Here is a 144,179-nt window from a genome sequence, read left to right on the forward strand (position 1 = left end):
TAGTAAGTGGTATAAACCAGGGCTTCTTAAACATTTTCTACTTATGACCCCTTTTTGCCTGAGAAATTTTTATGTGACCCTAGCTATATAGGTACATAAAATAGATATACAAATCAAATGTTTACTGCCAATATTTTTGTAACCTCCATATTCACTTACACAACCCCATAAGGGGTTGAGACCCACAGTTTAAGAAGCTTTGGTATAAACTGAATTTACCTCCAAATCTTATGGCCACAAATATACTGTTAAAGAAAAAACTATACCATCACAATGTCTTGTTTAATCTCATCTATACTGATGCCAATCTTTCATTTCCTTCAATCTCAAGTGGAACAGAGCAAATGGCTTCCATCTCTATTTGTTTTAAGATTTAAACTTACCTCCCAACAATGCTCTGAAGTTAAGTAGTACAAATGTTATTTCCTCCATTTGACAGATGAAGGAACTGAGGCTCAAAGAGAGGAAATCATGATCATTCCATGGTCATACTAATGTAATTCAACAAACATTCATTAAGCATCAAATCCTTGGTAAGTCAGTGTGATATATGATAGAAGTATAAATAAAAATAAGAAAAAATATCCTTGTCTTCAAGGTGCCTCTATTTTTCTAGGGAGATCTATCATATAAACAGATCAGTATATAGATGGGAATTAGTTAGATGGAGTGAACACTAAAATTAAGGGTGCCAGGAAAGGTCTCCCATGCAGAGTGTCACAAGAGGAGCACCTTGGAAGAAGCTAAGGATATTAAATGCAGAATTGAGGATGGTGAACACTCAAGGCTTGAGTGAAGCCTCTTTGAAGGTATGAAAGTGGAGGAGGAAATCCTTAGTTCAAGGAACATGAATTAGGAAAGTTTGGTTGGAACGTGGAGTATGTGAAAAGGTTAAAATGAAATAAAACTGTGTATGTAGACTATTGCTAGTTGTTTGTTTTTGTTTTTTGATGGGCTTAAAACACCAAAGGAGGAGCTCACATTTTATTCTAGGCACTAGGGAGCCATTGAAGGCTTTTGAGTAGGGAAATGATAGGATCAGCCTTGTGCTTTTGTTTCATTATTCTGGCAGCTTTGTGAAGGACTAATTGGACAAGGGAGAGACAAGATATTACAAAAATCAGAATATGTGAAGTCAGAAACAACAACATGGTAACTCATAGGATGTGGGAGGGGGATGAGAAAGAATGAAGAGTCAAGAATGCAATTATCCTTTTCCTATTCTACTAAATTATGAAAATGTTTATTTCTTAATTTCAGAATAAAATAAATAAAACTTTATAAGAAAGAATGGTGATGAAATTAGGGACCTAGGTGGCTGGTATAGTGATGCCTGGGACCCTTGAAAGCAAAATTCTATGAGAGATGGAGTCTTTTTTTCTTTCTATTTTTTTTGAGGGAGGATGAAGAAGAGGTAAAAATGACAAACTGTGACTTGAGTATCATGAGTTTGAGATATGAATAAGTTGGAGATTTAAAGATGTCCTACAGGCAACAGGTAATGTGGACTAAATCTGGGGCAGAAAATATATAGACCTGGTAATTTTATGCATAGAAATGACTTTTAAACCCATGGGATCTGAAGAGTTCATGAAGGGGAAGTATATAGAAAATTAAAAGACTACCAGCCATAACAGAGTCACAAGTGATATGCCCAGCTACAGGACAGAACAGGGATAATAATCCAGCAAAGGAAATTGAAAACAAGTGGTCAGGCCATTCAGAGGAAAACTGAACACCAGGCCAGTAAGTTCAGAAGCTGTGGTTCTTCTGATTTGAAGACTACTGGCCCATTAGACCACCATTTTAAAAACTGTCCCTCCCTCATCTCTCCCCTCATGTCCCTGACAGTTCAGTGAGTAAGAAGTTGCTGTATTTGGAATCAGAAAGCCCAGGTTCAAAACCTGGCCATGACTGCCACATACTGCTTTTGCAACCATGCCTACATTTCTTCTCTTTTCTAGGTGTGAGTTGCTGAATTTATAAAATGACTGTAATGGACCAGATAAGTAGGGAGTATCATGAAAGGAATTAGAGCAGAAGTCTGACCTCAGAGTCAGAATCTCTGGATTCAAATTCTACTTCTAATGTTTGCTTACTTTCTGACCTTTGGAAATTTACTTAAGCATTTATTAAAGAGTAAAGATAACACATGGAGTACAGTAAAGCAAGAAAAGTCTATCTCCTTTCCTCTCTCTCTGCCACCAGCCCGAAGTCCCAGAACGAAAAGGGTGATCCTCAGTGGCTTCTCCCAGAAGCCCCCTGTGAAACAGGAAGCAGGACAGTGCCCACACACAGCTCTAAGCTAATTGGCTGGTAGCATTGATTGATATGACTCATAGGTGGTCTCTGAATAGACGTAACTTCCGGACACCAGGCAGCTTCTGGAAGCTAGTCACATGTTTTTTTTTTTTCAGGGGGGCATTGCCCTGGTTCTCACAATGTCTTTCTCAGGAGGGGGTGGTGCCCTGATTCTCACACCTCATCTGTAAAACGAGGGAGTTGGTCAATCACTCAATCAGTAAACATTTATTAAGCACCTATTATATATCAGACACAGTGCTAAGCATTTTGTCCAGATGGTTTCCAAGGTCCCTTCCAGTTCTTGAGGTGTGGGCTGATTCTATGACATCTAAGGTCCCACTTAGTCCTAGAGTTGTGATTATATGACTTACCTCTTTGCACTTATTTATATAATATCTTGTGGCCAATCTTTGCAAAATTGTGGTTCTCCTGTGGAGTGGGTTGATGGGAAAACACTGCTCAGTGGTAGGTGGATCAAAGATCCAGGAAAGAAACTCTAGCCCATACAGCATACTCTAACTATGGGCCTGGGACAGGAGTGTCTCTATCAGTTTGGTTATATATGACACACAGTGTTTTATTGGTCCCCATAACAGATGGCTACATAAACAATCAGAGGCAGGGAGAGTCCCTCGTAAACCATAAATGATTCCTATCCAAATGAATATTTCAGAAGCAGCGATTGAGTTTATATCTTCCTGAGACAAGGGAAAATGTCTTTTCCTTACCTTCTCTGTCTTTTCTCCCAGGAATGGAAGTGAAGGGTGAGAATAAGAGTAAGAGCAGGCTAATACATTTAAAGAGACACAGCTTTATGCACACTATATATGTATGTATGTATATGTGTTTATGTAGATGTGTACATACATATACAGACAGTTCTCGCTTGATGTAAATTTGAATTACAGAATTTGACTCCAGTTTGGGCAGAGGGCAGGGGTGTAGCCACTACAGTGGCAGCAGCAGCAATAGTGTCCATTCAGCCCCTCACCAGGGGTCCTCTGCTCAGGCACTGAAGACTCTCAGACTCTGCAGGCACCCACAGAGAGAGAGAGAGAGGTCACAAGGAGCTCTTTGGGGGAAGTCTATGAAATGGAATTGTCCACTTACATGAAGTGAGAACTGGCAACATATAATTCATGTAATGTACATGCATGTATAAATACTACATAGACATGCATACAATATACATTTACGTGTGTAATATATACACATGTATACATACATATATGTGTATGTATGTATTACATATACCCACATATACATGTATATACACACATACATATATTTGTTGGTATTCAGTCATTTCACTCACATTCAACTCTTTGTGACCTCATTTGGTGTTTTCTTTGCAAAATTATTGGAGTGATTTGCCATTTTTCTCTCTAGTTCATTTTATAGATGAGGAAACTGAGGGAAACAGGGTTAAGTGATTTGCCTAGGGTCACACAGATAATAAGTATTTGAGGCTGAAGCTACATACACAATACATATATGTATGAATATTATATATATATGCCCATATAAATATATACATACACACATGCACACACATATTTGTGTGGGGTGTGTGTGTGTGTGTGTGAAAGAAAATGTGTGCATATATGTGTATGGCCACAATATATTATATAAGTAAGTGCAAAGGCTAGTCATCAGATCATAACTCTATGACTAAACAGGACCTCAGATGGCAGACAATCATCCTATCACCTCAGGAGCTGAAAGGGGGCTTGGAAGCCATCTAGGAAAATGCATAAATGCTATTAATAAATGTTATTAATATTATGTTGTCAGATTGATATTGCTGTGGACCAACAAATTTAAGAAGGAAGGGATGGTAGGACACATACTTTCCTTTCTATTCACCAGGGGTGGCATCTGTTTCTCTTGTGTTTTCCCCCTTCCAATTTCAAATGAATCAGGGACTAGCACACCAGAGAGGGTTAGGAACATAGATGTTCTAGAGCCTGCTTGACTGGCATACAAGAGCTGATTGTTAAATTGTTCATATGTGCATTTACTTATTCTTTGTAAACTGGCAAATGCTACAAATGAGGGAATGATCTATTGTTTTATTGATTATATAGATTTAAGAAAATGATGTTACTGCAGATTAAACTTAAAAATGTGTCCTGAAAATGTTTTCCCCCCAAGAGCCTATTTTTAAACATTAAACTGCACACCCCTGGTATGGAAGTAGCTTTGTTTCTTGGTGTTTTGTTTTGGTTTTGAACAGACTACACTCAATGAGGAAATTTCCCCTACCAATGCAGATTGGCACCTGTTGTGTAATTATATCTTAGTTGCCACTAGTCACCTAGAAGTGAAGAAATTTGTCCAAGGTCACACAGCAATTAACTATTAAAGGTGCTACTTGATCTCTTGTCTTTCTGACTCAGAGGCCAATATTTTGCCCGCCACAACATGCTGCCTCTCTGACTACCAAGGAAGTACTTGGTGAATTGAATTGAGGTGAAATGAAATCAAGTGAAATGAATGGAAATTAATTAAATTCAAATGAGTTGCATTATATTGGCCTTGATAAAATGGGATTGCAATGAAATGTATTTAATTGAAGGGAAATGAATACAAAACAGATAGGCTCAACGAAGAAATGGCTCTGGTTGTTTTATGAGCTCCCCATGGAGTGAGTGAGTCAGCAACATGCTCAGAGAGTTAAACCAGGCAAGCACCTAGGCTTGGTACAATCAGAAACAACTTGCTATCACTGTTTTGACAAGTGTTATGGATGGTAATCATAATAGTGATTCAACCTTATATTTCCATAGTGCCTTAGAGTATACAGAAGACTTTTGCATACTTTGTCTCATTTGGTTGTCCTCTTGCTACTATGAAGGAAGTAGGACAGGAATCATTGGCTTAATTTTGCTCAGGAAGAAACAAGGTCCAGAAAGGGGATTCAAATTGGACGAGGTCTTACAGCTTGAACTCAGGACTTAGAAACCCAATGTCAGAGGCAGCTGGTGGCACAGTGGACAGAGTGTCAGGTCTGGAATCAGGAAGACCTGAGTTCAAATCTGGTCTCCAATACTAACTAGTTGTATGATCCTGGGCAAGTCACTTAACCTCTCTACCTCAGGTTCCTCAACAGTAAAATGGGGATAATAAAAACACCTTTTTCAGAGAGTTGTGAGGATCAAATGAGATTAGAATTATAAAAGCAATTAGCATAGTGCCTAGCACATAATTGGTGCTATATCAATGCTTATTTTGTTACTCCTGCCCCATCCCCATTGACTAAATTGTAGATGAAATAGTTTAAAAGTTGCATGCATGTATCAAATGAAGAACTTGCAGCCATTTAAATATCTAAAAAGCTGTCCAGGGGCAAAAGGAACAGGCTCATTTTGATTAGTTTCATAGAATAGAACTAGTATGGATGGGTACAGGGATATACTAGAGCCACCTTGAACTGATTTGTGAAGGCTTGATTAAATTTTTGATGTAGGGCAGCTAGGTGGCACAGTGGAAAAAGCACTGGCTCTGGATTCAGGAGGGCCTGAGTTCATATCTGGCCTCAAACACTTGACACTTACTAGCTGTATGACCCTGGACAAGTCACTTAACCCACATTGCCCCACCCCCTCCAAAAGAAAACAATTGGTACAAGCATTTACAGAGAGTCTTGGAGGTGTGGTGGTTAGAGTTCCAGACCTGAAGTCAGGAAACCTGAGTTCAAATCTTGCCTCAGACACTTACTAGCTGTATGACCCTGGGTAACTCACTTAATCTTATTTGCCTCAGTTTCCTCATCTGTAAAATGAGCTGGAGAATGAAATGACAAACCACTCCAGTATCTCTTCCAAGAAAACCCCAAATAGGGTCACAAGAAGGTGGACATGCCTGAGAAACAACTGAACAACAAGTGAGCATTTATTTACACTTGGGAAACTGATAAATGCTACAAACCAGGACTTGATTTATCATCTTGGTGATTGTCTAGACTTAAGAAAGTGATAGAGAAAATGCAGATTAAATTTAAAATTGTGTCAGGCATACTCCTTCCTTCCCCACAGAATGATTTGTTAAACATTTACCAGAATACCACTTTTTGGAGCAAGGGAGTAAGAGGGAGGAAGATTTCTATATTGATATAAGGGGGAAAAAAATCTTCCTACAAACCAAAACTGTCTATTTTACAATGGAAAGGTCTGATTACCTATTGTTAGTAGTGGTATAATGAGCAGAGAACATGGTATAGTGGAAAGGGAACAGGACTTGGAGTCAAGAGACATCAATGTCCTATGTCAGATACTTTAGTACCAGCTGTGTGATCATGAATAAATCACTTAACCTTTTTAAACTTCAATTTTCTAATTTCTTTTTAAAGTTACTATTTATTTATTTAATTAGATATTTTCTAATTTGATATAAAAATTCCATGTAAAATTTTCAACATTTAAAGAAAATAAGTTCACCTCCAATCTCCTTAAGAAGACATTATACATATTGGGTCATGCAAAACATATTTCCATGTTAGCTATGGTACAAACGAAGACACAAGCAAAATAAAACAATGAAGATAAAAATTTCTAAAAGTATGCTTCAGAAATAAATGAATGAATAAATAAATAATTGAATAAACAAACAAATAAATGAATAGATAAGTGAATAAGTAAATGAGTAAATAAATAAATATATGAATGAATGAATAGATGGATAGATAAATAAATAAAATAAAAGTAAGCTTCGGTTTGCCTTCAGAGTTCATTACTTTTTTCTCTGGAGGTGGATAACATTTTTCATCACGGGTCCATGGGAATTGTCTTGAATCGCTGTTTTGATCACAGTAGCTAAGCCTTTCACAGTTGGTCATTTTTACTATGTTGCTGTTATTGTGTACAGTGTTCTCCTAGTTCTGCTCACCTTATTTTGCATCAATTTATATAAGTCTTTCCGGGTTTTTCTGGAAGCATCGTGCTTAACATTTCTTAAAGCACAATAATATTTAATCAAAATCATGTACCATAGCTTGTTCAGTTATTCCCCAATTGATAGGTATTCCCATAATTTCCAATTCTTTGCCAGCAAAAAAGAGCTGCCATAAACATTTTTGTACAAATGGATCTTTTCCCCTTTTCTTTCATCTCTTTGCAATACAGACTTAGTAGTGGTATTGCAGTTTTATAATTCTTTGGGCATAATTCCAAATAGTTCTCCAGAATATTTGGACTAGTTCACAACTCCACAAACAGTGTATTAGTGTTTCATTTTTTCTACATCCTCTCCAGAATTTGTCATTTTCTTTTTCTGTCATGTTAGCCAATCTGATAGGTGTGAGGTGGCATCACAGAATTGTTTTAATTTTCATTTCTCTAGTTAGAAGTGACTCAGAACGTTTTTTCATGTGATAAAGATAACTTTCATTTCTTCTTCTGAAAACTGCTCATATCTCTTGATCATTTATCAACTAGGGAATGCCTTTTCTTTTTTTAAATTTGGCTCAATTCCCTATATTTGATAAATGAGGTCTTTGTCAGAGAACATTGCTGTAAATATCCACCCCTTTCCTCATTTCCTATTTTCTTTCTAATTTTGGCTGCATTAATTTTGTTTGTGCAAAAGTTTTTTTTTTTTTAATTTAATGTAATCAAAATTGTCTGTTTTATTTTGGGGAATCCCATTTGTCTCTTGTTTGATCATAAACTATTCCCTTACCTATACATCTGATTATATGTATAATCAATTTCCCCATGTTACCTTAATTTACTTATGATATTACTTTTATGCCTAAATCATTTATCCACTTTGACCTTATCTTACTATATGGTATGAAGTGTTGGTCTATGCCAAGTTTCTGTAAAGCTGATTTTCAAGTTTTCCCAACAATTTTCATCAAATGTTGACTATGTTCCCCCAAAGCTTAAATTTGGGGGGTTATCAAATATTAGATTACTAATGTTATTTACTACTATATATTGTATACCTAATCTATTCCACTGATCCAGCATTTCTTAACCAATACCAGCTTGTTTTGATGATTACCATATTGGAATATAATTTGAAATCTGGAACTGCTAGTCTGCTTTTCACATTTTCCATCAATTTCCGTAATATTCTTGACCTCTTGTTATTCCAGATGAATTTTATTACTAATTTTTCAAGCTTTATAAAATAATCATTTGGTAGTTTGATTGGTATGGGACTGGATAAGTAAATTAAATTAGGCAGAATTGTCTTTTTCATTACATTGGTTTAGCCTACCCACAAACAATCAATATTTCTTCAATTCTTTCGATCTGTCTTTAGTTGTGTGAAAAATGTTTTATAATTGTTTTCATAAAACCCCTAGGTTTCACTTGGAAATGAGATTCCTAAATATTTCATATTGTCTACAGTTATTTTAAATATAATTTCTTTATCTCTTCCTGATGATTTTTGGTAATATACAGAAGTGCTGATGATTTATTTTATTTTCCTGCAAATTTGCTGAAGTTGTTAATTGATTTGACTATTTTTTGTTTAACTCTCTAGGGTTCTCTAAGTATACCATCATATCATATGCAAAGAGTAATAGTTTTATTTCTTTATTGCCTATTTTTTATTCCTTCAGTTTTTTCTTTGTCTTTACTACAATTAGAATTTCTAGTACAATATTCAACAGAAGCAGGAATAATAGGCATCCTTGCTACACTCCTGATCTTATTGGCAAGTCTTCAAGTTTATCCTTTCATAGATAATGCTTATTCTGAGTTTTAGATAGATACTACCTATCATTTTAAGAAAGTATTCATTTAATCCTATGTTTTCTAATGCTTTATTTTTTAAAGGAATGAGTCTTGCATTTTGTCAAAGGCCTTTTCTGCATCTATTGACATAATATGACTTTTGTACTTGTTAATGATATGATCAATTATGATGATAATTTTCCTATTATGGAATCAGCCTTGCATTCCTGGTATAAATTCCATCTGGTCATAGAGTATGATTTTTGGGATATATTGCTGTAATATACTAGCTAATATTTTATTATAAATTTTTGCATCAACATTCATTAAGGAATATAATAATAATAACAATTATTATAATTATAATATAATTCACTAAATCTATAAATGTTTTCCTCTGTTTTTGCTCTTCATGATTTAGATATCAAAGCCATATTTATGTTATAAAAGGAATTTGGTAGCACTTTTTTACCTATTTTTTCAAATAATTTATGTAGCATTGGGATTCTTTCTTAAATGTTTGGTAGAATTCATTTTTTAATTTCTTTGGTCCTGGGGATTTTTTTTCTTTGGGAGCTCATTAACGGCTTATTTAATTAATTTTTTGGTTATTTTTTTACTTTTCCAATTATGTATAAAAACAATTTTTTTAAAAATGAGTTCCAAATTCTTTTCCACCATCCCTGCCCTCCCCTTCCCCCATCGAGAAGTAAAATTTTATGTTATCCATGTGCACTCATTCAAAACATATTTCCATATTAGTTATGCTATAAAACAAAACACAGACCTTACCCCCCCAAAAAAAACACTAAGAAAAATAAAGTTAATAAAGTATGCTTTGATATGCTGATTTAATCAGTTCTTTCTCTGGAGGTGGATAGCATTTTTCATCATGAATTCTTTGGAATTGTCTTGGGTGACTGAGAATAGCTAAGTCATTCATCGTTGATCATCATACAGTATTTTTTTTTTTTTTAGTGAGGCAATTGGGGTTAAGTGACTTGCCCAGGGCCACACAGCTAGTAAGTATTATTAAGTGTTTGAGGCCAGATTAGAACTCAGGTACTCCTGAATCCAGGGCCAGTGCTCTATCCACTGTGCCATCTAGCTGCCCCTGATCATCATACAGTATTGTTGTTAGTGTGTACAATGTTCTGGTTCTGTTCACTTCAGTTTGCATCAATTCATGCAAATTTTTTCCAGATTTTTCTGAAAGAATCCTGGTTATCATTTCTTATAGCACAATAGTATTCTATCACAATTATATGCCACAACATGTTTAGCCATTTCCCAATTAATGGGCATCCCCTCAATTATCAATTATCAAAAGAGCTGTTATAATTTTGTACATATAGGTAATTTTCCTTTTGAAAAATTTCTTTTTGGATTAAAGACCCAGGAGTGGTATTGCAGGGTGAAAGGGTATGAATGGTTTTATACCTATTTTTTTTTTTTTAGTGAGGCAATTGGGGTTAAGTGACTTGCCCAGGGTCACACAGCTAGTAAGTGTTAAGTGTCTGAGGCCGGATTTGAACTCAGGTACTCCTGATTCCAGGATTGGTGTTTTATCCACTACGCCACCTAGCTGCCCCCGGTTTTATAGCTCTTTGAGCATAGTTCCACACTGCTATCCAGAATGGTTAAATGAGTTCACCACTCCACCAACAGTGCATTAGTGTCCTATTTTTTTCATATCCTTACAAACATTTGGCATTTTCCTTTTCTGTCATATTATCTAATCTGATAGATGTGAGGTATTTGTATCCATTGACAATTTATCAACAGGAGAATGATTTGTATTCTTATAAACTTTACTCAGTTTTCTATACATATGAGAAATGAGGCCTTTATCAGAGAAACTTGCTTTAAATTTTACTTTTTCACTCTTCTGCTTTCCTTCTAATCTTGTCTGCATTAGTTTTGTTTGTGCAAAACTTTAAAAATTTAATGTAATCAAAATTGTCCATTTTAAGTCTCATAATCTCCTTTATCTTTTGTTTGGTCCTAAATTATTTCTTTATTCATAGTTCTGACAGGTAAACTATTTTATGATCCCCTAATTTTCTTATGGTATTACCTTTTATGTCTAAATAATGTATTCATTTTGACTTTATTTCAGTATATCATGTGAGATAATTGGTCTATGCCTAGTTTCTGACAAGCTATTGCCCAGTTTTCCCAGGACTTTTTTTGTTAAATTATAAGTTCTTGTTCCAAAAGCCTGGATCTTTGGGATTGTCAAACACTAGGTTACTATAATCATTCTACTATGTATTGTATACTCACTCTCTTCTATTGATCTGCTACTTTATTTCTTAGCCAATGCAAAATTGTTTTGATCAATACTGCTAAATAATACAGTTTGAGATCTGGTATGGCTAAACCACTTTGCTTTACATTTTTTCATTGATTTTCTTTATATTTTTGACCTTTTGTTCTTCCAGATGAATTTTGTTGTTATTTTTCTAGCTCTATAAAATAATTCTTTGGTAGTTTGATTGTATGATACCACATAAGCAAATTATTTTAGGTAGAATTGTCATTTTTTAAATATAGTATTTTATTACTCTCCAGTTACACGTAGAGATAGTTTTCAACATTTGTTTCTATGAGATTTCTAGTTTCAAATCTTTCTCCCTCCCTCCCCCATTCCCAAGAGAGTAAGCAATCCGATATAGGTTATATATGTACAATCATATTAAACATATTTCTGCATTAGTCATGCTGTGAAGGAAGAATCAGTGCAAAAGGAAACAACCTCATAAAAGGAAAACAAAACCAAAAAATTAGGAATAGTATGGTTCAATCTGCATGTAGATTCCACATTTCTTTTTTTTCTGAATTGGGAGGGCATTTTCCATCATGAGTCCTTTGGAACTATCTTGGACCACTGTATTACTGAGAAGAGTCGAGTCTATCACAGTTGATGAACATACAATGTTGTCGATACTGTGTACAATGTTCTCCTTGTTCTGCTCATCTCACTCAGCATCAGTTCATTTAAGTCCTTCCACGTTTTTCTGAAATCCATCTGCTCATCATTTCTTCACATTGATTTTTTAAAAACTTTGTGTTCTAAATTTTCTTCATCCCCCCCCTCCTCAACTCTCCCTATGGAATCAAGCAATTCAATATAAGTCATACATGTGCAATTATACCAAGCATCTTCACATTACTCAAGTTGTGAAATAAAATAGAATAACTTTAACAAGAGGAATTAACAAATAAAATTATACTTCAATCTGGATTAAAATACCATCAGTTCTTTCTCTGTTGATGGTTTGCATTTTTCATAGTCCTTCTGATAGCATCCTGCTCATCATTTCTTTCAGTTACCATTGCTAACTATATTACCCTTCATCCTATTCCCTCCTCTTGATATTTATTCTACTTTTTATCTTCTTTCACCCTATCTCTCCTCAAAAGTATTTTGCTTTTTACTGTCCCCTCCCCCAATCTGCCCTCCCTTGCTTCACCTCTTCCCCCTTTTCCCCTTCCCCTCCCACTTTCTCTCAGGGCAAAATATATTACTATACCCACATGAGTGTTTATGTTATTCCCTGTTTGAGCCAATTCTGATGAAAGTAAAACTCACTCATGAATTGTCATTTTTATTATATTGGCTTGGCCTACCCATGAGATATTAATATTTTTCAATTGTTTGGATTTGGCTTCATTTGTGTGAAAAATGTTTTGTAATTGTGTTCATATTGTTCCTGGGTTTGTCATGACAGGTAGACTCCCAAGTATTTTATATTGTTTCCTATTATTGTAAATGGAATTTCTACATTCTGCTGGACTTTGATTGTAATATATAGAAATGCTAATTATTTATTTATTTTACATCCTACAGCTTTGTTAATGTTGTTAATTACTTCAACTAGAGGAAGTGCTAATCTGTCTATAGCTGCCTTAGTGTATAATCCTATATCTTCTTAATCTATGGATTTTTGTTAGAATGCTTTCCAGATCTATCAGGGTTCATTTTATAGTCCTAAAAGTGTACACTAAGCCTGGTATTATATAGGTATAAATTACTTCAAATATGTTCTTCCCACTCATCTTTGACTTCAAGATGCCAATAAGTTTCTTAAACTCAAACATGGCTTGCTACTTCATATCTCTATATATTTTGGGTCTTTCTTGCAGAGGAACAATGTCATTATAATTATTGCCTTTATTAGTTCAATTTATTTTCTGTATTAAGGCTCAAAACATTTAGTCTCTACATTAATACTTTTATACTTATTGAGTCCAAATGAAATTTTAATATCATCGGTAAAAGATTACACAAGATGGAAGAACTGTTTAATGTGGTTTTTCCCTTCATTGGAACTTTATAGTTTCATGACATCTACATACATCAAGTATATGACATGACATTTTAGTTTGATTCTCCCTTTGACTTACAAACCATACTTAGTCCTATTTAGGAGAAATGAAAGTGGATTTAAGGAAAGGCATTACAGTAAGGAGTTTAACTATTCCCCGATAAAACTATCTCCATTGTTTATAACATAATTATGTTTGAAGCTGATATCAGTTTTTCATTTAGTCATAAAATATACTACTGTTTTCATAATTTCATAATTATTTTTTGTAAATTGTAGTACCTGACTAAACCATGAGTACAGACTGAGTCAAAGGCATTGCAACAATCAATAATGGTAGTGTTGTTGTTACAGTACTTTCAGGTTATATGGTCAAGAATGACCTAATTAATGAGATGTTGCTATTTAAACAACTGAAATTTATTTAGCACATACATTTTGTTCCTTAGTTAATGCATCATTTTCTCATAAGTGATAGATTGTATTCTGTGTGATACAACTTATGGATTATCTGCATAAAGTAGAAAAAAAAACACAATTGGCCTATATTTGGAGGGATCACTGATATTCTCATCTTTTAGTTGTAAATATGGCATCTTCTGTTAAGAAAGGATTGGGAGGTTTGAATCCAAAAATAGTGGAGTAGTAGGAAGAACAGCCAACCTCTCATAAAGATCTAGAAAAAGCACCAGACTAAATCATAATAAAAAAAATCCAGGAAAAAACAATCACACTGAGTTATTTTTAAAACTCGGGTCAGCATAGGGAGACAGAGAGATCTGTGTACACTGAGAATCAGTCATACAGAGACTCAAAGACCATAGAGGCTTTGCTCTAGGGACAGAAGAGGTCTCATAGCTATGATAGGGCATCTCAACTTCATGCAGGATGTGGGAACAGATGTCAATAGGTGGTTCTTTTGGTTTTTACCCATTCTAAGTCACATATTCAGGGTGAACTGAGGAGGGTACCTGTGCCTACGGGTTGTATTCAAGATTGAGGATCATCTATGAGCCCTAGATTGTGTACTGAGCTAGGAGCAAGTTCAGAAGTAAACAGTTATGTGGCTCTTTATAGGAGAGCAGGATTTCAGCCTAAGCATTCAGCTCATTCTGAAGCCTGCACTGGAATAACCAGGGTAGGAACCCCAGACCAAAGTGGAGCTTCTGATACATTTACTGTGTATCGGTACAGCTAGGTGGTACAGTGTTCTGGAAGAACAAAAGGTCAAAAATATAAAGAAAATCAATGAAAAAATGTAAAGCAAAGTGGCCCTGAAGTTGGAAGGATCTGAGTTCAAATTTTACTACAGACGCTTACTAGCTGTGTGGTCCTGGGCAAATCACTTAACCCCAATTGCCTTAAAATATACAGGTCCATCTCCAGTCATCCTGATGTATATCTTGCCACTGGACCCAGATGATTTTGGAGGAGAGAATAAGGTTGGTGAACTTGAACAGACCTTTATCACTTAAATCCCATTCACTGCAAGTCATGACATCACCCTGACGCCATGGTACTCTTTGAGAATGAAGGACAGACAACAAAACTCTGAACCAAATAAGAAATTTATCATCATTATGTTTTGATGATCTTAAATTAAGAATGCAAAAGGAGTAGAAGATGGTGGATAGAGAGGGAGAAGGTAGTTAGGGAAACTTATTTCATGTAATCACACTATACAAGTAGATATCTGTATGAAGTAGAAGGATGGGTATGATGAAGAAACAGGTGATGCTTCAACGTCACTCTCATCTGAACTAGTAAAAGGCAGGAAAAAAATACCATGGAACTGTTACTGAATGAAGTAAAAAAAAAATAAAGGTACAAGTAGTGCCAAAAATATTTACTTAATATGGAAAGAGGAGGGGAAAAGGAGAAAGGAAATGGATAAATAAGAGAAAAGGTACATTGGAAATAAAATGAAATTTAATTGTAGAAATAAAGCATAGGATTTGGATTTTTCTGAAAGGAATCTGATAAAATAATTGATAATAATTCACATGCCACTATGAAACATTTAAGCCAATAAACATGGTTCTTAACATAATCTACCACTTTCCAGTTTTGTAAAAAAGCTAGAGTTTGTTTCTCCATACCCTTGATGTAACTCTTTTGTCATTCACCATATCAGTTCTGTTCAAGCTGTATGTTTCTTGTTTGATCCAACTTGGATTGTTGTTGTTTTATTTATCTCATCATTTTATAGAGTTCAGACAAAAATGACCCAAGCACAAGTAGCTATCTTGCAATTATCCTTTCATATTTAATATTCTGTGGAGCTTTGCTTAATTGCAGAAATTGGCTGCTTTGTGTAATTGAATAACGGCAGTTGGATGTGAACTCCTCTCAAGATTTACTGAACATGTCATTAGGACTCCAATAGTAAACAGAGTGACAGGAATGACATATGACATCCTTTCCTCTCATGGTCTTAATTTCTTTATTTAGGTAACTATATTTTGGCTTGTAATTCCATAAAACTTGGATATTAAATATTCATTATAATATCTGTTAAAATTGTTCTTAAATCTTTATGGATCATCATTATGTCAGGGTGAGTGTGGGAAGTGGTTCTGAGTTATTGTTTATTGGTGTATGTTGTCAAATAGGAAGCATCCTATTGGAGAAGGTGTTTAATCAGGTCTCTTTTCAAAAAAAGTTGGAGTTAAAATTTTTATTTTTAAAGAAGTATTGAGAACCACCTACCAAGAGCTTTTGCTTATGGGGATTATATTTATCAATATTTACATTAGAAATTAAAATATTATTGTTGTTATTATTAAAATAGTTTATATTTCTGGGACAGCTAGGTGGTGCAGTGGATAAAGCACCAGCCTTGGATTCAGGAGGACCTGAGTTCAAATCTGGCCTCAGACACTTGACAATTATCTGTGTAACCTTGGGCAAGTCACTTAACCCTCATTGCCCCATCGAAAAACAAAAGAAAACAAAACAAAAACAGAATAGTTTATATCTCATGGACCCCCTGAAAAGAACTCAAGACCCATACTTTGAGAATTGCTTCTGTAGTGGATACTCCTCTATCAGGTCATGGGTTGAAATGGGCTAGATCAAAGCTTTTTAAACTGTGAGTCACAACCCCATGTCGGGTAACATAACTGAATGTGGGGGTCACAAAAATTGGCAACAGTAAAAGGTTATGAGTACCTATTTTATATACCTATATATCTAGGGTCTTTTAAAATTTTCTCACATGAAAAAGGATTTCAGACGGAAAAAGTTTAAGAAACCCTGTTCTACATACCTCTAAGTTCCTTTCCATTGGTCTTTTTTTAAAAGACAGTGATAAGGGGCAGCGAGATGTTGCCGTGGATAGAGCACAGGCCCTGGATTCAGGAGTACCTGAGTTCAAAGCCGACCTCAGACACTTAACACTTACTAGCTGTGTGACCCTGGGCAAGTCACTTAACCCCAATTGCCTCACACACTCAAAAAAGACAGCGAAACAGCACTAGAGTCAAAGGACCTCGGTTCAAATGCTACTTCTGATGTTTACTTCCAGTATCACTTTGGGAAAGTCACATAGTCTCCATTTACTCACTTATCAAAAGAGCCAGTATGTGTATATTGATTTACAAAATCCTTTCCAGATTGAGATCTAGAATTCTATGAAGATCGGCTTCCCTGCACAGAGGGGTTTACAGAGTATATGGTGTAGCTTTGTTTAAGAGCCCTGTGGAATTTTCTTTTTAAGTGACTGTTTAAAATAGTTTTCTCTAGAAAGTGCTTCTGGCCCTTTTAGAAAACAGTTTCTGGTTTGTAACTCTAAGTTCTATATGAGAGTGAGGTTGTAAAAGCGATGCTCATTGAGGGGACCATTATTTTTAAATTGCTAGTAAACACCATATTGAGCAGTGAAAGTCTTCTTAAGAGTGGGAAGGTTCCACTCCCCTTTGAGAGGGGAGAATGACTCCCTTTGGATTGGAAAAAAGACAGGAGTTCATGGTGTTGATATCAAGGCATACTTATGTGATTGCCAACTATCTTTCTGTTATGTCTTTTGCCAATAAGGGAGAGGAACAGAAGAGTTAGTGGAAATATTAACACCCCATTAACAAAGATCAGTACATATAAATAGACCTCTGGTGACTGTGACAGATGGAAGCCAGGGAGGGCAGGGGGGTGGGGCTGGGGAGGAGAGCCTTTTTGAAGTCCAATATGACCTGGAATCTTAGCATCACATAATTTCAGAGAGGGAAGGGACCTCACATGTCACCATGCAAATGCATAGAGTATGGGCCCACCCAATGCAAGCCTGTGGCTGTCAGACAGCTATTAGGATTTGATCTGGGAACTTCCTTAGAGTCATCAAATCTTTTTACAGAGGATGACATGTAAGTATGAGAGCTGAAGTGATCCGACCAGCGTCATAGACAATGAGTAGCAGAAAGAGTAAATAGAAGTCAGATTTCCTGACTCTCAGGTCAGATCACTTTCTACTATACCAAACTGTCTCTCAACTAATCTGCACCCCATCTTAATCATGCATCCATCTCCTTTAAACGTCACTGAGCTCTGCTTGAAGATGCTCAGTTACAGGAAACATACTGCCTTAGGAAACATTGCATTCCTCATGACTAGCTCAGATGGTTAATAATGCAATGACTCAGCAAAAATTTTATTTAGCACTTGCTGTATGCAGATTACTGAATTGGATTCTGTAATATAGTTTAAAGCAAATTCAAGGGGCCCTAACCTTAGGAAAAACACAATTTAGTAAAGGGACAGAAATGTATAAATAACTTAATATGTCTTGTCTCCATTAGAATATAAGCTCCTTGAGGGAAGAAGCTTAACAAATACGTTTAAACAGTTAGCATTTAGTTCAGTGTTTGGTGCATAGTAAGTGCTTACCAAATGCTTTTTCATCCATTCATTATGTGTACTCACCAACTGGAGGGATTACATTGTGGAGGAGATAGTATTTAAGGTAGGATTTAAAGGATGGGTAGGAATTGTATAATTGAAGAAAAGGGTGTGTATGTGTGTGTGTGTGTGTGTGTGTGTGTGTATGTGTGTGTGTGTGTGTGTGTTTGTGTGTAAATTTCTTAAACATATGGAGCAGCCTGACCAAAGTCAGGAAAGCATAGGACACATTTGGATATTGGCACATTTTCTTGTTTAGTTGAAGAGTAGGAGAGTAGTATAGGCCCAGATTGTGGAGGGCTGTGAATGCCAGGTAATGTAAGTTCTAACACACTGAAGTAAAAATATGCAACTCCCTTATACCTTTTCTTCTAGTGTTGCTCTATGGGGTTAAGCAGAACAATCTAATACCTCTTCCACAAGCTAAGCTTTCAAACATATCAAGTGTTTAAAGTTATCCATTATATACTGAGGCAGCTTTGTAAAGTTGTGGTAAGAATGCTAGATCTGGAGTCAGGAAGAGAAGTTCAAATCTTTTCTTAGGCACACACTAGCTATGTGACCCTGGGCAAGTCACTTGACCACTTCAATTCTAAAAAGGAGATAATAGCATCTGCCTCTGTGGGATGCTGTGAGGAAAAATGAGATACTATTTTTAAAGAATTTTGCAAAGCTAAAAGCACTAAAAATGTTAGTTGTTGTTCTTTTTGTTATATTCCCCTATAAGTCTTTTCTTCTCTCAATTAAATAACCTTAGTTCTTTCAACCAATTTTTGACTCTAGTTGTCTCTCATCCCATTCACTATCCTCTAGGCCCATTCCAACCCTTCAATATTCTCCCAAAAAGGGAGCCACAGGACAAGAACATGGCATTCTACAATGAATGAGAGGCAGTGGGTGTGCATCTTGAGATCAGGACTAGAGTCACAAATTTGATGGCCATCTACAAAGAAGTGATAGTGCTGTGAGAATGAATGATATCTCTGAGTGTCAGGATAGCTAGAAAGGATAAAAAGTAAGATTATGAACCTAAGACTGTACTGAGAGGAATCACAGGGAGTTAAGAGAAGCCAGCAAAGATAATCTAGGTGTGGTCAGAGAGGCAGGAGCCAAGCCAGGATGGTATAATGTGACAGAGACAAGGCAGGGAAAAGAGGCTCAACAAAGAAAGGCATATTAAGGGAGCCAAAAGCAACTAAGAAAGGCCAAGGCCTATAGGAAGCCAGAAGAGTTAATGATCCTAAGATTCGTGAAGTCTGGGAGTCTGTGATTTCTGGATAGATTCCCTCCCTGCAATGATATGTTTTGAGCAGGTTATATATCCTCTGCCTTGCAAATAGAAGAAATTATCTTTTCAGGTCATCATCAACTGTTTTTGTATGACAGAAGCAGTTGCCACAAACAATGTGGAGACTGCAATGGTTTGGATTAATAACTCCTTTTATACTTTGGAATTTAACCAACTCTTTACCTTGCTTTATCCTGTCTTTGACAGAAACCCTTGGGCCTATGGGTATCCAACTCTGGAAAAGTGACCCCAATGAAGCAAGAGGGTTTTAAGTTCTCCAAGAACTCAGATGCTGATGCAAAATTAGTTTCTCAGAGATAGCTTCCCTCAGTGCCTGAAGGCAAAGGAAACATTTAGAAAAAGCACATTTGTAGGTGATGTCAAGATCAAGGGTATGCCAGTCTTTGTGTGTGGGTGAGGTGGGATTGAAGAATAGATAATGGGAAAAGAAAGGTTTGAGGAAATGAGTGGTTAAGATCTTTGAGGGGGAGTCGTATATATTTTAAAGTCTCCTCACATGGAGATGGGAAGCTAGGTGGCACAATTGATAAAGTGTCAGGACTAGCCTGGAGTCAGGAAGACTCATGTTCTTGAATTCAAATCTGGCCTCAGACACTTCCTAGTTATATGACCCTGGGCAAGTAACTTAACCCTGTTTGTCTCAGTTTCCTCAGCAGCAAAATGAGCTGGAGAAAGAAATGGCAAAGCAGTCCAGTAAATATGCCAAGAAATCCCTAAATGGGATCATGAATAGTTGGATGTGACTGAAATGATTGACCAACAACAAAAATGAAGGCAGGTGTTGGAGAGGCGAAAATAATTGCGAGCTCCATGCTGAACTTGTGGAAGGAAGTAGAGAGATCTGGAGATCTGGAAAGAACAGCTACCAGGACTTTCTTTGGTTGGTAAATATGGATTGCAAACTTCAAAAGAGGAGAGATTACTGAGTAATGTTGTTGCTTGTTATTTATCATTCCTTCTCAAAGACCATTGACATCAAGAAGGTGATGTTTTAACTTGAAATGCAATTAGATTTAAGTCAGGTAGAGCTGAGCAAGGTCATCAGTCTCCATCTCTCCTCCAGAGTCATCAGAATCCAACAACAAGACATAATTCAGAAAGGTGGTGATGGCAATTTGGGAGTGGCAATGGGGAACAAGGATTATTCCAGTTCACTCCCTCCCCAACCAGTCAGCAGAGGACAACGAGTGAAAATGCATCTATTACTGAAAAGCGTGACTAGGGAGGCAATGTTATCAGGGAGGAACCAGGTCTTAGTATTTCTAGATGGAAGGAGTGGAAGGGGGAAAATTTTAAGATGAAGAGTTTGTTGTCTATGGAACAGGTTTTTCTAGAGGTCATGGTGGAAGGGTTGGGTAGCATTTGGTTGGGACTTGGTATGGGAAGATTGAGGGGGATAGAAATCAAGAATTGGATGGTAGAGGATAGGGAACAAAGTTTGGATGGTGGGCTACAGGGATTAAGAATCACTGAGATTGGAGGCGGCTAGGTGGAGCAGTGGATAAAGCACCAGCCCTGGATTCAGGAGTACCTGAGTTCAAATCCGGCCTCAGACACTTGATACTTACTAGCTGTGTGACCCTGGGCAAGTCACTTAACCCCTATTGCCCCGCAAAAAAAAAAAAAAAAGAATCACTGAGATTTCTAGCGTATGGCCACGTATGAGTGTGTTCATCACTGAATGGGAGACACCACTTCTTAGAGGTTGGAGGTCAAGCAGAATACATCACAGAAGGTGATAGGAGTACTTCTGCCTGCTGACTTTCCTTTTCTTCTACCTTAAGGGGAAAAGACCCGAAGGATATAAATGTCCAAAAGTCAGGGGAAGGTTAGAAGAAGGTTTAGGGTCACTTCTAAGTTAACATTGAGCAGTAGGAGAAGTTTACTTTTGCAACCTAATCTAAACCAGACGGAGACTTGATCAGTGTTTTTTGAAGCTCATCCTCCCCAGTGTTGGTACTTTGCCTCTGATGAATACTCTATCAGCCTGGTGTTTCCCTCCCCAACTTGATGCCTTTATAGTATCCATTCCATCTCTTAATCCCCTTACACTGAAAATCTCCTTTCTTGTACCTGCTACCTTCAGATCTAAACTGTCTATTTTTTGATGAGATTAGTGGCTTATCTGAAACACACACACACACACACACACACACACACACACACACACAAATTTATGTCCACATGATCAGGAGAAAGAAGAATGCCTATCCTTAGACACTTCCTACTTTTCCAAGTAAAATCAGTGTTAGATTTGGGAATGACCCTAGATCATAAAATGGTGGTATTGGAAGGAGGCATTATGGTAAATGTTTAAAAACCAGCTCTTTGGACAAAAGAAAAGTACCCTCAAAACATTTTTTGCATTCTTTTTTTTTGTGGGGCAATAGGGGTTAAGTGACTTGCCCAGGGTCACACAGCTGGTAAGTCCCTCAACACATTTTTAATGTTAATCTGTATCATTAACTTTTTCTCTATCACCTTCTTAACTTTAAACAATCGGCAAAACATCAAATCAACCCCTTTTTTGTAATGTTTATTGACTTCTGAGGTATAAATATTCATAGTGAGAATTAATAATCAGATTTCTAGAGGTAGGCTGTGAGCTGGTTCCAGCACAGCCCAAGTTGGAAAGTATTTTAGGACATAAGAGGACTTTAGAATATGGAACATAAAATGTGATAGTTGACAATTTGTGAAGCTCACATACCATAGATTGCTTCAAATGGAAATGAATTTAGAACAAGGAAAACTGTCAGAACTGAAAGGAATCTTAGAGATCATGTAATTAAGCTCATTTAATTTTACTCTTAATGAAACCTATAGGTCTTCCCCACTTTTATTGTCTGATATATTACAAAATCTAAAATTGTGAATTTCAGAATAGGGTAGGTGGTAATATGATACCCTCAGAACCTAGTGAGAGAAATGTGAGAAGTGAAAAGGTGGTTAAAATGATAGTATCTTATATCAATAGATGCAGGAAAAAAAAACTTTTGACAAAATGCAACACCTATTCTTATTAAAAACATGAGAAATCATAGGAATAAATGGATCATTTCTTTTTTAATCATAAAAGTTTTATTATTTTCCAGTGTGATGAAATAATGAGATTTAGCAGATACTCAAAGACCCACCTGGAGATTAATCTAGACTGATTGAATCAAGTGAGAGTGATTAGCTGCTGATTAGCCTACTTTAAGTTAACTGGATTGTAATCGCACCTTGAGAACACCTTCAGAACCAATGGATTTGGATGATGCCAACCAATCAGCTTGAAGCAGTGTGTAAGGACTGCCTCTGTTCCAGACCTATAAAAAGCTTCCACAATCAGTTTGCTGGAGAGAGTTCCTGATTAAAGCAGGCTTGTGGAGGAGGACTTGAGGAAGAACCCAACCAGGCTGGAACTCTAGGCTAGGTAGGACTTCTTTTTCTTAACTTTCTGAACTCCTTGTAAATATCTGTATGCTTTAATAAATATTTAATGCCCAAAGACTGGTGCTGAATCTTATAATTTAAGGCGATCACACAATATAGATTTTAAACATCACACCAGTTACATGTAAAGATAACTTTCAACATTTGTTTTCATAAGAATTTTAGTTCCAATTTTTTCCCTCCCTCCTTTCCCTCCCGTCTCCCTAAGACAGAAAGCAATCTGATATAGGTTATATATGTACAATCACAACCAATATATTTCTGCATTAGTCATGTTGTTAAAGAAAAATCAGAACTCAAGAGAAAAACCTCAAAAAAGAAAAAAAAAACAGCCAAAAAATAGAAATAGTAAGGTTCAATCTGCATTCAGAATCCACAGTACTTTCTTCTGGATGTGGAAAACATTTTCTATCATGAGTTCTTTGGAATTGTTTTGGATCATTGCACTGTTGAGAAGAGCCAAGTCTATCACAGTTGATCATCACATAAGGTTGCTGTTACTGTGTAAAATCGTCTCCTGGTTCTGCTCACTTCACTCAGCATCAGTACACTAAAGTCTTTCCAGGTTTTTCTGAAATCTGCCTGCTCATCATTTCTTACAGCACAGTAGTATTCCATTATTTTCATATACCACAACTTGTTCAGCCATTCCCCAATTGATGAACATTCCCTCTATTTGCAATTCTTTGCCACCACAAAGAGAGCTGCTATAAATATTTTCGTACATGTGGATCCTTTCCCCCTTTTAAAAATAATCTCTTTGGGATATAGACCTAGTAGTAGTATTACTGGGTCAAAGGGTATGCACAGCTTTATAGCCCTTTGGGCATAGTTCCAAATTGCTCAATGGAGTGTTTCTTAAAGTGATGTTATATCTATCAAAGACCAAGAGTAATCATTATCTGTAATGGGGATAAATTTGAAGACTTCCCAATAAGATCAGGGTTTACTAAGGATATTAATTATCACCATTATTATTCAATATTTTACTAGAATACTAGCTATGGCAATAAGATAAGAAAAAAAAACAAATTAAAGGAATAATAATAAGCAACCAGGAAACAAAAGTATCACTTTTTGCAGATGATATAATATATAGAGAACCCTAGAGAATCAGCTAAAACTATTTGAAACAATTAACCTTAACAAAGTTACAGGATATAAAATAAATCTACATAAATCACCCACATTTTTATTTATTATCAACAAAACCCATCAGGAAGAGAATTAGAGAAAAAAAGCTGTTAATTGTCATATGAAAACATATCCCCAAATTACTAATAATGCGAATTGAAATAATCCTGGGCCTACCTGGGAGCGATGGCGCCGGAAGCGCACGTACCTCCCACGGCTCCGGCGACCCCCGGGCCCCATGGAGGGACAGGTGCGCCCCCAACCCCAGCAAGACTGGACCCTCGACGAAGGAGCGCGCTGCCTCTGCTCTTGTTGCTGCTCCTGCTGACCCCCTGGTGCTCAGGTCCTGTGGACTGCATCCAGGTGACAGTGTCCAACCCCTTCCAAGTGGTGATCCTATTCCAGCCAGTGACCCTTCCGTGCTCCTATCAGCTATCAGGGGTGCCCACTTCCCCCATCATCATCTGGAAGTATAAGTCCTTCTGCCGGGATCGAATCGCCGATACTTTCTCTTTGGCCAGTGCTGACAACCAGCTCAATGCCCAGCTCGCTGCCGGCAACCCAGGCTACAACCCCTATGTGGAGTGCCAGGATAGCGTCCAGACGATGCTGACCTGACCTTTGATCAGACTGCCTGGGGAGACAGTGGCGTTTACTACTGTTCTGTGGTCTCTGCCCAAGACCTCCAAGGCAACAATGAGGCTTACGCTGAGCTCATCGTCCTTGATTGGCTCTTCGTGGTGGTTGTCGTCCTGGCCTCCTTGTTGGTCTTCCTCCTCCTGGGCATCTGCTGGTGACAGTGCTGCCCCGACACGTGTTGTTGCTATGTACGCTGCCCCTGCGGCCCGGAGACGTGCTGCTGCCCTGAGGCCTTGTACGCTGCGGGCGAAGCTGCCACCTCTGGGGTCCCAAGCATTTACGCACCCAGTGTCTATGCACCCAGCACCTATGCTCACCTCTCTCCAGCCGAGGCTACTTCCCCTCCACCCATGATCCCTCTGGTTCCTATGCACAACGGCTTCTTGGGGAATTTTGACCGACAGAGCTCAGTTGGTGGCCACAGATCCCAGGTGCCCCTTCTTCGTGACACAGACAGTGCCAGAAACTCAGAAGTACGCAGTGGTTATCGGATCCAGGCCAACCAGCAGGATGATTCCATGAAGGTGCTCTACTACATGGAGAAGGAACTTGCCAACTTCGACCCTTCCCGGCCTGGGCTGCCCAATGGCCATGTGGAGAGGGCCATGAGTGAAGTGACTTCCCTTCACGAAGATGACTGGCGTTCAGCGCGTCCCCACTGACACCCTGCCCTCACCCACATCCTGGACAAAGATCGGGACTATCGCTCCCAAAAGAGCCCAGCAGGCTGGGAACGAAACCGTCCCCGGGATCGGAATGGAGGCTTGGGGGCCGGGCGGCCCCGAGCCCATTCAGTAGATTCCCTGAATGACTTGGCCAGGCCCAGCTCTGCGGAATCAGGAAGGACATCCCCCTCAGAAAGGGGCAGGAGCAGGGCTTATGCCCCTCCCCGAAGCCGCAGCAGAGACGACCTTTACTTCGGATCTGGAGACCCCTACTATGATGACTTCAGGTCCAGGGGACGACCCCTGGATGACCCCCGCCAGGACCCATACGAAAGCCACAGCCGGGCCAGAGATCCCCGGATCTTGGAAGAGCTGCTGAGAAAAAAGAGGGTGGGGGAGAGGAGGAGACCCTACAGGGAAGAGGAAGAAGAGCCCTATTACGCCCCCCCCCATCCCCACCTCCTTACTCTGAAACTGAGTCACTGTCTTCCTGCGAGAGGAAGCTCAAGAAGAACCTTGGCCTGAGCCGGGAAAACCTGGTGGCGGTCGGGGTTCTCTTCTCTAACTTTGGTGGTTTTTGTATGTTTTTTAATGTTTGTGTGTCTGGGGGGGGGCAGGGGGAGGGGGGGGAGTCTCTTCAGCTAATGCGCAATAAAGTTTGTAATCACTTGGAAAAAAAAAAGAATCCTGAGGTACCATCTCACAGCTATCACATTGGCTAACATAAAAGGGAAATGACAAATGATGGAGGGGGCACAGGAAAACAAGGATGTTAATGCTGTGTTGAAGTTGCAAAATGATTCAAACATTCTGGAGAACAATTTGGAACTAAGACAAAAGGGATATAAAAATATGAGTACTCTTTGAACAAGCAATACCACTACTGGGTCTGTATTCCAGAGATCAAAGCAAAAAGAAAAGGATGCATACATACAAAAATATTTATAGCAACTCTTTTTGTTATGTCAAATAATTGGTAATTTAAGGGATAACCATCAATTGAGGAATGAATAAATTGTGGTTTATGATTATGATGAAATATTAATTTACTGTAAGAACTTATGAAGAGGATAGTTTCAGAAAAATCTGGGAAAATTATATGAACTGATGCAAATTGAAGTGATTAGAACTAGGAAAATGTTGTACTCAGTGTTAGAAATATTGTAATGATAAGAAACTTTGAAAGATATAGCTACTGTAAGCAATACAATGAGCAATGATAATTTAAAAGGACTTATGAGGAAAAATATTTGCCCCCAGAGAGAGAACTGATGATATCTAAATGTATATTGAAGCATATTTTTACTTTACCTTCTTTTCTTTCTTTTTTTCTTCTTGCATCATGGCTAATAATGGAGATAGGTTTTAAATGACATCACATGTATAATGGGTATCATATTGCTCGCCTTCTCAGTGGATGGGGGAGGGGTGAAGGAGGGAAAGAATTTGGAACTGAAAATTTTAAAATGAATTTTAAAAATAAAATAAAAGATGATGTATCTCAGATTGAGCTTTGGCTTTTTGGATAATAGTTTAAGATAGAAAATAGTCGAACTAAAATATATGAAGGTTTAGGAAGATCTGATATAATATCCACATATGTCTATATACTCAGAGACACATACAAATACACATATGCCTACATCCATCCATCCACCCATCCATCCACCCATCCATCCATCCATATATAATGCAACACATGTAAACACACATGGACACATATACATATGCACATATATAGAGACTCATGCATAGACATATATAGATATACATCTATGCATTTGCAATACAGGCAATACACAAATAATATAGATACATGTACTCTCTCTAATTATAACACACACAATATACATGTGCAATGTATACATGCATAGACACACATGTATATTCATATACACATATCCACATGCATATGCACATGCACATATGCAAACATATATCAATAATACAAATATACATATATAATATGCATGCACACAAATACATGCATATTGGCACATGTACGCACATGATGCAATATGCATATAAAAGATATAAACCTTCCATATATGAACATACATATGTGCAATACATATGCATGCACACAATACACACATATACAATGCAGCGTACATACATATAATTATGCATATGCATATATACAATATATACAGGCACAGTCTTATGCCTATATGTATATAAGTGCATATGTATATATAATTCTGTCCCAAATATTTCTTTCATATAGCAGTACTTCATATACTCTAAAAGAACTATTCATTCTTCCTAGCCTTCAAATCTTGTGTTCTCTGGCATAAACTGTTTCGATTTTTTTACTGTTCTTTTTTTTTTTTTTTTGAATGGACTGTCCTGTGGTATTTTTACTCTACTAGTCACCCTCTACTGGATCCTCTCTACCTTATGAACATTCTTCTTGAAAGGGGAGGAAATGTTTCAGAAATTAGGAAACACCATGAGGCTATTACAGAAGCATGAAATAGTAGTGATCAGAGACTTCCATGATCAGGATATCTCCCCTCTTTCTCAACCTGCCAAAGCAGAATAGCTAATATCTTCTTGAGGCTAATAACTTGGAGCTAATATTAATTAATAGTTTTAACTTTTCATAGCATTGATTTCATCTTTCAGAAGTTGGAAGAATCAATGGCAGGGTCCCATTATTTTAGACTCAATTCTAATCAATAAGGAAGAATTCTCTGCTTGGGCCGAAATCACAGGGAGCTCAATAGGCAGGGATCACTCCATCTTAGAATTCCTAACAGAGAGGAAGGAAGTCAGAAATAGTCGAATTTACAACCTAGATTTTGGTGAAGGAAATTTCAAGGTTTTCAAAGAAGGGATACATAGGATCCCATAGCCTAAAATTCTTCAGGGAAATCAGCTCAAGAGGCCATGAGAGCTTCTAAGAATGAAATGCCAGAGGCACAAAGAGACACACTTCTGGGAAGAAGGGGGTGGGGAGAAGGAAATAAATTGTCTGGATACTGATTTGGAGATGCAAGAAAATTGTCACAGAACTTCATATTTCAGAAGCCATCTAGTCCTAAGATATTTCTGAATAGCAATTGCTTCTACAACCTACTCACCAAATGAAGATCCAACCTTTCTTTTTTTTTTTTTTTTTTTGGTGGGGCAATGGGGGTTAAGTGACTTGCCCAGGGTCACACAGCTAATAAGTGTCAAGTGTCTGAGGCCGGATTTGAACTCAGGTACTCCTGAATCCAGGGCCGGTGCTTTATCCACTGTGCTATCTAGCCTCCCCGATCCAACCTTTCTTTAAAGATTTTTATTGAAGGAAAAGCGACTACTTCCCCAGGAAGCAAATTCGACTCATTTATTCATAGATTGAATTATGGAGTTCTCTCTTCCCTCTCTCTATATATACATCAAGCCTAAATCTATCTCTTTGCAATTTTTACCCATTTCTCCTACTTTTGCCCTCTGGGACCACATAGAACAAGGCAAATCCTTCTTCCTGACAATAGCTTTTCAAATACTGAGAGATGGCAAATATCTTCTCTAAGTCTTCTCTTCTCCAGGTCAAGTATTCCCAGTCTCTCCAAGCATTCTTCAGTTGTCATTATCATTAGGTCCCTCATCCCATTAGGTGCCTTCCTCAAGGAACTCTCTGTTTTATCAATGTCCTTTTAACAATATAGTATGCAGAAATGAATAAACTCTTCCAGGGAGAGTACCAAGGAAATGATCATGCCCTCCCTGCCCCAATCCTGAATATAATACCAATACATTTTTTAATTACAGAATTTTTAAAAATTAAATATATTTTTGTTACATTTAAAGTTGTGAACTGTATCCCTCCATCCCCACCCTGCACTAGAGAAGACCACCATTTGACACGCACATGTTCATTTGCACACATGCACGCACATATATTTGTATATATAACATATGTTAAACCATACTGTGCATACTTCTAGGTATCAGTTCTTTCTCTGAAGGTGTATAGCATCTTCCTTCATAGGTCCTTTGTAGATGAGGCTAATTCTTAATGTCTGCTAACATCCCATGAGCTCTTTTGCTTGCCATACCAGACTGTTTAGATCTATATTTCATTTACAGGTCCCTAACTGTGTCCCCCCCTTCCTATATTTCAGATTAGCTTCTCTTTAGCCTTCCTTTATGTTTCATTTCTTGTACCCATACAGTTCATTGACTTATGGTTTGCTGATTCTACTCTTTTTTATTTTTTAAGTATCAGGACAACATTTACCCTTCTCCAGTCCTGGGTCACTTCTGATATTCTCTAGCTTCTAGAGAACTTATTTGAATATTTTATGATTTGTCAAATGGAAGCATCAACTACTTTTTAAAAGGGAACTTCTATTCTCATCCCATCAACATCTCCTTCCTTCCCTTCTCCCTCATCCCCTGCATGAATGTATGCACACACTCTTCTAGCAACCTTTAATCTGTGCTCTGGGTACCTTGGAATCTAAATTCCCATTTAATTACCTCTGGGCCCTTACGAGTGATTAATCCAAGTTAATGTTTCGATACAGTGCTTGATTTTTTAATCATTAAAGCACAATAAGGAACAACAGCTGTTACCTTACTGGGTATGGGACTGTCACCCTATCTGCTCTGTAGGGATACTCAAGCAAACAGGTGATATTTCTACATTTGGCTACTGGGCTTGGGTGACTATTCTTATTTTCAGATGTTTGTGAATTTTGGAAATGTAAGAGACCTTAGCAATCATTTACCAGAGATTTTTATCCTGAGAAAATGAACTTAGTATATTTTTATGTGTATGTATATACATGTATTGCATGCATATGTGTATGCATATGTATATGAATACATGTATGTGTATTGTTAAAGGCTAAAATTCTAGCTATTCTGTCTAAAATCTCTAATGAGTGGTCACCAATAAATTATAAGCTTTAGCAAGAGTTAGGCTTTTTAGCATTTATTAAGGAGAATAAGAATTTGGTAAAGAGAGAAGAAAAGGCCTAGATTCCTATCTATTAAAGGGAGAGCACATTTCTAGCTCCCTTCTCCACCAGTGTCCTCAGGAAAGGAGACAGAGACAGAGCGCCCCACTCCCCCTTCCTCCTCCCACCAGCAAACGTCACTTTCTGACGCCAAAGAAAAGATGCACGTGGTCTTGCCCTCAAAGTCCTTCCTTTCATGGTAGAACTTTTCTACAGTAAGTCTCCAGCAGGTGGCATCATTCCAATCATTACAGTATGTAAACACATACATATAGATATATGTTATAGGATTACAAGCATGTTTTATGTATTATATTTACTATATTTCATTGCAATGAATTTCCCTGCATTTAATTTTTTTTTTATTTAAAAACATTTTGAGGAGTCTATAGGTTTCACCAATCTGTCAAAGTGTTCCATGTCACAAAAAAAGGTAGAAACACTTGGTGTAATCCAAGACATTTATTTTATAGAGTAAGAAGCTGATCTCCAAAGAGGGAAACAGGGAATTTTATAAGGTCATTCAGGTAATAAGTAACAGAGTTAGCATTTGAACCTTGATCTTTGGATTCTGACTCCAAAGCCAGTGCTTCTTGTGCTATTGCTTACCATGGATACTATAGGCAAGTTCCTTTGATAACTTTGGTCACTGGATCACAGGAGATAATGGATATAGCATTAAGAAGTTAAAAAGGATAATCAACCCCCTCTCTTGGGTCTTCCTCTTCAACTTTTATCCCAAGTCTGGAGCAATGATTTTGCCCAGAAAGCATTTTTGGCCTTATCCCCACCCTGACCCCAATTCCAATCACCTTGTTTCTATTTCACCTTCTTCACATTCATTTTCTCCTTTCTTTACTCTTTTCTGTTTCTTCTCCCCTATCTCTTTCATCTTCCCTCTCTTGATTCCTAGTCATCTTTCTTTCCCTTTTCTCCAAAGATACACCTGTTTTGAAAGAATCAATCAACACATATGTATTTAGCAAACATTATATGCCACACATTGTTCTAGGCCCTGGAGAGAAATAGACAAAATTAAAATAGCTCGTACCCTTGAAAAACTTACATGTTACCCAGGGGAAGCAAAATAGAACTATAGGATCATCGGTTTAGCACTTGAAGGGACCCTTGAACCATGTAACTATAGGGAAAAGGCACAAGATCATTAAGAACTGAGGGGGATAGAGAAATATTTCGTGTCAAAAATGGAATGTTTGCTGAGCCTTGAATGATGACAGTCAAAGAGAACACATTCCAGTCAATTAAAAGTCAAGGATGTATGAGATGGCAGGTCATTTATGAAGAAAAATAAGAAGACCAACTTGGAGAGATTGTAATGTGCTTGGAAGAGAGTAATATGACCAAAATGTAGCGTAGAGATGGGTCGTGAAGGAATTTAATTGACAGAGGAGTTTATATTCGGTTCTAGAGATAATAGGAAGCCACTAGAAATTACTAAGTAGTATAATTACATGCTCAAATTTACAATTTAGGGAAATCACTTTTAGGGGAGAGCACCTGACATAGTGAGCCTGCTTGGATTTCAGTTCTGTTCCTGGTATATTGTCTGTATGGTAGTCACTCAATGCCTAGTCATCTAGTCATTTAGGCAAATTATTTAATCTGCCAGTATCCCAGGTAACACTTTAGCAGAGAAGAACCCATTTTGCTTTAATAAAGAGAATTACTTCCTGGTCATTCCAGTAGGGCAAGTAGGTGGAATAGAGGATAGAGTTCCATTCTTCTTCTTCCTGAGTTCAAATCAGGCTTTAGATAGATGTAGCTCTATGACACTGGATGAGTCATTTCACCCTATTTGCCTCAGTTTCCTCATCTATTAAATGAGCTGGAGAAGGTAATGGCAAATCATTCAAGTATGTTAGCCAAGAAGACATGACTGAAACAACTGAACAGCAATCCCCTATAATGATGAAATTATAGGTGTGGTTTAAAAGAAGAAAAAAAATTGCTATGTCAACTACGTAGATGATGGAGTAGAAAAGAAAGGGATTGGAGAGAGGGAGATCAACGGTCATTATAATAGTCTGAGCAAGAGATCATGAGGCTCTAAACTGGGGTGATGACTATATGAGCAGAAGGAAGGCAATTAATATGATAGCTGTTGAGAAAGAAGCAATGTTAAGGATAGAACAGATAATAGAACAAAAATAAATAAATAGAACATGTAGGGAGGGCCCTGTGGGTATACTAAAGGCCTTAGAATGGACCTGTGCACATAGGGTACAATATATTTGAATATCAAAGGACTAAGCTCTAAAGAACATAAGAGTAAATGGAGTCCAGCCCCTCCATCATGCTCAATTCTGGGTGATACAATTTGGGAAGGTAATTAATAACCTGGAGAGTATCTAGAGAAGGTCAAAGTGAATGGACAGTGGATCCAATCACTATAAGATTTAATTGAAGGATCTGAGGACTTTTAGTCTGGAGAAGAGAAGACATTAACCATCATGATAGAACTCTTCAAATATTTGAAGGGCTCTCATGTGGAAGATTGATTAGATTTGTTTTGCTTGGCTCCAGAGAGATAAACAAGGAGAGAGGGAGAAAGAGACATAGAGAGGAGAGACAAAAAGAGAAACACACTGAAATACAAAGACATATACAAATACACACACACATATATGTATAGACATATATACATAGAGACAGACATAGAAAGAAACAAAGACATTTATGTGTGTCTATTACAAACATACATACATACATAGACAGAGAAGAGAAACAGAGATAGAGAAAACATAACTATCTACCTTTCTGTCTATCTATGATTTATCTATCTGTATCTAACTATAGAGAGAGAGGAAGAGAGATATAGGGAGAGACAGAGTGACAGAGAAAGACAGAGGGGAAGAGAAAAGAGTTAGACTTTATGTAAGATAAATGTTTTTCAATAATTGGAGCTGGCTAAAAGTGTGATATGCTGCTTTGGGAGGTAATGGGCTTCCCCTCCTTAACAGAAGTTGGGTAACCACTGAGTAGGTATGTTATAGTGGGAATTCTTTTGGGAGTATGTAATAAACTACATGACAATTGAGGCCCCTTACAACTCTCAGATTTGTCTGTTTTTACATTTTACAGATAGCCCAGAGGTGAATCATCTAAGCATTGCTACCTCAACAGCCAAGAACAGGAATGCCTGTCTAGCTTGAACCTGATTCGATTGATACCTAGTCCAGGATTCTTGTTCCGGCTACTTCATCCCTTTCTCATTTCTACCTTCCCCCTTTACTTCTCAATCCAACCTACTAGAAGAGTTGGGAGAAGGGCACATAGAAGTCAGGAAAATAAAGCCCAGACGGGATAAGAAATGATGATTCTGTCACAAATTTAGTGTGAGCTGCATCCTTGGCATCACCCTTGGAATCTTTTGCTCTTTTTTGAACAAGCCTCGTTAAAGATGGTTATATTCTGACCCCACCCTTCCATCTCCCCCTCTTTTCTACTATTCCTCTCCATCATCTGTCACTTGTTGAGAACAGTTAATCTGCTCCATCATGACACCCTTCAGCTGTCCAAATCTCAATTCCTTGGTGTCCAAACAGTTCCTTTATCTTCCCCACCCCCACAAACATATCATCCTTTTTCATAGATCATCAATCAGGTGAGCACTGGGATATGTTCAAAATGATCCAATCAGTCTAATAAAGACACATGACCTTAATGGATGACAGTAGTTTAATATAATCATGGACAGAAAAACGTTAATTTCTAACCACCATGAAAAAATCATCCCTAAAAAATGATAATGTTGATTTAAAGAGGGTCTCCCATTTCCACAAGATTTTGGGATGTGAGGCTCAGCTTTTCCCTCAAGGCATATATCTTGAAGGTGAAGGATTTTCAAGGACCTTTTGAGAAGGTAGGGAGTAGAAAAAATTGTTCGAGAAGGAAGCTGCTGTTGTTTTTACCAAGGCATTCCTCCCTGTCTTCTCCTGAGCTTCACAGCATCCTGCCACAATTTATAGACAATCAAGGCTTCCATGCCCTCTTTACTGATGCTGGACTTCAGGCATCAATGTAAGAACACTGTTGCAGCTTCATTGCTATGGATGCTGGCTGGGTTCTGGACTTGCTCCCTCTGGCACTGACTCAGTACGTCTATGGGCAGCAGCAGCAGCAACAACAGCAGCAAGTTCTAGGCACTGGGGTTGCAATGTTCCCCTGACAAACCTCTACCATCATTTTTTCCTCTCCTAGATAGAACATCAGTCTCATAGAAGCTGTGCGATGCAAAGCTGACTTTATAAGCTGTCATCCCTAGAGGCTGCAAGGTGAACTGTTTGGGGAAATAGGAGATGCAAGTGTTTGCTATTAATGCATTTTCCTTATCTGTTATCCTGCAGTTCTATTTTAAGTAAATCATATTTTTCTACTACCATAATGTGATATCATATGATTAAAATAGTGGTTGGTCATGGGACAGAAACTGAGAAGGAATGAGGGCTTGGAACATTCCTTTGAGTAGACAGGAACCTAAATCAAGTTTAGATAGCTGGGAGTAACAGAAGGTATCTGTTAAATTTACAATTTTAGGCATCAAAGAAAACTGGGGAGTGGACGTTTTCTAGACTGGGGACCCTTCTCAGAATCATTAAGGCAATGATATATTTCACCTAACCACAAGGCCAAGTGTTGTTTGTTGGGAGGAAGATAGGTTGTTGATAGAAGGCCAGGGGGAAAGTGTTTGGGAGGGATTGTGGGTAGCAAGCTCTCTGGCTTCTCTGAGTTGCCTCTGTCTGTTTTCTGTTGTTTCTGATGTTTCCACTTTCTGTTACATTTATCACATCCCTGCCGCCAGCAAGCTGCAGGAGAGATACCAGCTGGTTATGAGCTAGGAATGACCACATTAATGTTTGATTTGCATGGGGATGTACTGTAATTGTGTTAATTAAAGTTTAACTGGAGTTATTAGCAGCCAGTGGGGTAGAAGAGAACATGCTCAGTTGGCAGACAGGGGAAGGTGGTGTGAGATATGGGGGAGTGGAGTGGAGGGGAGGAGGGCACTGACTTTGGGTTCCATGAATCCCTTTAAGTCTCAAGGAGAATATATTGTTAATTCAGCATCCTAGGAAGGATGTCAGGAGAAGGACTCAAATGGGGCACATTTCCTGTTTCTGAAAAATTGGATTCATTGTTCTTTGAGATATGAGTGAAAGCCCTTGTCTTCTAAAAAGCATTCTATCTAACTGCAGATTATGGATATAGGAAAATGGAAATAGCATTGGATTTAGAGAGGACCTGAGTTTGAATTCTGCCTCTGTATGATTGTGGGCAAGTCATTTAATCTGCCTAGGCCTCAGTTTCCTCACCTGTAAAATGAGGGGATTGGACTAGAGAGCCTCTTAGGCCCCTTTCTGTTCAAGATCTAGGATCTCTATAACCTGGAAAAGAACCTTAGGAGTAATCATTGCTTGAATGCTTCATAATCTTTGTTTGGCAGGTCTAACCAAACATAAGAGTTTGAGTAAGGTTCTGCCAATGGGCTGTGTGTATTTTATTCAAGGACCAGCCTACCTAAACCAAAAGGAGGATGGTCAGTAGGAAAAGTAATTTTTGACCCCAGTAAGTCAAGAAGCCAATCTGCTAAGGTATGGAAGGGATATGATCTATGTTGAAATAAACTGACCCAAATAATGAAATCACAAATCTTTTGAAGCACAGTAAGCTTTCAACAGAAAAATAAGTTGCATCATTTCATTAGGTCTCTGCTTACTTACCAATAAAAGGGGTGCTGCTTTCACTTTTTCTTACTTCAAAGAGTTATGAGGAAAACATTTTTGTCCTTAAAAGTGATCTTGAAGTAAAAGCTTATTGCATTGTGTCCGGCCAAACAAGGGTACCAGGAACAGAGCACTACTTAACACTAATTTTCCTCAGTACTTCTGTACTGCATTGGATTTTTAAATTTTATCATTACCCTAAAAATAATTTCTACTCACCATACTAAATCCCAGTGTTTTGCATACTAGGTCATATAAGGTTGGGTGGAGGTTGCAGAGAAGCACATGGTTTTTGGTTTGAAGTTAAGGAAAATTTACCAGTGATCAGCAATGTCCAACAGTGAAATAGGCTGTCTTAGTGATTAGAGTTTCCTGTCACTGGATGTCTTTGATCGTTATAGACTCATGGCAGATAAAGATCTGGTCTTGGATTCAGAAAGCCCTGAGTTCAAATAGTGCCGCAGACACTTCCTAGCTATGTGACAGAAACTTTTCTCAAGCTTAAAATGGGGATAATAATAGCACCTACCTCCCAGGGTTGTTGGGAGGATCAGATGAGATTATATCTGTAAAGTGCACTGCCAATCTCAAAGTGTTATATAAATTCTAGGACCTTTAGTTTCCTTTTTTATTTCTGGATTTCTGCGACTCAGAAGCTGGAAGACTATCCCCTCCTTTCCAATCAGGTCCAATGTTGTGGAAATTACTATTGATCTTAAAATTCCCTCCCAACTCAGGATTTTGTACAGTCAGGTGCATTCCCAGGGTGAGTAATCTACAAGTGATAATAATGCTTCTCTATAGTTACCCTGGCTGTTAACACTATTAGCAACATCATCTCCATCCACTGGGGTACAGTTGAAAGAGCACTGGACTAGTAGCTAGGGAATTTGGGTTTCAATTCTGGCTCTGACTCATATTAGCTGTATAACCCTCCAGAAGTCATTTTGCTTCCCTGGAGCTCAGTTTCCTCTTCTGTTAAAAAAGAGATTATTTTTTTTCTTCCAATAACAATATTATGAGGCAAGTATCCTGTAAACCTTAAGGAACAATATTGGTAGAAGTTATCCTCACAATGAGATGCAGCTTTTGAGGACAAAAAGCTCAATGTCTATTGTTTCCTGGGGGATGCTTCCCTGCAGAAAGTTCTTATTTAGTGCCAGAGAAAATGCCGCTCATAGTCATGTCCTTCTTTAATAATTTCTGTTATATTTGTATATAACAGATAGTATTTATTTATGGTACTGTGTACTGGTTCAATATATTACCTTTCTCAATTAATGTTTGTTGTGTGTCAGCATCCCAAAATGGATGAAAACTTAAGGGCATAGGAACTAATTTATCTGTACGGCATGAAGTTTCTATGGATAGGCATCATTTGGAAAGTAAAAAAATGGAAGCTACCATCCAGATATTTCCAAACTTCTGGATGTGGGGTCCCTTGAAGAAATAGACATCATCGTTAAAGGTTTAATGTTCAAAGGACAACATTCTCACATTCTCCATTGTTTTTGATGTCAAAAAGGAAGAAAGCAGAGAAAGCAGATTTAAACAGAATATTATTGACAGGTTTATTATAAGAACTTGTGAAGTTATGTTGAATAGAATTTAAGCCATATAAAATAGCTTCTTCGAGCCATACTTTGCAGAAAGTAGTAGAAGCGTTGTCATTATTTCCATTTTGTAAATGGTGATGCTTAAGATCATAAAGGTAAAATGATATGTCAAACAACTAGTAAAAGTCAAGGCTGCCAGGGCAGCTAGGTGGCATAGTGGTTAAAGCACCAGCCCTGTATCCAGGAGGACCTGAGTTCAAATCAAACCTCAGACACTTGATACTTACTAGCTATGTGACCCTGGGAAAGTCACTTAACCCTCATTGCCATCCCCCCCCCCCGCCCCCTCGCCAAAAACAAAGTCAAGGCTGCAATTGAACTGACTTTTTCTACCACCCAGACTTGTGCTCTTTTTTTAGATCCCTTGAGAAATAAAGAGAATAAAATAAAGTAGTGATTGTTATTAACATTACAGGAATGTCTTAGAGGGAGGAAGGAACATTGTCAAATCTTATTTTTCAGATAAAGAAAATGAGACTCTGGGAAGTGAAATGACTTGCTTCAAGTCAAATAACCAAGTGGTTGATCTAGAATTTGAACCAAGGTTTTTGCCTTCCAAGTCCAGTTCTGTAGTGAAATGGGCCTGTACAGGATGTATCAGAATTTGCACAGCATCTTTCTTATGTTTAATAATAATAATAATAAATATATTTTAATCAAGTGAAGGGTTATATAAATGTAATGGGATAACACTGTAAATTTACCACCTTTGTTCCCTAATGTATTTATATGAATCAGGCAGTTAGCATTTACTAAGAACCTGCTCTGGGCTAGGAAATGTGCTGCTGCTAGCTGACTCAGCAGAAAGAACTGTGGGCCTGGACTCAAGATCTGAGTTCAAATCTGGTCTCACTCACTAGCTATGTGACCTTCAGAAACTCATTTAACCTTTATTTTACTTAATCTAATGGAGAAGGGAATGACAAATTACTCGAGTATCTTTGCCAAGAAAACCCCATTTAAAGTCACAAAGAGACACTATTGAACTACTGAATAGAAACATGTGCCATAAACTGTGCAACAGACTGGGAACATGAAAAAAACAACAACAACAACAAAAAGCAAATCAAAATAAAATAGTCCTGTTCCCAAAGAGCTCACAGCCTAATGGAGGCAACATGCAAATAACTCTGTACAAATGATCGAGATATAGATATGTATAAATATTATCTGTTACTTGTTTCCTATAATACATAACATTCTATCTCTATCTCATTTGTCTGGTTATAAATATGTGTACACACACACACACACACACATATATATATATATATATATATATATATATATATATATATATATATAGAGAGAGAGAGAGAGAGAGAGAGAGAGAGAGAGAGAGAGAGAGAGGGTAGATGTTGAATATTCTCAGAAGTTAGGCATTAGTAGGGGGAATGGTTACTTTCAGTAGGTAGGATTTTATCTGAGACTTGGAGAAAGTGAGGGAAGCTATGAGGTGGAGATGAGGAAGGAGAGAGTTTTCCAGACATGGGGAAGAGCTAGTGAAAAATATTTGGAGATGGACTATGATGCATGAGGATCAGAAAGGAAGCCAGTATAGCCAAATTGTACAACAAGGGAGAGTTAGGTATAGCAAGTCTAGAAAAGTAGGAAAGAATCAAGTTATAAAGGCCTTAAAAGTCAGAGGATTTTATATTCGATCCTAGGTACTAAGGAGACACTGGAGCTTATTGAATAGGGAGGATAGATGTGATGAGCACCTGGGGCATCTTCAAAGGAGAAAAGAAGTCTAAACTGACTATTCAGCATAGGTTCATGGAAGAAAGAAGAGGTTGCCACCAGATTCCCTCAGTAGCAGTGATGGCTTAGAGGTTCATCTAGTCCAGGGCTTCTTAAACTTTTTTCCACTTGCAACCCCTTTTCACCCAAGAAAATTTTATGTAAATCTGTGTATATAGGTAGAGAAAATAGGTAAACATAATGTATTAATTGCCAAATTTTTAGCCACTCTTACATTCAGTTAAACAGCCTCATATGGAGTCACAACCTATAGTTTAAGAAGTTTTAGTCTAGTATATTAGTAAGCGTCAATAGCTAAGGCAAACTTTTTGTTTTTCTACAAACATTATTTATGTATAATATGCCCATTACTACAGAAGTCTATTATTGTTTATTAATACTTAGTAACTATAGTTTCTGCAAGAAAGTCAGCAACATTTTTATGTTTATTTCTAAATAAAACTTTGTAAAGAAATTGTTAAATCTATAAGCATTGAATCCCCTCCCCTATTAAAGTAATCTCTGAGTTTCTTTTTCATCAACTCACTGAAGTCACTTACTTATCCCCTAGTTGTTGTTTTATCACTACCATTCAGACAGATACCCCTTACATTTGGGTAATTGTTAGCAATGCATACTATGGTGGCCCTAACATTCATTTACAGCAGGTGGGAGAAGAACATGACTTAAATTATGAAACCAGAACTCTGAGTTCTGCCAATGTTACTGACCAATTAAGTCCTTTTGACTAAGTCAACAGGATGCCAGTATATCAGCACAAAGAGAAAAATCATGTACATAATATTCATATATTTTACCAGATGGTATCCATTGTGTACACTTGGCTTCACAAAAATGTATCCCATCCAAACTAGTAAGTAGGCATCATGCAGGTAAAACATAGGGATGGTTAGGGACTGTTCAATAATTGCATATAGCATATAGTTTATAGACCCAGTCATTGTCATCACTCTAATTCTCATCCTAGTTCCTGTCCCAATAATAACACAAGAAATATCATTTGAGACAGGCACAAGAGGATGGTGTTGTGGAGCCCATGTCCACCATTCCTTATGCCTTTTGCATAGGGCAAGAAAGGATCCTCATCCAGACTTTCAGAAAATCATTAGGGTACCTTTGGAAGTAGAGAATTCCCTCCCCTTGTGACAAAATCTAATTTAGGTTCCCCTCACAACGTATGTTCCCTACAATTACTTACTCCTATGTAAAAGGCTTCCTTTTATTTCTCCTATCACTAGCCCATTCTATCTCTAAGGAGAATTTAATCATCCATCAGGATCTAAGAAAGAAAGTCAGCTCTTATATACAGGGAATTTATCTAGCTACAATGTGATGCTAATATGAAAGAGATGGTAATACTATGCGCCAGCCTTGACAAGACCACTTGGGTCCTTTTTGTCCTGATCAGGGTTATAATAGAGCACATATGATGCATAAAAGTTGGTCGGGGGGCATCTAGGTGGTGCAGTGGATAAAGCTCCAACCCTGGATTGAGGAAGACCTGAGTTCAAATCTGGTCTCAGACACTTGACACTAGCTGTGTGACCCTGGACAAGTCACTTAACCCATATTGCTCCCCCCACAAAAAAGGTTGGTTAAGTCTTTCAGGGCCATAGGTAAATATAAGTACTTCATTTACATTGAGGGATTATTCTGTTTTATATTCAGGATGGCAAATGGAGTTAGGGTCCTTTACAAAAGCAACAATCTAGGTAATGCAGACCACAGGGGTCTTTGGATATAGTCATCATGAGTGATCTAGATGAAGAAGCTCTTAGGAAGTTGACCAAAAAATTTGAGTTGACAGTGGTTGCCCTTACAGACTCATCATTCTTGCAATTTCATTATATATATGTATACGTATATGTATATATGTCTTGCCCCCCCATCCCCCCTTTAAGGGAAGGGACATAAGGGACATAATTTGCTCAAACTGCTTCAGCAGGGATTAATGACCAAGATTTGGAGAGTAAAATTATGGAGCCAATCATTATACCCCTCATTACTTTATAGGCATTTATCAAATATTCTCTCATCCTTCTTTATGGACTAAAGAAGTCTCCTTTGTTTTAATAGATCATTTGCATAACCTTACCAAGTCTACGCTGTGTGTGAACCACCATCATATATACTCTATTTCACATAATTTGTTCTCTTTTTAAAATTTACCAATTGCACACAGAACTCCAGAGCACTTATTCCTCCCTCCTCCATTGGCCCTAATGTTCTCCTTTTCCCTTACTTCCCACATCCCTCTACTAAGTCTGGATGTCATTATTCTTCTGTTTGGTTGAGATCATTTATTTGCCTGGTATACTAGGAGTGGGTCAATTTGGTGCAGCATAGAATGTAGGATGATGGAATCTTAGTTGCTATATTTACTCTTTGCCATCGTGCACCAAAGAGATACGTACACAGATTTGACAATCCAATATCATTTCAGTGGACAGCTCCCTGCTCATTCCCAGATAAGCTGTCGATTGTATTGCGTTTCAAGTCACTTGCTATCTGGCTTTATTTTGCTGTAATAGTGGGGAAAATGCAGTTGGTAACGACCCATGACAGCTGCTATATTGATATCCCCAGTCTTGGGGAGAGAGAGAGAGACAGAGAAAATAAACACTTGATAAAAGTATGATTGAAGATTAATAGTTGTCTGGTGCTGATTCATGATGAAACAGCCCATAAAGAGATTACTTGTCTATAGTGCTGAATTGTTGCCTGCATCCGGACGGAAGGGAGTTATGGTAGAGAGGAGAAACTCACTTTACACGCTGGTTCTACTTTCCAGACTTCACTGTTGGATATATGCTAGTGGAAAACTCAGCTGTGAGGGAGGGTCAAAAAGCTAAAGTTACCAAGAAGTAGAGGGAGTAGAAATTTCTGAATAGAAAACATTTCTGCCTGGAGACCTCCAGTCAAAAACCATGGTACTGTTGTTATTAGTACTAACAAATGCCATTCTGCTCCATAGTGATTGCAGTGCAAATTGCAGGGCTGCTGTCCTTAGTTCTGATCTCTGTACTGATGTGATGGTACTATGAAACATATGCCTGATTTAGGGTGGTTTTCCACCTGTCTGGAGCATTCCCCATTTAACCAGTGTCATGGCTATGATGTTTAGGTGCTACTTCCACTTAATGTATTTTAATGATTCTCAATTGTCTAACAAATAGTTAAAAGTCCTTTGTCTGGCATGCAATGCTTTCCACAACTGGGTGACATTACCTTTCTAGCCTTATCTCATATTCCTCCCCTCCATGAACTTTATGCTTCAGGATAAAGCAAGCATTGCTTACAATATATGTCTTGTACTTTCCTGATTTTTGCATTTACTCACACTATTCCTTATACCTGGAATTTCCTTACCCCTTTCCAACAGCCCTACATGTCGATTTCTTACCAATCTTTAAATCCCAACCCAAATATCACTTCTTCCTGTAAGCTTTCATTGATCCCCCCTCAGACTACACACAGAATTTTGTTTGCACACTACTTATGAACTTATCTTGAATTATTTTAATTTTATAATGATTTTTCATGCATCCCTCCACTGAGTTTTGCCTGCAAAAGCTTACCATATTATGAAGATACCTCTAGGTTCTTGAAAACTGTACGAAATGGAAGTAAAAGTCTGAAAGTTCCAAAGAAACTACAAAATCTTTCAGTATGGGCATGATAATAATTGTTATATCTGTCAACTAAACACCAGCTCAACTAAATTCAGGGAGACTAATCACTAGAAAGTTGGCCATCCATGCCTGGATTTTTACAGACACAGCAACTCATGGAAATCATATATGGAACACAAAGTGGTTGTGCTCTGATTAGGGAAGGGATTATTGTTATTTCTCAGTCTTCTACTATAAGTAAGGTGATAGGACTCTTGAAGTCCTAACTAATTTTGGTATCCTGTGATTTTGTAAAACATTAAGCCACTGAAACAATGAAGTATATATGTTATAATCTGCTTCCAGATTATAAACTCCCCTAGATAAAGACCTGTGCCTTATCTAAACTAGGTGTCTCACCCTCTGCTAGTACTTAGCACAATATGACAATGATAGTAATAATGGAATAAAAATAATATCTGACATTAATGTTTTGTTTTAAGGTTTATAAAGTGATTTACAAATGTCTTATTTAAGCTTATCCTCACAAAAAGTCCTGGGGATAGGTTCTATTACTATTCCTACTTTACAGATGAAGAAACTGAGACAGAAGTTAAGAGATTTGCATAAGATTGCACAACTAAGTGTCTGAAGTAAAATTTGAACTTGGGTCTTTCTAACTCCAGATCCATCATCTCTAGCTCTTTTCACTATGCCACCTAGGTGCCACTGTATCAAATAGCTAGTGAATGTAGGTTTATGAATTGAATAATTCCTATGGAATAGCTACATAGTTGTGCTTGGTCAAGATATGCCTGGGTGTGCTGGCAGACCCTGGGGCAAGGATTATAACTGACTCTTCCACTTTCCCTCCGGAGGGCCAATGCTAATCCTTTCCAAGGTAGACTGCTTGTATTTTAGGCATGCTTATGTATAGCAAACAAATGTATACTTATAAAAGGCATTAATGATGCTCCTTTCATTCTTGGCATCTGCTTTGTTGTTTATCTGCTTCAGCTGAGGGAAGTTCTTTCATATATTTGTAACTCTTGGTACCTTGTCCTTGAGAGAGAAATTGCAGGGCCCTGTCAAGAGAGATCTTTCACCATGTCTTCTGTGAGAAAAGTGGTCTATGATAGGACCATTCTGGCCTGCTGTTGAGATGTAGATTTCCTGGGATCTAATTTCTAGGTAAAAGGCTTCAGGAGTGAACTGGTAATTTGAGATCATTCCTAGAACAATGGGCTTAAAGAATGATGCAGAAGATATAATGCTCTTAAATTCAATATTTACCCATCAAAAGATGGGATTCAACTGAGGATAAAAATCAACCATTACAAATCCCATTGTATCTCATAGAGAATCAGTTCTAAATTGGTTATTAATATGGGAATTTTCCCCTTTCCCTCTTCCTTTTCACCTGTTGAATTCCTCCTTATCTTTTTATGCTCAGCTGAAATGTTACAGCTTCTGAGAATCTTTTTCTTACATTCATGTTGGTAGCAAGCTACTCTCTCAGAGCTCATATAGCACTTTGTTTTCTGCCCCTCTGATATATCATTCTTATAATGGTGTATATTATGGTTATCTATATGTTCCACTATATTACCCCTTCAAAACTTCATTGTGGAATGGTGGTGACATGTTGAATGTAATGGTACTGGATCACAAGTTATGTCAGGTCCTATTAAGCTAAACATGGACCCATGGTAGAGTGTATGCATTTTGTCTGGGAAGTACAGCCTAGATTCGTTGCAATGAAATGATTTTTTGACTAAAGTTATTACATCTTGTATTACAAATAGGGATTACAATCTGCATTAATGGATGGAGGGCCCATACTAACAAAAACATAAATTGTGAATTCTTGCATAAGTATTTTCTTCTTCTTCTTTGTTATCTTCCAAGTTCTTCCATAAGGTCAAGGGTCATATATTATTTAAAATCTGTCTCACTCAGTGAGTAGACAGATACTCTACACACAGTAGTGGTTAAATATGTTGATTAAGTAAATGAATAAATCCCTTAGTAATCAGACATTTGTCAGTGTTCCCAAATGAAAGACTATTAACACAATCTTTGACTCTCCCTGTATGTGATTATACATCTGGAAACTCAAGGACATCCATACAAAGGAAGAATTATAATACCTTTGGGAAGCAATTTGGTAGAGTAGGAAGAACCTGATACTTCATCAGAAGACCTGTGATAAATCCAGGATCTGTTCTCTTTTAGATGATAAGTAATTCATTTATCTTTTCCAGACTTCAGTTTCCTCTGTAAAATGGGGATAATAACATTTGTATTAACTGCCTAAAAGCATTGTTGTGGAGTAAGTATTCTTTACACCTGAAAGTCCCATAGAAATGTGAGATATTCGGGGTAGAATTGGACATAAATATAGGATATAAGATAACTCCCCCAGGGCCCTACAATAGTCTGGAAAATTCCACAATTCATTTCATAGACAGAAAGACAATGCTAATCCCTTTTAAATACAATTCCCACTCCCAAGGGTATATGAAGTCAGTGTCAGTCCATTCATTAAAGGCTTTCTTTTCAGACAGCCATGAGAAACAGGAATGGAAGAAATAAAAGTGGTGAGGGGAGAGAAAGGGCCAGTATAATTTCTTTCTTTTTTTAATAAAAGTATTTTAATATTTTCCAGTTACACGTAGTGATAGTTTTCAACATTTGTTTTTCTAAGATTTACAATTTCAAAATTTTCTCCCTCCCTCCTCTCCTCCCTCTCCTATATAGCAGGTAATCTGATATAGATTTAATTATATATATATATATATATATAACATCAAACATATTTCTGCATTAGTCATGTTATAAGGGAAGAATCAGAGAAAAAAAGAAAAAACCTCACAAAAGAAAAACAATAGCACCAAAACCAAAAGAAATAGTATGGTTCAATCAGCATTCATACTCCACAGTTCTTTTTTTTTTTTCTTGATTTGGAGATCCGTTTCCATCATGAGTCCTCGGGAACTTTCTTATCCCATTGTATTGGTGAGAAGAATTGAGTCTATCATAGTTGATCAACACATAATGTTGATGATACTGTGTACAATGTTCTTCTGGTTCTGGTCATCTCACTCATCATCAGTTCATGCAAGTCCTTCCAGGTTTCTCTGAATTCCTCCTGCTCATCATTTCTTAGAGCACAATAGGATTCCATTAAATTCATATACCATAACTTGTTCAGCTATTCCCCAATTGATGGGCAGCCCCTCAATTTCTGATTCCTTGCCACCACAAAAAGAGCAGCTATAAATATTTTTGTACATGTGGGTCCGTTTCCCTTTTTTATGATCTCTTTGGGAAAAAGACCCAAAAGTGGTATTGCTGGGTCAAAGGGTATGTACAGCTTTATAGCCCTTTGGGCATAATTCCAAACTACTCTCCAGAATGGTTGGATCAGTTCACAGCTCCACCAACAATGCATTAGTGTTCCAATTTTTCCACAGATTCTCCAACATTTATTATTTTCTTTTTTTGTCATATTAGCCAATTTGATAGGTGTCAGGTGGTACCTCAGACTTGTTTTAATTTGCATTTCTCTAATCAGTAGTGATTTAGAGAATTTTTTCAGGTAGCAATAAATAGCTTTGATTTATTTATCAGAAAATTGCCTGTTCATATCCTTTGACCATTTCTCAATTTGGGAATGACTTGGATTCTTCTAAATTTGATTTAGTTCCTTATATATTTTAGAAATGAGGCCTTTATCAGAAGTACTGGCCATAAAAATTGTTTCCCAGATTTCTACATCCCTTCTAATTTTGGATGCTTTGCTTCTGTTTGTACAAAAACTTTTTAATTCAATGTAATCAAAATCATCCATTTTGCATTCCATAATATTTTCTATCTCTTGTTTGGTCATAAACTGTTTTCCTTTCCAAAGATCTGAAAGGTAAACTATTTCTTCCTCTCCTAATTTACCTATAGTATCACCTCTTATGTCTAAATCATGTATCCATTTTGACCTTATTATAGTATAAGGTGTAACATGTTGGTCTATGCCTAATTTGTACAATACTATCTTCCAACTTTCTAAGCAGTTTTTGTCAAATACTGAATCCTATCCCAGAAGCTAGAGTCTTTGGATTTATCAAACACTACATTATTAAAGTCATTTACTACTGTGTCTCCTGTGCCTAGCCTATTCCATTGATCCTCCACTCTATTTCTTAGCCAGTACCAGATAGGTTTGATGATTTCCACTTTATAGTAGAGCTTCAGATTTGGTACAGCTAACCCATCTTCCTGTGCATTTTTTTTCTTTATTTCCCTTGATATTCTTGACTTCTTGTTTTTCCAGATGAATTTTGTTTTTATTTTTTCTAGCTCTTTAAAATAATTTTTAGGGAGTCTGATTTGTGTGGCACTCAATAAATAAATTAATTTAGGTAAAATTGTCATTTTTATTATATGAGCTTGGTCTATCCATGAGCATTTGATATCTTTCAAATTAATTATATCTGATTTTATTTGTGTGAAAAGTGTTTTGTAATTGTGTTCATAGAGTTCCTGGGTTTGTCTTGGCAAGTAGACTCCCCAAGTATTTTATATTATCTACTATTACTTTAAATGGAATGTCTCTTTCTATCTCTTGCTCTTGATTTATGTGGATTTATTTTATATCCTCCTACTTTGCTAAAGTTGTTAATTGTTTCAAGGAATTTTTGAGTTGATTCTCTAGGATTCTCTAAGTATTCCATCATATCATCTGCAAAGAGTGATAGTTTTGTTTCCTCCTTGCCTATTCTAATTCCTTTAATTCCTTTTTTCTTCTCTGATTGCTAAAGCTAACATTTCTAGTACAATATTAAATAATAGAAGTGATAATGGACATCCCTGTTTCACCCCTGATGTTATAGGGAAGGTCTCTAACTTATCTCCATTACATATAAAGCTTGCTGATGGTTTTAGGTAGATACTCCTTATTATTTTTAAGGAAAGCTCCACCTATAACTAAACTCTCTAGTGTTTTTATTAGGAATGGGTGCTGTATTTTGTCAAAAGCTTTCTCTGCATCTATTGATATAATCATATGATTTTAGTTAGTTTTCTTGTTGATGTGGTTGATTATATTAATAGGTTTTCTAATGTTGAACCAGCCCTGTATTCCTGGTATTAATCCTACCTGGTCATAGTGTATTATCTGGTGATACTTGCTGTAATCTCCTTGCTAATATTTAAGATTTTAGCATCAATATTCCTTAGGGAAATTGGTCTATAATTTTCTTTCTCTGTTTTTGCTTTGCCTGGTTTTGGTATCACCACCATATTTGTGTCATAAAACAAATTTGGTAGAAATCCTTCACTTATTTTTCCAAACAATTTATGTAATATTGGAATTAATTGTTCTTTAAATGTTTGGTAAAATTCACCTGTAAACCCATTGTGCCTTGGGGATTTTTTCTTAGGGAGTTTGTTAATGCCATGTTCAATTAATTTTTCTAATATGGGCTTATTTGAGGATTTTATTTCCTCTTCAGTTAACCTGGGCAGCTTTTTTTTTTTTGGTAAGTATTCTTCCATTTCATTTATATTGTCAAATTTATTTGCATACAGTTAGGCAAAATAGTTCCTAATTATTGCTTTAATTTCCACTTCATTGGTGGTAAAATCACCCCTTTCATTTTTGATACTGGTAATTTGGTTTTCTTTCTTTTTTTTAATCAAATTAACCAATGGTTTATCTAATTTATTGTTGATTTTTTTCATAAAAGCAGCTCTTAGTTTTATTGATTAATTCTATAGTTTTCTTGCTTTCAATTTTATTAATTTCTCCTTTAATTTTCAGGATTTCTCTTTTAGTATTTAATTGGGGATTTCTAATTTGTTATTTTTCTAGCTTTTTTAAGTAGCATGCCCAATTCATTGATCTCCTCTTTCTCCTTTTTATTCATGTAAGCAGTTAGAGTTATAAAATTTCCCCTAAGCACTGCTTTGACTGCATCCCATAGATTTTGGTATGTTGTCTCATTATTGTCATTCTCTTGGATAAATTTATTGACTGCTCCTATGATTTGTTGTTTGATCCACTTATTCTTTAGAATGAAATTATTTAGTTTCCAATTGATTTTCAGTCTACCTTTCCATGGCTCTTTATTACATGTAATTTTCATTGCATCATGATCTGAGAGGGATACATTTACTATTTCTGCCTTTCTACATTTGACTATGATGTTTTTGTGCCCCAGTATCTGGTCATTTTTTGATAATGTGCCATGTACTGCTGAGAAAAAGGTATATTCCTTTCTATCCCCATTCAATTTTCTCCAGACATCTAGCATATCTAACTTCTCTAATATTCTATTCATCTCTTTCACTTCTTTCTTATTTATTTTGTGGCTAGATTTATCTAATTCTGAAAGGGGAAGATTCAGGTCCCCCACTAGCATAGTATTACTGTCTATTTCTTCTTGTAACTCATTTAACTTTTCAAAGAATTTTGATGCTATACCACTTGGTGCATACAGGTTTAATATTGATATTACTTCATTATCTATAGTACCTTTTAGCAAGATGTAGTTTCCTTCCTTATCTCTTTTAATTAGATCTATTTTTGCCTTTACTTTGTCTGAGATAAGGATTTCTACCCTTGCTTTTTTTACTTTAGCTGAAGCATAATAAATTCTGCTCCAGCCTTTTACCTTTACTCTGTGTGTATCTCTCTGCTTCAAATGCGTTTCTTGTAAAGAGCATATTTAGGATTCTGGTTTTTAATCCACTCTGCAATTCGCTTCAGTTTTATGGCAGAGTTAATCCCATTCACATTTACAGTTTATTATTACTAGCTGTCTGTTCCCCTCCATTCTATTTACCCCCTTTGTACTTTCCCCCCTTCTTTCACCCTATTCCTCCTCACCAATATTTTGCTTCTTACCCGTGCCTCCCCCAATCTGTCCTTCCTTTTTATCACCCCCTCCCTTTTCTTCACCCTTTTCTGCCTTGATTTTGACCTCTCTTCTATCAGTTCCTCCCTTTTCTCCTTACCCTTTTACTTCCCTAAGAATAAGCTAAGTTTCTTTATCCAAATGAATGTATATGTTATTCCCTCTTTGAATCAAATCTAGTGAGAGTAGGGTTGAAACAATGTTTCACCCCTCCCTTTTTTCTCTCTATTATAATAGTTTTTTTTCCCCTGTTCATATGATGTAATTCACACCATTCCACCTCCCCTTTCATCTTCTCCCCATAAACTCCCCTTTTAACCCCTTAATTTTATTTATATCATCACATCAAAGACAATTTATATTTATACCCTCTGTGTATAATTCTTCTGGCTGCCCAAATACACATACAGTTCTCAAGAGTTATAAGGATTAACTTCCCTTGTAGGGATGTAAACAGTTTAACCTTATTGAGTAGCTTTCCCCCCCTGTTTAATTTTTTAAACTTCTCTTGAGTCTTGTATGTTAAGATTGAATTTTCTATTCAGTTCTGGCCTTTTTATCAGGAAGCCTTGAAAGTCTCCAATTTAATTGAATGTCCATCTTTTCCCCTGAAAGAGAATGATCAGTTTTGCTGGGTAATAGATTCTTGGCTGCAATCCAAGCTCTTTTGCCTTCTGGAATATCATCTTCTAAGACGTGTGATCCTTTAATGTTGAAGCTACCAGGTCCTGAGCTTATTTCTGGCTGCTTGGAGTATTTTCTCCTTCACCTAATAATTCTGGAATTTGGCTACAATATTCCTTTTGGGTTCTCTTTCGGGAGGTTATTGGTGGATTCTTTCAGTGATAATTTTATCCTCTGCTTCTATAATATCATTGAAATATGGTGTTCCAGACTCCTTTTCTGATCATGGCTTTCAGGAAGTCTAATAATTCTCAGATTATCTCTCCTGGTTCTGTTTTTCAGGTCAGTTGTCTTTCCAATGAGGTATTTCACATTTTTTTCTATTTTTTCATTTTTTTGATTCTGTTTGATTCCTGGTGTCTCATGGAGTCATTATCTTCCAACTGTCCAATTTTAGTTTTTAAGGCATTGTTTTCTTCAGTGAGATTATGTACCTTTTTTTTTCCATTTGGCCAGATGACTTTTTTGAGAAATTGTTTTCTTCATTCAATCTTTGTGCTTTGTTTTCCAAGCTGCTGATTCTTTTTTCATATTTTTCTTGTGTTGCTTTCATTTCTCTCCCCATTTTTTTTCTTCTACCTCTCTCAATTGATTTTTAAAATCCTTTGTGAGCTCTTCCAAGAAGACTTTTTGTTCTTGAGACCAATTCATCATCCCTCTTGAGGCTTCACATGTAGGCAATTTTAGAGTATTGTCCTCTTCTGAGTTTGTGTTTGCCTCTTCCCTGTTGATACAAAAGCTCTCAATGGTGAGAGCTCTTTTTTGTTTCTTACTCATACTGCAGCTTATATTTTTTTAAGTTGAGGCCTGCTCTGGGGGCAGCAGGGTCCCTGTTTCAAGCTTCTTGTGCTGCGGTATAGGGGCTGTGTCACTGGCTTTTTGCACTGAGGCCTCTATGGTTTGTGGATTTCTCACCACCCTGGGCTTGCTGGCTGTGTGCTGGGATCAGTAGACCTGGTCATGCCTGTCCTGTGGGTGGTTCTCCAGCTGGCAACCTGCCCTCTTGGCTGGTGCAGGTGTTTTTTGCCTTTGTCATGCTTTGCCACCAGCTTGCTGAGCCAGGATTCAGGGGCCTCAGTTGCTCAGATGTGGCCCATAGCTTCCTGCTGACTTGCCCTGACCTCCTCAGTGGTGTGCTACCACCATGAGCAGTGACTCCCTTTTGCCTGAGTGAGACCGACCTTTCCTGAAGTCTTCTAAAATATCTCTGGTTGGAAGACTGTGTCTCTCTGTCTCTTTGCAGGTTCTGTAGTTTCAGAATCTGTCCAGAGGCTTGATTTAATGTTATTTTTGAGGGAATAGAAGGAGAGCTCAAGCAACCAGCTGGCTCCTTTTCACCATCTTGGCTCTGCCTGGGGGCCAGCATAATTTCAGAGATGAACAACAGTTCATGGTGATGACAGAAATATTGTTAATATCAAATATAATATTACCTAGTACCTATTGCTCTTCTTAGTAATCATAGCAAAATATCCTTGTATGCCTACTCTTCAGATATTCACTCTTGATTAGGTTAAGTTGAACCTAAGTCCCCACCTTTAGATCTTACCTTGTAAGGATCCTCGCTTGAGCTAGGATTCTTAATGTGTTTCTCCATTTCATTAAGAATGTTGGTGTGTTGGGAGGAAAAAATGTAACTTTTGGGTTCCCCACATAATCCATCCACATACCTCCAAATAATGCCATAAGACAATTCCTGGATCAGCAGAACCCACAAAAGAACAGAGTGAGGTTATTTTCCAGCCAAAGAAAGCTTAAAAGGGTGGCAAAGAATGTCTGTTGTACTGCGGGATAGTGGACAAAAGCCACGGGTAAAGATCCAGCCACAGGCAGGCTGTGCCTCCAGAGCCTCAGAATCATCAGCATTAGCAGATACTTCTGGAACTCACCTTATGGACCAGTGAGGGCATCCAGTGGTTGGCCAAGGGGAGATAACAGGGGTATCTGCTGGAGCTGAGGTGGAGCCCTGTTGTGTTGCCCATATTTGAAACCAGGAAGCAAACTTGATTGGCGGCAGCACGGGGCTGTTGGTGGGGGGGAAGGGGGCTGCACAGGAACACAAAGCTTGCACCAGATTTGCTATCAGATTTCTGCTTCCTGGTTAAAGAACAAGCAGGCCCTTGGTTACTTATGGATCAAAGCATAAGCCAGGTGAGTGAAAAACCTGCCTTTCCTTAAATTGTATCACCTGGGACCCTCCTGAAGCTTAGGATAGTATGCACTTGAAGCAGTGCCCCCACTTTAAGAAGGTGTTAAAAACCAAGAAATAGGCTAGGATAATAATGAGAACAGAAAAAGATGTGGACCAGTGAAAGTTTTTTTTGGTGACAAGATAGATCAAAATACACCCTCAGAAGGCAACAAAGTCAAAGCGCCTACATCCACAGCTTCCAAGAAAAAAAAATATGAATTGGTCTCAGGCCATAGCAGTGCTCAAAAAGGACTTTGAAGATAAAGTAAGAGAGGTGGAGGGAAAATTAAGAAAGGTAGAGGAAAAAATGGAAAGAGAAATGAGAGTGATGCAGAAGGATCATGGGAAAAAAATCAACAGTTTGAAAAGCCAAATTGGCCAAATGGAAAAGGAGGTACAAAAGCTCTCTGAGTATAATTGCTTGAAAATTAGGATTGAGCAAATAGAAGCTAATAGCTTCATGAGAAATCAATACAGAACAAAGCAAATCCAAATGAATGAAAAATTAGAGGGCAATGTGAAATATCTCCTTGGAAAAACAGCTGAACTGGAAAATAGATCCAGGAGAGATTATTTGAAAATCATTGAACTACCTGAAAAGCATGATCAAAAAAGAGCTTAGATACCATCTTTCGAGAAGTTGTTCAGAGAAAATTTTCCTGATATGCTAGAAGCAGAAGGTAAAATAGAAGTTGAAAGAATTCACTTATCACCTCATGAAAGAGATTCAAAAATGAAAACTTCCAGGAATATTATAGTCAAATTCCAGAGATCCCAGGTCAAGGGGAAATATTTCAAGCAGCTAGAAATAAAAAAAAAAACAAAAACCTCAAGTACTATGGAGCCACAGCCAGGATAACACAAGATCTAGCAACTTCTACATTAAAAAACTGGAGGACATGAAATATGATATTCCAGAGGGTAAAGGAACTGGGATTATAACCAATAATCACCTACCTAGCAAAACTGAGTATAATCATGTATGGGGGGGGGATGGGACTTCAATGAAAGAGGAATTTCAGGCATTTGTGGGGGATGAAAAGACCTGAACTGAATAGAATATTTGACTTTCAAATACAAGACCTTAGAGAAGCATAAAAAGGTAAACAGGAAAAAGAAATCAAGAGGAATGTTAAAAGGTCAAACTGTTCACACTCCTACAATGGCAAGATGATACTTCTAACTCATAGGCACTTTCTCAGTATTAGGACAGCTGAAAAGAATATACTTAGAGGGCACAGATATGAATTGAATATGAAGGGATGATATCTGTAAAGTGTTTATTTTTCATTTATCCTTTTTTTTTGTGTGGGGAAGGCAGGTGGAGATAAATTTATTATTAAAAAAAGAATTTTGTTGAGTTAGATCAAGGGCAAATCAACCAGAATGAGTGGGTATCCTTGCCTAGATTGTCAAGAGCAACTGGGATCTCATGACCAGGACTTACTACCTCACACTATACCTCCTCCCCTTTTCCTCCTAAAATTATAAGAACCTTTCTTGCCAGTCTCTTGGTGGGACATACCCCAGGCTAGCGGATTTGGTACTTTGTTAGCTCAATTAAAAATACTTTATTCCTTCAATTATGAGATTTATTTTATGACATGAGAGACCAACCTAACCTGTTAGGGGTTAGGGTATAACAGAGATATAAAGCTTATAGCACATGGAAAAGAATCCAGACACAAAGGCATCTAGAGGACACAGATAGGACAATGATCTCCAGTATATAACACAGTAGGTAATTAATAACTGTTTATTAAATTGAATTAATACAGGCAGTGTTGACTGTTAAAGAGCAACCCTACATATCAGAATGAAAGTTCACCAGATTTACACAACCATCACATTAATAAAAGTTACATTTGTAGAGTACTTTATACTATTCAAAAGGATTTATTGGATCATTGAGTTTTATCTGCTTACTTTACAAATAGAGAAACTAAGTTACAAAAAGGCAAAGTGGTTTTCACAGTGTAACACAGTTAATTAATATCATGTAATCACAGAATGCAATTTTGTCTTACCTGTGCCTGGCTAACTATTACAGCAAATTTAACACATTATCATTTATTTTTTGCATGAAGACCTCCAGTGAAGAAGAACATACTGTCTTTCCGGGCAGACCATTCCACTTTTGCATGGCTTAAGTTATTACTGATAAAGCTTTCTTTTTCTAGGCAGGGAGATACACTGTGCCTTTTATGAATAAAGGACACCTCTTCATCAAAGAATGGAGAAAATGGTGGTAATTAACTTGCTATCCCATTCTCTGCTGCATCTCTTCTCAACTTTTTCATCCCTCTTCAAATGTCCCATGATTCCACCTCCCCCCAATTGCTTCTGCTGAGAACTTTCATAAATATGGCCCTGCCTTTTCAGCTCAAAATTCTTCAGTAGCTCCCTATTGCTATCCAAATAAGTTAATATTGAATCTGCCTGGAATTTAATTCCAGTGAATCAGCATTGATTACGTATTTGGTATGTAAAAAGTTGAGGGCATTTCCTGAGAGATCCTGATTCTCTCCTCTGTCTCATCTTATATCATTACGACAACTCCTCCTTTAACCCTGTCTCACATAATGAGGTAACCCTTCTCCTTGCTCCTCTACCTGTGAAAGTGATCCCATTTCATCCTATCTTCTCCCTCACATTCCTGCCTCTTTCTCCTCAACTCTCTCACTTATCTTTAATCTCTCCCCATGTACTGGATGCTTTTTTATTACCTACAGACATGCTGATGTGTCTTCCATCCTCAGAAAACCATCACTATCCATCACTATTAACTACTGTATTGTGCCTCTTCTGCCCTTTGTGGCTATACTCCTTGAGAAGGTCATTTCCAATGATTGGCTCCACTCCCTTTTCTCTTGCTCTCTTCTTAACTCTCTACAGTCTGATGGTGTGGCCAGCTTGGGGGGGGGGGTATAAGATAAAAATAAAATTAGCAGCACAGATAGGACAGTGCTTAAGTCCTTTCTTTAGACCAATGTATTTGTCCACTGTATCTGGCTGCCCTACATGCCAGGCTGCTAAGTCAGAGCATTCTCAAGTCCTCTTATATTTGCTGGAACAACAGTCCTTCCTATCCATCTAATTAGCCCATTATGACTGGGGATTTCATACAAATTATTCATTTAAATGCAGTTCACAAACCTCTGTTTTAATTCCAGCCACTCATCAATGTGTGTCCCCCTGCATTGCATATACAAAAGCTACAAAGAAACTTGGGGATCAGCATTTTGCACAAGAAGCTTTTTCCAACAGCTTGGATTCACATTTCTATTCCCCACAAGTTCAAAGGGGATGATCAATCTTTCTGATCATCTTTCCCTGCTGAGGCACATGTCCCTACCTTCTGTGTGACCAATCTTTCAGTGGCTGCAAAACACATTTGTAACACGGTGTCATGGTACAATTTCCCTCCACATTTCATTTTGTATTCAGCCAGTTATTATTTGATGACTGGCTTCTATTTCATTCACTTTTTCCCATAGCCATTCTTTCTTGTCCATATCCATTGCAACTATTTTACTCAGGGTTCTCATTACCATTTTTTTCCTGGACTATTATAAAAACATCCTTTCATTGTTTCTTCTACCCCCTCTGGCCCAAATTATATTTTATGTTGCTGTCAGTATAAGCATCCTTTTGCATAAGTCTGGTCTGGCCATTTTTCTGCTCAAAAACTTCATTAGCTCCCTATTGCCACCAAAATATTCTTCTGCCTGGCATTTAAGTCAAGCCAATAAGCATTTATTAAGCATTTTCTATGTGGTTAAAAAAAGTGTGTTAAATGCTGGGGAACGAAATGAAAACAACATTCAAGGAGTTCACATTCTAATGGGGAGACAACATGCAAACAATCAGGTACAAAATGTGTGTGTGTGTATAGAGAGATGATGTTGATAATGATGATGGTGATGATGATGATAGTGAATTGGACATAATCTCAGAGAGTAGTCACCAAGATTAAGAATGTTCTGGTAGCTGTGGAAAAATTGGAATGCTAATGCATTGTTGGTGGAGCTGTGAACTGATCCAACCATTCTGGAGAGCAGTTTGGAATTATGCCCAAAGGGCTATAAAGCTGTACATACCCTTTGACCCAGCAATACCACTTTTGGGTCTTTTTCCCAAAGAGATCATAAAAAAGGGAAACGTACCCACATGTACAAAAATATTTATAGCTGATCTTTTTATGGTGGCAAGGAATTGGAAATTGGAGGGGCTTCCCATCAATTGAGGAATGGCTGAAAAAGTTGTGGTATATGAATGTAATGGAATTCTATTGTGCTGTAAGAAATGATGAGCAGGAGGAGTTCAGAGAAACCTGGAAGGACTTGCATGAACTGATGATAAGTGAGATGAGCAGAACCAGGAGAACATTGTACACAGTATCTACATTATGTGTTGATCAACTGTGATAGACTTGATTTTTCTCAGCAATACAATGGTCCAAGATAGTTCCAGGGGACTCATGATGGAAAATCCTCTCCCAATCTAGAAAGAAAAAAAAGGAACTGTGGAATATGGATGCAGATTGAACCATACTATTTCTCTCATTTTTGGTGCTGTTCTTTTTCTTTTTTGAGGTTTTTCCTTTTTCTCTGATTCTTCTCTTATAACATGACTAATGCAGAAATATGTTTAATGTTATTGTACATATATAACCTATATCAGATGACTTGCTGTCTTGGGGAGGGAGGGGAGGGAGGGAAAAAAATTGAAACTAGAAATCTTATAAAAACAAATGTTGCAAACTATCTCTACATGTAACTGGAAAATGATAAAATACTTTAATAATTAAAAAAAGAGAAAAAAGAATATATCTCTTACTCATAGCTGTGAGTGGTACATAATCTGTTTCTCTTCTATTTTTTCATAGAATGATCTTTTATATTAAATTCATGTTCTTTGTGGAAAAAAAAGAATGTTCATATAGAAGGTTGAACTTTGGTTTAAATTTTAAGGGAAGCCAGGAGATTAGAATGAGGAAGGAGAGGATTTCTGGTATTGTGGATAGACAGGGAAAATGCCAATAATTGGGAACTGAAGTGTCTTATGTGAAAAACAGCAAGGAGACTAGTGTCACTAGATGGGACAGTACATGGAGGAGGATGGCGTAATGTGACTGGGAAGGTAAAAAGGAGCCAGAATATGATGGATTAAAAAAAAAAAAGACAGATGATTTTCTATTTCATCCTAGAGGGAATATTGAATAATTGGAATTTGTTGAATGGGGAGGCAGGTGACACTATCAGACCTGAGCTTTTGTTAGATCAGTTTGATAGCTGAGTGGAAGATGGGCTAAAGTAGAAAGTGACTTGGGGCAGGGAGACTCAATAGTTTGTGACTGCATTACCCTCTCTTCATTTGAATACCTACCTCCCCCTTGCTTATTTCCAATTTATCCTTTGTATAGAATTTTTAGCCCATTGTTATTTGCATGTTGTCTCACCCATTAAATTGTAAACTCCTCAAGTGCAGGGAGTGTCTTTTATTGTTCTTTCTCTCTCCCGTGCTTAGCACAGTGCCTGGCACTTAGTAAATACTTAACAAATATTTATTGACTGCCTGAGAAAGTGAAGATAAGACACATAAGACATCTCTCAAATTTTGAAGCAACTTACAAATAAATGCCAGCTACTATTATTAGAAAGAATGTTGATCCTCTAAACATCTATTGGCTAGGGGAAAGTCAAGGCAACTTATAACTACTATTTTTTTTTACCCAGACCTTTCCCCCCACTCAAAAAATAAAGGTTAGTTTAGGAGGAGATGATGGTGCTGAGGGGGAGGAGAGGGGTGTCTGATCTGAGGCTATTAGGATCTAGCCCTCCTGGGAAGAGAGGATTCAATAGTAGAGGGATAGAAATGAGTGCGGAATGTGAGTGGGAGGGGAAGCCTAGATGCTGCTGCCCCACAAGTCATCTCAGGCCAGTGAAGTAACTTGCCATGTGGAAGTGGTGTTGGTTATTGGGAACCCCATTGCTCTCAATAGCAGCTAGTAATGGCTATGTACTATGGAAATTTCTAGCCACATAATCCATTGTCTTGATAGTAGTTATCCATTTTATTACTAAACACTTTCCTAGCTCGGATGTAGGACTCTCCAGCATGGTGTACTGGGTGTGAGTCTTAAGGCCCTCCAGATATGGAACATACTCCTACCAGGATCTACTCCAAATTGTTCCAGATTTACATATAGAACTTTTTCCCCCATTATTTAACCTCAAAGAGTGGCCTTTGAGAAAATGTAACCAGTATAGTCAGGTGACCAAACTATCCCTGAGGAGGATGCTATATCAATAAAAAACAGGTCCTATGATGATGTCCCCCTCTTCCACTGGTGACAGTCAAGGAGAGCTACTTTTTCCCACACTGATGCAATTATCCAGCTTCCAGATTCTAACACCTTGATTTTAAAGATAAGAAAATAGGTTCAAGTTAGGCATGGGGAAGAGTGACTTGCCCAGTATCACCAAGGTCACAAGTAGCAGAGCTAGGATTTTGGACCCAGGTTCTTTAATTATAATTCCAGAGCTTTTGCTTCCCTATCCCTCACTGTACTATGACGCTTATTTGATCTTTTAATTTCATTTTTATGACCAGTTTTTGAGGTAAGCAAAATACGTTTTCTGCATTTGACAGTCTGAAAAATTGTCCCAGAGAAGTCAGGTTATTTGTTAAGGTTACTTTAGAGTAGTTATATCTGTGACCCCCTAAAGGTGTAGGCTGTGACAGTAAGGTTTCCCCATCTTCTGGCCCCAAACCATCTCCAAATTGCTGTATCTATATCTATCATCTCACAAATGACTTTTGTAACAAGAAGCCAGTCTCTTCACGATTCCTAAATCATACCTTGCACATTCCTATTACTGCACCTTGGGAAATCTCCCCCTTCTTCCCTTGCTTTCTTCCTATGCATGTCCTTCCTATTTTTCAAGGAATAGGTCTAGTTCCACTTGAAGAGAATCCATACTCACTTGGTAGTGACTAAAGGTAGATCCTGGTGCTCAGGGCTGGGAAAGATGCAAAGATTAAATAGCTCCAACTTCTCTCTCTCTCTCTCTCTCTCTCTCTCTCTCTCTCTCTCTCTCTCTCTCTCTCTCAGCAACGAGGGTTAAGTGACTTGCCCAGGGTCACACAGCTAGTAAGGGTCAAATATATGAGGCTGGATTTGAACTCAGGTCTTTCTGAATCCAGGGCTGGTGCTTTATCCACTGTGCCACCTAGCTGCCCCTTCTCCCTCCTCTCTTACCTCATATCTGATTAGTTACTATGCCTCATTGATTTCACCTAAATGTCATCACTTGTATTTGTTACCCCCTCTCTGTTTTCTCTCCAACTATCCTATAAGAGGTCTGTACCATGACTAACTTGTCCTATTGCAATAGTCTATAAATAGGTCTTTCTTCTACTTTCTTCCTGGCCACCCCACTGCTCCAACCCATTTTCCATTCCCTGCCTGAATGATCTTTGTTATTCAAAAGTCTGATCATGCCCCTCCTTTGCTCAAAACCATGCAATTCACACATTTGAGTTCTTCAAACAGCTGATCCTATTTGGCATAAAAAGTCCTCCATAGGGATCATTCTTCCTCTCTAGGCTTATTATTCCTGGGAATGCATTTTTTGCTTTCATAAAATTGGATGACTCCTTCACTTATATTGCCCATATAGGTTTCCTCTACTTTGCTCAACAGGCAAAGAATAAGAAAGGAGACATTACTGGCAGAGTGAACTCTGATCCATTCTCTAAAGCTCAACTCCAATGCCATCTCCTCCACATAGCCCTGACTTTCCCCAAATTCTGACTTTGCTCAAATTCTGCTTTCTTCTAATGGTTTTTTCCATTTCCCTGAGATTCTAATGCTTCCCTTTGTTAGATTACCTTCCATCTACTCTCTCTATATAGTCTCTGTACCTAGGAATTTATATATTTTCTCTTCCCTAAGTACATATATATATATATATATATATATATATATATATATATATATATATATATATATATATATATATATATATATATATATATATATATATATATATATATTTCTTGAAGACAGGAACAATATTTTTTCTTTTGTTGTATGCCCAGTACATAGCACAGTGTCTAATAAATATTAAGTGCTTGATAAATGCTTGTTAAAAATGATGCACGGGCAGGTTTCAGAAAAATCTGGAAAGACTTAAGTGGACTGATGCTGAGTGAAGTAAACTGAACTAGGAGAACATTGTACACAGTAACAGCAACATTGTGTGATGATCAACTGTGATAGACTTGACTCTTCTCAGCAGTGCAATGATCCAAGACAATTCCAAAGAACCAGTGATGGAAAATATTCTCCACATCCAGAAAAAAGGACTGTCAATTCTGAATACAGATTGGGACATACTGTTTCTGCTTTTTTTTTTTTTTAATAAGGCTTTTCCCTTTTGTTCTGATTCTTCTTTCACAACACGACCAATGCAGAAATATGTTTAATGTGATTGTACATATATAACCTATATCAGATTGCTTTCTGTCTTGGGGGAGAGGGAAGGGAGGAAAGGAGAAAAAATTTGGAACTTAAAATCTTATGAAAACAAATGCTGAAACCTATCTTTACATGTAACTGGAAAATAATAAAATACTTTTCTGATCAAAATAAATAAACAAACAAACAAGCAACTAAATAAATAAATGAGTGAAGAATAAACAAATAAATACGTGACTAAATAAATGCTTGTTAACTTATTGACTGATTCCCACTTTGTGTAACAACTTCTTCCTCTTGCTTCCACCTCCCTGGATTTCATGTCATATTTTCTGTAGGTACTCCTAAAACACTTGTAGTATAATGTTTTATGGCATAATTTTAGTATGTCAATATCCCCTTACTAGAACATGTGTTCTATAAGGTTAAGGCCCATCCATTTCCCCAGTGTCTAGTACTGTGCTCTTATCAAATAATCAATATTTAATAAACATTGGTTGAATTTGTTTCTGAAAAAATATTTGCTTTCTGTTCTCTTGGAGATCACAAATTACTAGGTGTAACGATTGGAATAACGCCACCTGCTGGATACTTACTGTAGAAGAGTTCTGCCCATGAAGGGAAGGTCTTTGAGGGCAAGACCAGGAGTCAGGAAGTGACGCGAGCTAGTGGGAGGAGGAAGGAAGAGACTGGCGCTCAGTCTCCCTCTTTTTCCTGGGGACGCTGGCGGAGAAGGGAGCTAAAAATGTGCTCTCCCTTTAATAGATAGAAATCTAGGCCTTTCTCTCTTTACCAAATTCTTCTTTTCCTTAATAAATGCTTAAAAGTCTAACTCTTGCTAAAGCTTATAATTTATTGGCGACCACTCATTAGATATTTTAGACAGTTTAGCTAGAATTTTAGCCCTTAACAGAGGGAAGCCTAGTATTTTTGTATCAGATAGTATCTATAACATTGTTAGCTTGGTGCTACTGTGAATAGAGCACTGGACCTGGAGTCAGGAAGGCTTGAGTTCAAATCCAGCCTCATATATTTACTAGCTGTGTGACTTTGGGCAACTCACTTAACCTCTGTCTAGCTCAATTTCCTAAATCTCTAAAATAGGGATAATAATACCATTGACCTCCCAGGATTGTTGTGAGGATCAAATGAGATAATATTTATAAAGCTCTTTATAGTCTATGTAAATACTAGCTATATAAATATAAATACTAATAGACTGTATAAATTTAGAATATTTAAATTATATATAAAAACAAATTTATACATAAATACTAATACTACTAGTAATTATTAATTTTTATTGTTATCTCTTCCACTGGTTGGTCATATGGCCTGAAAATCATCCCAGTATAGAAGAAAAAGCACTAAATTGAGTTTCAAAGGACATGAGAATCAAAAGACCTTGTTTCAAGTCTAGTTTCTTTCACTCATTTGTGTGATATGGATTGATTCCCACCCCAAATTCATGTCCCCTCCCTAAGCATTGGCTTTCCCATGTGTAGAAATGGGAATGATAACATGGCTACTATTTAGCTTATAGGGGTGTTGTAGAGAAAGATTTTGGAAACCTTAAAGCCTTAAAGCATTGCCAATGTATGAGCTGGCTAAAAGGTCACCTTTTCATGCATTTATTCTCTTCATCACAGCTGGATGCTGAGCTCTTTGAAATCAGGAAGAATCTACAATTCATTTTTTAAATCCTGTCTGTGTGCCTAGCATTGTGTCTTACACACAAAGTGGGCTATGCTAACACATAGGATTCTGGTGATATGAAATTGAACTAATGCCTAGTGGAACACTCAGCATGGGACCATTGTACCACAAAGCTATTACTCTGGTAAATATAATTAAAACAAAGACAATTATCATAATTACATACCTCAATACTTCCAAGTTTTGCTCATACTTCTGTTCTCTCTCTCAGGTGCACTGACTCACTGAATTCCCAAGCACTCAACACAACTCCACCTTCTTCCAACCAGACTCTTTAAACATATGCTCTCTCCAGTGGAAACTCTGCCCACACTCCTCCCTTTATTCTACATAGGGAACAAGGGAAGGGAATAAACATTTATATAGTTCCTACTATGTTCCAGACACTACAAATTATTATACTCATTTTACCATAGAGGAACTGGATGCAAACAGAGGTTGTGGTTGCATAGCCAGTGCTTGAGGCTAGATTTGAACTCAGGTTTTCCTAACTCCAAACCTGGTACTATATCCATTGAACCAACTGATTATCATTCATCCTTTCTTTTCTTTTTTTTTTTATTGAATAGAATTTTATTTTCAAAGTGGGCCAATAACATCATGGGTAATGTACTGACTTGCTCGTGAATTGCATTTAAGTGAGGCAGAGTTGGAAAAAGTCATTAGCCTTGCTCTTCGTTTGATATCCAAGTCCAATGGCAAGAAAAACATCAGAATAACTGGTGATAGCCCAAGATGCAGTGCATGACCTAGGTATCTTTAATATCTGACCAAGTTCTAAGTGCTCTACAGGTCCTTCTTTAGCTGCCTTTATGGCAATATAAACAAATTGTTCTCATCTGCTCATTCCATGGGGGAAAGTTTTCACATGCTTAGAGTGGGCATCCCCCTAGGTCATCAATGGGTTTGAGGCCTATTGATTACCTTTAACTTGATTTAACCAGTCTACCAGGATGGTTTGCTGGGCTGTGGCCACTGTTCATACTATAACTTCTGGGATCCACAGGTGAGAATTGTGTGAAGGTACACACCTTTGGGTGGATGAGTAGCCCTGAAAAGGGCTCAGCAAACCCTCAAACCAGAAGTGCTAGGCCTCCCAGAACACCTGATACATCCTATGCAGGACAATTTACAACATCCATGACCCTTACCATCTCTACATCTACTTCTTGATGAATTGAATTGGTCTCAGGGAAAGGTCCATGGATCAGTTGACATCTGGCAGCCTTATAGAGACTTGGGTTCAAAATAATTCTCATTTTACTAGGATCTTCAACTTTAGATATGAAGGATATACCAAATTCACTGGTGTATCTTGGGAAAGCCCATGGTTACATCTATGCCATCGGGAGGCATTGATAGAAGACTGTGGTGGAGGATAGGATCATAGTTCTAGATATAGTCTAACCCTTTCATTTTATAGAGAAAGAAACTGAGACCCAGAGGAATTAAGTGACTTAACCTATGGACATTCAAGCAGTTAAGCATGAGAGGTAAAATCAAAACTAGGCCCTCTGATTCTGACACTACTATACCATGCTTCTTCCCATTATAAATACTATTACCATTATTATTTCCTCCACTAGAATCCCCTCATTCTTCCTTACAATAGGATATGACCCTGAGCTCTCTCATACTATTCCAACAGAGTGCAATTTTGGGTAGGCCCTACTAGGCCAGAAATGCTGCAAGGATGAGCCTAGGAACTGCCTGTGTGTGTCATAAATAGACCAGGCTTGTTCACTCATCGACAGCAGGTTGTCTACTAAGAGATGAGTTATTTTGGCTGCAGGTAGTAATGAAGGCCAACTCCTAAAGGCATAGAGGTTTGCAGTTTGTATCAGGAGTGGGAGAATCCATGTTATCTTTTGTACTTGGTGGAAATAATCATAGTTTATATTTAATCTATGTTTTCTGCCTATAGAGCACTTACACTTTTGATTTTCATAACCCAAGGAGGTATGCAGGACAATATTTGTTATCATTTCCATTTTATGTCTCACAAGATCAAGACTAGAGATTAAAAGCTGAAAAGGACTTTAGAGGGCATCTAGTCCAATCACTTAATTTTTACTGATACTCAGAGACTTTCCCAAGTGTCTTTCCCCAAATCACACAGCTAGCAAGTGGAAGAGCTGGGAGTTGAAACTACATCTTACCACTCTCATTCACCTCTCTGAAGCCAGGGAAATTGACATCTTGGCCAATTGTGTTGGATTGAGTAAACTAAAGGACTGTGGTGGATGAGGGCAGTGAGAATGGGATGAGAGAGTTGGGAAATCTGAGCTAGATGAGATTGCATTCATTGAATAAAAGAGGAAACTGAGCCCAGAGAGGGGATGGGACTTTTCCCACCTCACTCAGTGAGTTATTGGCAGAAATGGGATTAGAAATCAGGATTTTTTATTTCTAGTCCAAGGCCTTTCCCACTATATCCTGCCAGAATACTGGATGAACATTTGGATACCAAATCAAGGCCACTCTGGCACTTGAGCTGAGTTGCAGCCCAATACCCAGGATATAAATCAAATACTGATGTGATTCATCATGGAAAATCCTCAGGAGACTGAGGGGGAAGGGGATGAGATGATGTTATCTCAGCTTCACAGTGATTATAAATAGTCATCTTCTTCACTTGACCCCCATACCCAAGTTTCTCCATGTTCTATTTCACTGATGATGAAGGATCCCCCAAATAAATGATGATACATAAAATGTTCTTCATTTTGATAAATGACATTTATTCCATTGGTTTCTCCTTTTTTTCCCCTGGTCCCTTCTGCTTACCACATTTTCACCGTTTGATGTCAACCATGATCTCTGCTGGTTGGGCGTTGGAATTATGATATCAGGAACAAGCGGGCTGTTCGAGCCATGCGACTATATTTCAGAGGTAACCACACAATTTATTTTGGGCGACTTACATATTTTAGGAGAATTGGTTTATATTTCATGGGCTAAAGTCACAACTGTCAAACACAGAGTGGCCGGTGATATACACAGGCCATGCTTGGCTGAAGGCAGAGAAGAGGAGGGGACTGGGAATCTGTGGGCCCCAGAAATCAAGAAATGTGGCAGTTCCATATATTGGAAACTACCTTAGATTTGGAGTTGGAAGGGTTCTGTTTAAATTCTCACTTTCTGTTATCAGTTATGTGACCCTAGGTAAGTCACTTCCTCTCTCTGAGGCCTTATTTTCTTCATCTACAAATGTGGATTATACTTGCATGTCATAAAAGACTTCATAGAGTTGTCATAAGGAAAGTGTTTTTTTAAATAAATTGTAGAGATCTGTTGTAATAGAAGCGATTATAACTTTTTATCATTTGAATTAGTAATCTGAAGTCACTTCATCTCACTAATATGCCAGATTCTCTGAGTTGTAAGAAACTTTAAAGGACTCTTATTCATACCTGTTACTGAACAAAAATGCCATTTACATCACAATAGATGCAAGGATAGCCAGGTCTTGCTAGAACATCCCCAATGTGGAGAAAACCCCTACTGCCCAAAGCAGAACTTTCTCTTATTGGATAGGTCTAATTCTTTAATTTTGGAGGGGTGATATTGATAAAGAAGTAAGTTTTAATAATTCCGGGGCATGGGTGGCCGATTCTTGTGATCTCCGCTATTGGAGAGGTTCAGTCAGAGAGATCTCTTGAATTTGGTAGTTCTGAGTTGCAGTGAAATATGCTGATTAATTGTTCAAACTAAATTTGACATTGATGTGGTATGGGGTAGGTATACTACGTTGTCTAAGGAGGCATAAACTAGCCCAGGTTAGTCTTTTTTTTTTCTTTCTCTTGTCTACAATACTACTTCCTTCCTTCGTTATTTCCTTCCTTCCTTTTTTTTTTTCCCGAGCATTTTAACTAATAATAATAAATAACATTTATATAGTGCTTTAAGGTTTACAAAGATTTTTACATAAATTTTATGATTTTATCCTCATAACAGCTCCGGGAAGTAGGTGCTATAATAATCACAATTTTGCCATGGAATAAAATGAGGAAGCCAGAGGTTAAATGAAGGTGAATACACATGTATACACACACATATATATATAATATATACACACATGTATATGTGAATATGTATATATTCTCACGTATTCTACTTTTTAAATTTAAAAATGTTTTTGTAATCATTTTTTTTCTCTTTCCCCCACATCTTCTCTCAATTGAACAATTTTGCAAAAATAAGGACAAATGTGGATAGTCTGGCAAAATAATTTCCCACATTGTTCATGTCTGAAAATGTCTCCTTTTAAAACCATGAGATCCTGGGGTAGCTAGATGGCGCAGTGAATAAAGCACTGGCCCTGGAGTCAGGAGTACCTGAGTTCAAATCTAGCCTCAGACACTTAACACTTACTAGCTGTGTGACCCTGGGCAAGTCACTTAACCCCAATTGCCTCACTTAAAAAACAAAACAAAACCCCCCCAAAAACCATGAGATCCCTGTTAGAAGGTGAGGGATATGCTTCATTTTTAGTACTCTGGAACTGGAACTAGTCCTTGCATTAATCATAGTTCTAATTTCTTTCAAATTATTTTTCTTTATATCAATATGTAATCATTTCTCCTAGTTTTCCTCACTTTACCCTGCATCAGCTTATACAGATCATCCAATTTTACATTGACACTGTCTGTTTTGTCTTTTCTTATGGAGAAGTAAAGGACCAAGCATTTATATAGCACCTACCATATTCCAGGCCTACCATTTTATCCACTGTGTCACCTGTCTGGCACAAAAATATTACATTACATTCATAGAGAACTTTAACTTTTGGCCATTCTCCAGTTGATGGACACTCCTTCCCTTTCAATTTCAAGTTATTTGTTACCACATAAAAACTTTTTATAAGTATGTATATGCATGTGCGTATACATATCATGTATATATACACATATAAACATATATACATATACATGCATACTTACACACATACACACACTTGTGTTTGCACTCAGGACCAGTATTCTACACCGCAATACCAGTTGCTTTTGAGAGGTCCTGGTTTCTGAAGTCAAAGATGCCTGGCAGCAGGTCATTTTTTATTTTTATTTTTTTAAACTGTCTCTTCTCTGAAAAAAGAACACCTATACAATGAGCACAAGCCATGTTCTGGCTTGACAGAGGATGTGTGTCTTGAGGGAGTGTGGAATCAAGGTAAAATGGAAATAGCTATCCATCAATCCCTTTGAAACTCTACATGTTTGATGTTTTAAGTATCAACTCCCAGAGAGAACGTTGTAGGAATTGGGGGTTAATGTACTCATTGGCTTTGTCAATGTATTCTTCTTAATCTTTTGCATTTTGTGTTCTTTTCAGTGGAGAATATAAATTAGTGGATGGATAGATGGATGGAGGCAACTAGATTGCCCAGTGGATAGAATGTTTAACCTGTTGAGAAGACCTGCATTCAAATTCGACCTCCTACACTTAGAGTTAAAAACCCTAGGAAAACACTTAGGACAGTGTCTAAATGTAGTAGATGCTTAATAAAGTATTATTTTACTGACAACTTCTGTCTTCCTCATTTTCCTCACCTTTAAAAGGGGGATGATAAAAGAATCAACCTTCCAGGGTTTGGGGAAGGAAAAAAATAAAGTAATATTTATAGAGTATCTTATAGACCATTAAGTACTTTGTAAATGAAATGATTGTTATTATTGCTCATCATAATCCTCATCATTCAATAGATAAGGCATTTATTGGGCACTTAATATGTACTAATCACCATGCTAAGCACTAGGGATACCAATACAAGAAAACAAGACAGTCCTATTCTCAGGGAGCTTGCTTTCTCTAATCCATCCTTCATTCAGCCACTACAGTGTTTTTTCTAATGTAGATCTAATTATGTCACACCTCCCCTCCCCCACCCCTAGTAAACTCTAATGACTTCTTGTTGTTTCAGAGAGCAAATACAAAATGTTTTGTTTGGCATTCAAAGCTCTTCGTAACCTAACATCCTCTCGCTCTCCCAGTGTTCTTATACCTTACTCCCCAATACATACACTTTAATCAAGTGATGCTGGCTTTCTGGCTGTTCCACAAACAAGACACAACATCTCTAGGTTCTAGATATTTTCTCTTGCTGTCCTCTATACCTGGAAGGTTCTTTCCCCTCCACTCCAACTACAGACCTCACTGGTTTCCTTTAAGTCCCAATTAAAATACCGCCTTCTACAGGAAGCCTTTGTTTATATTTTTCCATGACCTCTCCCTCATTAGATTGTAAGCTCTTTGAGGCAGGGGCTATCTTTTGCCTCTTTTTGTATCTCCAGTGCTTACACAGTACCTTGCACCTAATACATATATAATCAATGTTGACTGATTGATTGACTTTGTAAACTGTAGAGAAGGGGTTGTAAAGGAGGGTGAAGGTGACTGGGGAATGAGCTGAGCTAATTGTGAAGTGAGCAGGACTAGAGCCTTGGAAGTATTTCTAAGTGGTCAAGGTTTCTCAGGAGGAGGTGGAACAGGACCTGTTGAGTTGAGCTGGGAGTGCAGTGAGCATGCCTGAGGCCCTTCAAGGAACAGCTATTTTATACTTGATCTATATTATGCCTTGAGGATATTTCTGCTTCTTTTGAGGGTAATCCTAGGAATGAGACATGCCTTAGTTTTAACAGCCTGACTCCTCTCTCTTCAGGGGCCATACTTGCCCAGGACTGTGTGAGCTGAGGAATTCATTGCTGGGAAAGGGAGCTCTCAGTACCCTTCGTCCCTTCCAGACCACCATGCCTTATTTATTGCTGCAAATCAATCAAGCGACAAGCTTTTATTAAGCAGCTCCTATGTTCTAAGAATTGTGCTAACTGCTAGGTATACACCTAAAGAAATGAAATAGCCTCCATCTTCAAAGAAATTACATTCTACCTAAACAAGACTTCACCCATCCCTATAAAATACACGATAGTCTCAGAATCTCTGAGCTGCCCCATTGCATGGGATGGTACTTGAAAATAGGAGCGGTAAGAACTCACTATAATAATCTGCCATCTTGTGGTTTTATCTTTGTTTCACTATTGACTTTCTTTTTTTTTTTTTTTTTAATTCTTTTGGTGAGGCAATTGGGGTTAAGTGACTTGCCCAGCTAGTAGGTGTTAAGTATCTGAGGCTATATTTGAACTCAGGTCCTCCTGAATCCAGGGCCAGTGTTTTATCCACTGTGCCATCTAGCTGCACCCCACTATTGACTTTCATCAGATCTTTTGTCCGCTCCACATACCGGGATCCCCACCTCCCCATTCCATCCCTAAGTTATCTCCTTTTAAGTCACATACATATCTTTCCATTGTGAATTAAACATTAAAATACAAGGCCCTTGACAGAGCATTGACCAAAACAAATTAATTCCAGCATAAAACCCCTTTAAATTTAGCAGAAGACCCCCTAGCAGGTTATGACAAAAGAGAATAAGCTCTAGCCGGAGCTACAAAACTGGAAAGGCTTTGGGTGTGGTTAGAAATGGATTGTTTAGACATTGTTTGAAGGCAGCCTTGGTAAATTCAAAAGAATCATTGCCAAGTTCATCAGATTATATGTATATACACACATGCACACAGAGACATACATACATATAATTTATATAGACTTATACATTGATTTTTATGTATTTTATATCATATATTTATATATAAAACACATCTATATGTACACATATGTGTATATATAATGAGTGCATGTATATAGGTATTATATATATACACATATATACATGTTACTACTTTAAGTTTCATAAGCTATAAACAATTATCTCATTTGATCCTCACAACTATCCATGGAAGAAAGTTCTTTTATTAATATTCATTTTATAGATGAGAAAATGGAGGCAAACAGAAATGAAGTGACTCGTTCAAACTAGTAAGTGTCTGAGGCCAGATTTGAACACAGGTTTTTGCTGATAACATGTCCATTGTTCTATCCACTATAGCACCTAGCTGCCTGATATTTTCAGCCACAGTAGTTCTCATTGACTGACTACCAAATTATGTAGGGATTAAGATCTATTACATGGTATGCCCATACCATTTTAAAGAATGATTCTTGAAGCATTTAAGTGTACATTAATTTATAGGAAAAGGCCATGGGATTAGGAGTCTAAACATCTGTTTCTACTACTGACCTAGACAATTCTTTTGGTATCTGATTTCCTCCTCTGTAAAATCAGTTGGTTTAATTACATTATTCATTGAGATATGGAAAGACCTAATGCAGTTTGTCACCCTAAGGTTGTATATGATTGCAAGATAGGGCTTTGTTATTCTTATTAATATTATATGATTCAATGATTACATGTGTATGCATACATATAATTATATTCCTACTTAGTAGATTGTAAATTGTTACAGTGGAATATAGAATTTGAATAGTTATATCCAGATGGTTAATTTAGTAATGCATGCAGTTACAGAAACAAACCAGGTCCAAGGTACTCAGTAGCCAAGGTCCTTGACCATTGTACAATTTGGAGGGAGTGAAAAAGAGGAAAAATAGGATGTTGATATTGAGGCACTTGGTTTTTTCATTGATTGAGAAGGTTAGGAGACACCGAGGTGAGAGGAAAGGGGGTTGTTTTGTGACATTTGCTATGTCTGATGACAGTTGGGAGGGACTTCTCCAAAATTAGTGACATACATGACTTTAAAACTTAACCTTGGGGAAGTTAGGTGGCCCAGTGGATAAAGCACCAGCCCTGGATTCAGGAGGGCCTGAGTTCAAATCTGGCCTTACACACTTGACACTTACCAGCTGTGTGACCCTGGACAAGTCACTTAACCCTCATTGCCCTGCAAAAAAAAAAAAAAAAAAGACAACCTCACAAAATGATGGATGAAGGGTAAAATGGACTTACTCATGCTTTAAAAAATGCAACAAAATAAAACAATGGTGTCCCCAATTATATGTATACAAACACACATGTTGCAAGCATATATAATACTTTCAGAGGTCTTTATACATACATGCACATATATATATGTGTGTGTGTGTGTGTGTGTTTATACACACGGATATACTTAAATTTGTTGGGTTGAAAACTCCTTATCTGAACATTTTAAGGCCCTAGGTAACCCAGCCTCAATCAACCTTTGTAACTTATTTTCTGTACGAATTCTCTACTCATGTCAGGCAGAGAGATAGCACGAAAATGAAAGTACATTGGATTTCTTGTAATAGATTTAGAATTAGAAGAAACATCACAAGTCATCAAATTCAACCTTCCTTATTCTGCATATGAAGAAACTGAGTCAGAGAAATTAAATTATTTGCCTAAGATAATACAGATAACAAGTGATCAGGTTTTGAACCCAGGTCTTCTGTATCCAGATTCAGTCCTTTCCAATATGTCATGCCCTATCATGTCAGAACTTTGAATTCCCCCTAGTTCAAGTCACATGCCAGCTATATAACCTTTTATGAGCTACTCACTTTCCCTGGGACTCAGTCTCCTTTAATGTAAAATGAAGGGGTTGAACTTATAGCCTCCCTATACATAAGCTTCCTTCTAGCTCTTGGGTGCTATGATCCCTAAGTACCTATTCTCAGATCCTATTGTCTCTGGAAAGTTTGCCATCACTCCCGTACAAGCCCAATTCATTCATAGAACAATCAATAAACTTTTATTAAGTGCCTACTTTTTTCAAGGTGTTATTCTAGGTGGTGGAAATAGATTTTTAAAATGACAATCTTTATCCTCAAAGAGCTTACATTCTACTGGGGGAGGGGGTGATGGAGGTTAAGATACATACCTTGAGGGGGCAGCTAGGTGGCTCAGTGGATAAAGCACTGGCCTTGGATTCAGGAGTACCTGAGTTTGAAATAGGCCTCAGATATTTGACACTTACTAGCTGTGTGACCCTGGGCAAGTCACTTAACCCACATTGCCCCGCAAAAAAAAAAAAAATACATACCTCGGTCAAAAATAATGAGAATTGGGAAGTGATGTGATCAAAGAAAAATAAATCCATAGTTCAAGAGAACTTGAGGAAGTAAAAGTACATTTTCTTTCTTTCTTTCTTTCTTTCTTTCTTTCTTTCTTTCTTTCTTTCTTTCTTTCTTTCTTTCTTTCTTTCTTTCTTTCTTTCTTTCTTTCTTTCTTTCTTTCTTTCTTTTTTGTGAGGCAATTGGGGTTAAGTGACTTGCCCAGGGTTACACAGCTAGTAAGTGTCAAGTGTCTGATGCCGCATTTGAACTCAGGTCCTCCTGAATCCAGGGCCAGTGCTCTATCCACTGCACCACCTAGCTGCCCTGAAAAGTACATTTTCAGCTGGGGGAAAGGGAGAGGGACATTAGGGAAGACTTCATGAAAGAATGCCTAATGCCCCCCCCACACACTTCTGTAGCTGTGGCCTCTAGGGATGCAGGGCAAAGGGCACAACTCTTGATATAAGTAATTGAGGCAACTTTGTAATTTTACATGTGACCCACAGAGGGAGAGGGTTAGCACTGGTTCCTCAAGTATAATTCCATCAGATTTATGCTTGAAGGAGTCTAACATTCCAAACATCTACTGGTATTCCATTGTACTGTAAAGATCCCTTTGGATTTAAAGAAGAAAAGCTTAACTTACACTCACCATCTGTCTAGTTATATTTTATTGATTTTAAAGCAAAGGATACAGCAAGATTCTATGCCACTCTGTAACATGGCCTCTCAGATGGCCCCCTTCCCTGCTTGTTTTACCTGATCTGGGTCATGAACACTTGAGGTCTGTCTAGGAGCTGGTCAGCATTGCCAGAAATATAGATTGCCTTGAGTGGTTCCTGAATTTTGTGATTGAGAGTATTTTATGCTGTAGAAAACAAGGGGCTCTGCAATCTTTTTATAAATGCACCAGTCCAGGGTAAAAAGCCCCCAAGGCACCTCTGAATATACACATCATCAGAAAGCTAGCTAAAGATGCCCTGGGGGGTGGTAAAATTCTTTTGCTACTCAATGGCTTACAATTTTGGACTCATCTCCCACTCCAGTTATTCTATCTACCATATTACCCTTACCACTCACCCCTTTTCTTCTGAGTCTGCTATTAATTTGTTAATTAATCATTGGCAAAAGCAACATGAATTAGGTGGGGAAATCTCTTTTGTTGCTCCTGCAGGGACCCCTTAATCTTTGCCCATCTTCTTTGTCCCACTGAGTAAAGCATTAGACCCAATTGGATCTTAAGGTTCAATTTATTTTCAATCAATCAGGGAGAGCTGCACACATTTGTGTATGCATACTTGTATGTATACAAACATATCTGTATGCACTCACACATGTATATAGTGTTTAGGTGTGTATCTATGAATATATACACATGTGCATACTGTAGTATGCTATAGAGCCATGTATATGTGTACATATACATGCACACACATATTATACATGCATACACACATACACATACTTACATACATACACTTACATGCTTATGTCTTTGTATATAGTTAATCTTCAATCACCTGGACTAATTAACTTGTTTTCCATCCCTTTGGTTCTCTGCTCTCTAATCCACCCTTCCCTCAGCTGCCACAACCATCCTCCCACTCTACAGATATGATCACATCACCACTCTGATCAAGAAATTCTCAAGAAAGCACTCTTGGTTTTGTCCAAACTCCTTTACTTGAAATCCTATTCTTTTATTTTTTTTTTTTGCAGGCAATGGGGGTTAAGTGACTTGCCCAGGGTCACACAGCTAGTAAGTGTCAGGTGTCTGAGGCCGGATTTGAACTCAGGTACTCCTGAATCCAGGGCCGGTGCTTAACCACTGCGCCATCTAGCTGCCCCTGAAATCCTATTCTTTTAAAAACAACAAAAACCCTGTGTACTAACTTTAACCTAACAGTCTAATAGAAGAAGTAGCACCTCTACCTGAACTGAGCACCTTGAAGAAGGGGAAATATGCTGAAAGGTAAAGATGAAAACTGTTGACTTTACAGTCATGAGCAATGGACTAATGTCCAGTGGGACTGTTTGCCCAATTTGGCTGGAATGTGGAATGTAAGAACATAAGGTAGTAATGTAGAAAGTTGGGGGGCAGTGAGGTGGTGCAGTGGATAAAGCATTGGCCCTGGATTCAGGAGTACCTGAGTTCAAATCCGGCCTCAGACACTTGACACTAGCTTGTGTGACCCTGGGAAAGTCACTTAACCCCCATTGCCCCACAAAAAAAGAAAGAAACAAAGAAAGTTGGGAGGCAAATCATGGAAGGGATTTATTTCCAGCCTACAGAATTGATATGTTACCCAGAAGAAACAGGGATTCACTGAAAGTACATAAGGTAGATTTCACAGGACTTAGCAATTGATTGGCTATGGGGTGGGGGGTGAAGGAAAGGAAAAGGATTAACAGTGTTTCTGGTATTGAACCTGAATTTCTGGGCAGGCTTGCCTAAATACTGGAATTCAGTGGGCCTTGAATAGGCTTTAGGGAGCTGAGGCCAGTGTATGTTACTATCAGTATCTGAATTTTAACCTAATTCTACCATGATACATGTTAACCAGTTCCTATCATTGGAGTAATGATCATTCATAGCTCTGGAGGAGATGTGGTTGTATCCTAAAAAGTCAATAAGGGAAGGACTCACCTGGATTTCAAAAAACTCTGATTTCTCACTCTAGGAAACAGCTGTACCTAGCAAGATTACCTGTGTTGTTGTTGTTTTTTTCCCCATTTTTTAAAAAGTGGCTTTCGTTCTCACTTTTATTTCCAGCATAGAATTGGAATTATGTTCTTATGGAGGAAAAAATAATGCCTAAAGTTGAGTAAAATTATTTTCTTGACAAAGTACCTAAGATAATGACAACCCAGTAGGATATAATAGAAAGAGCACTGGGTTTGAGTGAGAACTTGAGTTCAAATTTCAGCTTTGTTCCTTGCTACCTTTGTGAGTAAATCAGTTCGCTTCCTTGTACATATTTCTCTTCTTCAATAAAATGAGTTGGATGAGATTCAATGTTAACTTTATGATCACATGATTTATTGTAACAGAATATTTTGTAGCTCCTTCCAAAAGATACCTCTCTCTTTCCTCTCTTTCCCTCCCTCCCTCTCTTTTCCTTCCTTCCTTTCTCTCCTCTCTCTCTCTCTCTCTCTTTCTCTCTCTTGCTCTTTCTCTCCCCACCTTGAGTCAAGAATGGAAGAGGTATAAACCCACGTATTTATATATAGACACACACACTTATATGCCTCCTCCATATATATACATACATATATGTATATATATGACATACACCTCCTCCATATATACATATTTGTGCATATATGTGCATACATTTTACCTCTTCCATTCCTGCCTCCTTGACCTGATGCTGTTCAGCTTTCCTATTCCTAGTCTTTGAAGCCATATGGCTGAGGTGTAATATATTTCCTGTTCAGTAGAAAGTGCCATGTGACAAATGATTACTCTTTGTACGTAGAAAATAATTTTATTTTGATAGATATATTGGGTTTTATAAAATGAATTAAAGCAATGCTATATTTTCCAATATCACTTGGAAAGGAAGAAAGCCTTCTATTATTGGGTTGTTTGGAAGCTAACTGTTAGAAAGCTCTTTATATTGAGCTGAAATCTCCCCTTTGTATTTATGCAATCAAGTCTGTTTCTTTTTCCCAATGACATGCTTCAGATGTTTGAAGATAATGATCACGGTCATCCCAATGTTCTCTTATCCAGGATAAACATCCCATATTCCAACAACCAAACTGTATAAGACATAATCTTGATTTTCTTCTCCATTCTGGTGATATTCCTTTGGATGAACTCCATATTAACAATACCCCTGGCTTGCTAAAATCCACAAAATGATGTCTATGGCATTATGCCAACTTATCAGTTTCCTAACTCTGCCAAAGACTGAAAAACTAGGTTAGTCTGGCATTCCTTATTTGTAGTCAATCCATGTTGGTTCCTAGCGATTGCCACTTCCCTTCCTAAGTGCTCATATATCATCTATCTAATGATCTGTGCTAAAATATGTCCTTATGTAAGAGGGATGTCCCACCTCATCTTGTAAATGTAACTCACGAAATACTCTATGCCCTAACACATATATCAGCTATGGATGCCTCTTTTATTGAGTTATAAAATGAATCAAGCCATCAAAAGTGAGAACTAGGTATGAACAATTCCTAGACACCCCTATTGAATCATTCAATCAATCAAAGGTATAAACTAGGTATGAACAAGTATTTAATCAATTTGGAAGAAGTGTAGTACTCTAATCATTGAATGAAAGCAGATGATGCCATTAAGGAAATGTCTTGTGGTTGGTTAAACAGATTCAGTCATAGACTGTGAGGCTTGGACAAAAGAACAAGCCAGTTCAGCATCTGCCATTCCAATTACCAGCAAGCATTGAAATGGAGCAGCTCCAGTCAGGCCCTGAGAAGAAATCATTTGGGAGAGAAAAAGAAATGATCTGGTAGCAGTTTCTGCATCAGGAACCAAAGAAAACTAGGCACCCTGTGGACAAATAGCTTCAAGAATTTGCAAGATTATAGAACCTTGAACCCTGCCATAAAACTTACACAGCCTAAAGGAGAAACTGCATGAGGACTGCACAAAGAGAGTAAAGGACTTCCAAGCAAGCAGAAGCTGTGAGTTATACTTTGGCCACATATGCTCCCTAAGATTGAGCCCATTTCCCATGGGCTCAGCATACATTTTGGGCAAGTGTGTTCCAGACTTCTGGAGGGGAGAAGTAATGTTTTGTACTAAGTGTTCCTATTGTATCATCTCAGTAAGCATCCCTTTCTAAAAAGCTAATTTATCATGTCTGGCTAATTGAAAATCAATTGGGAGGAGAGCACACCAAATGATGGTTCATGAGCTACACTACAAGAAACAGTCATAGAACACTATGGGAAGAAATAGCCATATGATCTCTGGGTACCCATGTACCAACATGAGTGTGAGTTAAGAAGTATTTCCTGAGATCCTGGAAATTAGAAATTTGACTTAAAATGAATAATACTTATTTGTAGAATGGAGCAGGTTAAATAAATGCACTAGAACATTGGGCTGAATATAATGACAAAATTCAATAGGAATAAATGTAAAGTCTTACACTTGAGCACAAAAATCAGCTTTACAATCATAATATGGGAAAGGCATGGATAGATAAGTTATTCAGAAGGGGAAAAGGGACCTTGGGAGTTTTAATGGTTTGCAAGCTCCAAATGAGTCAGTAGTGTCATATGTCAGATTGGTACGTTAATGTACTCTTTGGCTGCCTTCAGGGGGAACATGGCTTTTCTGAGGTCCTCTCGAGTTATCAACCACTTTATCCCCTTTATTTTTGCTTCTCTGTATTCATTCATAGTGATTTTTTTGTTTTTGGAGGAAATCTGGAGAAGCTAGACATTTTTGATCTATTCCATCATCTTCCCAGAATGCCCTCCCATTAAGTAGCCATCTCTAGGATGGGGAAGAAAGGAAAACAAGACATTTACATGATAACTTTCTTGTATATTTGGAGAAAATAGCACATTGTACATGGTAGATTTGCAGTTTTACATGCAATCACCTTAATTGTACTATGTTAAGGAAATGCTTGTTTTGTTCTATGAATTGAAAATATATTTTTTAAAAGAGGAGCATGGGTTCCAAGCACATGGATAGTATGTTTCTGCTGTCCTCTTTCTTTGTCATATCTCAACTGGATTATTCTATTCAATTTTGAGTACCACAGTTTAAGAAAGATATGGATAAAGCTGGAGAGTATCCAGAGAAGGGACATCTTAGTGGTTAAGAGCTTTCATTCCATGTCCCATGAGGATCAGTTGGAGGAACTGGGAATATTTACCCTAGAGCAGAGAAGACTTGAGGTTGGAGAGGGACATGCTAATTGTCTTTATGTATTTAAAGGGCTGTCATGTGAATGAATGGTTAGCCTTGTTCTTTGTGACCCTAGAGGGCAGAACCGTAAACAATTGGTGGAATTGGCAAAGGAACAAATTTGGGCTCAATGTAAGGAAATGTTTCCTTATAATTAGAGCTATGCAAAAGTCGAATGGGTGGCCTTGAGCCTTTCTCTCAACTGCCTGGAGTAACATTAAAAGATTTGGGAAAACTGACTTAGGGGATTTTTTTTATCCCTTCCCCAAGTAGAAGGTAACATTTGTTCATTTCATTCAGGTTAAATTACCATATTAATTATTCAAAATACTTAATGCTATCAAACTGGAATAAGTGTACCGGATCCAACAGAAAACCTGAAACAAAAATCAATGGTGTCCAAAGGCCTTGGAAGTTAATGAATAATTAAGTCCATGCCCTTATGAAGTTTAAGCAGTGTAGAACAAACAGGTTACTTGATATGCAGTAAAGGGCAAGGTGGGTCAAGCTAAGGACCACAGAAGGTGGGATTGGAGAGCTCTTCCCTCTCTGATTTTACTAAGCCATCCCAGCTCCCCAAAGCCAGCACTTCCATGATTAAAGATTCTATTGCCCTCTGTGTCTTCAAGTCTCAGAGTTGATTGAGCTAATTGGATTTTTAAATTACCATAATTTCACGCCTCTTTCGCCCCCTGCGGGACACTGGGACAGAAGATGCTGGACGTCCTCTGTCTCACTCAGAGGATGGGTTAGAGGCAGTCTATTTTTATCCAAATGTATTCTGAGTTGGTTCCACTGGCCTCCCTAATCTAATCTTCTGTCCTTCACATATCATCAGTAGGACAAGAGTTGTGTCTTCAGTTATGGAAATGGATTGACCTGAGGTATCAAGATCTTCTATCCCATTCTCTCTTGATCAATATGTGGCAGGTTCAGGGATACATTTGAGGTTGAAATTAGGGATCAGGATGTGAGACTGAATTCATAATCTTGAATATATTACCTTGGCCCCAGTAAATCATGATGAATTCCAAAGAAAACCATTAATTTTTTTTTTTGGGGGGGAGAGGGAGGAGAAAAGATGTAGTAGATAGAGCACTGAATCTAGAGTTAAGAAAGCCTCATTTCAAATCCAGTCTTGGACACTGACTAGCTGTGTGATTCTTGGCAAGTGCTTAACCATTGCCTGTCTTAGTTTCCTCAATAGTGAAATGGGGAAAATAATAGAACCTACTTCCCAGGTTTGTTATGAGGATCAAATGAGATAATAACTATAAAGTGCTTAGCACAGTGCCTGACACATAGTAGGTACTATATAATTGCTATTATCATTATTATTCAAATCACAGGTTAGCTATGAAAGGCCTTGGGCTTAGGCAGGCTGAATTCTTATGTTGTATTCATCATTAAGTCAGTGTGACCCTGAGAAAGTTATGTCAATTGCTTGGTCCTTAATTTCTCAGCTTTCTCTTCTATTAAATGAGGTAGTTATATGATTTGGTTGTCATCATTACTTCCAACTTTGACATTTAATTTTCTCAAATTTCTCCCAGCTTTGAATTTTAAATTCTCCATCCTAAAGTCCCTTTTGGCTCTATCATCTCTTTTGCCTATTCTAATGTCATTTACAACTTGGATAGCCTTTTTAAAGCATTCTATGAATCTAGACCACTTGAAAAATAGGGGGGGGGGAAGGGGACTATATTATGAAAGTTCCTTTAGGCTGGAAACTTTGGAGACTTTTCAATGGAGAGAACTCTCAGTTTTACCCCCCTAGAAGCACCAATGATTTTGCTCTGTAGATTCTCAAGTCCTTCCTGGTCTCCATGTCATTCTGGTCTCTCTGTTCTCTTGTGTCCTTCAATCACATCCAATTTGGCTTGGGCTGCTGTTTTCTGGATTCCTGCTGGCTCAATCTTAGAATCAGTGGGCTCCATTTGGGTTTGTGAACATTAGAATGGCTTTCAAAACTGCAGTAAAGAGTAAAATCCATCCCCCCAAAGTGGTGAATCTGGAAACAGGGAAGCTGTCCAGAATGTGAAACAGTCAGAATTCTGTACCCCCTGCATATCAACAGCTTTGTAGGCTGTGTGCTGGATTAAGAAAAGTTACTGTTTTATCTTCTTCCACAGAAGGGCCTGGGCATAGGAGGAATGACTGCTATTTGGGACACTTTAGGGGAAGTTCCCTTTGGAGGCAGGAGATTGCTCATAATAATTTTTTAATTACTTCCAATGCAAAAATGTTTTTACACAACTCTAAGAAATCTTGGGGCAATTTTTTGGAATGTCCAGAAGAACAAAGCAACTAGGCTTTAGGTTTGCAAAAGTAAAAGGGAAATTGCATATTTATTGAGTATATATAGTATATCTATGTATGGGATGGGCATCATTGGGGAGACAGGAAAAGGAGAAGCGACAGACCTTGCCAACAAGAAATTCCTGGTCCTTAAGGGGAGGTCAAACACATCACTGCACCATACGATGGTGGAGTCCACTCAAAAGGGCACATAATGTTATGGATTGACTACTCTTCAGAGAATTAACTCCCCCCCTCCCCTAATTAGAGGCAGGGGGAAAGGGAAGAAGTTTTTATTAAGTACCTACTATATATTAAGAACTGTAATAAGCACATAACGAGTATTGTCTTATGTGTTTCTCAGAACAACACTGTGATGTAGGATTATCAACCCCATTTTACAAGTGAGAAATCTGAAGCAGATAGAGGTTAAGTTATCCAGGATCAAATGATTAATAAATATTTGAGGCCATTTTATTTACATATATATCTTACCATATGCTAAGTACTGTGCTAAGAGCTTTATAATCATTAGTTAATTTGATTCTCTAAACAACCTGGGAAGATAGGTGCTATTATTATTATTATTATTATTATCATCATCATCATCATCATCATCCACATTTTACAGATGAGGAAACTGAGGGAAACCAAGTTGAAATGACTTGCCACATAGCTAGTAAATGTCTGAGGCCAGATTTGAACTTGGAGCTTCCTGACTTGAAGCCTAATGTTCTATCTACTTTGCCACCTAGATGCCTGGCAAATGTTAATAGACAAGTATATCTAGAACTATGAGTTTTAGAATCAATTTAATTAATTTCATTTTAATTCCATTTCATTCAGTCAATATTTAATAAATATATATTTTTTTCAGAACCCTATACTAAGCAAAAAAGGATAGTAAGATATATAAGACATAGGTCCTTTCAAGCAGCTTAAAATCTAACAAGGTTGGGACAAGTATAATAGAATCATAAATTTAGGGCTGGAAGGAACCTTAGAGATTTTCTAGTTCACTCCCCTAATATTAGCAATGTATAAAATGAGGCTCAGAGAAACAAAATGACACAGGTTTAAGTGAGAAGAGAGTCATAATTTGCCCACTGGGCCTCAGTCTAAAAATCTCTTTTTTTTGTATGTAAGAGAATAAGGACCACATTAGCAGTAAGAGCTTTGAGTTGGGAAACAATAGATCATGATTTTGCTAATAGCTCTGAGTCCATGATGCTTGAATGTTATGAACTTTCATTGCCAATTCTACAATTTCTACAGCCAGGAGGTGGATCCATATTCCATGCCTGGGAGATGGTTGGAGAGTTGTACCATTGTTGCTGAATATTTTTGTTACTTTTCTTTAACATTCATATTGTTCTCCTCCCCCTTCCTTTCTTCCTTCCCTCTCTCTTTTCCCCTCTCATCTTTTCTTTTATTTCCTCCCTCTCTCCTTCCTTCCCAGCCCTAAATTCAAGCCTTCCTCTTTTTCTCTGTCCTTCCTTCCTTCCTTCCTTTTCCCCTCCCTCCCTCCTTTCCTAATTGCCACTAATGGCAAGAATAGAGGATATTTTAAAAAGCATTTTGAAGTATACAAAGTACTTGACTCACAATGTTCCTGTAAAGGTAAATAGTTCAACTGTTATTCCCATTTCATATTAAGAAGAAACTGAGACTCAGAAACAGAGAATGATTTGCCCACGGTTGCATAGTTGTTAAAGGATAGGACAAAGACTTGAATTCCAGTCCTCTTACTCCAAATCTAGTTTCTTTTCCTCCCTAACAGATTGCTGCCCTTTTGTGAACTTCTTTTTAACCCTGAATCAGATGCAAGTCTAAGCCTTTTGTCATTCACTGATGACTTCAGTTCCACCCCAATCTAAGCCCTCTTCCAAATGCCAGCGCTTTTGGATGTGTCAAGCCAGCTCCATTTCATTTTCCTCTACAGAGATCTTCTCTTTTCTGGGCAAAACAACTCTAAGACTTTCAATTATTTTCCATATGGCATGGTTTTTATTTCATTTTGTTTTGTGTTTTCTCAGTATCCAGGTTGAATTCCTTTCAATGCTCTCCAGTTTTTCAATGTTGTTCCTAAAATCTGATGCCCAGAACTGCAAACAGATCTCCATATGAGGTCCGACATTGGCATGAGAGAACAAACTGTAAACTCTCCTATTCTAGATGCTATGCTCAGAATTCCATTAGCTATTTGAGCTGCCCTTTAAAACATCGACTCATATTGAACTTTCATTCCACTTATATTGCCCAGTTCCCCGTCCCACACTCTGACAAACTGTTGTACAGTCATGCCATGTACTACTTTATAATTGATTTTTTGAACCCTAATGTAGGGATTTACATTTTTCCTTATTAAATTTAATCCAATTATATGTGGATTATGATTCTAACTTGTTAAAAATTTTTTTTGGATTCTTACTGTGTTTTCAAATGTGTTAGCTATTTTTCCCAGGTTTGTGTAATCTGAAAAGTTGAACTCAAACCATATGTTTGTATAAGTCCACGATAAAAATGTTAAACAGCATGTGATTCAGCACAGATCCTTGAGGTGTGCCGATAGACACCTTAAACCCTTAATGATTACTTTTAGGGTTTATTCAAACAGTTATAATTCATTTCATTTTCCTATTATCGTGCCCATATTTTAACATTTTTTCACAAGGATAATGAAACTAGATACACTATTCCTACAGTTTTCCCCTGATTTATTAGTCTTGCAACTCCATGCCCAAAGAAAATGACTTTCTCTTGATAAAGCCAAACTGGTTCTGAGTGTTTAAAACTTCTCTCTCCCCCAGATTGTCACATATTTTATAATCTATTCTCGATTTTTGTCAGGATTAGAAGTCAAAGTTGTAAATATAAAAACACTTAAAGGCTACTCTTTTCTGTCATCCTCACCATTTCCTTATCTCAGGTCCCACAGAATAAAAATAATTAGAGCAATGGACTTGGGCTCAGGAAGAGCTGGGTTCAGATCCCACATGTGACACTTACTAGCTATGCGATCATGGACAAATCGTTTAATCTCTATGAGCATCAGTTTGCTAGTCTACAAAATGTGAATCATAATACTTACCATACTTACTTCTAAGGAGTTGTTATAAGGTTTAAATGAGGTCACGTCTGTAAAGCACTTGACAAACATTTTAAGTGTATTGTGAATTTCACCTACTACTGCTGCCTTCTCATACTTCCTTCAGCCATAATTGCAGTGCCTAGTACTCAACAGTCTTCACAGTAATGTTTTGAGTTTTTACCCATTTAAATTAGTAGCAATTGATTATTTTCTCCATCCATCCATACTCTGAGTCCCTAATTCAGTGCTTTTAGTTAATGCATTTACTTGATAGAGTAAAAGTCCTTTGGCGTCTTTGCCATATTGGGCATCTAAGTTGTACAAAGTGCTAGACAGGGTCAAACCACCATCATATTTGGAAAAGCATAATGTCTCTGACAGGCAGCAGTAGGTACTGTTAGCATGTAGTGACAACATGAACAGGAAGAAGGAAGCAGTACGTTTGGAAGATAGTATCTCATGATTTTTTTTCTATCACAAATTTTTCTGATACAAAATATATCAATCAATTAACAGATGCAATGTGGATGATGTAGTTAATATGATATAGTTAATTGAGAATTAATATAGCATAAAAGACAACAGGACTTACTACCAGGAGACCTGGTGTTACATTCTATAGGATGTACAATTCTCAAGTTGAAACCTATTTCATTTTTTTTTTCTGTTTGTCTCTCTGCTAACTATCATAGTGGTTGGCACAAAGTAGGTACTTAATAAATGCTTGTTAATTCACTGAATCCTTGATCTTTCTTTCACTAGTCATTCTATCTCTGTGGTCAAGAAAGTCAAGTAACATTTCTTAAGGTCCTACCTTGTGTCAGGCAAGATACAAAGAAAGGCAAAAAATGGTTCCTACCTTCAAGGAGCTAGTAGCTTCATAGGGGAGAAAAGTGATTATAAACACATAAGTTACATAAAGGATAAATTGGAAATAATCACCACAGAGAAGGAACTAGAATAAAGAGGAATAAGGAACATCTTTCTCGAAAATGTCTTTTAGCTAAGACTTGAAGGAAGTCAGGGAAGCCAGAAAGTATAGAATAGGAAGCAAAGTTGCAGACATGGAAGACAGTAGAAATAAGTGGTCACTCAGGAGAAGTGATGTCTTATTCAAGGAAAATCATTGATCTCAATATCAAAGGATTACTGAGTATGTGGTAGAGCTCTAAGGCATATGACTAGAATGATAGGAAAGGACCAGGTTAAAGAGAACTTTAAAAGCCAAACAGAAGATTTTATATTTGTTGTAGTAGGGAATATGGAATCATTGGTGTTTATTGAATAGTGGTGGTGATAGGGTGACATGGTCATATTAGTACTTTATTATTATTTTTTTTTTGTTGAGGCAATTGGGGTTAAGTGACTTGCCCAGGGTCACACAGCTAGTAATTGTTAAGTGTCTGAGGATGGATTTGAACGCAGGTCCTCCTGAATCTAGGGCTGGTGCTCTATCCACTGCACCACCTAGCTGCCCCATATTAGTACTTTAATAAGATTATTTTGACAATTGAGTGGAGAATGGATTGGAGTGAGGAGAGGTCAAGGCAGGAAGACCAAACAGTCTAGGTATGAGATGATAAGGGACTATAGCAAAGTCATGGTAATGTCAGAGAAGAAAAGAAGGCATGTACAAGAAATACTATTAATGCAGACTCAATGGGACTTGGCAACTGATTGGTATGGGGAGTGTGAGAGAGAATGAGAAATTCAACATGACACCTATGTTTTGAGCCTGAGTGACGGTAGTGCCCTCAGCAGTAATAAGAAAGTAAGGAAAAAGGAGGGATTTGGGGAGAAGATAATGAGTTCAGTTTTAGACATGATTGTGGTTTTTTGTTTGTTTGTTTCAATGGGGGTTAAGTGACTTGCCCAGGGTCACACAGCTAGTAAGTGTCAAGTGTCTGAGGCCGGATTTGAACTCAGGTACTCCTGAATCCAGGGCCCGTGCTTTATCCACTGCACCACCTAGCCGCCCCTCATGATTGTGTTTTAAATGTCTATAGGATATCCAGTTTGAAGTATCCAATAAGCAGGTAGATACAAGAGACCTACAATGACTAGGAATTAGAAGAGATGGTTAAGGATAGATGAATGGATCTGAGAATCATCAAGATAAAAACAATCATTGAATCCTTGGAGATTAATGAGATGACGATCTCCAAGTGCAATAGAGAGAGGGAGAAAACAAGAGGACACAGCATAGAAATATAGGGAACATCCAGGGTTATCTGGTCAGCCTTTGACACAGATCAAGCAAAGGAAGCTGAAAAACGGTTAGACACATAGGCAAAGAACCTAAATATGCCCAAATAAAAAAGACTAGCTCTGAGGTCAGAGAATGTTTCTACTTACTGTTTCTTCTGGACTTTATTTCAATGGACCTTATTCTTTCCATCTGTAAAATGAGAGGTTTGGACCAGATGACCTCTGAGGTCCCTTCGAGCTTCAGATACATGATTCTATGATTTCCCTTCCCTAGACCTAAATGTTCTTACCTGAAAAATGGAAATATACACACCTTGGAGAAAAGAAGACATGGCTAATGCTGAGTCAAAGTCAGAGTTTAAAAAGTTCAGAAATAGTCAACCCAAGGAACTAGGTTTAGAGTTTTGAAACCAACATGTCCAATTCAAAGCAATGGAGAAGAATGGAAGGAATCACCAAAAATTGTCAGAAAATCACTACAGATGGAAAAGTATTAATTGCCCAATGATAGCTTTATCACAGGCAACTTCATCCATGAAAATGTGCTGTGTTGGCAAATTTTTTCATAGCCATATCACCCTTTACTTCCTTACAAAGATTCACTGTATGCTTTGACAGGTGGGCACAATCTTACATTCCAACCTTTGGTACATTGTAAGGATATACTTGCCTTTCTTCAGTCATTGGGTATATATATCCTATCTACTATAAGAATTTATTGTGATTTGGGACCCCATCTTTGGCTAAAATTAGAAAGCCTCAGGCGCACCCCACCTGGCTCTCGCCACCCTGGGCACACCAGCCTCGGGCATGCCCCACACAGCTCCCTCTGCCCAGCTGAGGTATGCACAGAAACCCCATGCCCTGGCCAGCCTCGGTCGCCACCTCTGGGGTGCCAGTGAATTGGCTTGGGATGTGTGGGTGGTCGGCACGGGTTTCCTATGAGAGAAGGTTTTTTTTTTTATTCTGGGAAGTGAGCAACTGAGAAGAGGAGAGATGAGGGAGGAGATGAAAATAAGAAAGAGAGAGGGAGGAGAGTTCATGGTGGCAGGTGAGAGAGTTAGATGCGGACACATAGAGGATGGAGAGAGTCAGGTGGGCAAGTTTACAGGTTGTATTTCCTACTTTTCTTTGTCCTTATTTCTAAATTTATTCTCATCAATAAACCCTGTTCTTTTTGTTTATTTGAAAAGAGGTTTTTTTAAATCTTGTTTCTTATCAGTCTGGGAGGAACAGTTGAGGAGGGGCAGCTCTTCCCATATTAAATTTGGCCCTTACAGATTGGTGACCCACACGGGGCTTAACCAGCCTGGGAGATCTTTTAAAAAAACACCTTACACTACCATTATTAGAAATTGACTCAATGGCCTCCTTGACCTTCTTCCTATAGATACATCCACTACCACCAAAACAAAAACAAATCAAGAGGACTCTAAAATTATTGAATCATCGAGCATGGATTGAACAGGGGCAGGCACAGTCAGGGAGGCAGTATGGTACTGTTAAAAAATTATGAGGGGGGGGCACCTAGGTGGTGCAGTGGATAAAGTGCTGGCCCTGGATTCAGGAGGACCTGAGTTCAAATCCAGCCTCAACATTTGACATTTACTAGCTGTGTGACCCTGGGGAAGTCACTTGGCCCTCATTGCTCCACTATATATATGAAATAGGCATGAAGAAACCTGGGATTATGCCATTTGCTAACTATCTCACCACTGGTGAGTCAGTCTCTTTGGGTCCATTCATCATCTATAAAATGAGTTCTGGGGGAGTTATAGCAAGATTGTAGAGTCAGAGATGTGACAGAGGATTATAGCTCATCAGCCTTTACCTCCCTCCTATTCCACATGCACAGTTGAGTGGAAAATAATGCATCTGTCCCCAAATAAATGAATGGATGTATAAAAACCAAGAGAAAAAAAGAATGGCATAAAGATATGTTGAATGAGCCATCCCCAGACAAGAAAAAGAACCAGAACAAGGAAATGAACAAGTAACACTAAAGAAAATCCTCCACAATGAACAAATATGACACAGGATACATAAAACTCAATAAACACTTGAAAGTAAACGAAATAGGAGCTCATGTCAGTAAAAAAATGAGACATTCATAATAAGAAGTCCTTTATCGACAAAAACAGACAAATCATAACAAAAGACAACTACATAAAAGTGCTGAAAAATGTGAATAAAGTGATGGGATCAATGAAAAAATACAATTGTCGCAATGGAAGGGCAGAGGCAGCAAAAGATCTACAAATCAGCCAATCAACTTCTCTTTATTAAGCACTTACAATATGCCTAGGACCATGTTGAACACTAGAATAGCAAAGAAAAAACCGAGACAGTTCTGACTTCATCAAGTTTCAGTTCTACTAGACAGTTTCTCTTAGGTCCCTTCAAGCTCCCAAAAAAGCTATAATTGCAGGCAGATAGTTCCCCAACCTTTTGTTAAACACCATGAACAAGGCCATGAAACCCAACTAAAAGCAGAAGTGTAGACAGCTGTCTTAAATGTTCCCATCAAACTGTGAGTCAGGACAGTAGGATGGAATCTTGGTAAATTATTTAACAAAACTTCCTTGTGTACCTACTGTTTACAAGACACAAAGCTTAGATATGTTGGGAAATAGCAGGATGAATAAAACAATCCATGACCTTAAGGAGTCTACAGTATTGGGAGAAATAAGATATTGATAATGAAAAGATAACAAACAATATAAAAGAAGTATTGTATGAGGGGTGAACATGATTAGTACTCTCAGTGATAGCCTTCTTATTCCTCAGTTTTGACATCTGCAAAATGAGAATATGAATTCCATCTATCATTTTTGAGATAGGCATTAAATGTATGAATTGTATAGTGCTTTCCAACTCTTGTGATTCTACAATGCCTATCATATATTCAATCCTAACCCTGGGCCCAAGAATGAGCTCTAACCCCATAAAAAGGCAAAGACTCAGACCAGTCACCTTTTAGGGTGCTAATAGTGTCTATGATGACAACTAATAAAAATAACATTCCCATTTTGCAGATGAGAGAACTGGGAATTAGAAAAGTGAATGCTGATAGTACTAATAGTCTTCACTCTTCATTCAATGTTTCTCATGGATTGCCTTAATATTATTTCTAATCTTTTCATTAGTTAGTCCACTGAGGATATGGGTATGAATGGCTAGCCAAATATTACCTTTAGGACCACAGAAATCATCTGAATACCTGTCCTGACAGGAGTACAGGTGTATTATCTTAGAATACAGAGAATGTCAAATTTGTTTTTCATCTTAGATTTGTTCAAGTCCTTTGTTGCACCCTGATTTGTGTCCTAGACCCAAAATATGAGTCAAAGACTCAATAATATTAATAATTATACTTTCCCTGAGCCCAGACAGTTATAAATCATTCTAGAATTCAATGTTTAGAGAAATCAATACTGTGATGCTTTTATACCAGTGGTGGGCAGATGAGGTCATGATCTTTCAGTCTCTTGCTGAAAATCTAGACAAGCCCTACATTTGGATTACAGGATTCGATGCTAGAAGAAACTTTAAAGACAAACTATTCCAATACTCTCATTTTATTTCAATGTGATTCAATGAACACTGATTAAATGTGCAAAGTACTATGCAAGGTAATACAGTACCTGCCCACAAGAAGCCTATCTATTCACAGATAGCTTTGGATCATAGTAGGGGAAATGACCTTAAAACTGGTAGACTGGAATTCAATTTCCTGGCTGTAGAGCTGTGGGACAGTCCCATCACTGAGCCTCAAAGACATCAGAGGATGTATGTAGAAAAAGGGTAGTTTGTGTGGAAGTTAGAACACTAAATGTAGCATCAAGTAGAGTTTAGCCAAGTAACCTTGAACACCTTGCTTTTTTGGGACCTCAGATTCTCCATCTAGAAGGGTGAGGAAGTGGGACTAAATTTCTAAGGCCTTCTTCTATCTCCAAATGGATGAATTCTCATCAGTAAACTTGACATAATTATCACATCATCTGCCTCATGATGTTATAACTCTTTTGGATGTTCTTAATTCATTCTGCAAACACTTAAGAAGTACCTACTATGTTCAAACCTCTGAAGGAGATATAATGTTTCGGTGAAGCAGAATTCCTACCCTCATGGAACTCAGAGTTCTGTCTAGACTAGTTACAAATAAACCAGAAATGCAGAAAACTGTATCTATATATTTCATACATACATATATACATACATGTAATATAATTCTGAGTATATATTTTGTATTTAAGTATAACATGTATATATAATATATGTAAGTATATATAAACGAGTGTATAAAACAGTCTAAGCAATTTAGAATTATGCAAAAAAGGACCTAAAATTTCCATGCCTTTTGTTCCCGAGATTACACCGCTAGCCATATACCCAAGGAAGTTATTGAGGGAAAAAAGAAAGGCTTGATATACATCAAAATCTTTTAAGCAGAACTTTTTTTCCTTTAGCATAGAACTAGAAATAGCCACTGCCCATTGATTGAGGAATGGCTAAGCAATGCTTAGCTAAAGGAAAAAATGCTACTTACTCTGCTGTAAGAAATAATAAATAGTAGGAGTTCCAAGAACCACGGAAAGACTTACATGAATTTATGCAAAGTAAAAGAAGAGCCCTGAAAACAATGACTGCAACAAGATAAATGGAAAGGACAACTCTTTAGAAACAATAAATATCAATAATGTGAAACTATTTAAAAAAACCCAAAAAACAAAGAACAAAAAAACCCAAGCTGGACCTATGAGAAGATACTTCTTTCCCTCCTTGGCCAAGGTAGAGGTTCAGAGGTGTAGAATATTTGATATAATGTCAACTTTTTTCAAGATATTGGTTTTGCTGGACTTTTTTCCTTTCTTTTTTATTTTTTCTTTTATTATTATTATAAAGGGAGAATGTGTAGGAGCTGGGGAGAGATAGAGCAGCAAATCAAGGCAGTGTAAAAATAAATGATATCCATGAAATCTATTTTATATTTAAAAAAAATAGAACAAAGGTGATTAGCCCAGTTTTTCAGTGCACCTGTATCTCTGCTGCTTCTCTCACTCCTGTCCACATCTAGTATAGCCATTACAGTACAGGCTTTGTATTGTTGTTGTTTGTCTTTTGTTCTCAAAGAGGACCATGACATCATAATGATGTCATGACTTGCAGGGAATTAGATTTAAATGAGGAAGGGCTATGCAAAGTCACCAAGCTCACTCTCTCCTCCAGAGCCATCTGGGTCCAGTGGCAAGATATATATCAGAATGACTGGAGTTGCCCCTGGATGTTTTTAAGGCAATCATGGTTAAGTGACTCGCCCAGGATCACATAGCTAGTAAGTGTCTGAGGTGAGATTTGAACTCAGGTTCCTTCCAACTTCAGTGCCAGTGCTTTATCCACTATACCATTTAGCTACCCCAAGCCTTCACATACTCCATCTCAGGTAGACATACTCATTCCCCACCTAGTGCTAAGTCCTTTCACTAACTTATACATGCTGGGGGAACGTCAATCAAACTCTATCTTTCCCAACCAGCAAGGTAGTCTCAGTCATAGGGACCAGAAGAGATTCCTACTTCTTCACTTCCAACATAGCAGTGGCAAAAGACAGTTTGATGATCCATCTTTGACCCCACCCTCACCCCATCCCTAGGGTTCAGAAGCAGGAGGTCTTTGCTACAAACCTAGTTCTCCCTCTCTTTTGCCTCCTTGACTTCTCCAGACCTGGAAGAAGAAGCAATGAGCTAGAGATTAACAGGCACAGGAGTATCAGAGAGATAGGGGAAGGAGCAGAACGAAGTAGTAGTTGGTAAAACATAAGAGATTTCAGTGAACACTGCTCCCAGGGGGCTTAGAACTAAGTAAGCCAAACCCACAGTTCCCCCAGCTTGCAACGCTGCTTCCCTCTGCCCCTCCCTCCAAAAACACATATCTTAGAAACCAAAGTCAAAAGCTATTCATCACAACAAAATCTGGATCTACCTGGACATCTTGACACCTGCCCACCTCCTTCTGCCCACCTAGAAGTGCCACCCTCCAGATATGGGACCTGAACTTCAAAAATTAACCCTCAGGGAAGATGGAAAACTTCTAGCTAAATTTTAATAAGAAATTCTTTACACAACTGTTGAATGGGATTGAAAAATGAGTACCACAATTTGATAAGTGTCTTCCATTTATATTATATATATATATATATATATATATATATATATATATATATATATATATATATATATATATATATTTACACACACACACATATATATGGGTGTTTTTTTTTTGGTGGAGGGAAAAGAATGAGACTTATCCATAGTCACATTAGGAGTCAGTAGGACAGAGAGAGATTAATTCCCTCTGAGCCTCAGTATCTTCATCTGTGAAAATGGGGATAATTAATCCTGTCCTTGCCTACTGTCCGGCTGCATCTCACTTGGCTGTTGTGGGGATTGAATGACCTAATGAATAATAAAGCAGTTTGAAAAGAACTAAATCCTATACAAATAATTTACCCGAGTCTAACTGGAAGAGGGAGGATCTCTGCCCTCACAGAATCTCAGAATCATAAAGAGAGTTCCTTAAGGCTGAAGTATAATCCATATATGAACATAAATCCTCTCTTAAATGTCCTCATATCATTCCCCTACCTGCTTGTTGTCATTACTTAAGTTTCATTTCAACACTTTCAAGAATCACAATATTTCACCATTGAGAGTGTCCTCATATGCCATTCAATCAAACCAAACCTTTTTTTTTTAATATACTGTTGTCCCCAATTATAGAGCGAGGTTTTTGAGAACAAGAATTGTCTTAATTTTTCTTTCTTTTTCTATATCCCCCAAACTTAGCATAGTACATGGCATATAGTAAGTACTTACTAATAAATGTTTTTTTTTAATTTTATTAATTAATTCATTTATTCATAGATTATTCATAGTAATTCAAACATTGCTTTAAGTCCTCCAGTGAAGGTGAACTTGCTACCTCTTGAGGCAGCCCATTCCACTTTTGTTAAGAGGTAGACTTTTCCCTATATCAAGCCTCAATCTGCCTCTCCATAACTTTCACCTTTCAGGTTGTTTCCCATCGCCTGATCTATGGCTCCACGAGTAGGGTTGGAATGTTCTCCTTTCGCAGACGACTATCATCAGTCTCTCTTTTTTCAAAGAAACTGTCGGTGAGAAATAGACTCATTTGGCCCTTTACTGAGAAGCTAAAATAAATGATTGTGTTGCCTTTCCCATTGAGTGAGCAATGTTTTCTTCTTTAAAAAAAGAACCATCACTGTCTTTGGCCTGTTTGTTAGACATCCTGGGAGGCACTTCTCCAGAGATCACTCATCAGAGTCCAGTTCTGGCAAGGTATTCTGACCAATACAGTTGTCAGAGGTTGTGTCCGTCATTCTGCCAAACTACCTGATCATCCACAGGTGTCAATTGAGTGACTCTTGCCTATATTTGAACTTGTGGAAGGAGAGACAGAGGGAGGTTGTGTGGTAGCTCCTGATCCCCAGTCCCTCAACTCTGATATCCCCCTGTGTGAAGGAAAGCTTTGGCACCCACTCTCATCAATCAATCAATCATCAACAAGAATTTGTTAAGCGTCTGCTGGGTGTCCAGCACTGAAGTAAGTACTAGAAATACAAAGATAAAAATAAAATAATTCCTTTGCTTAAGGAGTTTATAATCTAGCTGGAGGAGATGACATGCAAATATATTGAGACAAGCTAACTTTAGGAGAAAGATGTCAGTAGCTGGAGGATCTGGAAAGACTTGGAAATTAGTAGGTAACCAATTATATGCAGAAATATTCAGGAAGGCAGGAGTCTGAATCTCACCTTAGACCATTACAAAGCTGTGTTACCTTGGACATATCACTTTTCTGAGGCTCAGTTTCCACATCTCTCAAATGGTGATAACCTCACTTTGTTCTTGTGAGGATCAAACAAAATCATGTATGAAGCACTTTCCAAACCCTGCAGGGGTATGGGAGTGTTAGTAATTAAGGGGTTTCCTCTGGCAGGTTCATACTATTTTCTCAGGCTCTTAACCAAGTGTTTGAAAAGGGAAGAGCAGAAATGTTCCTTTCAACAGACCACACTGCCAGGACTACAGTCCCAAAAGGCTCATTGTAAGGTGAAGGAGGAAAGACAGCAAAGCCCCCAAATATTGCCACCCGTCCCCCTAGCTGTCCTGTCCCATTAATCCCTAGGGAGAGCTTTGTTTCTCTGCCCTGGACTGATTCTGTGTGACCTTGGGCAAGTCACTTCTCTCTGAGCATCCATTTACTTTTCTGTACAATTAATGGGGATGGGTGGGAGGGAGGGAGAGAGATGGGTAAAAGCATCTCCAAAATTCCTTCTAACTCTAACATCTTTGGCTCAACATTTGGAAGATCCTTTGGACTCTATCAGCCTACATTGATATTCACAGCCCCTGCTAAATCTGACATTCCATGTTCTAAGTTCCCTTCCAGCTCTTGGCTTTATGTTTCCTTCCAGCTTTGATCACCTTTGCACCATGTTCATACTAGCACAGATTTAAAGCTAGAAGAGATTTTAGAGCTTATCAAAAACTAGCCTCCTCATTGTACTTAAAAGGAACCTGGAGCCCAGAGGAGAAAAGCAACTGGACCAGGAATCGGGAATCCCATAGATCTGGAGCAGGAAGGAACTTCAGACATCATTTAGTTCAGGAGGGAGCTAGGTGACTCAGTGGGTAGAGTGCTGGGGCTGGAATTAGGAAGAACCAAGTTCCAATCCAGACCCACACACTTATTAGTTGTGTGAACCTAAGCAAGTCACATCCCCTCCATTTGCCTCAGTGTCCTCAAATGTAAAATGGGGATAATAACAGTAACTACTTTGCAGGATTGTTGTGAGGATCAGGTGAAATAAGATTTACAAAGTACTTGTAGTTTTGTTCAGTTGTGTCTGATTCTTTGTGACCCCATTTGGGGCTTTCTTAGCAAAGATGCCAGAGTAGTTTGCTAAGTCCTTCTCCTGGTCATTTTACAGATTAGGAAACTAAGGCAAATGGGGTAAAGTGTCTTGTCCAGGGTTATAGAGCTACTGAGTGTCTGAGGCCAGATTGGAACTCAGAAGTGTATTCCTGAATCCAGGCCTGGCATTCAATCCATTGTGTATCTAATGTGTGGCAAAGTCTAGCATGTAGACGTTATATAAATGCTTATTCTATTCATTCCATTTTATGGATGAGGAAATGGAGGTCTAGGAAGTGTTGAATGATTTGCTTCAGGTCACAGAGATAACATTTCCTATGACGTAAAGTATTTATATAGTGCTTGAAGGTTTATGAAGTGCTCTACAAATATTTTCTCATTTGATCCTCCCAAGAGCCTTGGGAGGTAGGTGTTATTATTATCCTTATCTTACAGATGAGGAAACCGAGGCAGATGGATGTTAAGCGATTTGTCCAGGGTCATTTAGCTGGTAAATGTCTGAGGCTGGATTGGAACCTAGGTTTTCCTGACTCCAGAGCAGTTCTCTATCAACTGAGCCAGTTCAGCTGCCCCTGTTGGTAGTAAGAGGCAAAATCAGGATTTGAACCCAGGGTCTCTGACTCCATTTCCACCATTACAATGTACCATGTTGATCCAGTTCTAAGCTTTAAGCTCTATGCCCTTTGATACTTTACCAGTCAAGCTGTTTAAGTCTGGCTCTGCCCTCCATTCCTTGAAAGCAGCCGGTAGAGTTGGGATGTAGACCAAATGCCTTTAAAATATGTATGTATACTTTTTCTATTGTCAAGATACCTAAAATAGAATTCCTGCTGGCTGCCTAATTCACCTCTCTACCACTTTCCTCCTATCACTGTTCAACATTATTGTTAAATCAAGCCCTGATGACATTAAACAAGCTTGGGTTGGGGGGGTATGGATCACTTGGGCGACATGGGGCGAAATTGGCTGTTCTGTTTGGCTGCTTGGCTAATCGATGAAATTCCATTAGGGAAACTGACCAGGCAGGATGAGGAATACAGATTTCAGATATTGGGCTTTCCTGCTTGACTAGTCAGTCCTTTGAATTAGTCTGAGCTAGGGATGAGATCTCATGGTTAAGTTGCAGGGCAGCTCCTGGATTGTAAGGAAGAAGGAGACTGCACCATCGGGTTCCCACCTAAGGGACAAATGTGTAAAGTTATGGCATGAAGGAGGGATATGAATAGAGGAGAAAGCTGGGGTCAGGACCGATTTGTCCTGGGCCATCTGCAATAGCTTAGGCTGCCTTAAGGACAAGTTCAGGTTCATACGCTGGATTGGTCAAATATTCACTGAGTATCCAAGGAGCAGAAATTGAACATGCACGTGATCTGTGAGCTATGGAAACCTGGAATTTGCGTGGCTCCTTCCAAGGCTCATCTTTAGTTCTACCTCCAATGCAGATTTTTCTGTATCTCCTGCCATTCTCTAGTCTTTCCCTCCTCTCCAAATTATCTTGGATATTACTAATCTTCCTACATGATGATGACTAGTGCTGCTGCTGCTGCTGCTACTACTATTACTACTGCTACTGCTACTGCTACTTCTATTACTACTACTACTGTTACTACTGCTGCAACTACTATTATAACTACTACTATTCCTGCTACTGTTACTACTGCTGCTACTACTACTACTACTATTTCTTTTAAAATAATTTAATAATTGATGAAGTGCTTTAGGACTTAGAAACCACTTTACACCTGTTGTCTCATTTGATCCATATCACAACTCTGATGACCACCCATTTTACAATTGAGGAAACTGAGGTTGAGAGTAGAATGTAAACTCCCTGAGAACAGGGACTATTTTCCATTTTTATCTTTGTTATCTCCACTGACTCCCTGGCACAGTTCCTTGGACATTGTAGGCCCTTAAGAAAATGCTTGCTGCCACTGAATTGAAAGCAGAGAAAGGGATAGCACCCACTCTTGGGGAGCACTGGTTTTATCAATCTCCGGTTATCCTCCATCTCCCTGGGAAGTCATTCCATTTTGGGAGAGCTAGCTCTAATCATTATGTTATGGGAGGATTATGGGCCCCAGTTACCCCAGAAGTTGTCTGGGAAGGTCAAGGAACTTTTTCCTTGAAACCCCAGGAGTTTTCCCCTGAGATCAAGGAGGCCTTTCCTTGAGCTCAACCAAGAACAGACACACCTAAAAGAGATAAACAGCACTGGATTGAATTGAGCAAGCTCCAGGACCACCACCCTACATTCCAGTCCTCCTCGACACGTAGATGAGGTAATCCTGGTAGGTGTGGCTATACCAGGATAGGACCCAGGAACTGCCCACCAGCAGACTGCTGGGACCCACCAGGATGGAGTTAATGCCCAACACCAGACTGCACATGACCCATCATCAAACTACACCCACCCACCACCAGAGGACTTCCAACCCACCACCCAATAAGGGACATTTTACCTATGCCATCTTGGCCCTATAAAAGAGCGCTCCCCAAGATAGTCATGGAGGAAAGTGTATTTTAAACCTTCCTCCCGACCAGTTTCTCTTGTACCCCAATAAACCTGTTCTTTTCTTCCTAAATAGCACTTGCCCGAGAGTGTAATTCTTTACAGAGGAATCCTAAGGACCCACGTGCTTTCTCCCCATATCAATTAGGAATCATAGTTTTGGATCAAGCCTAACTCTGACTTGCTAAGATTTTTGCCCAAAGCTCCTGGTTCTGCCCTCTGATGCCACACTAAGCAACACCCTTTTTACATGACAGGTCTTTAGATATTAAGAAGACAGCTAGAACATCCCACTGAAATCTTCTCTCTTTTAGTTCCCTGTCTTAAGAAGTCCCCAGTCTGCTAAGGGAAATATTCTGTAACTTCATCTTCATTCCTTGGTTCCTTTCAAAACTCTATATGCATACAATTAAACCTGAAATATTGCAATAGCTTCCTCAATGATCTGTCTGCCTCCTCATCAATTCGTTCTCCACACAGCTTCCAAAATGATTTTCTTCTGTTTTGTAAATGGTATTTTCTCCGACTACATTTAAAGATAGTCTTCAACATTCATTTTTATCATATTTTGAGTTTCAAGTTTCTCCCCCCTCCCCTCCTATCCCCTTCCAAGATGGCAAGTAATCTGGTATACATCATACGTGTGCAATCATGTAAACATATTTCTACCTTAGTCACATTGTGGAAGAAGGAACAGAAGAAAAGGGGAAAACCACAAAAAAAGAAACAAAAAAAGTGGAAAGTGGGGGAGGGAAGGCAGAATCGAGTGAGGGAGGAGGAGCAGGCAGAGGTGCAAGTGGGAGCTGGCTATTCTGTGGGGTGGGATGGGGGAGGGGAATGGTTGGGGGAAGGGAAATAAAAGGGAAATAGGCAGGAGGATGGGGAAAGGAAAGAAGAGATAAGAAAGAATGGAGTTGAGGAAGGACATGTTGTTTAGGGGAACACGTTGGAAGTGACAGTGAAGCACTCCAAGTTTGGAACCTGATCCCATTAGGTGGCCAGGGTAGTGTTGTAGAAAGAGCCACCCACCCTCCCCCCACTCCCGCTCTGGGTTCAAATCTCAGCCCAGACACTTGGCAGTGAGTTGATTTAAAGTTGGGAAGGACCTTCTAGGTCATCTAGTCCCTAGTTTCTTAAACTGTGCATCCCCACTCCATATGGGGTCTCATGAAAAATTTGGCCATAGTAAAATATGTATATCTATTTTATATATTTATATATCTGGGGTCATGTCAAAATTTCTCGGGCAAAAAGGGCTCACAAGTTGAAAAAATTTAAGATGCCTATATCTAATCCAAGTCCTTTTTTGGTTTTGTTTTGTTTTGGTTTTACAGATAAGCAAACTGAGGCCAGGCTTTTGTTTGACCTTGAGCAAAATCACTTGTCCAAACTTTGCCTATGTTTCCTTGAGAAATGATGGCAATCACAATTCATTTCCTGTTTCAAATTTATGACTGACACCATGCTGACTCGCAGGCTCTGAGATACTGTGTTGCTCCTATACAGATGTCCCACCAAAGTGGTGAGCTCGACTTCCAGACTCCAGCCCGGTGCATGGGCACCTCTCTGCTTTTCCAGCTTTTGGTACATGGTTTTTGGATCATAGCTACTCCAAGCTATGGAGTGCTCACCCAGATGCCAGCAGTGCCCGCACAACCCACGTGCTCTTTGTCACTCCTAGGCATCACCAGGACAGTACCATTGAGGCAGACATCCCTATCGAGGTGGAGTCTACCCCAGTGCCACTTTATGACAACCAGACGGCATGAAGTATGAGTGTGAATGCCATGTCATTTTTGCTCTGACTGATGCAGATGCTCCACCCCCAACTGAAGACTGGAAGGAGCATGTCAACAGGACGGGATGGACAATTGTACAGAACAAGCTGTTCGACAAGATTCTCAAAGCCTGACCGGTTGGCCCAGCTAGCCAATGAAAAGGCTTGCAATGAGCCTGTGCTATTGTGAGTTGCTGTGGATAAAAGTACAAGGAGTTTGGCGGGCACTGGCAAGTGTGAGTTGGGACATTAAACATGTCCAGTGGTTGCATACAACAGTTGGTGGAAACCCTGAGCCTACCTAGGTTAGCAGCATACCTTAATGCATTGCTGACATTGAAAGGGAAGATACCAAACTTAATTGACCAAATGCAGGTGCTGCAGGAACTGAAACCTTGTCTCTCCTGCTTAAAAGGCCCTGGGACCCTGCTGTAGGAGTGCTTTCTCATAACAAACCAAGCAAGCTCCCTGTATCTCCACTGATTCTTATTATATGCTCTGGTCCCTCGAGTTCCATGTTCCCTACCTCTCAAAGTCACCACTTTTGGCAGTCACAGCTTTCCTGCTTGAGCAAGGTAATCCCAGTTGCCACCCATCTCCAAAAATGGGAGTAAAGCAGGAATTCTTCAGTGTCTTGAGCACATGATTGAGGCTGCTTGTCCTGTCATCTTACTTGTAGTATAAGACTGAGAAACAACAACAATCTCTTCCCTAATAGAGATTAAGATGGAAATGTAGTTAGAGATAGATAGAAATTAAGATAAGGGCAGACAGATAGTCCATCCAGTAGAGTCCCAGGTTTAGAGTCAGAAAGATTTATCTTTCTGAATTCAAATATGGCCTCATACCCTGGGCAAGTCACTTCATCCTGTTTGCTTCAGTTTCCTTATGTATAGGAAATGGCAAATTACTCCAGTATCTTTGCCAAGAAAACCCCCAGTGGGGTCAGAAAGTCAGACATGACTGAAAAATGACTGAACAACAGGACATTAAGATTGAGATAGCTATAGAGACAGAGATAATAAAGATAGAGATAGATACTTGTTTTCTCCATTAGAATGTAAGTTTCTGGAGGGAAGGGGCTATTTTACTTTTATATCTCCAGAGTTGAGAACAGCACTCTATACAAATAGTAGTCACTTAATAAATGCCTTGACGTTTAACCTTAACAATTAACTGATCCTTAGCACAAGTTGTGTATGAAACCTTGATTCTGATCCCAGACTGAACCCATCCCTGGTCCCAGAGTGAGACCAGATCCCTGACTTTACTAGGTGCATCAGCATATCAAAGATCTATGTAGGGTCAGTGTAGGAATTTTAAGAGTTCCTCCACCATGGAGATTCCCTCCACCGATGTCCAATGTAGATAATTTATAAATTTTAGCCTTACATAGTTACCTAAAGCAGAGAGATTTTGTGATTGTCCATTGGGATCTTAACACGACATCGTTAGAAGTAGGATTTGAACTCCAATTGTCCTGATGCCAAATCCATTTTAGTATCTACAACATGTGCTATTATTACTAAATTTGGTATTATTATTATTTAAATTGCTATTGTTTTGAAAGTTTATTACATTTTCCAAGGCACCTTCATGTCTTGTCTTTCATTTTTTCCTCACCATATCCCTTGCCCAAGTAAGGGCAGTTTTATGGTGCACTTTTCAGAAAAGGGGAAACTGAGGTGCAAAAGGGGAAAATGACATACAAGGTCACATGCCAAGCTCATAACCAGGTGGAATTTGAACTCAGACCTCTTGGCTTCTCCAACTGGAGCCTGTGAACTCCCCTCTCTGTCTGAGAGATTTTGAATGGATCTTTTAGGCTTTCTCCTGTTCAGGGATTGTTTACAGTTGAGGAGACAAGGGAATTAGATTCACACAAGAAACCCAAATCTCAGACTATTGGAGAAAGGCAAAACAAATAGAAACTGAGGCTTTGTTTCCATTCTCTCTATGCTAACAGCTGTTTTCAGGGAGCAGATGTGCTGAACAGCTGGAATTCTGCCACTCTGACATGTGCTGTGAAAGGCCTGCATTTGGAAGAACCATTAGGCACATGCCTTGTTGGACATGGACCTATTTTGGTCCTTGGCAATTTCCTATAACAGCAAGTATTCCTTTTTGGGCTCCTAAAGTGCGTTAGGGCTGCATCTCACTGGATAACACTTCTATGGCAATATCCATTGCTACCTTTTTGCATGACTGATGATCCCAAAGCACTCTGGTGTGATAATGTGCAAATGCCCTATGGGTATTCTAAAATCCCTTCCACCTCTAAATCTATGACCTTAAGCACCTGCAGGAACAAGAGATTCTCTGCCTCCCAAGGAAGCTCATTCCAATTAAGGACAGCACTCATTTTTGTCACAGTACAGATGGTCTATTGGATAGAGTGCTGGACTTGGAGTCAAGGGATGCATGATTTCAAATTCAGCCTCAAACACTTAACCTCTATCTAATTCAGTTTCATCATCTTTAAAATGGGAATAATAATAACATCTACCTCCTAGATATGTTGTGAGGATTAAATGCCATATTTGTAAAGTGCTTTGCAAATCTTAAAGTTCTATGTAAATGCTAGTTAATATTATTCATTGTTCTTTTTCTCTCTTTTGCTCTTTCCCTCTCTCTCTCTCTCTCTCTCTCTCTCTCTCTCTCTCTCTCTCATTCAACGTCACCTCTATGATTCTCCATTTGTTTTTCTGAAGAAAGTAGGAGATGGATTTTAGCCCAATATAAGTGATTTTAAAGAGCTTCTTTAAACTCAAGAGTTTTAACACTCTCCCATTTCATATTAACACTAGCAGGCTGGGTCTGATAATCCAAGCGGTCCCATAGAACAATAATTATAACCGTAGCGAGTGAGCTTCCAATCACATCTTATTCCATCAGGGGCTGGATAGAATACAACCTGCCAAGGACATCATTGTGATTTTTGTTTAGGTAGGAAGGTGGCCTAGATGATCTCTAAGATCTCTTCCAGTTCTGAGGTGCTGTGATTCTATAAAACACTTCAATGCATTGGACAACTCTCCAATGTAAATACCCAATGGTGAATCCTTTAGCAGCATGAGACAAGTGTAGGGAAAATTAGCTGGGGTTTATCATATATTTGTTACTTAGAAATTAGAGGCTACTGCACCAGTTTGGGGGCATTAAGCATTTGTTAAAGTATATTAAATATTAGTAAAGAGAGATAGCACATGGCTCAGAAAATTAGGAAAGCCTAGCTAGGATCTAGGGAAGAAGAAAGAAAAAGGCACCCTCACCTACGAGTCTTAGGCCAAAAAGAGGAACTTCCTCTGCCTGTGAGAGCAGAAGCTACCTGAGGGTCGGGAAGAGAGGTGGTCCCTACACACTGCTCCAAGCTAATTGGCCAGTATCACCCAAATGCATTGCTTCACTGGATTTGAGGGCAGTCCATGAGTGGAATGTGCTGAGGTCAGAGTTCAGATCCTCTGGCGTGAACAAGGCTTTCAGGTAGGTATGGTTTTGAGTGAGGTAACTTCCTGAATCTGTACTGACCTTAAGAAAGGTCAGGCCCAGCTCTATTATTAATAATTTTCTCACAGTAAGATGCAACCACATCCAGAACTAAGTACACAAGGCTTTCCTAAACTCAGTATCAGTCTTGGTCAAGAACATGTGTGAGTCATTGATGATGAAAATACTCACAAGAAGTGTGGTTTGAGACCCTTATCTCAGCTGCTGGTTTTAAATTTGACTTATTTGGTTAGAGGCCCAGTCCTAAATTGTTATGGACAAGGAAACATAATCCTCACTGTGTCAGTTTCTTTACATGTAAAATAAGGAGTTGGCCCAGATGGTGTTTATGGTCATTTTCTGTTCAGAAATCCTGGATCTGCCAGTTTTTGATCTTCTACTGTACATTTCCATCTAGTTCAGACATTCTAGGCTATATGCTTTATGGTTTAAGGCAGTGATTTTCAGAGTGGGACAGAGTTCCCCTGGGATTGTTGTCAGACAACAAAGAGTCAGTGATCTCTCAATCTCACCTTCCTCTCATCTCACCTTTCCCACAATATCCAATTGTAGGTCTTGTCTTCATCATAGCCATATATATTCTTATTATTTGACATTTCTGCTGCCCCTCACTACCTCCACTGTTCAATCTCCCAATCTTTTTCTCTCTAAATCTGGCATTGTCCCCAAATCATTTTTTTGCCTAACCACACTGTGGGAACTCACAGCCATAACTGTACTAGTACCATTAGTAAAATTCTTTCATCATACTCAGCTAGTGCTCCGTGCTCCACTCCACAAGACTGCATTGTGTTTTTAGCAAGCACTCTTTAGAGGGCAGCCTTTGAACACTAAGACTTTTTTGGGGGGTGGGGTGGGGGTGGAATAAAGTAAGCCAAACCGTATGGACAAGTATGGATGGGATAGGATGTGCCCTACAGATCTCATTATATCAGCATTCTCCTCTCACCCACCCCTCTCCCTTGACTTCCCTATTACTGTAAAGATCACTACTCATCTCCCAGTTATCCAGGACCCCAGTGTTAAGAGTCATACCCAAATATTCATTCTCACTCACTCCACATATGCAATCCATTCTCCAAACGTGGCTGTTTCTACTTTCAAAAAATCTCTCTTATCTGCCCCTGTTTCTCCACTCACGTTGCCATTGCCTTGGTTCACGCCCTTACTTCCTTCTCAGTTAAATCATTGCAATAGACTCCTAATTGATCTTTGTATTTCCAGCCTCTTCATTCTTCAACCTGCTAAAACAGTTTTCCTCAAGTGCATGTCTGTCCATACCATCTTTCAGTTCAATAAAGTCCAGTGACTCCCCATTGCTTCTAGAATGAAAAAACTTTTTTCATCCTTATGTAATTTTTTTTGAAAATTTCTATTTCTTTTGAAAAAACTTTAGAATATTCAATAGTAGAAATATAGGGATAGTGACTGGCCACCCATGAGGAAGCTTCTTTTATGATATAATGTCAGCGACTTCTTGAAACTTATAGTCTTCAAGAAGTTGCATAGAGCAATGAGGCATTAAGTAGCAGCCAGTATTTGTGAGAGCTGGGACTCAAACTCACATCTATTCTTGTATTCAAGTTGGCTGTGTACACATTACACCATGAACCCTTTCTCAGCTATATTAGATGATCTATAATTAAGTAAATATGCACTTATTGGAGACACATACTCAATTTTTAAATTATAAGGTACAGAATCAAAAAGCATCATTGATCACCAGTCTAGGCAATACAAATTGGAGGAGATTATGTATCACAGCTTAGGAGCCCTGCCTGCCAAACCCTGTGACCCAGGTTCAAATCCTACCTTTGACCCAATTGAGGAGGATCTTTCCATCTCCTGTTTGACCACATCCAGCTTACCTTGGTTCATAGATCTTACATTCTAGGTTCCTATTCAATATTGATCTTTAGAACATCAGACTTTGCTTTTGTCACCACAGCTCCACAGCTGAGCTTCCTTTCTACTTTGGCTCAGTCTCTTCATCAATACTGGAGCTACTTGTAGTTGTTTTCCACTCTTCCCAAGTAGCATATAGAACACGTTCCAACCTAAGGGTATCACCTTCCGATGTCATCTCCTTTCTCATTTTAGTACTGTCCATGGGATTTTCTTGGCAAAGATACTGAAATGGTTCACCATTTCTTTTTCCAGTGGATGACTTTTTGTCAGAATTCTTTACTATGCAATGTCTACCTTGTAAAATCCTGCACAGGTTAGCTTATAGTTTCACTGAGCTAGATAAGGCAGTGATTCAAACTCTGAAATCCCTCCTTTTTCTAGAGCTATGATCCTGTGATCCAAATGAGGTGATATTGGCACAGTGCATGGCATATAGTAAGAACTTAATGAATGCACATTCTTTCCTACCAAAGTATTACTTCATATTATCAAAATATTGTAAAAACAAACTAACACACCCATTTTAAGAACCCATATTCTAAAGCCTAGCTTCTTAAATTGTGGGTCAAGACCCCATATGGGGTTGTGTAACTGAATTTAGGCGTCATGAAAAAATCGGCAACAGTAAAAGGTTATGTATACCTATTTTATGTACCTATATACCCAGGGCCATGTAAAAAATTCTCAAGTAAAAAGGGGTCACAAGAAGAAAGAGTTTAAGAAGCCCTGTTCCAGAGCAACAAAAAATTCTACAGCTGAGTAAGTGAACTTCTTACCTGCAGCTATGCACCTTTCCTCTTAATACACAGAAAATCCCTTGTGCTTTTTATAGCTTTGAAAATGCAATTGCATCCAAGACTTTCAATAGTTTTACCTATGGTTGGGAAAGACCTTCTAATAGTTCTTTCACTGAAATCTTCCTACAATGACTCATCTTGGAATGAACAGTAATCTGGACATAGTATTAAAGACTATGCCAGTGAATAATAAGTTTTGTCAGAACCCACAAAACAATAGAAGCATTTAGTATGAACCCAATACAGGCTTTCTGCTACCCAAGGACCAGACTGGCTTAATTTGGAGAAAGATCATCACCTAGGTTTTGCCACTGTGAATTCTCATTTCAGCCATCTATTAAAGTAATGAGATATTTTTCATAATTGTTGATGGAAGGAATACCCTCATGGATAAAATCATGGATCCTTGATAAGGAGGTACATTTTGGGGAACAATTGAGAGGTGGCAAAGTATTTACGGAAGATTACTTTTACTGAAAATCAGGTGACCTCTGTATCCCAGTTTGGGCCCTTGCTGGCTGTGTGACCTTGCACACGCACTTCATTTCTCTCAGTCTCAGTTCCCTTATTTGTAAAATAGATTAATCATATTTGCACTACCTCTCTCACAAGGATGTTATGAGGAAAGCAGAGCATAAACCTGGAAGTCCAATTTGAAAATGAGTTTTTGTAATTTTATTCTTGCAAATAACAATAAAATATGCCTCATGATGAAACGGGTTGCCTCAAAGGAAGCAAGCGCATGATCATTGGGAGTATTAAAGCAGAGGCTGTATGACCATTTATCCAAAATGCTATTAGACAGATTCTTAAATTGATTAGGAGCATTGGTCTTGCGGTCAGAAATCCTGTCTTCTAATCACTGATTTGTTTTATAACCTATCAACTGAGATATCTAACTCTCAATAATTCATAATTCCATACTTCTGGTTCTTGTTCTGCCCTCTGGGCCACACAGAACAAGCTTACTCCCTTTTCCACATAATAACTCTTCATATATTTGATAATAAAAATTCTCATGACATCCTTTGGAGGAAAGCAGTTTGTTAAGCCTAAAATATTACATAATTGTCAATAACTAGTATTGTTATTTTATCATTATTAATTCCTTTCCTCCATATCTAAAACATTTTTGAGGCCACTTATAACTATAAGTGTCGGCCTCTCAACCCCTACCCACTATGTACTCACTTTTCGCCTTTCCCAATATTTACCAGTAAAACTATTCACTCTTCTCTACTCCTGAGTTCTTTGTTCCTTGTACTTTCAATGGCCATACCTTGTCCAACTTTAGATCTCAATTTGCTCCCACTATCATCCTTCTCTGGTCTTTTCATGACACTGTATGATTCTGAAGGACATCACACTTTAAGGGAATACCAAATGAGGCAGCCCATTCAATCATTTTAGTGGATGGTGGCAACTAAAATTTTATCCTCCCAAATCTCAACTTGGACCTTTTTGATACACAGCAAGTCTTTATTTTTCCTAATTGACTCTATTGCACATATTATAGCAGCTATCATAAAACATCTTCTATACCTTTAAGACCCCTATGTCAAAACATCTTGTTCCAATCAGAAAAGAATGTTAACTATATGTTTTGTAGGGGGAAGAGGAGAAGAAGGGTATTCTTTTACTCATATTTCCGAAAAAGAAAAAACCCTCTAAAATGAATTATTTCTTGTGACAAAATAAAAAAAAAACACACACAATATTTGATACAGGAATCATCATTGATAATACATGAAGCATTATATCATAGTTGTCCTTAACTCGTGATTGTGAGGAAGAGGCAAATTAAATTATCTGTTCTATAAAACTATCACACAAAAAATCCAAATATATTTAGATATAGACTCCTTTAAGTGATGTTTTCATTTAAATTTTGGTAATATTATTTATATTTTTGAATTTACTTATTACATCTTATCATTTCTTATAAATATTTTCATAGTTCTCAGAATTCCTTATATTTTGATCTTTTTTGCTGTGTCATAATATCCTATTACATTCACATAGCACATTTTCCTCATACTTTCTCCTAGTAGATAGGAATCTATTTAGTTTCTAGTTCTTCATCATAAAGATACTGCTGGGGCAGCTAGGTGGCACAGTGGATAAAGCATGGGCCCTGGAGTTAGGAGGACCTTGAGTTCAAATCTGACCTCAGACACTTAATACTTACTAGCTGTGTGACCCTGGGCAAGTCACTTAACCCCAATTGCCTCACACACAAAAAAAACCAAAACCCAATCATAAAAACAATAAAGATGCTGCTATGAATAGTTTGGTTTATACTGATTCTTTGTTCCTATATTTGTCTTGTAGGTACATGACCAAAAGTAGGGTAGAAAAAAAGAATATAGTCATTTTATGCATGTTTCTTGTTTAATGAGGAAGGGTAGAGATTTACTATCTCCTATAGCTTGTGAAATCACAGAAAATAACGTACAGATAAGATAACAGAGGAAGCAAGGTGTTCAATATACTAATAAAATACATATACACTTCCACACATAGCTGTCCCTTTACAACATCTGACATTCTCTGAATTGGAAGGTTAGCTGGCCATTGACCTAGTGAAGATTGGTCACAACTGTGGATGTCCTTAACAAAGTAAGGCTGACAAGCCCTGGATCTTCCTTCAGCCAAAATCCACACAATTGGGGATTTTAAGGTTTCTGAGATAGGGAATAAACTTAAGAAGTGTGACTGATCTTTGTTCCTTTATCAGAGTGAAACAGAGGGGTAGGAAGATTTCTAATCTCCTTACCCTCTACCCCATGCCATGGGCTATGACACATAGCAATGCCCTACTCACTTAGTAGTAAATACTGAAACCAACTGATGAGACCTTTAAAGAGACTTTGAGGCACAGTTGAGATACATCTAGGAGGGATAAGAGATAGAAACTGGATCAGTACACAGACATAGAGAGGAGTAACATTCTAGGAAGAAAATAGCTTCACTGGGTAAGACCCCTAGTAGTAGAGAAAAGAGATTTCTATGTATTCAAGGGAGAAATAGCCATGAAATTTGAGAGTTGAGTTGTGAAGATGCAGTCTCTTGTGTATTTGGATCAAGCATACCAGGTTTGGTAAATACCTTTAGAAATCTAATTATGTACAGGTAAAATCACTTAATATTTTGGGGATGGTTCTCTAGATTGGAATGGATTAGAATGAAGGAGGATCAAGATCAAGAACACATGGGGAGGGGCAAGTAGGTGGCACAGTGGATAAATCACCGGCCCTGGATTCAGGAGTACCTGAGTTCAAATCCAGCCTCAGACACTTGACACAAGTAGCTGTGTGACCCTGGGCAAGTCCCTTAACCCTCATTGCCCTGAAAAAAGACACACACATGAGTATCAAGATCAAGAACTCCCTCTTCTTCTCCCTCCTAATTATTTATTTATTTATTCATTCATTGGTTTGTTTGTTTATTTTGTGGGGCAATGAGGGGTAAGTGACTTGCCCAGGGTCACACAGCTAGTTGTGTCAAGTGTCTGAGGCCAGATTTGAATTCAGGTACTCCTGAATCCAGGGCCGGTGATTTATCCACTGCACTACCTATCTCCCCCCCCCCCATTTCATATCACACAAATACATTCTGCCACCATCCCGTCCTTTATCCATTTCTCATACAAAAGACAACCTCTCTACATACACAAGTAGTGCCATTTAATTTACATGAGCTAGAGCACATTATCTTTTAAGTGCAATTTGATTAATTTTTTAAAAGGGTTAATAAGTGCTAATAACTATATAGTTCACATTTGAGTACAAAGATACTTCAACTCAATAAATAGGTTTAAAGAACTAATTAATGCTTAATTAAGAGAGGATAACAACTAGAGTCAGTTGCATCCCTCTGGACATAATGTATAGTGACCCTACATGAAGAAATGGAGATGAGCCAGTTTTATTATACTACCAATGAGGAGAAAATGTCCTGTGGGAAATTTGTAGAATTAGAGTATTTTAGGTCTCTAAGGAACCCAAGTGGACTCTGACAAAGAGCCAAGCAGCCCCTGGTTGAAGGACTTCAGTGATGAAAAGATTGCTACCTCTTAAGGTAGATATGAAGATCCAGGTCCCAAGGTACATCAAAACACTCCAAATATATGAATAAAAGCTATAGAAGTCCTACATTGAGCACTGGATGTAGAGTTCTGGAAATATTGGAAAAAACTGGAAATATGGGTTCTAGGCAATGGCTTGCTTTCATTTAAACACCTAGAACTGTAAATTATTTAGTTATTTTCTAAAGGATGCTCTAAGGTTCAAGGAAGATAAAACATATGGTTATATATATTGAAAAATTATGCAAAATATGACAAAGATAAAAAATGGGAGTTATTGCTATCAGATCAAAGAATCATAGAATGTAGGAACTGCAAGGAACTTGATAACAGAATTTCAGAGCTACAAAGAACATTAGATTCCAGATCTTAGCATTTTGGGAGAACACATATATTTGGGAAAACTTGAGGAAAATGTAAAGGAGAAAGACTAATGCTGAAGGAAAAGATGCTTTCAGTGTACAAAGAAGACTCATTCTGAAAATAACATGATAAAATGGAAAGAGCAATAGATTTAGAATTAGAGACCTAGGATCAACATACAATTTTGCTACTTGATACCTGTATGTCCTTAGACAAATTGCTTAACCTCTTTGGGCTACAGTTTCCTCAAATGTATATAGAACCCTTGTGTTATACTTCCTTAACCTGCGATCAAGGATTTTGTCCCAGTGGGGCAACAGCTATGTCCACTTCAAGGAAATCCTGCTGGGGGTAAGTCCCCTCACAGGTTCTGGGGATGAGACCCTGTGGATGCCCATTTCTACTACTATAGCTCATGAATTACCTAGGGTATGATTCCTACTAATAGTTAGTTGACACAATTAATTCTATGAAATGAGCTTACTTTAATGGCATATTAAGAAAAGTTATTTTCACCGTAAATCTGAGCATGTTTTCCTGCAAATAAATATAGGAAAAGAATGAGCTCAAACTTAGAATACAATTGTAATGACAACATCTTACACCTTATACAAAAATAAGGTCAAAATGGGTTCAAGATTTAGACATACAGGGTGATACCATACATAAATGAGGAGAGGAAGGAATAGTTTACCTTTCAGATCTATGGAGAGGAAAACAATTTATGTCCAAACAAGAGATAGAGAATATTATGAAATGCAAGATGGAAAACTTTGATTACACTAAATTATAAAGTTTTTGTACAAACAGAAGCAATGCATCCAAAATTAGAAGGGAGGCAGAAAGCTGGGAAAACAATTTTTACAGTGAGCATTTCTGATAAAGGCCTCATTTCTAAAATATATAGAGAACTAAATCAAATTTATAAGAACGCAAGTCATTCCCCAATTGAGAAATGTTCAAAGGATATGAACAGGCAGTTTTCTGATGAAGAAATCAAAGCTATCTATAGCCACATGAAAAAAATGCTCTAAGTCACTATTGATCAGACAAATGCAGATTAAAACAACTCTGAGGTACCACCTCACACCTATCAGATTGGCTAGTATGACAAAAATGGAAAATAATAAATGTTGGAGAAGTTGTGGAAAAATTGGAACACTAATGCATTGTTGGTAGAGCTGTGAACTGATCCAACCATTCTGGAGAGCAATTTGGAACTACACCAAAAGGGCTATAGGACTCTTCATACCCTTTGACCCAGTGGTACCACTACTAGGTCTGTATCCCAAAGAGACCATAGAAAAGGGGAAAGGACCCACATGTACAAAAAATATTTATAGCAGCTCTTTGTGGTAGCAAAGATATGGAAATCAATGGAATGCCCATCAATAGGGGAACGGCTAAACAAGTTGTGGTATATGAATGTAATGGAATACTATTGTACAATAAGAAACGATGAGCAGGAGGAGTTCAGAGAAACCTGGAAGGACTTACATGAATTGATGCTGACTGAGAGGAGCAGAACCAGGAGAGCATTGAACACATTAACAGCAACATTGTATGATAAACAAAAGGGGATAGATTTGGCTTTTCTCAGCAGTGTAATGATCCAAACCAGTTTCAAAGAAATCATAATAGGAAATGTTCTAAACATCCAGAAAAAAGAACAGTGAGTTATGAATGCAGTTTGAACCATACTGTTTCTACTTTTGGACTGTTTTTTCCTTCTTTTTTGAGCTTTTCCCCTTGTGCTCTGACTCTTCTTTTACAAGATGACTAATATAGAAATATGTTTAATGTGAATGTACATATGCAACCTATATCAGGCTGCTTTCCATCTTGGGGAGGAGGGAGGGAAGGGAGGGTGGGAGAAAAAAAAATTTGAAAAAATTTAGAAAAATCCCATGAAAACAAATGTTTAAAACTATCCTTATATGTAACTGGAAAATAATAAAATACTTTAAAAAAGAATACAATGGTAATGAGACACACATGTAAGATACATTTGATACAAGGGACAATTCCTGGTTCTGCAGAGCCTGAAAGTCCTTTATTTGTTGAAACCTTGGATAGCTCCTCTTTGGTGTATTGTTTATTCTGGCTCTCTTTTCTGCTGCCAGAGACCTGATTCTTTGAAGTAGAATTGAGTAGGACAAAATCAAGGTAACATAGGTGATAAAGGAAGTCTTCCCAGGGATCTTATTCACATTATACTTCTAGTATTGTATTCACTTGGACTACCCCAGCTTAGCTACTTATAACAAACAAGGACCTTTTATTTGCTTTTTAAAATTATTTTTCCAATTACATTTAAAAATAAGCATTTTTTTCTTTAAACATTTCAGTTCCACATTCTATTTCTCTCTCCCTTCCCTCCTCCATCTTTGAGAAGGTGAGCAAATTGATATATACTGTACATTGCCAGGCATGCAAAACGTATTTACACATTAGTTATGTTGTGAAAGAAAACAGACCAACAACTTGAAGAAAAAAATGTTTTTAAAACTAGGTTATGATCTGCATTCAGATTCCATCATTTTTTTTTCTTTGAAGGTAGATGGCATTTTTCAGAATTGTCACATTCAGTTCTTATTACTAACTGCATTTTCCTCCATCCTGCTTTTCCCCTTATTTATCCTTTTCTCTGTACTTTTTTTTTTTTTGGTGAGGCAATTGGGGTTAAGTGACTTGCCCGGGGTCACACAGCTAGTAAGTGTTAAGTGTCTGAGGCCAGAGTTGAACTCAGGTTCTCCTGACTCCAGGGCCAGTGCTCTATCCACTGAGCCACCTAGCTGCCCCTTTCTCTGTACTTTTACCATTTCCCTCCTCAAAAATATTTGCTTCTACCACCTCTTCCAATCCCTCCTTTTTATTAATCTCCTCTTCTCTTATTCCCCTCCTTTCCTAATTCTCTGTAAGTTGACAGAGTTCCATACCCAACTGAGTGTGTGTTATTACCTCTTAAAGTTCAAATGTTGCCTGCTGCCACCCCCATTTCCCCTTCTACAATAAAACCTCCTTTGTGCCTTGTTTATGTGAGATATTTTACCAACATTCTACCTCACCCTTCCCCCTTCTCCTAGTGGATCCCTTTTTCCTACCCCTTAATTTTATTGTTTTGGATATCTTCTCATCATAGTCAGCTCACTTAGTCACTCCTTCCAACTACCCTAATAATAAGAAAGTTCTTAGGAGTTACAAGGATCATCTTCCCATGTAAGAATGCAAACAGTTTAAGCATATTGAATTCCTTATGATCTCTCTTTCCTGTTTACCTTTTTATACTTCTCTTGAGCCTTGTATTTGAAAGTTAAATTTGCTATTCTGGTCTGATCTTTTTATCAGGAATGTTTGAAAAGTTCTCCATTTCATTGAATATCTCTCCCCCTTCTCCCCTGACCTGAAGGATTATAATCAGTTTTGCTGGGAAAATGATTCTTGGTTATAATCCTAGTGCATTTGCCCTCTGGAATATCATATTCCAAGCCCTTTGATACTTTAATGTAGAAACTGATGAATCATCTGTTATATGGACTGTAGTTCCATGACATTTGAATTGTTTCTTTATGTTTTCTTGCAATATTTTTCTCTTTGAGCTGGGAATTCTGAAATTTGGCTATAATATTCTGAGAATTTTCATTTTTTAATCTCTTTCAGGAGGTGATGAGTAGATTCTTTCAGTTTCTACTTTACCCTCTGGTTCTAGGACATCAATATAGTTTCCTTGATAACATCTTGAAATATTACATGAAGGCTCTTTTTTGATCATGGCTTTCAGGTAATCAAATAATTCTTAAATGATCTCTATTCAATCTGTTTTCCAGGTCAGTTGCTTTTTCCAAGGAGATATTTAATACTTTCTTCTAATCTTTTTGTTCTTTTAAATTTATTTTACTGTTTCTTGATGTCTCATGGGGTCATTAGCTTTCACTTGCTGAATTCTAACTTTTAAGGAATTATTTTCTTCCTTGAACTTTTGTACTTCCTTTTTCATTTGGCCAAGTCTTCTTTTTAAGGAATTCTTTTCTTAGGTGAATTCTGCTTTTTCATAAGTTCAGTTCTTTAGTTGATTTTGAGTTGATTCTTTTTCCATTTGGTTTATTCTGTTTTTAGGGTGTTATTTTATTCAGTATTTTTATGCCTCCTTTACCAAACTGTTTACTATTTTTTGTTTTTTTTTGTTTTTTGTGAGACAATTGGGGTTAAGTGACTTGCCTAGGGTCACACAGCTAGTAAGTGTCAAGTGTTTGAGGTTGGATTTGAACTCAGGTCCTTCTGAATCCAGGGCCAGTGATCTGTGCCATCTAGATGCCCCACTGTTGACTATTTTTCCCATGATTTTCTTACATCATTCTCATTTTATTTTCTAATTTTTCTTTGAAATGTTTCATGTAGCTGCTTTGATTCCATTGTCTTTTCTTGAGTGTGTTTTGATCTTCTTTGTCATCATAGTAACTTTATATGGTTGTATACTTTGTTGTTTTCTTATTTTCCAGGTTATTTCTTGACTTTTAGCTTTATATATTGAAGTTGGTCTCTTCACCTGGAGTTGAGGGGGAGCTATCCCAAGCGTCAGGATTTTTGTGCTGCTTTTTTCATAGCTGTGTGTGTGTGGTGTGTAAGTTGTATGTGTGTGAGTCTGTAAGGAGAGGTGTTGTTAGTGCTCTTCTGACCACAAACACTCTTTTTTGTCCTGGAATTGTGACTGGGGTTCCCACTCCTGCTATTGCTCATCCTTATCCTGGAATTGTGACCTAGAACCAAAATATGTGCAATATAATAACATTCTGCTTCTAGTGCCACCAAGGGGTCCCTTATAATCTTCTTCTGACCAATTAGATGTCTGACCCCCTTACTATCTCTAGGCTGAGAACCATAAAGGCCACTATGAATTAAATTGCCTTCAAGGTTTGCTGCTGGCTTCCTGTATGCTGGCCTGCATTTCACTCTTACCCCAGTAAAACAGACCTTTCCTGCCAAGTTTATTGTTTTAGGCTAGAAAATTGTTTTACATTGTCTTTTTGTTGGTTCTTCTACTTCAGAATTCATTTAAATATAATTATATATATAATATATAAAACCATATATACACATATACATTATATATATAAATGTATATATATATATTTTTTAATTAATGGAATAAAACACACATTCCTATAATATAGTATAATAAAAAGATGACTGCATATGAAACTGCAAATCTATTATATACAATTTTCTATTCCTAGAAAAATACAATAAAGTTATCATGTAAATTTCTTTTCCCCCTTTTTTCATTTTGAGGTATTTTAATGTTGTTTGGAGCAGGAAAAGGAGCTCAGGTGGGTCCCTGGTTTTACTGCAAAATCTTGGTTCTACCCCTCCCCCATTTATTTGTTTGCAACATCATATTTTTATGACTCAATTATAGAGGTATTACAACTTTGTAAAGGAAACACAAGGTTTGGCCACAACTTTACATTTAGGTGAACACTTTGATATCACAGTAAAACCTCATCAACTATACTTGGGATGATGGGGGGGAGGGGTCAGATCACATTCATTTGAAATAAACCATGGACTAGATGGCTTATATGGTCTCTTCTAGTTCTAAATCTATGATTCTATAAACCTTCGAAGTATAAAAGGTTTGAAGAAGAGAACTAAATGGGAATGTAGCTATTAAGATAATAAGAAAAGTTAAATAAAATCCATTGGGAAAAAATTAGAAGAGGTTAGTGAGAGAAGGGGAAATATATTTGATGTTGCTTTCACATTGTTGCTGAGAAATGGATAAGGATGTTATAGCAGCCAAGTTCTTAAGAATTGATAAAATTGAAATGAAATGGGATCAGAGGAAAGGCAGTAAGTAAGCTCTTGAACTTATAACACGATTGCTCCAAAAAACATCCAAATAATGCCATAGGACAATACCTGGAGCAGTAAAACTCACAGTAGAATGTGTTAAAACCATCTTCTAATGATGAACAGCTTGGAAGGTTGGAAGGAGGGAGCTGCTATGCTGAGACAGGAGTGGAGCCCAACTCCACAGTCACTCTGACATAGATTCAGTCCCAGGAAGGCCTCACCAGAGAAATAGATCCCCAGAACTTCTGAATAAGCAGAAGTGCCAGTGATGTCTGAAACTAAACTCACAGTCTGGTGAGAAGGCTGAGCCTTTGGCAGGGGGTAGACTACAGGGGTCTATGCTGGTGCTGAAGCAGAACTTGGGTTTTTCATGCCTGCTGAGGACCAGGAGGTAAGCTTGAGTAGCAGTGGCCCAGGTAGGGGAGGAGCACAGGCTCATCAGAGCTGACAACCACACAAAGCTGGTTGATAAGCAAGTTGGTCTGGGGTTATCTATGGACCAGGGAACAGGCCAGGCAAGTGACGAACCTGATTCTCCTTAAATCATACCACCTGGGACTTCTGAAGCTTGGGATATTGCAGCCTGGAAACAGTGCCACACTTTAAGGAGCTAAAAATCAAGTAGAAGAAAGGAAAGACAAGCAGACAGAGAAAGGCAAGGATCATAGAAAGTTTCTTTAGTGACAAAGAAGATTGAGGTGCACCCTCAGAGGAAGATGCCAATGTCAGGGCCTTTATGGCTAAAGCTTCCAAGAAAAATATGAATTGGTCTCAGGCCATAGAAACACTCAAAAAGGACTTTGAAGATAAAGTTAGAGAAGTCAAGGAAAAAAAATGGAAAGAGAAATGAGGGTGATGCCGGAAATACATGAGAAAAAAATCAACAGCTTGAAAAGCCAAATTGGCCAAATGGAAAAGGAATTACAAAAGCTCTCTGATGAGAGGCAGCTAGGTGGCACAGTGGATAGAGCACTGTCCCTGCACTCATGAGGACCTGAGTTCAAATGCAGCTTCAGACTCTTGACACTTACTAGCTGTGTGACCCTGGGCAGCAAGTCACTTAACCCCAATTGCCTCACCAAAAAAAAAAAAAAAAGCTCTCTGATGAAAATAATTGCCTAAGAATTGGGGTTGAACAAATGGAAGCTAGTGACTTTATGTGAAACCGAGACACAATAAAGCAAATCCAAATGAATAAAAAATAGAGGGCAATGTGAAATATATTGGAAAACCTGCTGACCAGGAAAATAGGTCCAGGAGAGATCATTTGAAAATTATTGGTCTACCTGAAAACCGTGATCAAGAAAAGAACTTAGACATCATATTCCAAGAAATTGTCAGGGAAAACTGCCCCGATATTCTAGAAGCAGAAGGTAAAATAGAATTTGAAAGAATTCACTGATTACCTCCTAAAAAAGATCCCCAAAGGAAAACTCCTAGGAATATTATAGCCGAATTCCAGGGCTCTCAGGTCAAGGAAGAAATATTGCAAGCTGCCAAAAAGAAAAAAAAATTCAAGTACTGTGAAGCCCCAGTCAAGATAGAACAAGATCTAACAGCTTCCACATGAAAGGACCAGAGCGCATGGAATATGATATTCCAGAGGGAAAAGGAATTGGGATTACAAATAAAGATCACATATCCAGCAAAACTAATCATAATCTTTCAGAGGAAAAAATGGAACTTCAATGAAAAAGAGGATTTCCATGTATTTGTGATGAAAAGACCTGAACTGAATGGCAAATTTGACTTTCAAATACAAGACCCTAGAAATTGGCCAATTGTATTTTTTAAGGAATTGTTTTCCTCAGTCATTTTTTGTGCTTCTTTTTGCAGTGTAACTCTCATTTCTCTTATTTATTTTTCCATTTTTTTCTACCTCTCTTATTTGATTTTTAAAAGCCTTTTTGAGCTCTTCAAAGATGGCTTTTTGGTCTTGAGACAAGATCATCTTCCCTCTTGAGTCTTCACTTGTGGGCATTTTGACTAACTCATCTGTGTTTGAATTTTGGTCTTCCTTTTCACCATAGAAGTTGTCAATGGTAAGGTTCCTTTTTTGTTTCTTGCTCATGTTGTAGGCTATTTTTAAACTTATCAAGTTGAAGTCTGCTCCTGGGGCACAGGGTTCCCGGTTGCAAGCTTCTTACTGCTCTCAGCTACCCCACTCTCAGCTGTATCAAGTTACAACAGTGTTGAGTTGCCAATGAGCCGAGCTTTGCTGAGGTGATCTGCCAGCTGAGACGAATGGTGCTAAGCCACACTGAGCTAACCTTTACTGCGGTGAGCTGCCCTCCCCTTTTACCCCAGGTGAGACAGACCTTTTCTGAAGTTTTCTAAATTTTCTCACATAGCAGGATTTTGTCTCTCTTTTTGTAGGTTCTGTAGTTCCAGAATCTGTTTAGAGGCTTGGTTTAATGTTGTTTTTGAGGGAAAGATGGGAAAGCTCAGGAATGTTCCTAGCTTCTCTCTGCCATCTTGGCTCCACCAAGACTGTAATTCTTTACAGAGGAATGAATACCTAAGGACTCCCATCACCCATTTCCCCTGTGACATTGCTATAGAGAAAAGGAAAACTAGCTATAGTCTGAAATGTACTCTGGATTTTATTTTAAATGATTACAACATAAAATAGGTAGGATTTCATGAATAAACCATCTTTAGGAAAAGACAGGACAGGAGAGATAGGAAAATTTTAAATGAAATTTTGAAGACACAAAGGGATAAAAATTCCACTTTGAAGGAATAATGTGAGTTGTTTCAAGAGACTGATGTGGGTACAACTAGAACTCATAAAGCAACATAGATTTTAGAATGGATATGTATGGAAATTAGAAGCAAGAGAAAGTAGCAAAGAATTAATGAAGACATGTCATATGGAAGTGTAAGATTAGTGAAAGGGTGGGCTAAAGCTCAGAATGAACTGAAACTTGTTAGAAAAACTAAGAACAACAAAAGATTTGTTGTCTTGTTGCTTTTGCTGTTTTTTGTTTGTTTGTTTGAGTTGAATTGGGGAAGGTGGCAATATGTAACCAATATAGAATTCCAAAGAACAATGGTAAAGGATAACAAGAAGGATCTGTGTGACAGGAAAAGAAGATGGGTGAGGATGAAAGATGACAGGTGAGTAACTAGAGTACTCTCCTGGCACCCTTGTGATGGCAGGAAAAAATGATGAAGGCCTCTAAAATATTAGGTAGTTTTCATGGGACAAACTTATGGAAGGAAATGGATAAGAGTCACACAGTATAGGTGCATTGGGATGTGCATTATTGGAGGAAACTTCCAAATCAATGAGATTGCAGACCCATTTCAGTACTTAGTATATTATGAGAAAGAACAAGATCAAAAAAGGCAGAGGATCATTGCTTGGAGTGAATGTAATCATGGACAACAAAATGAAGACAGTATTGCTTAAGCCTTTCTTAAGCTCTCTACCAAGAAGAATGAATTTTTGACAAGAATGGACAGAAAAAGGGCAGCTGGGTGGCACAGTAGATAAAGTACTGGCCCTGGATTCAGGACCAGTCTCAGACACTTGACACTTACTAGCTGGGTGACCCTGGGCAAGTCACGTAACTCCAATTGCCTCACCCCCCCCCCAAAAAAAAAAGAATGGATAGAAAAGAAAATATCAAATAAAAAGTTGATATTTAAGCTAAGTAAGGAGATGGTAAGAAAGCATTTATATGTCCTTAATGAATTCTAGTCACCTGGCCCAGATGCTCTACATTCTCAAATTCTGAAAACAGAACAAAACTAAACTGGCAGATGGAATTGCTTAGTCATTACCAGTGTTATTTTAAAGATCACAGAGCATGAGAACAGTACCACAGGATTGGAGCAGGATAGTCCAGTTTTCAGAAGAGGGAAGAGAACAGTAATTACAAACCACAGAATTGTGTGCTTGACTTCAATTTCTGGGAGGGAAATCATATGACATATTATCAAAGAAATAGTTACTTTTTATTTTTATTTTATTTTTTTTGGTTGGGCAATGAGGGTTAAGTGACTTGCCCAAGGTCACACAGCTAGTAAGTGTTAAGTGTCTGAGGCTGGATTTGAACTCAGGTCCTCCTGAATCCAGGGCCAGAGCTTTATCTACTGCACCAACTAGCTGCCCCGAAATAGTTACTTTTAAAACAGATTTGTATATTTTGAAAACAAAATGAGAATCACAGAATTAGCAAGACCTCATCAAGAATAGGTCATGTGAGACTAACCTTATTTCTTCATCTTTTTTTTTTTTGGACAGGGTTACTATACTGGTAAAACAAGGGGATGTTAATAATATGGTTTATCTAAAACTTTAATTAATTGTGTGATAAAGTATCTCATGCTATTTTAGAAATGAAAAGACATAGACTAGACAATATTACAGTTCTGTGCATTTAAAAGTAAATAAATTACTGTATGCCAAAAATAGTCACTAATTGTTCAATTCAACTTTGAGGGACATCTTCCTCAAAATATTCTGGTGATCTTTGGTTCTGTGTGTTTTAAGATTTTTTTATCAGTGCTTAGGATAAAGACAAATTTCATGATTACTAAATTGGCAAATAACATTAAATTAGAATGTATAGCTAACAAGCTGGATGACAGGTTCTAAATATATCTAGAACCAAAAGATTTGATCTTTGGGCTCAATTTAATAATTTTAAATTCAATAAGGATAAATGTAAAGTCTTGCACCTTGGTTCAAAGACTTTATAAGCATACAATGAAAGAGACAAACAGCTGGTTATTTTTTTAAAAGTTCTGAGAGTTTTAGTTGATTGCAAGCTCAATATGAGTCATTTCTCTATTATACTGCTTAAAAACAACAACAGTAACAATCTACTGTGACCTTGGGCTGTGTGAGGGCCAAAATTGACTATATGGAGCATTAATCTCCCCTTTAAACTTTCCCTTTTATATATAACTTCCAGGCCAATAAGAAAAGGAGCCTCTGAGCTTTAATTCATAAAGGATTAGGTTTTATTGATTGGGAATTAATTAGACCACAAAGGTGAAACCACTTAGGGAAATAAGGAAGTAGACATACAGATTATTAGTCTTAGCTCTAAGCTTAGTCTATGTGATCCCAGAGATTAAGCTAATTCAAAAGAATTTAGGATTTTCCTCATAAAAATCACCAATCCCGAACTACCGGCCAGGTCAACACCCAAGACCGAACACGAAACACGTGCTTCCTCCTAAACTGCCACCATGAGCCGAGCACTGCCAGAGACTCCTCTCTAGGCCGAGAGAGCGCGACCTCAAAAGCTGATTAGTAGCATGCTCAGTCTTAGGGTGGGCCAGGTGTGGCCCCTCCCAAATGATTCAGTTAATTTTTTTATATTAATCTTTACCACAAATAATTTTTACCACATTCCCCCTTTGTTTCATTGGAAAAAACGAATGTTTGCTCAAAGAAACAGCTGCATTGAGAGAGACATCATTTTGAGGAATAAGAAGTTGCTATAGATGCTGTAGTCTGGCTTGGGCAGATGACAACAATCGGACTCAGTTTGGGGGTTGGCAATTTAGAGTAGCACATTGATAAATTGGAGAATATTCAGAAAAGCACAATCAAGATGATGAAAGATCTTGAGTCCATGTCATATGAGATTTAGTAGAAAGAACTGAGCATGTTTAACCTGAGAAGAAATTACTTAGGTGATACATGATGTTTCAAATATTTAAAGGATAGTCATGTGGAAGAGGCATTAGGCATATTTTGTTTGGCTGCAGGGTCTAGACACATTATTTGACACTTGTGGAAAGGCAAATTTATATTTGGTGTCAGAAAAAAAGCCACAACTTCTTAACAATTACACCTATCCAAAAAATGGAAATAGGTTGCCTCTAATGGCATTAGGTATCTTCTCATTTTCCTCAAACAGAAATTTATTGGGACTAGATATCATCTCATTTTTTTTTCAAACAGAGATGTAATGCCTCCTTTTATGCAATGTTGAGAACATTTATTTTTAGTAAAATTTGGACAACCATGTGGCCACTTATGGCCAACTCTGGGATTCTATTGTTCCAAAAGTTTCAGTGGAATGGACCTCAGGACACAGAAAATAGAATGTTGCTCATACTTTGTTTTTGAATAGGACCAATGATATCACAGGGTGGTGAATTTAGTGTGAATCCCAATGCACCTCCAAGTCACTATCTTTGCGCTGCCCAGGGGACTGCAGAACAATAGGGGCTGGCTACAAACCTACAAGAAGCTCTTCCCAAACCTCCTTAATTTTAATCTCTTATCTCTGATTAGCTCCAATTTAGCCTGTATATATCTTGCTCATACAAAGTTGTTTGCACATTGTCTTCCATTAGACGATGAGCTCCTAATATCAGGAACTTTTCCTCCACTTCTTTGTATCTCCAGCACTTAGCACAGTGCCTGATACATAGTAGATACATAATGCATGCTTGTTTACTTGATTTAACATTTGTACTACTCACCATTGGCATATATTATCCTTATCTCTCTCTGAGTAGCAATAAACCTTGGTTAAACACTATATGGTGTTGTCACTTTTTATCTGAACCATTCTCCCCCTTATACTGTATCTTTTGTTTTGTTTTTGTCTGTGGAAAACTAGATATATAGACATAAGAAAGGAGCCAGAAAATAGATAAATATGAAATATAAAATCCAGGGAATGATATATAGGGCAAGTTTCTAGAGAATACATGTGGGGTGGGAGGAGAGAAGATTGGAAACACAAATGGAGGGTTTGCTTTGGGAAAAAGCCTTTTGCCAATCCTCTTGAATTCTAGTGCCATCCCTCTATTGATAGTTTCTAATTTGTGTCGTATATACTTTCTTCATCTTTCTCATAGACAGTAATAAATACAGATATTATGGCTGAATATATAGAGATATAAAGGGGTTCAAGTTATATTTTCATGGACTTAGGGTGAATGTCATCCATTTCTTTTAGCAATGTCTAAAATAGCATTTCTTAAGGTGTAAGGTGGGAGAAGCACTAAATACTTAAGGAAATGAGAATAAGAACATCAAATAGTGAGGATCTTGAGGAGAAATAAAGGTGATGGCCCAACTGAGATTAGAAAATATAAATAAATTATCTAAACAATATGATGGCATGATTTTTTTTTTGGTGAGGCAATTGGGGTTAAGTGACTTGTCCAGGGTCACATAGCTAGTAAGTGTCAAGTGTTTGAAGTCGAATTTGAACTCAGGTCCTCCCAAACCCAAGGCCAGTGCTTTTCTTTATATGACAGGTAAAATATATTTAAAACCAAGAATTAGTGTTATTTATAATGGAGATATACTAGAAATGTTCCCATTAAGTTTGGAGTAAAACAATTATGGTAAACTGCATTACTATTATTTGTTATATTTCCAGAAATTTTAGCTATAGCCATAAAACAAAAAATGAAATTGAGGGAATAACCTTAGGTGAAGGGAAGGCAACATTATCTGTCATTGGCAAGAAAAATATGGTTGGCTTAGAAAATAATAGAAATTAAAGGGAAAAAATAATCAAAACATTGACTAAGTTCAGCGGAGAAGCAGGATGTAAATAATCTCACAAAAAAATCAATCTTCCTCTATAACAAGTACAAAAGCAATCAAGCAGGAGATTTAGAAAGAAATTCCATTCAAAATAATAGTAAAGAATTTTAAAATACAGAGATGTATTCATGACTAACATCAATATACATTTTGGGGAAAAGTAAAAAAAAAAGTTTAGGGGCAAAATAGGTTTAGCTCAACATCTCACACCATAAAACATAACAACTTCCAATTGGACCCACAGTCTACAGACAAGTCAACAAATAAGCAAATTATGATGAATTATAGATATAGATGAATTTTGTAATTATTTTTTAGTTCTATAAATTAATTTTAGGTAGTCTGAGTGGTATGAAACTGAATAGGTACATTAATTTAGGTAGAATTGTCATTTTATTATGTTTCATTGGCCTAGCCATGAGCAATTGATATTTTTCCAATTATTTATATATGATTTGATTTGTATGAAAAGTATTTTGTAATTGTGTTCATAGAGTTCCTGGGTTTGTCTTGGCTAGTAGACTCCCAAGTATTTTACACTATCGGCTGTTACTTTAAATGAAATTTCTCTTTCTATCTCTTGCTGCTGGACTTTATTGGTTATGTATAGTAAAGCTGATGATTTATGTGGACTTATTTTATATCCTGCTACTTTGCTAAAGTTGTTAATTGTTTCAAGTAATTTTTGAGTTGATTCTCTAGGATTCTCTAAATATACCATCATATCATCTGCAAAGAGTGATAGTTTTGTTTCCTCCTTGCCTATTCTAATTCCTTTAATTCCTTTTTCTTCTCTCATTGCTAAAGCTAACATTTCTAGTACAATTAAATAATAGGGGTGATAATGCACATCCCTGTTTCACCCCTGATCTTATTGGGAAGGCCTCTAACTTATCTCCATTACATATAATGCTTGCTGATGGTTTTAGGCACATACTACTTATTATTTTAAGGAAAGCTCCACTTATTCCTAATCTCTCTAGTGTTTTTATTAGGAACGGGTGCTATATTTTGTCAAAAGCTTTCTCTGTATCTACTGAGATAATCATATGATTTTGGTTGGTTTTCTTATTGTTATGGTTGATTATGTTAATAGTTTTCCGAATGTTGAACCAGCCCTGTATTCCTGGTTTAAATCCCACCTGGTCATAGTGTATTATCCTGGTGGTCAATTGCTGTAATCTCCTTGCTAATATCTTATTTAAGATTTTTGTATCAATATTCATTAGGGAAATTGGCCTATAATTTTCTTTCTCTGTTTTTCCTCTGCCTGGTTTTGGTATCAACACCATATTTGTGTCATAAAATGAATTTGGTAAATCTCCTTCACCTATTTTTCCAAACAATTTGTATAATATTGGAAATAATTGTTATTTAAATATTTGTAGAATTCACTTGTAAACCCATCTGTCCCTGGAGATTTTTTCTTAGGGAGTTCATGAATGGCTTGTTCAATTTCTTTTTCTAATATGGGCTTATTTAAGGATTTTATTTTTCTTCAGTTAACATGGGCAGTTTGTATTTTTGTAAATATTCATCCATATCATTTAGATTGTCAAATTTATTGCCATACAGTTGGGCAAAGTAGTTCCTATTTATTGCTTTAATTTCCACCTTATTAATGATTAAATCACCCCTTTCATTTTTGATACTGCTAATTTGGTTTTCTTCTTTCATTTTTCAAATCAAATTAACCAATTGTTTATCGATTTTATTGTTTTTTTCATGAAACCAGCTCTTAGCTTTATTGATTAATTCTATACTTTTCTTGCTTTCAGTTTTGTTAATTTCCCTTTTAATTTTCAGGATTTCTAGTTTAGGATTTAATTGGGGATTTTTAATTTGTTCTTTTTCTAGCTTTTTAAGTTTTATGCCAAATTCATTGCTCTCCTCTTATTCTCTCTCTCTTTTTTTATGTAAGTATTTAGAGATATAAAATTTCCCCTCAGTACTGATTTGGTTGCAAACCATAAGTTTTGGTATGTTGTCTCATTATTGTCATTCTCATGGATGAAGTTATTGATTGTTTCTATGATTTGTTGTTTGACCCATTCATTCTTTAGAATGAGATTATTTAGTTTCCAATTAATTTTCAGTCTACCTTTCCTTGGCTATTTATTACATGTAATTTTTATTATATTATGATCTGAGAAGGATGCATTTACTATTTCTGCCTTTCTACATTTGACCATGAGGTTTTTGTGCCATAATACATGGTCAAATTTTGAATATGTGCCATGTTCCACTGAGAAAAAGATATATTTCTTTCCCCATATATATCCCCATTCAATTTTCTCCAGGCATCTATCATATCTAACTTTTCTAACATTCTATTCATCTCTTTAATTTCTTTCTTATTTATTTTGTGGCTGGATTTATGTAATTCTGAGAAAGATTCAGATTCCCCCACTGGTATAGTTTTGTTGTCTATTTCATCTTGTAACTTATTTAACTTCTCTTCTAAGAATTTGGATGCTATACCACTTGGAGTGTACATGTTTACTATTGATATTACTTCATTATCTATAGTACCTTTTAGAAGATGTAGTTTTCTTCCTTATCTCTTTTACCTAGATTTATTTTTACCTTTGCTTTGTCTGAGATAAGGATTGTAGAGAGAGAATTCTTAAACAAGGGAGAGAGATGATCTTAAGAGATATAACAGACCATTTTCATTGCACACAATCAGAATGATTTTGTAATAAAATAATAATACAAGAAGAAGAGAGAAAGTTGATTTGGATAAAATCTTTCAATAGGGATTCCTTGATACAAATATATGAAAACAAGAGTAATTTCATAATCAATGTGTTTAAAGGGTTGGTACAGGAAATGTTATTTTGTTTTGTTTTGTTTTGTTTTGTTTTGTTTGATTTTGTTTGTTTGTTTGTTTGTTTGTTTTGCTGCAGGGCAATGAGGGTTAATTGATCTGCCCAAGGTCATACAGCTAGTAAGTGTCAAGTGTCTGAGGCCAGATTTAAACTGAGGTCCTCTTGAATTCAGGGCTGGTGCTTTATCCACTGCACCAACTAGCTGCCCCTGGTACAGGACATGTTTGAAAAAAAAAATGGTAGTAAACACCCTCATGAAAGAATTCTCCAAATCACTAAATTAATTAAATATAGATTCAAACATCTCCCAGGTTGCACATCACTCCTATCAAATTGACAAAATTTTATTAAATATGAAAATGGCAAATATTAGAGAGTATATGAGAATATAGACAAGAATACACCATTGGTCAAGGTCAAAATTGGTCCTAAAATTCTGAAAAATAATTTGTAATTATACTAAAAAATGTTACTATTTGGATATTCTAAATCAGCATACTGCTTCTATGTTATGTCCTTATGTTACTGTTGGAAAATGGGAAAACATTATATACAGAAAATAAAAGAGCACTTTTTGTAAAAAAAACAAAGAACCAGAGGGAAAGTGGGTATCCAGTAATTGGAAAATGACTGAATAAATTGTGGTACAGATATATAATTGATGATTACTGTATTATAAGAAATGGAAAATGGATAATTTTAAGAGATTTGGTAGGGCATGAACTGATACAAAATGGAGAAATCAGAATATGGAAAATAATTTATAGAACTGTCAAAATAATGCAGAAGAAAACATTAAAAATTTAGTAACTTTGGTCAATTCATGAATGACCAGCAACAAAGTGAGCAATCATAATTAAAGATGACTCATAAAATATAATTCTCACCTCTTGGCAGAGGGGTGGTAGATTATAGGTTTGTATTAAAGTAAAAAAAAAATTAGGTATGTCTAATACATTTGCTTTGCCTTTACTTGTTTATTATCAGAAAAGGCTCTGTTACTGTCAGGGTAAGGGAGTGTAATTATTTGGGAGCATGGAAATGAGACAAAAACAAAATTAGCATCAATAAAACACTTTAAAGGGAGTGGAACAGGAAATGCTTGCCTAAGATGGCTTCTGAACATGACAAAGCATCAAAGATGTATTACGTTATTAAGAAATTATTTTTATTAATTTATTAAGAAAAGAAATACTTGTCTTCAAGGAGTTAACATGGTTAACATAGGGGAAGATAGCACCTCCAAAAGAGATAAAAAGTGGAGAGAGTGGTTGAAGGGGCAGGGGAAAGAAATGAATGTATCAGTTGTGGAGCATAGCATTAAAGTGCAAAAATTCATTAGCAGAGACAGGATGGGAATAAAAATTGGCTGGCCTGGATTCCTCCTCCAAAATGGAAGTTTCAGGAGGAACTCACCAATGAGAGACGAAGGTTAGCATGATAGAACTATGATCCAGGGTGAGAAGACCAAAGGGATGGATGAGTTTTCCAGGATGAGGAAGCATTAACTTGAGGGAAATTTGGGGCTCACCCCAAAGTGTTGAAATTTGGAAAGTTGGGATCAAAGAAAGAAGAAGGAAGAATGTTTAGTCAGCACAGATTTTTCTGAGATTGTTTTTATATCAGGCTACAACTAGGGTATTTAAAAAGAGAGCAAAGAACAAAGGCATTCTTTGAAATGGACAAGAAATTCTGGAAACATAAGCATTCTGATAATAGAGGCACTGCATGATGGAAACTGAGAAGTATAAGGTTCTTAGTTTCATTGGTCAAATACTTGGAGATGATAGCTAGACATTGGGAAGGTATTAAACCCTATATGCTTCAAGAGGAAGCTATACCTCTTCTAGCATCATGGATATGAGATGAAGATCCTATATTCTGGCTATTTCAGGGGACAAGTGGAGCTAGAACATGATGAAATTATTTTCTTTCCTCTCCTCATCTCTAATTTCCATATGAACTTGAAATGATGCTGAAAGCACTATATATATATATATATATATATATATAGAGAGAGAGAGAGAGAGAGAGAGAGAGAGAGAGAGAGATGATGTAGATAGAGATATGCCTATATATCTATATTTATTTATCTATATATTTGAATTTTAAAAGGTCTTTGGGTTTCCTCTTGGAAACTGAGACACAGAAGAGAAAGGCATAGGGGTTAAGAATTATGATCTTTTCAGGAGTTGTTTAATCCATGTTTCAGTTCTAAAGCTGTCCTTTCTTTTACCTTCATTTCCCCTCTAGTAAAAATGTCATTTAATTTATATGTAAGAAATCCTTTGTTGATCATGCTGTTGTGGGAAAGAGCTTAGGATCCTGTGGGAATGACTACTAGAATATTTGATAAATTATAAATTAGGGTTGGGAATATTCACACCCTTAGACAGAAATCGAACTTAACATAAAAATGGGAAAGCTAGGGAAACATTTGGACCAAGCAGGTCTTGTCTACGAATATGCAGACAAATTAAAAGGAGCTCAGAACAAAGGCCTGCTGCTATTTATCCACACTTGTTTAATGACATGCATGGGCTGGTGGTTCAGGGTATGGAGCACTTTGTAGTAGCCCCCCCCCCCCAGTGGCTATCCAACCACTTCTCTTAGAGGTAATGAAAAACAGCGATTTTCCATATGCAGGTACATTATCTTTACACATGCAATTTCAGAGTTGGAAGATAAGATACCTTAGAGAATGTCTCTTGCAATCCTTTCCTTCCTGTAAGTCCAGGTGTGTGTGTGTGTGTGTGTGTGTGTGTGTGTGTGTGTGTGTGTGTGTGTGTGTGTGTGTGTGTGTAGGGGGACTTCTATAAACAAAGATAGGATGAAAGCATCAAACCTAGCTCGAGTAGGAGTAAGTCTGTATGTTCTATGGGGAAGCTGATCTCTAGTTCCTTTTATCCCTCATTGAATCTGCGTTCAGAAGAAAGAATTAATTTCATGTAAAAAGGGTTGTACATGCAGCTTAGATAAAGCTTTCCCTGATTACTGCCACTGTTTCAAGATATCCATGTGATCTCTCACATCATTGAGAGTCTCATCCCTTCCTGTTTCAACTTCTATTCTACATTTATTATTGCATGAATGATATTGGTTGATTTAGCTCATGTTCCTTTAGGGCACTCTTTGAGTATAAGTTACAATGAACTAGCCAAACTGCATTTGAGAGGTGGAGGGAGTTCCTATATTAGGGAAGGAAGAGGAAGAGAAAGAAGGAAGAGGAAGAGGAGGAGGAGGAGGAAGAGGAGGAGGAGGAGGAGGAGGAGGAGGAGGAGGAGAAGGAAAAAAGATAAAGATTGTACATTAAATATTAGCACTGGATGAGATCCAGCCCTTTTTTTTTTTAAATGAGGAAACAAAAGCCCGAAGTTGCATAACAATGCTTCCAAGATCACTAGAGAAAGTGATAATGGTGAAAGCAAAATTTGCATCTTCTGAGTCCTAGTCCGGTGGATTGTTGATTTTATTCAAATTGATCCTCAACCCCCTTTGCCACAAACAATTTTGGCAGAATCTACAGTAAGGAAAAAGTGGTTGAACTAACCAGTCCAAATAAATGGCAGTGTTTCCCTCTAACGGAGGAAGGAGTTAAGCTTGCGTGTGATTATTTATCCATTTGGCTAATTAGATTTTAATAAACCATTTCACACTGCCGGTTCTCAGCTTTGTGAGGCGAATTTCAATTGGGTTTGATAGGAAGCCTTCACCCAGGGTTGAAAATCCACAGAAAGATTACAAATAATAAGGTAACTGATGGTGCACCCTCTTTTCAGGAAAAAAAAATCAGATCCCCCTGTAGAAGTGGGGTCTTGGGGTTTTGCTTTCCACTGTAGAGGAGGCTAGAAATTTCTTCATTCTCTCTTGCTGTCTTTGTTCCTAAAGTACCCCAGCCTTTCCCCTCTAACCTGGAATGCCCCAGTCTTTCCTCTTTACCTCACATCCTAATTGTTCTTTAAGGTCCAGCCCTAAACCCATATTTTTCATACAGTGCACTCAAAAAGCATGAGCTCATAAGATTATTTCCTTTTAGAAGAAATTTGCTGTTAGCCTTTATCCTTCCCCAAATAATATTTCTATGATGTTTGAACTCCCCTAATTAGAGCCTGCTTACCTCCTCCTAACCCAAGGCACCAAATGCCTTTTCACTTAAGCCTGGACTATCATTCCTTTCCCTCTTCACTTGTTAAATTTGTAACTATCTTTCAAAGTTCAACTTAAAGGCTGACTGGTTCCCACTGCCCCCTCATGTTCCCTTCACCCACACTTTGCTTCCATTTTAATATCTCATATAGCATTTTTTTTTTTGCATTTTTTCTTTTTCTACCTATCATTTAAGGTTGGTGTACTAGTTAGAATGTTCAACTTTGAGTCAGGAAGACCTCAGTTTTAAGACAGTCTCAGATAATTACTGCTATATAATCTTGGGCAAAATCATATAATACCTCTAGGCATCAGTTCCCATAGCTTCTAAATCAGCAACATGGATTAAATTACACTTAAATTTGCTTCTAGTTCTAAGTCTGTGATCTTCTATGAAATTTACATATTCAAACTACCAATTTCTGCCTCATTTATTTTTCTAGACTGAGCTTCCTGAAGATATTTTATTGTGTCTCTTCAAAACTTTATAACTCTTCCAGTTCTAGGCAGGTGGTGATTAATACATATATATTCTATTGTATTGAATTAAGACTGATCCCTAGCCTCACAAACTGTTTTACAAATGTATTATAATAAAGAAAGCCAGAAATCATATATTACTTTGAGGTTCGTGATTTGTCTGAGGTTATACAACTAGTAAATATCTGTGACAGGATTTGAATTCAGGTTTTGATTCCTAATGTAGCATTTTACATGTGACTAGGAGAAGGGTCAAGGGACTATGCATTACCTTGTATAGGTCATTTCCTCTGAAGGAGACTAATCTCAATGTGTCTAGAAATGGTCATGACCATGTATCAAACATGACAGCAATTGGCCACTTTATTCCCCAGGTATTTATGAAAGTAGCAACTAATTTGTTGGAACATAGATAAGATTGTCATTTCTCTGACTTAAGGAGTAAAGATCTCTGTATATGATGGTGAATCTCATATAGACAGTATCAACAAGGAAGGTCATCTTTATGCATTTTGTATTCATGCAAGGCCAACTATAAGAGTTTTTTTTTTTAAATATAAAATATCCTAGATGGCAGAGAGAAGCCAGGAAGTTGCCTAAGCTCTCCCGAATTTCCCTCAAAGACAACATTAAATCAAACCTCTGAAAATATTCTGAAATGACAGAACCTACAAAAAGACAGAGAGACACAATCTTCCAACTTGAGATAATTTAGAAGACTTCAGGAAAGGTTGGTCTCACTTAGGCAAAAGGGGAGCACAGCACAGCTCAGTGCAGCACAGCGTGAAGGGGATCATGGCAAATCAACAGGAGGCTCTTGGCCACCACACAACAACTGAGGCCCCTCGGTCCTGGCTCAGCAGGGTGGTGGCACAGCAGGCCTGTTGTGAGAGCCGCTAACATCAGCTGGGAGGGCAAACTGCCACCTAAAGAATCACCCACAGGACAGGCACAACTTAGCCGAGCCATTGTAACACAGGGAGCAGGTCTAGGGCTGTGAGGAATCCACAAGCCACAGAGGCCTGAGAGCAGAACTCCAGTGACCCAGCCCCTATACCACAGCACAAGAAGCTTGCAAAAGTGGCCACTGTGCCGCAGGAGCAGACCTCAACTTTAAAGGTAAAAAAAAAATTAAGCCACAATATGAGTAAGAAATAGAAAAGGGCCCTTACCATCGAAAGCTTCTGTGTTGACAGGGAAAACTGAAATACAAATTCAGATGAGGACAATACCCTCAAAAATGCCGACATGTGAAGCCATAAGGTGGAAGATGAATTGTTCTCAAGACCAAAAAGCCTTCTTGGAAGAGATCAAAAAGGATTTAAAAAATCAAAGGAGAGAGGTAGAAGAAAAATGGGCAAAGAAATGAGAGAAATGAAAGTTATATAAGAAAATTATATAAAAAAGAATCAACAGCTTGGAAAAGGAAGCAGAAAAATTGACTGAAATAAACAACTCCTTAAAACATACAACTGGTCAATTGAGGAAAACAATGTGTCAAATGGAAAAGGAGGTACAAAAGTTTATTGAAGAAAATAATGCCTTAAAAATTCAAATTAGGCAGAAGACAGTTAATGACTCCATGAGACACCAGGAATCAGTCAAAGAGAATAAAAAGAATGAAAAAAAAGAAGAAAATGAAAAATGCCTCATTGGAAAAACAACTGACCTGGAAGATAGATCCAGGAGAGATAATTTGAAAATTACTGTGGAGGCAGAGCCAAGATGGTGGAGAGAAGCCAGCAAGCTGCCTGAGCCCTCCTTCAAGTCTTTAAACAGATTCTGAAACTACAGAAACTACAAAAAGACAGACAGACACAATCTTCTAACCTGAGATAATTTAGAAGACTTCAGGAAAGGTCAGTCTCACTCAGGCAAAAAGGGAACACAGTGCACCTCAGTGGAGAACAGTGTGGAGGGGGTTGGGGCAAGTCAGCAGGAAGCTCTAGGCCACAGCCTATCAACTGAAGCCCTTTGATCCTGACTCAGCAAGCTGGTGGTGCAGCAGGCCAGTGGTGAGATCCACCAGCACCAGCTGAGAGGGAAGGCTGCCAGCTAAAAGGCCACCCACAGGACAGGAGCCACTAGACCTGGCCATCCCAGTGTGCTGGGAGCAAGCACAGGGAGCAAACCCAGGGTGGTGAGAAATCCACAAGCCATAGAGGCCTTACTGTAGAAAGCCAGTGACACAGCCCCTATGCCCGAGCACAAGAAGTTTGAAACAGTGTCCCTGGGGCCCCAGGAGCAGACCTCAACTTTAGAAAAAATAAGCTATAATATGAGTAAGAAACAAAAAAGAGGTCTTACCATTGAGAGCTTCTGTGTCAACAGGGAAGAACTAAACACAAACGCAGATCGGGACAATACTCTCAAATTGCCAACATGTGAAGCCTCAAGAGGGAAGATGAATTGGTCTCAAGAACAAAAAGCCTTCTTAGAAGAGCTTAAAAATAATTTTGGAATTATGCCCAAAGGGCTATAAAGATGTGCATACTCTTTGACCCAGCAATACCACTTTTGGGTCTTTTTCCTAAAGAGATCATGGAAAGGTGAGAGGGACCCACATGTACAAAAATATTTATAGCTGCTCTGTACACGGTGGAAAGGAACTGGAAGTTGAGAGGATGCCCATCAATTGAGGAATGGCTGGACAAGTTGTGGTATATGAATACAATGGAATACTATTGTGCTATAAGAAACGATGAGCAGGAGGCGTTCAGAGAAACCTGGATGGTCCTGCGAGGGCTGATGATGAGTGAGATGAGCAGAACCAGAAGAACATTGTACACACTATGATCAATATTGTGTGTTGATCTACTGTGATGGACTATATTCTTCTCCCCAATGCAATGGTACAGAAGAGTTCCAGGGAACTCATAATAGAAGAGGATCTCCAAATCCAGGAAAAAAACAAAACAAAACTGTGGAGTATAGATGCTGAATGAACCATACTATTTCTTTTGTTTTTGGTGCTGTTGTTTTTCTAATTTGAGGTTTTCGTCATTGCTCTGATTTTCCTCTTATGACATGATTAATGCAGAAATATGTTTAATGTTATTATGTGTGTGTATATATATAACCTATATCAGATTACCTGCTGTCTAGGGGAGGGGGGAGTGAGGGAAGGGAGGGAGAAAAATCTGAAATTGGAAAGCTTGTATAAACAAAAGTTGAGAACTATCTTTAAATGTAATGGAAAAAATAAAATAATTTATTAAAAAATGATTTTAAAATTGAATTGAGAGAGGTAGGAGAAAAAATGGAGAGAGAAATGAAAGCAACACAAGAAAATTGTGAAAAAAGAATCAGTAGCTTGGAAAAGAAAGCAAAAAGATTGACTGAAGAAAACAATTCTTTAAAAAATTCATTTGGCCAAATGGAAAAGGAGGTGGATAATCTTGTTGAAGAGCCTTAAAAATTTGAATTGGACAGTTGGAAGCTAATGACTCCATGAGACATCAGGAATCAGTCATACAGAAACAAAAGAATGTAAAAATAGAAGAAAATGTGAAATACCTCATTGGAAAGACAACTGACCTGGAAAATAGGTCCAGGAGAGACAATTTGAGAATAATTGGACTGCCTGAAATCCATGATCAGAAAAAAAAAAAAAAGTCTAGACACCATTTTACAAGAAATTATCAAGGAGAACTGCCCTGATATTATAGAATCAGAGGATAAAATCATCATTGAAAGAATTCACCGATCACCTCCTGAAAGAGACCCCAAAAGGAAACCCCCAAGGAATATTGTAGCCAAATTCCAGAATTATCAGGTAAAGGAGAAAATACTCCAAGCAGCCAGAATAAAGCAGTTTAAATATCATGAATCAACAGTCAGGACTCCACAGGATCTGTCAGCATCAACATTAAAGGATCACAAGCCTTGGAATATGATATTCTGGAAGGCAAAGGAGCTTGGATTGCAGCCATGAATCTATTACCCAGCAAAACAGCATTGTCTTTCAAGAGAAAAATGGACATTTTATGAAATAGGGGACTTTCAAGGTTTCCTGATGAAAAGACCAGAACTGAATAGAAAATTTGATTTTAACATACAAGACTCAAGAGATGTCTAAAAAGGTAAACAGGGGGAAAAAGTTATTCAATAAGGTTAAACTATTTATACCCCTACATGGGAAAGTAATACTTATAACTCTTGAGAACTGTATTTCTATTTGGGTAGAGAGAAGGATTATACACAGATGGTATAAATCTAAATTGTCATTGAAGTGACAATATAAAGAAAATTAAGGGGTTAAAAAAAGAGGTTATGGGAAAAAGAGGAAAGGGGAGGTAGAATGGGGTTAATTGCATTATATGAAGAGGTACAAAAAATCTATTACCATAGAGGGAAAGAAGGGAAGGGTGAACATTGTTTCAACCTTATTCTCATTAGATTTGATTAAAAGAGGGAATAACATATACATTCATTTGGATAAATAAATTTAGCATATTTTTTAGGAAAGTAAAAGGGTAAGAGGAAAAGAGGCACTGATAGAAGCAGGGGAGAAAAGGGTAAAGAAAAGAGAGGGGGGCTGATAAAAGGGAGGACAGATTGGGGGAGGCAGGGGTGAAAAGCAAAATGTTCATGAAGAGGAATAGGGTGAAAAGAAGCGGGGAAAGTACAAAGGAAGTAAATAGGATGGAGAGAAATAGTAATAATAACTGTGAATGTGAATAGGATGAACTCTGCCATAAAACGGAAGTGAATAGCAGAGTGGATTAAAAAGTAGGATCCTACAATATGTTGTTTACAAGAAACACATTCAAAGCAGAGAGATACACAGAGAATAAAGGGAAAAGGTTGGAGCAGAATATATTATGCTTCAACTGACATCAAAAAAATCAGGGGTAGTAATCCTTATCTCAGACAAAGCAAAAGCAAAAAGAGATCTAACTAAAAGAGATAAGGAAGGAAACTACATCTTGCTAAAAGGTACTATAGATAATGGAATAATAGCAATACTAAACATGTATGCTCCAAGTGGTATAGCATCCAAATTCTTAGAGAAGTTAAATGAGCTACAAGAGGAAATAGCAAAACTATACCAGTGGGGGATCTGAATCTTCCCCTCTCAGAATTAGATAAATTCAGCCACAAAATAAATGAGAAAGAAGTTAAAGAGGTGAGTAGTATGTTAGAAAAGTTAGATATGATAGATGCCTGGAGAAAATTGAATGGGGATAGAAAGGAATATACCTTTTTCTCAGCAGTACATGGCACATTTTCAAAAATTGACCATATATTGGGGCACAAAATCATCATAGTCAAATGTAGAAAGGCAGAAATAGTAAATGCATCCTTCTCAGATCATGGTGCAATAAAAATTACATGTAAGAAAGAGCCAGGGAAAAGTAGAATGAAAATCAATTGGAAACTAAATAATTTCATTCTAAAGAATGAATGGGTCAAACAACAAATCATAGAATCAATCAATAACTTCATCCATGAGAATGACAATAATGAGACAACATACCAAAACTTATAGTATGCAACCAAATCAGCACTTAGGTGAAATTTTATGTCTCTAAATGCTTACATAAAAAAAGAGAGAAAGAGATCATTGAATTGGGCATGAAACTTAAAAAGCTAGAAAAAGAACAAATTGAAAATCCCCAATTAAATACTAAATTGGAGGGGCAGCTAGGTGGCACAATGGATAGAGCACCGGCCCTAAAGTCAGGAGTACCTGAGTTCAAATCCGGCCTCAGACACTTAACACTTACTAGCTGTATGACCCTGGGCAAGTCACTTAACCCCAATTGCCTCACTAAAAAAAACCGCTAAATTGGAAATCCTAAAAATCAATTTGGAAATCCTGATATTCAAGGGAGAAATTAATAAAATTGAAAGCAAGAAAACTATAGAATTAATCAATAAATCTAAGAGCTGGTTTTATGAAAAAACAATAAAATAGAAAAAATACATTTGGTTAATTGGATTAAACAAAAAAAGAAAAAAAAATTACCAGAATCAAAAATGAAAGGGGTGAATTCACCAGTAATGAAGTGGAAATTAAAGCAATAATTAGAAATTATTTTGCTGAACTGCAAGCCAATAAATTTGACAATCTAAATGAAATGGTTGAATATTTACAAAAATACAAATTGCTCAGGCTAACTGAGGAGGGAATAAAATGCTTAAATAAACCCATATTAGAAAAAGAAATTGAACAAGCCATTAATGATGAAAAAATCTCCAGGGCCAGATGGATTTACAAGTGAATTCTACCAAACATTTAAAGAAAAATAATTCCAATACTATACAAATTATTTGGGAAAATAGGTGAAGAAGGTGTTCTGCCAAATTCCTTTTATGACTCAAAAATGGCATTGATTCCCAAACTAGGCAGAGCAAAAACAGAGAAAGAAAATTATAGATCAATTTCCCTAAAGAATATTGATACAAAAATCTTACATAAGATATTAACAAGGAGATTACAGTAAGTGATTGCCAGGATAATACAACTTTGCCCAGGTGGGATTTATACCAGAAATGCAGGGCTGGTTCAACATTAGGAAAACTATTAACATAATCAACCACATCAATAAGAAAACCAACCAAAATCATGTGATTATGTCAATAGTTGCAGAGAAAGCTTTTGACAAAATAAAGCACCCATTCCTAATTAAAAACAAAACAAAACAAAACAAGAGAGCATAGAAATAGGTGGAGCTTTCCGTAAAATAATAAGCAGTATCTATCTAAAACCATCAGCAAACATTATAAGTAATGGAGATAAGCTAGAGGCCGTCCCAATAAGATCAGAGGTGAAACAGGGGTGTTCATATCACCTCTATTATTTAATATTGTACTAGAAATGTTAGCTTTAGCAATCATAGAAGAAAAAGGAATTAAAGGAATTAGAATAGGCAAGGAGGAAACATACCTATCACTCTCTGCAGATGATATGATGGTATACTTAGAGAATCCTAAAGAATCAACTATGAAACTGCTTGAAACAATTAATAACTTTATCAAAGTAGCAGGATATAAAATAAATCCACATAAATCATCAGCATTTCTATACGTGACCAACAAAGTCCAGCAGCAAGAGATAGAAAGAGAAATTCCATTTAAAGTAACAGTAGACAATATAAAATACTTGGGAGTCTACTTCCAAGACAAACCCAGGAACTCTATGAACATAATTACAAAACACTTTGCACACAAATCAAATCAGATATAAATAATTGGAAGAATATCAATTGCTCATGGATAGGCTGAACTAATATAATGTAAATGATAATTCTACCTAAATTAATTTACTTATTCATTTCCATACCAATCAGAATTCCTAAAAAATATTTTCTAGATTTAGAAAAAATAATAACAGAATTCATTTGGAAAAACAAAAAGTCAAGGATATCAAGGGAACTAGTAAAAAAAATACACAGGAATGTGGGCTAGCTGTACCAAATCTGAAACTATTTGGTACTGGCTAAGAAATAGAGTGATAGATCAATGGAATAGGTTAGGCACAGGAGACATAGTAGTAAATTACTTTAGTAATGAACTTTCTGATAAACCCAAAGACTCCAGTTTCTGGGATAGAAACTCAGTATTTGACTAAAACTGCTTGGAAAACTGGACGAGAGTATGGCAGAAACTAGGTATAGACCAACATCTTACAACTTATACTAAAATAAGGTCAAAATGGGTACATGCTTTAGATATAAAAGGTGACACCGTAGGTAAATTAGGAGAGGAAGGAATAATTTACCTATCAGATTTATGGAAAGGAGTACAGTTTATGACCAAACAAGAGCTAGAGAATATTATGAAATGCAAAATGGATGATTTTGATTATGTTTAATTAAAAAGGTTTTGTACAAACAGAGGCAATGCATCCAAAATTAGAAGGGAGGCAGAAAGCTGGGAAACAATTTTTATAACCAGTGTTTATGACAAAGTCCTCATTTCTAAAATATATCAGCAACTAAATCAAATTTATAAGAATCCAAGTCATTCCCCAGTTGAGAAATGGTCAAAGGATATGAACAGGCAGTTTTCTTTTTTCTTTCTTTCTCTTCTTTTTTGTTTTGGTGAGGCAATTGGGGTTAAGTGACTTGGCCAGGGTCACACAGCTAGTGAGTGTTAAGTGTCTGAGGCCGGATTTGAACTCAGGTCCTCCTGACTCCAGGGCCGGTGCTCTATACACTGCACCACCTAGGTGCCCCATGAACAGGCAGTTTTCTGATGAAGAAATCACAGCTATCTATTGTCATATGAAAAAAATGCTCTAAATCACTATTGATTAGAGAGATGCAAATTAAAACAACTCTGAGGTACCACCTGACAAGTATCAGTTTGGCTAATATGATAGAAAAGGAAAATAATAAATGGTGGAAATGTTGTGGAAAAATTGGAACCCTAATGCATTGTTGGTGGAGCTATGAACTGATTCAACCATTTTGGAGAACAATTTGGAACTATGCCAAAATGCTATAAAGCTGTGCATACCCTTTGATCTAGCAATACCACTAATAGGTCTTTTTCCCAAAGAGATCATAAAAAAGGGAAAAGGACCATATGTACAAACATTTTTAGCTGCTCTTTTTGTGGTGGCAAGGAATTGGAAATTGAAGGGATGCCCATCAACTGGGGAATGGCTGAACAAGTTGTGGTATATGAATGTAATAGAATACTATTGTGCAGTAAGAAATGATGAGCAGGCAGATTTCAGAGAAACCTGGAAGGACTTGCATGAACTGATGATGAGTGAGATGAGCAGAACCAGGAGAACATTGTACACTGTATCAACACCATTGTGTGCTGCTCAACTGTGATGGACTTGATTCTTCTCACCAATACAATGGTCCAAGATAGGTCCAAAGGGCTCATGGTGAAAAATGCTCTTCAAATCCAGAAAAAAAAGAACTATGGAATCTAGATGCAGATTGAACCATACTATCTCTATTTTTTTTTTTAGGTTTTTCCCTTTTGCTCTGATTCTTCTTGCACAAGCATAACTAATGCAAAAATATGTTTATTGTTATTGTACATATATAAACTGTCAGAGATTGCTTGCTGTCTTGGGGAGGGGTGAGGGAGGGGAGAGAGGGAGAAAAATTGAAACTAGAAATCTTATAAAAACAAATGTTGCAAACTATCTCTACATGTAAATGGAAAATAATAAAATACTTTTATGGAAAAAAGAAAAAAAAGAAGCAGTGTGCTATAGCATATTCAGTACTGGGCTTGAAATCAGGAAGGCTTGATTAGAGCTTTAGGCCATGATAAAGTTTTGGTTTAAATAGAGTTTATTTGTTGTATTCTCAAGAATATTTGGGATGGTGGGTAAGCTATACTTTGAAGTAAGAATTTGTCGTCTTTTACTCCATGGATGTTTATGGTATATAATTCTGGAGACTTGAATGTGTCTTTCTACCTATTTGGTAAATATCACATTTTTTCAATCTGCAGTGATAGGTTGTATAATTTAAATAATCTGCATTGATCCATAAGTTTAATGCTAACCCTTCTATAACTTCTTGTGGTAATGAGCCCGTTCCAAATTGCTTCCACAAATCCTTTCATTTCTGTAAAAATATGCACAATGTGTTGTCTGAGGTTTCTTTGTTCCCATGTAAGACAACATGTTTTAATGGATAGGGCCTTGAATTTGGAGCAAGAAAGGCCTTGACCCACATAAATCATCAGCATTTCTATACATATTAGCAACTAAGTTTAGTAGCAAGAGATGGAAAGAGAAGTTCCATTTAAAATAAGTGTAGACAATATAATATACTTGGGAATCCACATGCCAAGACAAAACCAGGAACTATATGAACACAATTACAAAACACTTTTCACACAAATAAAGTCATATCTAAATTCTTGGGAAGAATATTATTTGTTGGTACAATGAGTCAATGTAATAAAATGACAATTCTACCTAAATTAATATATTTATTAAGTGTCATAACAATCAAACTACCAAAAATTATTTTATATAGCTAGTACAAATATTAACAAAACTTGCCCGGAAAAACAAAAGGTCAAGAATATCAAGGGAATCAGTGAAAAAATGTGAAAGACATTGGTTTAGCCATACCAGATCTTAAATTCTAATACAAAGTAGTAATCATCAAAACAATGTGGCACTGGTTAAGAAACAAAGTGGTGAATCAGTGGGATAGATTATGTACGCAATACACCATAGTAAATGACCATAATAATCCAGTGTTTGATAAACATAAAGATCAAGGTTCAAGCTTTTGGGACAAGAACTCCCAGTTTGACAAAAACTGCCAGGAAACCTGGAAAGCAGTTTGGCAGAAATTAGATATAGGCTAACACCTCACACCATGTTCCAAGATAATGTCAAAATGGGTACAAGATTTAGATGTAAAAGTTGATACCATAAGTAAATTAGGAGAGCATGGGATAGTTTTTCTGTCAGATCTTTGGATAAGTGGATAATTCATGAACAAGCAAGATAGAGAACATTATAGGATGTAAAATGGATAATTTTGATCACATTTCTTTTTCTTTTCTTTTCTTTTTCCCTTTTTTTTTTTTGTGAGGCAATGAGGATTAAGTGACATGCCCAGGGTCACACAGCTAGTGTCAAGTGTCTGAGGCTAGAATTGAACTCAGGTCTTCCTGAATTCTGGGCTGGTGCTTTATCCACTGTGCCACCTAGCTGCCCCAATCACTTTTCATTAAAAAGGTTTTGCCCAAACAAAATCAATGTAGCCAAGATTAGAAGGAAAGCAGAAAACTGAAAAAAAATACTTATTTTCTCCAATAAAAGCCTTGTTTCCCAACTATATAGGGAACTGAATCAAATTTATAAGCCTGAAAGTTATTCTCTAATTCATAAATGTTTGAAGAATTTGGACAGGCAGTTTTCACATGAAGAAATCAAAGCTATCTATAGTCATATGAAAAAAATGCTCTAAAACAAGGTTGAGTCTTCTTCTTCTCCCCCTTCCCCTTCCACTCCTCCTCCTCCTCCTCCTCCTCCTCCTCCTCCTCCTCCTCCTCCTCCTCCTCCTCCTCCTCCTCCTCTTTCTCCTCTTCTTCCTCCTCCTGCACTAGCCCAGGTTACTTCGACTAGTAACAAGGATTACAACTCAGTCTATGGCCAGGGTCAGTGCTGAAGATGTCATCCAGTTTAGGATTTAGTCTATGGTCAGGATTCATATTCAAATTTAATCTGTTCACCAGGATTAGGACTCCATCTATGGCTAGGTTTAGGCATTAGATCATGACCATAGTCTGTTGTTGTTTCTTTTCTCATTACTATGTTCTTACAACTTTTTTGAGTTAACCTTTCACCTTGGCCTCACAAGTACATAGTATTCTAATAATCTAAGACCACAATCACTGATAAGTTCTCAGGACAGAAGGCATGATTTAAGTAGAGATATTTCCAGTTTAAAAGACCACAAAAGGCAGCTGTTTTTGAAATTGGAAGGTCCTTGGTGGAAATAGTAATAGGTTAAGACCTCATTTCTGTAGCGAGGTCTCTCCCTACTTTGTTTATTCTCACAATCAATTTATGTATCATAATAAATATATTGCCTCTTCACATCTAATTTGGTTGCTTATCCCCAATGACAAATGAAATTAAGCCTCAGATTTTCTGGCAACTGAAAGCCCCCAATGTCAGGAAATTAACCTTCCTAGTGACCTCTGGAGACCTCCCATGTGCACAAGGATGTTTGATCTTTCAGCTGTCAGAAGTGTTCACTTTTTCAATTAAAGAATCCACTGATTCGAAGGGTAGGCATGCTCTCTGGGTCATGAGTTACAGTATATGAATGAATTTTGTAGGAATTGCTTCTGATCCATTGCCAATTTCATATTGAAAGATGGTGCCTGGTAGTATCATTTCATATTTGGAATAATGTCCCAACAAGCATCTATTACTATGTAGAGGTGTTTGTTTTATGGGATGTCCTGCCTTGAGAGAACTCCAACCCCTATTATTGAAGGTCTTTAGGGAAAGGCTGGATGACTAATTGCAGAGCTGTAACCAGCTATCTGAGAACCCAGGGTAATAATATAAAAAGGCCCAGGAAAGCAATCAAAGAAAGAGAGCTTGGGGAGCGAAAAGACCTCTGGAAAAGACATTAGACCTCATAAAAAGACCACATGGAGGGGACAACAAGATCCTGGGAGGGATTAGCTATGTGGCCTCACTCTTTACCTACTCAAACCTCAATTTGTTCATTTGTAAAATGTAAGAACTGAACTAGATGACTTCTGAGGTATGAACCACTTCAGCAAGGTGGTAGTGGATATATTGTTGGGTCTGGAGACAGGAAGGCATGGGTCCAAAACTAGCCTTAGACTCTTACCAGCTAGATGACCCTGGACAACTCATTTGTTTGTTTTAGTTTCCACATCTATGTAAAATGGTACCTACCTCTCTGAATTAAATGAAATAATATTTGTAAAGTACTTAGCATATACTAATTGCTATATAAATGTTTATGATTATTTTATCATTATTGTTATTATAAATGATTTTATGCCTTCACACCCGTGGGCAGAACAATGGTGCTTTATCCCCTGAGCCACTGCGAGAGGCTGCTGGCAAGGTAGTGAACAAGTTGAGCTTGAGCCTGAGAGGTGGTCACCTGGGACATGGCTATTGATAGAAGAGAGGAGGAGTTCTATTAACTATTTTAATTAATTTGTCTTGATAGGAAGTTGGTTGTTTCTATCTACTCCACCTTTTGTCACCCTGAGACAGAGATCTAGTTGTTTCACCCCAGTTATAGCTCTTAACAAGTGTCCAGGATTCTGCATAGGGGATTTGCTTTAAAGGATGGGTTGAACCAGATAAGCCCTGGTGTTTACATTTTCCCCTCTTTTCAACTTTCTTGTGTGCATTGTCTTCCCATATTAGATTGACCATCAGTCTGTCATCTTGGTGCTTTGCCATTCTGATTCTAA

At 37.6% G+C, this 144,179-nt stretch overlaps 1 pseudogene; it reads left to right on the forward strand.

The window, feature by feature from the left end:
- Positions 1-24,281: 24,281 nt before the first annotated feature.
- On the forward strand, positions 24,282-99,750 carry LOC122745983 (annotated as a pseudogene).
- Positions 99,751-144,179: the final 44,429 nt, after the last annotated feature.

Source organism: Dromiciops gliroides, chromosome 1 (assembly GCF_019393635.1).
Source record: "Dromiciops gliroides isolate mDroGli1 chromosome 1, mDroGli1.pri, whole genome shotgun sequence".
NCBI classification, from domain to species: Eukaryota; Metazoa; Chordata; class Mammalia; order Microbiotheria; family Microbiotheriidae; genus Dromiciops; species Dromiciops gliroides.